Source organism: Quercus lobata, chromosome 5 (assembly GCF_001633185.2).
Source record: "Quercus lobata isolate SW786 chromosome 5, ValleyOak3.0 Primary Assembly, whole genome shotgun sequence".
Lineage (NCBI taxonomy): Eukaryota > Viridiplantae > Streptophyta > Magnoliopsida > Fagales > Fagaceae > Quercus > Quercus lobata.
In genome coordinates this window covers 68260171-68404349 of record NC_044908.1, presented here as the reverse complement: position 1 = coordinate 68404349, position 144179 = coordinate 68260171, and the positions used below count along the sequence as shown (strand labels likewise).

General features: G+C 34.6%; 11 protein-coding genes and 1 pseudogene across 15 annotated transcripts in view; 9 read left to right on the top strand and 3 right to left on the bottom strand.

The window, feature by feature from the left end:
- The first annotated feature begins 2250 nt into the window (after positions 1 to 2250).
- LOC115989694 (putative calcium-transporting ATPase 13, plasma membrane-type) lies at positions 2251 to 9646 on the top strand. 4 transcript variants are annotated; one of them, XM_031113508.1, is made up of 3 exons: positions 2251 to 2338; positions 3838 to 4086; positions 4696 to 9646. In XM_031113508.1, exons 2-3 carry the CDS (start codon positions 3862 to 3864, stop codon positions 7093 to 7095), a joined length of 2625 nt encoding a protein of 874 aa, XP_030969368.1. In that variant the 5' UTR covers positions 2251 to 2338; positions 3838 to 3861; the 3' UTR covers positions 7096 to 9646. The 4 variants fall into 4 exon arrangements, with proteins under 4 accessions (XP_030969368.1, XP_030969369.1, XP_030969367.1 ...); XM_031113509.1 differs by lacking the exon at positions 2251 to 2338 and adding an exon at positions 2877 to 3757; XM_031113507.1 differs by lacking the exon at positions 2251 to 2338 and having other exon boundaries at positions 2877 to 4086.
- An 8431-nt stretch (positions 9647 to 18077) lies between these two features.
- Positions 18078 to 21144, top strand: LOC115990999 (annotated as a pseudogene).
- Positions 21145 to 27574: 6430 nt separating this feature from the next.
- LOC115990998 lies at positions 27575 to 28477 on the bottom strand. The gene has a single exon (XM_031114757.1). The coding sequence runs from the start codon at positions 28475 to 28477 to the stop codon at positions 27575 to 27577; it is 903 nt and encodes a 300-aa protein (XP_030970617.1).
- Positions 28478 to 33646: 5169 nt separating this feature from the next.
- On the top strand, positions 33647 to 34078 carry LOC115990997. The gene has a single exon (XM_031114756.1). The coding sequence runs from the start codon at positions 33647 to 33649 to the stop codon at positions 34076 to 34078; it is 432 nt and encodes a 143-aa protein (XP_030970616.1).
- An 8972-nt stretch (positions 34079 to 43050) lies between these two features.
- LOC115988462 (glucan endo-1,3-beta-glucosidase 4-like) lies at positions 43051 to 44486 on the top strand. Its single transcript, XM_031112035.1, has 3 exons — positions 43051 to 43180; positions 43547 to 43798; positions 44351 to 44486. The coding sequence occupies exons 1-3, from the start codon at positions 43063 to 43065 to the stop codon at positions 44383 to 44385; spliced, it is 405 nt and encodes a 134-aa protein (XP_030967895.1). The 5' UTR covers positions 43051 to 43062; the 3' UTR covers positions 44386 to 44486.
- Positions 44487 to 60618: 16132 nt separating this feature from the next.
- On the top strand, positions 60619 to 65474 carry LOC115992941 (CASP-like protein 2B1). Its single transcript, XM_031117189.1, has 3 exons — positions 60619 to 61153; positions 61258 to 61390; positions 65039 to 65474. Exons 1-3 carry the CDS (start codon positions 60930 to 60932, stop codon positions 65291 to 65293), a joined length of 612 nt encoding a protein of 203 aa, XP_030973049.1. The 5' UTR covers positions 60619 to 60929; the 3' UTR covers positions 65294 to 65474.
- Positions 65475 to 74293: 8819 nt separating this feature from the next.
- Positions 74294 to 80962, top strand: LOC115992079 (protein NAR1). Of its 2 annotated transcripts, none has more exons than XM_031116126.1 (11): positions 74294 to 74687; positions 74839 to 74909; positions 77240 to 77393; positions 77657 to 77843; positions 78125 to 78251; positions 78498 to 78672; positions 78765 to 78814; positions 78894 to 79065; positions 79593 to 79719; positions 79848 to 79939; positions 80572 to 80962. In XM_031116126.1, the coding sequence occupies exons 1-11, from the start codon at positions 74562 to 74564 to the stop codon at positions 80722 to 80724; spliced, it is 1434 nt and encodes a 477-aa protein (XP_030971986.1). In that variant the 5' UTR covers positions 74294 to 74561; the 3' UTR covers positions 80725 to 80962. The 2 variants fall into 2 exon arrangements, with proteins under 2 accessions (XP_030971986.1, XP_030971987.1); XM_031116127.1 differs by lacking the exon at positions 74294 to 74687 and adding an exon at positions 75063 to 75081.
- Positions 80963 to 93610: 12648 nt separating this feature from the next.
- Positions 93611 to 95830, top strand: LOC115989143 (stress-associated endoplasmic reticulum protein 2-like). Its single transcript, XM_031112806.1, has 3 exons — positions 93611 to 93712; positions 94790 to 94946; positions 95654 to 95830. The coding sequence occupies exons 1-3, from the start codon at positions 93710 to 93712 to the stop codon at positions 95698 to 95700; spliced, it is 207 nt and encodes a 68-aa protein (XP_030968666.1). The 5' UTR covers positions 93611 to 93709; the 3' UTR covers positions 95701 to 95830.
- Positions 95831 to 98149: 2319 nt separating this feature from the next.
- LOC115988779 lies at positions 98150 to 102826 on the bottom strand. Its single transcript, XM_031112395.1, has 5 exons — positions 102147 to 102826; positions 100736 to 100954; positions 99022 to 99120; positions 98636 to 98740; positions 98150 to 98541 (listed from the first exon to the last, which is right to left on the bottom strand). Exons 1-5 carry the CDS (start codon positions 102702 to 102704, stop codon positions 98329 to 98331), a joined length of 1194 nt encoding a protein of 397 aa, XP_030968255.1. The 5' UTR covers positions 102705 to 102826; the 3' UTR covers positions 98150 to 98328.
- Positions 102827 to 111803: 8977 nt separating this feature from the next.
- On the top strand, positions 111804 to 115455 carry LOC115989181 (bifunctional endo-1,4-beta-xylanase XylA-like). Its single transcript, XM_031112844.1, has 3 exons — positions 111804 to 112187; positions 113517 to 114768; positions 115097 to 115455. The coding sequence occupies exons 1-3, from the start codon at positions 112088 to 112090 to the stop codon at positions 115104 to 115106; spliced, it is 1362 nt and encodes a 453-aa protein (XP_030968704.1). The 5' UTR covers positions 111804 to 112087; the 3' UTR covers positions 115107 to 115455.
- A 782-nt stretch (positions 115456 to 116237) lies between these two features.
- On the bottom strand, positions 116238 to 117664 carry LOC115992037 (serine acetyltransferase 1, chloroplastic-like). Its single transcript, XM_031116076.1, has one exon. The coding sequence runs from the start codon at positions 117438 to 117440 to the stop codon at positions 116493 to 116495; it is 948 nt and encodes a 315-aa protein (XP_030971936.1). The 5' UTR covers positions 117441 to 117664; the 3' UTR covers positions 116238 to 116492.
- Positions 117665 to 138414: 20750 nt separating this feature from the next.
- LOC115992537 (transcriptional adapter ADA2) overlaps positions 138415 to 144179 on the top strand; it is a 7895-nt gene continuing 2130 nt past the window's right edge. The window contains exons 1-10 of the mRNA XM_031116741.1: positions 138415 to 138778; positions 139908 to 139963; positions 141471 to 141649; positions 141877 to 141942; positions 142075 to 142200; positions 142295 to 142370; positions 142817 to 142880; positions 142968 to 143026; positions 143127 to 143240; positions 144170 to 144179. The exon at positions 144170 to 144179 is cut by the window's right edge and continues 213 nt beyond it. Of these exons, the coding sequence (XP_030972601.1) occupies positions 138726 to 138778; positions 139908 to 139963; positions 141471 to 141649; positions 141877 to 141942; positions 142075 to 142200; positions 142295 to 142370; positions 142817 to 142880; positions 142968 to 143026; positions 143127 to 143240; positions 144170 to 144179 (803 nt within the window). The 5' untranslated portion in view covers positions 138415 to 138725. The remainder of the gene's footprint in view (positions 138779 to 139907; positions 139964 to 141470; positions 141650 to 141876; positions 141943 to 142074; positions 142201 to 142294; positions 142371 to 142816; positions 142881 to 142967; positions 143027 to 143126; positions 143241 to 144169) is intronic.

Here is a 144179-nt window from a genome sequence, read left to right as displayed (position 1 = left end):
ATACCAGTTTTACCCCTTTATTCCGGTGGGATTTTGGATCTGCTGAGGATTAAACTGTCCTCGGCTGTATTCCAAAACAGTCTTGTGCTCTATGTTATCGGGCTTGGGCCATAGCTCTCCTCGGCTTGGGCCATAGCTCTCCTCGGCTTGGGCCTTCGGACTCTCCACGAGCAAATGGGCCTGGCCCATAGATTATTGGGCCCCACAAGATGCATGTTTAAATTCCTTCTTAAGTTTAATACTGCTACTTATGATCATTTTTATTCTAAATTTTAATAAGATAGAACATGTGGTGATTTTTGTTAAATAGAAATATGATTGGTTTTTTATTTTTTATTTTTTATAGTTCATTAATATTGGATTTTTAATATTTTGCACTTATTAACTCACTGAGCACAAATATTTATAAAAACTTAAGTAGACACATAGCACAAAATTAGCCCACAATTAAAATCTAATTTGGAATCTAATAAAATTTTCTCTCCACTTTTATAATTTTTTTTTTTTTTTGAAAATTAATATTCATTCATAAAAGAAAGAAACGTTACAGCCAAAAAAACAAGGCAAGAGGAAAGAACAGTGGAAGAGCAGGACACACGCACCAAAAGAGACCAACGCGGTTATAATTTTTAAATTTTTGGTAGAGACCAACGCGGTTTTGATTAGTTCATACATACATAATTTTCACTTGGCTGGGGGTCGGCAAATGGAACCATTGCCGTGAATAATGGAGCAGGAAAGAAATCCTTCTTCTACACGAAAATGTTTCACCTAATTGAGATAACACTAGTTTGAAAATATACATAATTAATTGAATTATTTGAAAAAATCAATTTTATTAGATTATGAATATATTGTAAATTAATATCCTTAGTGCAATCATGATTTTTAAGCCAAACTTTTATTATATCTGTTTGAAATCTGCTTATTTTATTGAAACTGAAAACTTTTTACTGAAAGTACTTTAAATAATGATAAAAGTTAGTGAAATAATACAATGTGACTTATAAATAATACTAAAAAGTACAGTGAGACCCACAAATAGTAGCAAAAATAAGCTACATAAGTTACTAAAAATTGCAAAACTCAAAAGAACTTTTATTCATTTTAATCCTATAATTTTGAATTTGATTCAATATGGTCATATTGTCCACTTGAACTGCTTCATCAGACGTCCCAAAAACGATATTGTTTTGCTATTTTTTCAAGTCTCAAATTAAAAAAAAAAAAAAAAAAATCAGGAATTTAAATTGACAAACCTAGATTCATAAAATATACCAAAAGAGTCACAAAATGTAACACGACCTAGCATAAAAGTTGTATAGAGATGTTCTCTCAAATAAATTTAAAAAAAAATAAAAAAAATAAAAAAAAGCCAAGTATGCAACGAAGAGAGAGGACACGCGGTGTACGTATTGATTTGACTAAAAAGAGGTCGAGAAAAAAGGATTGTGGATTAAAAAATATGCTGGTGATTACTGATCGGAAGGTTATTGGAAACTGTGCATCTAATGTTTTGGTATAAATATCAAATATAAGGTTGCGCCTTCTCTTGTAATTTTATGAAGGAAAAAAGAAAAGAAAAGAAAAAGAATTAGATTAAATTTTGATTTAAGGGTGCATTTGGAAAAAGTTGATTTTCCTTTTGATTTTTGTTTTAGTTTGTTTATTTATTTATTTTTCAAATAATATAAATTTTAGATTTTTAAGAAATGAGTTACTTTTAACTTTTTTTTTTTTTTTTTTGAGAAAGTGTTACTTTTAACTATTCATTGCATATTTAACATAAAATTTATTAAAAATTATATATATATATATTTTAATAAACACTATATAAATAAGTTACAAGAAATTGTAGAACTTAAAGGAACTTTTATTCATTTTAATCCTATAATTTTGAATTTGATTCAATACGATCATATTGTTCACTTGAACTGCTTCGTTAAGTGTCCCAAAAATGTTGTTTTGTTATTTTTGTAAGTCTCAAATTAAAAAAGAATAAAAATAAATAAATAAAAAATCTAGGAAATTAAATTGACAAACCTAAATTCATAAAATATACCAAAAGAGTCACAAAATGTAACACGACCTAGCATAGAAGTTGTATAAAGATGCTCTCTCAAATAAAATAAAACTAATTGGAAGGTTCCTGGAAATATCATAATCTTTGTTTATAAATATGGCAAATATATTCTCTCACCACCATGTCTATCTCTTTCGCATCATTTGCTCTGCTCACTTGCTTTCTTTCCAACAAACACACCATCTCTCTCTCTCTCTCTCTCTCTCTCTCTCTCTCTCTCTCCTTCGGGTTCTCAGATACGTAGAAAAGCTTCAGGTCCTCTGTCCAAACATCCTTTGATTCTTCTTTTCTTGGATATGTGTTTTTGCTAATAACTAACAACATTATATGTTGGTTTTTTTTTTTTTTTTTTTTTTTTTGAGAAAATACCATTTTGATATCCATATTTTTGGATTACAGTCAATTTGGTCCTTATATTTTGATATCGGTCAATTTAGTTCTTATTATTGTAAATTTACAATTAATTTAGTTTCTACCGTTAACTCACTAGTAGCAGAAAATACTTATGAGACAAACAATTGATACATGTGGCATATTTAATATTAAAAAATTAGATCAGAGGCTGATGTGTCTAAGTTTAAGCAGCCATGCCAGTGCTTAGGTGGCAAAAAAAAGTCACACCAACTTTAAAAAATAATTTTTTTTCTTTACTAATTTTTTCCGTTTTGTATTTTTTTTCTTCTAAAAGTTTCTCACAATTTTCTTAACCTGGCAGAATTTCATTTTTACTTTATTGATATTGTTTTTTTTTTTTTTTTCTTTCTTGCAATTTCTTGGTAACCAAACAATAATTTAGTCCAACAATCTTAAATCAACATAGGCCATGTTGTTTCTAAAAGACTAAATCCTCACCTAGAAAACCCAGATGCAGATCCACCAAACCCAGTTTCAAACTAATTCTAGAAATTTCAAACAAAAGCCCCAAATTCAAAGATTCAAACTAATCCCAAAATTCTGGGCTACAAACCCAAATCCACCAATACCCCAACAGTCCAATACCATCCTAAACGCAGATCCACAACAGAGCTTGATTCGTGGCCAACAACCCCAAAGAAAACCAAATCCAATCGGTCCCGACCCACCTGACTCGAATCTCCTCGTCTCAAGCTCGACCAACATGGACCCAGCCTCGGATCGCCGCCTTGTGCAATGACTAATCTTATCTTTTTTTGAGAAAAATGACTAATCTTATCTGAATGAGATAAAATATTTAGTTTATACATTAAATAATTTTATCAGGAGGACTGCTCACTCCTAGGATTTAAGGTCTGTTCCTATCTCCTCTGTCCTCTGCTGGGCCTCACATGAAGTAGATGAAAATTTAAGGTTCCTAGGAGCTGAGCGTGTTGATGCCTGTTTGGTTGTTGGTATTTAATAAAGCTTCATCCTTTTTCTTTTTCTTTTTAAAAAGACACATAAAAAGCAATAGAAATTACAAGTAGTCAACTCAATAGTCAAAAAGAAGCAAATTACAACAAAACCAAGTGGAACGAGCTTCTTACGAAGCTTCTAACTTCTCACTGTGACAAGCTTCGCACTGAACTGAATGAACGCTAAAGCGAAGCGTGTTATGACAAGAAACTTCAAGCATTTGTTTTTGGAACAATTAAACCTCAATCTTAATTCTCATAAACAGCTTTCATTTTATATATGATAGATTTTCTACTTGCATTAGTACGAGTATGTCTATCTATCTATTATGCAAAGTTCTTCTCCTTTTATTCCTAATTAATTAATTGCTCTTGTTAGTGCAGAAAGTTGTGTTTTGAGAAGCCGAAATGTTAACAGGCTCCGGCCTTGACCTTGAGTCTCAGCAAACTGTGTTGCTAACGCCCAGAAATCCGCCAAGAGAGCGTTGGCGCGCAGTTTTTTTGAGGTTGCATGAGCGAAATCTCATACACACAGCTGATGACAGAGGTTCTCTTGCTTTCCTCAGATCTCTTTCATCGCGCACTTCCTACTACAGTACCTTTACCAGCTTCGATGATGATACAAGAGAAGCAGTAAGCTCTTCTTCTATTTTCTCTCCCATGGATATCTATAAGTTGTATAATGAATAGGGAAGAGATATATGGCAGACAGTTTAATTAGGTTCTAAACATGTTTCATAGTTCATACGTGTAGTTAAAAACATATAAATATTGGGTAATTGACTAATTGTTAGTGACACAAACACACAAAATTCTGTTTTTGAATAGAAATTGTGACTTCAAGATACCATTTTAGTTCAAAATTTGAATTGTGCGTATGCGTTGTGTAACAAGATGTGTGTGAGAGAGATTACCCTAAACATATATCAGATCTGATCATGTGATGTCAACTTGTTGTGCACGGTTATACATCAACTAGTGTGAATGTGCAACGGCTAACTACCCTTCTGTTATTGCTTTTATGAGTGTATAAATACAGTGCACCCACCATGTACATGATCATTCTGTGCAATACTATCATTTTAATTTCCTCTTCCTCTCTTCATGATCTCATTTTTGCCTTAAGTTTAACAAATAGCACTCTTGTTGGTCCAAATGGGATTATGACTCTGATTTAGAACTAAAACTGAATTCAAGTTTAATAGAATAGCCAAAATACTAATTTATTTCTATTTGATATAGCAGGATATTGTGGAAATTTTAACTGAATCACCTCAAAGTGTAAATTTAAATGGTGAGAATGACAACTGTATCAGAGATGAAAAAGTACAACTCCAGCAAGCACACATTGCTGAGTTAGTAAAAAAAAAAAAATTGGATTCCATACACGAGTTTGGAGGCATCCAAGTAATTGCAGAGGCTTTGGGTACTAATTTAGAGACGGGAATCATCCCTGCTGATGTGCGCTCTCGATGCATAGCTTGCACACCGTCCACAACACAAACTAGTGCACTAGGCTTCCTTCAATTTCTCCCAAAATCATGCAATAATTGCACCATTTTGCTTCTCTTCATGTGCGCAGTGCTGTCACTTGGCTTTGGTGTCAAGGCGGAAGGCCTGAGAACTGGTTGGTATGAAGGGGTCATCATAATTCTTGCCATCATCATACTTGTGGTCATTGATTCTCTACGTAATCAGCGTCAACTTAAACATTCCCAAAGGATGTCAGAGAAGCATAAACCATTTGAATTGCAGAGAATGATGGTTGATGTTATTAGAGGGGGATGTTCACACAAAGTAAACATTGGCGATGTTTTGATTGGTGACCTAGTACGCCTAGAGAGGGGCTATATCGTCCCTGCTGATGGTTTGTTCATTGATGGTGAATCCTTGAAACTGGATGATGATTTAGAGTCCACCATTAATGAGGAGAACCCTTTTTTGTTCTATGGTGCAAAGGTGATTGATGGAAAGGGTCGCATGCTAGTTGCATCAGTGGGCATGAACACTAGATTGGGTGATTTGATGAAGCAGGTTACCCATGTCCCCGAAAAGACCCCATTACCATCGCAAATTGACAAGGTGAACAAAGGCACACAAATTTTTGGTCTTTCAATATCTATCCTCATCCTTGTAGTGTTATTCCTCCGTTTTATGCTTCTAAAGGAAGAAATTAAGTCTAGCCACCAAGACCTCAAGGGGAAACCAAAGGCAATCAAAGAGATAATGGATTCGATTGAGAAAGTTGTGATGAAACCAAATGGGAAGATTAGTACCTTAACGACTTCACTTGCTACATTGCTGGTTGGAGTAATGGAAGGAATACCTTTTGTAATCACGCTTGCCATCTCTTATTGGAATAAGAAGATGATGTCTGAAGACTCTGAACAGGCATTTGCTCGAGAACCTTTTGCTTGCCTCACCATGAGTTCAGTCACAAGTATTTGCATTGATACAACAGGTTGGTGTATGCCAACACAAAACCCAGTGCCGGTTGGATGGGAAATAAGAGCTTTTCAAAATGCCGGATTTAACATCACTCTGGTTTCAGAAGATAATGTGTCAGTGTTGGAAACCATAGCTCTCAATTGTGGACTACTTCCCTGCTCAAATGCAATGGTGCTTGAAGGTGAAGAATTTCGGAAATTCAGCAATGAAGAGAGGATGAATAAAGTTGATCAAATCATCTTGATAGGAAGCTCAATCCCATCTGACCAGCTCACTTTAGTGCAATGTTTGAAGAATAAAGGCCATATAGTAGCAATGGTGGGAGTTAAAACAAATGCGATTCCAGCACTAAAAGAAGCTGATGTGGGGATTACTATGAGGATTTGTAGCACTTATATGGCCAGAGCAAGTTCTGGCATCATTATCGGTGATGGAAATCTCAGTTTCTTGTTCACCATTTTTAGGTTTGGAAGATGTACTTTCGAGAATATTCAGAAGTATATCCAACTGGAGCTCACCATGAATATAGCAGGGCTGTTGATAACCTCTATCACAGCAATGTTTTGCAGATATTCTCCAATTACATCTATCCAATTGCTATGGGCAAACTTTGTTGTGTCACTTCTTGGTGGCATTGGAATATTGACCGAGCCACCAACAGAGGAACTGATGGAAAAGCTGCCATTGAAACAAACTAAACCACTTATCACCAAGGCCATGTGGAGAAACATTGTGTCTCAAGCTCTCTATCAAGTTACCATCTCAGTGGCATTCCAATTCAAAGGGCAAACTATCCCGGGCATTAGCAATAAGGTTAGTAAAACCATTATCTTTAATAGTTTTGTCCTCTGCCAAGTATTTAACCAAGTAAATGCAAGGGAATTGGAGAAGAAGAATGTGTTTAAGAGCATTCATCGGAACCCATTGTTTTGGGTTTCTGTGGGTGTCATTCTCATACTGCAGGTGGCTTTTATTGAGATTGCACATATTATCGTAGGCAATGCAAGATTGAATTGGGTGCAGTGGTTTAGTTGTCTTCTTGCTGGGATGGTTTCATGGGCTAGTGATTGGGTTACAAAGAGCACGGCTGAGTTATGGAATTACTTGACTAGACTACTTGGCTCACATCTAAGAACTATTAATATCCCTCGTAATTCCACTTCTAGCCTTGAGCTGCCACTCACCCATCCTTAGCTTATACTAATTTCCATTTTTAGTATAAGCAAAATGAACAACAAAGAATGAGAGCAGAAATTTGTTTCTTAACTTGGTGAAGTGTTTTGTTACATAATTGTCTGTCTGATTAGAGGAAACCATTTCATGTTTTTTAGCATTATCTTCCCTAATTGTACAGATAGTATACTTTTGTCTTTTATAAAATCTTTTGGCAGTTTTACTATGTTTTTTGTTTATTTATTTTGTTAAAGTAGAACATATAGCAATTCCTTTTGGCAGTTTTACCATGAGTTTTTTTTTTTTAAAGCAGTAGAAGATGCAGCAATTCCAATAGTTTGTCTATATGTCATGGCTCACAACACACCTCTCCCCTCCCCCTCCTCCTCCCCCACCCCATATATGTTTCCTATGTTTTGGTTGTTCGACTTGTATAAATTTCTATATGGCTAGTTTTGTTTTTCTATCCTCAAACCAAGAATAATACGCACAAATCTATAATTTAACTTCCCTTTTAAGCACCATAAAAATTGTAAAAATTCATTAAATAATGATTAAAACAGTGAAATAAACCAAGTTATGATTTCACACTGACACTAGTCAATTAAATGACTAGAACTAAAGACCCACTAAAGAAATTAGAGACAATTTTTTTTTTTTTTTGGAGAAGAAATTTTTAGAGACACAAATAAAACCTGCATTTTTGCAACATTATATGTCAAGGGATTTCAATAGACAGCTTACAGTTAAAAGGGTGTCAAGTGTCAACCAAACTAAGTGCATATTTATTCTAATTTAATTATAGACAGAACAAAATAAATTTTTGAGATGCCAATAATAAGAAATAAAGAAGAACTTAGAGTCAAGCAATACCAGCAAAAGGCCAATGTGTGGAAAACTTTGTGCCAATTACAAAGCATTGAACTAAAATATCAAACTTGGAGAATCAATTAAATATCTTGAATATAACAGCAAATGCAAAGCTAAAGCTATCAAAATTCAAAATTTACATCCCCAACACACACACGCACACGCAAAGTGGAAGTCCCTATTTTAGAAAACAACAAATTTAGGAACATAAAATTCACAACATCTGAGAAAGCACGTTGTGAGTAATGAAAATAAAATTGGTGTCTTGTGTGCCCATATAAAAGTCATATTAGTCTAATCACAACTTATTATGTCAACAATTACAAGAAAGATGTTCCTAACATTACTAGTCTAGTATAAAGATAATTGTTGTCGTCATCTTTCCTAACAGATTTGTTAATTGTTAGGAAAAGCTAGCGGCTGTTAAGACCATGTTTCAAGTTATAAAGTCGATAATGTTCATAATTTCTCAAAAGCGTTTACATACCGGGACCTATTGAACCGACAACTTTCGATGTTATATAGTCGCCTTGAAGAATACTCTGCCTCAACACAATGTCACGAAATATAATTGTAAAGGTATAATTTACATTTGTAAGGTTAATAGATGTAGTCTAATAACTCTTAACATTCAACCTAATTTGAAAGGCCCCTACAGTTATGTAACCTAATTTGAAAGGCCCTAGCATTAAAGTTTGTACTTTTTTATTTTTATAAAAATTATAGTTTGTACTTGATTGCCCATAATAGTGATTTATTTTTAAGAGTTTCAATATATTCTTAAGATCTATGAGCAAAAGCATTGACATTATATATCTGAAAGTACATCAATATAACATAAACAAAGAACATACGATCTTGCCAAGATTGACAAAGGATAATGTTTAAATATTTACTATAATGAAAACAAAATCTATATAATATGCTTTTATCTTGTTGACCTTTAAGAATATCATGCATACTGGTCTAAGTTAATCATATTTTAGCGGATATGATCATATACATATATAATTGAATCATTAACCATGGTATGAGGCCAATAATATCAATTCAAGAGGATTTTAGTCCGATTGCACTCATTGCCTTATCCCATTTTGACAACTGGTCACATCTATACTTTCGAAGTTTTTTTTTTGGGTAAGTACTTCCATTATAGTGTTATTTGTTGACAATGATTAGGGCTCTAATCTGGCCAAACCAAGCCAAACATTGAGTTATCAAACCTGACTTGACAAGATTAACGAGATATTCAAACTCTGCCTGAGCTTGATGCAAGATTGCTCATATATGTTGAATAAAAACCTTCTAGTGTAGCTTGCTAAAATTTAATCATAAAGCTTGAACCATACTCGGCTTGGCTTGCTCTATCAATCAATTCAAAAACTTAAGCTCAAATCAAGTCAATACCCAAAAAAAAAATCAAGCTTTGTCCATCTAAGTAACACCATTTCTTGATTCAACGACAAAGGAAGCATACAAATTAAAACAGTTCCAGACCATCACCAACCACCTGGACACTAACTTACAAACTAAAACCCAATTCAAAAGTGCAAATAACCAAATAACAATAACGATAAATCTTTATTAAAGTACAAGCACAAGCCTACATCTCATACCTCCATTAAATCCCCACCATTCCCATATTTCCAACAATTTGGTTCCCAAAAAAAAAAGAACGATAACAAAAAATAATTACATGCATGAGGGAAAAAGCACCTGTGGCTTACGGAAATGACAGTGAGCGAGATCGGTGAGCATACTCCACTGATGTGACCTACCGGCCTGAGTGATAAGGTCAAAGAGCTTGGCTGGGCAAGAGAAACAGTGTGCGTGTGTACTTTGAATTGCTTGATAAGGTCTCTTAAAAGCCAAGGATGAATATGGACCATAATTTGATCACTCAATGAAGCAATAGGGGCCTCACGTTTAGATATTTTGGTGGTTTTCCATGAGGTCCATATCAATTATCAAAGCAATGCCAACCTCTAGTTAGCTTACATCAAGCTAGTTCTTGGATTGTTTAAAATTTTCAACTCTATATTCATCATCTGCAAGGAAAATAAAATAATTTGATTGAGCTCTACTTATATTATTCTTTAAAAAACTCAAATTAAAGCTTGAACTCAACACATTCTTTTAAGTGAATGAATATATGGCTCTTTTATGGTATCTCTTATATTTTTGGGGCATCGTAGACACCCATGCGTGGGGCAAGAGAGAGGGGAGAGGGGAGTGGGGGAATTGTGTCCCTTGACTTTTCAAAAAATCACAAGTATTATTAGTATATGTAATCAATATAATAAGATCCCTTCCAATTGAATCTTACAATTTTTTCTTATATATTTTTAATTGGATGTCAGATGTACAACACGTTCCATAAATAAATGTCACATGTTATATATCCAAGTAAATATGAAATGGAGTTAAAGGATTAATAGACAATAATGTTAGATTAGTTCCCTCCTATAAAGCTATGGGGGTTAAAATAACTACTCACAGACCCGCGTATTGCGCGTGATTATTTTTTATGATGATCTCATTATTATTATTATTATTTTGTAATTTGAACTAATTTAATGAAAAGTAATTCATTTCATAATCATATTTATCACAAAATAATTTTTTATTATTGTAGAATTATTTTATTTAAAATTTGAAACCTTAATTCTACCATAGTTGGTTGACTAATTTTTACATCTCTAAGTCAATTAAACGCATTTTGCATGCTACATGTAAACCTTCTTTTCCATAAGGGTTGAAATAATGTGCGTAATAGTTTTTTTTCTATGGAAGTTAAAAAGAACAAAATTCACCTTGTCTTGATGTTTTCTAAAAATTAAATTTGGAGATTCTCTTTCAATAATTGTGAAAATTCCAAGCAGTAATTCAAAAGGTAATACATGTTACATGTTCATGCTTTGATTGTGTAATTGTATGATTGATTTGGGTTGTAATTTATAAGTTGAATATGGTGGTGTATATCCAAAAGGGCCTAACTATGTTGTTTAGGATATTGAATATAGTGTTGTGTGTGATTTATAGAGTAGCACAGTTGTAGTAATTAAAAATTGGTTTTTCATTGTCTTTTAAATTAATAAAAACCTTACATCTACTTTTTTTTTTTCAAAAAACCTTTACATATTTTTTTAACGTGAATATTTACATATACCTTAATAAGTAAACCCTATACATTTCATTTTCTTAGATGCATAAAAAAAAAAAAAGACATCTATTCCATAATAATAGTGGCTAATTAGTTTTTTCATGTTCTCATTTATAACGTTTCTTACTATTATCATATTTTACTAGCTATTGATTTTCATAATAGAGGCATTAAATGAGAGTTAAATTCTTCGAACCTTTCATTAGATTTTAAAAGTCATGGTGTGTGAAGAATATAAGCATTTAAGGACTTTTTTTATATATTTTATTATTTATAAATAATGTTAAATGAAATGTAAAAAAAAAATATTTTGAAAATTTTCATCTTTATTTCTTATATATTTCTATTATTACTGAAGAACGTTTTCCTTTTAGTTTTGATAATAAATATGATTTTCTAGATTAGAGTTTGATTAGTTTCAAGTTTAAATTTTGTATGATTTTATTTAATTGTTGATTATATGATTTAATTAAGTGAATTTAACGATTTATTTATTTGCATTGTAAAGTTTATAATAACATACATAGGGTCATCTTTAATTAATTTTTTACTCCTTTAGCCGTCAGTCTCTTTGTTTTCCAATTAACGGTTACTAATTAATTTATTTAATTAATTGACGTTTGATTTCTTTTACTAATCTCTTTCTCTCCCTCTTTGTTAACATCCTATTGTTTTCCCAAATTTGATGATAATTCTAATGTACTAAATATGCATATTGTAATGTTTATTTTTATTTTTATTTTACTCCATTTTGCTGCCATGAAGTTAGTACATCCATAACTATTAGTTTATTATTTTATGATATGTTTGGTTTGATATTATTATTATTATTATTATTATTATAATTTAGTGTTTCTAAAATAGCATGTGTTTTGTATTCTCTTTTTCTATTAATGCATTGTAACTTTTATGGGAATACTTTATAAGAAAATTGTTTATTCTTTTTTTTTTTTTTAAATTGAGTGTTTCTAAATTGATATTTGTTTTGTATTTCATTTTTCCATTGATGCATTGTAACATTTCATGGGAAGACTTTATAAGAACAATTTTTATTTATTGAATAAAATATTATACGTTTAATTTTTAAAAAAATGAGACAAAATATAAATAATTATGATATGGAGGATGTTGCTAAATTTAAATGTTGAATAAAATAAGATGAGAATAAAATAATAAAAATGAAATGTATAGCAATAAACACCATATTATTTTAGTTATGCTAAATAAAATAATATTATATTTTATATACTATCTTTATAATGCAATAATATAACATTTAACAACCAATGAGAATAAAAAAGATAACAACATAAAATATAAAACTAAATCGTATCAAGCTGGATTACCTGTCAATTCCAATTTTAGCAAACTAACTGACTTCTAGTAGTCTAAAACTGATTTCTGCGATGCATTTGGTGGAGCTTTCAATACTGCATCAGTATGTTTTGATGGTCAACCTGTTACACTAAAATTTAAAAAATATATATATATATATATATATATACCAAAAATTGAAGGAAAATATATATATATATATATATAGAGAGAGAGAGAGAGAGAGGGGGGGCTTTTGTGTGTGGAAAAATAGAAATTATGCATGGAATAAGAGGGAGAATGACAATTTTATAGCATGAGGATAAGAATAAGAAGAGTCAAAAATAAAGGAAGATAAAAAGATAGAATAATATTAATATTGAGAGTAGTGGGGATATGAAAAGTTGAAATGGAATGAGAAAGGTTGAAGAAAGTTAAGGTAGAGAGTAGTGGGGATATGAAAAGTTAAAATGGAATTGAAAATTTAATAATAAATAAGAATAATTAAAAATAAGATAAATTAAATATGATATTTTGATTGTAATATAATAGAGTTTTTAATTCACTTTAAATGTTAAAAAATTGTATAAAAAAATTGGAAAAAAATTGATAATGACATGGCTGCTGACGTGGCTCAATGGAAGCGTAGCAACATTAAATGCTACGCTTCAGCTTTTAGTAATATATTTACTAAATTGTATCAAGCTGGATTATCTGTCAATTCCAATTTTAACAAACTAACTGACTTCTAGTAGTCCAAAACTGATTTCTGCGATGCATTTGGTGGAGCTTTCAATACTGCATCAGTATGTTTTGATGGTCAACCTATTACAAAAATTTAAAAAAAAAAAAATATATATATATATATATATACCAAAAATTGAAGGAATATATATATATATATATATATATAGAGAGAGAGAGAGAGAGGGCTTATGTGTGTGGAAAAATAGAAATTATGCATGGAATAAGAGGGAGAATGACAATTTTATAGCATGAGGATAGGAATAAGAAGGGTCAAAAATAAAGGAAGATAAAAAGATAGAATAATATTAATTTTCAGAGTAGTGGGGATATGAAAAGTTGAAATGGAATGAGAAAGGTTGAAGAAAGTTAAGGTAAGGAGTAGTGGGGATATGAAAAGTTAAAATGGAATTGAAAATTTAATAATAAATAAGAATAATTAAAAATAAGATAAATTAAATATGATATTTTGATTGTAATATAATAGAGTTTTTAATTCACTTTAAATGTTAAAAAATTGTATAAAAAATTAGAAAAAAATTGATAATGACATGGCTGCTGACGTAGCTCAATGAAAGCGTAGCAACATTAAATGCTACGCTTTAGCTTTTAGTAATATATTGATTGATAAGCACAGAGAAATAAAAACAAGATTTTTTTTTCCTTGAAACTTATCTCATAATCATTACTGCCATTCACAATAATTGAAATTCAATTTTCCAGTTCATTCAACATTTTATAAATTAAAGTCAAATTCATCTTTCTCATAGCATTACTTAAAATAATATTTATGTTTTGGAAAATGCTAAAGTTACAAACTTTTTTTTTTAAAGGGAAAACATGTCAATTATTAAAATAAACCCAAGAAGTCGGTTTGTAATACAAAAAGAAACTGTGATGGAACATCCTCCATCCAAACTTGGAAATCTGGAATGCTAATTGTATATCTAGCCAGACTATGCGCTAAACCATTGCCTTCCCTCTTTGTATTAGAGTAACGCATCTCATCAAATTGTCGAGACAAAATCTTTGCATCCTCCAACAATAGTCCGCATGGTACCAATAGACTTTCATCCTCCCCTAAACCTATGATCACTGCCATGGAATCACCTTCTAGCACAGCACGTTTCACCCCCACATCTGATGCGAAGGATAAAGCCCACACCGCAACCATGGCTTCGATGTCGAAACTGCCTAGTACTTGATGCATCGTGTAACACTCCATAATTTTGATATCAATTTAATTATTATGCGTAAATTATAAAGGAGGCCTACAATTAAATGGATTAAATTGATTTGGGCCTAAGATATTAAAAATAAGATAAATACTATGGGACATGAAACTCAAATGAGATGGCATAAGTAAATATATGGGCCTTGATAACCCTAGTCTTTTACCTTTTAAGTTACACGTGTATGTACATTAGAAGTTCCTTTTTGTTTTCAGCCGTAACATACGAGTGAGTTGTTTCTTTTCTTCTCTACGGCTGTGCACAAGTATTTCAGGTATGGTTTGTCTTACTGTAATTTTAGAAGTTGAAAGATTTAGAGAGTTAGAATTATTCTATGGCTAGAAAATCGTCCCACGTTTTCAGGAAGGAGTTGTTCTTGAAATCACTTTAGTGGCTAATAGGACAATAGGCATGACTTCATGAAATCTAACCTATCAATATATTAAAGGAAAAAGGAAATTCGAAGCATATGTTCTAATCTCAACAACCCCCCACTTATCCTTGTTTTGTGGGAAAGGATGTCCTATGGTTATTATTATATTAGACTAGGGTGATAGGTATAGCTACATGACAAGAAAGGATGTGAATTTTAGATTGATGAGATTTCCCTTATTCGGCCATTTTGAAGTTCTTGAATCTATTCCATACATGTGACCCTGCCATTAGATTCGGCCTATATTGAAATTTATTGAAATATATTAATTTCTTACTTATAAAATAAAAAAGAATGACCAGATGTGAATAATGGATTGATCAATCAAGATTATATTATGTGTATTCTAAGAATTGTAGTAGTCTATATGATGGCTAGACACGTAATAAAATCCTAGAGTTCCATAGAGTTGTAGTACAAACATGCCAATTAATAGATAATGAGAATATGTGAAATAGAACAAGCTGATCAAAGACTAAAAGTGAATTGGATAGTTAAGTGAATAAATGAAATTTTTTTGGATATATCAGTATTGTTTAGGATAAAATTGTTTAAGCATGAACACATATTTTTAAGTAGGAAATTGTGCATTGATGGACCTATCTTTGGTATTGCTAAGCTGTTATTCTACTGATTTGTTGTGATTCAAGGGAGGTTGATTTCTTTTATTTTTGCAACTAAGAGGTAAGTGGTGTTTACTAATTTTGGTGGTTTTCCCAAAACAGTGTTGATTATTAAACTATTTTATATCAAATAAATATGTTGATATTCTATATAGAAATTGATATTTTATAAATGCTTGATGTGCACATTGACTATTCATTTTATGGAAAACTTGTGGGACAACCTAAATTTATTTAAACTTGAATGTGTGAATATATCTTTATATTTTTGAGAATTATGAATGGATTGTTTTGTGAGCATATTGAATATGTTTTGAAAACCTATGGCAAGTCGTGATTAAAAGCTCAATATTGTATTTAGTTCTTAGCAAGGGACAATCATACTCAGCTAGTTCTTAGCAAGGGACGGTTCTAGAAAAGGGAACAGTGCACAATTGATAGCTCCTTAGCAAGGGAGTATACTATTGAGGATCCAAAAAGGACGCTCCTTAGCAAGGAAGTGCAATTTTAGGTTCCAAAGGAACAATCCTTAAGAAAGGGGATAAAAAGAAGGTTCCAGTTCTAAAAAGGAGATAGCATAACCCTGTCAACAGGGCGTAAACGTTAACCACGAAATTGGCCTAGGAAATTGTTTATATGATGGTATTGATATATATATTATGATGGCTCACAATATAAAGATATTTTCTTTTTATATATGAAATATTTGATAATAAAATATTGATGAGTTACAAATTATGAAATTGTTGTAAGAATTATTTATTTGAAAGGCTTGTTCCCACACCCCAATGTTAGTGCATTCCACTTATTGAGTTATCTCATCCCCCCCTCCCCCCCATTTTATTTCCCCTTATAGATACATTGAGGGATTATTGGAGTAGAGATTCCTGGAAGACAATAGTTACGAATTATTTTGTGGAACTGAGGATTTTATTATGAGTTTTATGGCATTAAACATTGTACTGGAGAATTATTTTGAGAATGTTTTGTTTTTGGTGGATTAGAGCTTTAACATTTGATTGATGAGATTTTAGGTTGCTAGTTTCTTTTATTTAATATTTTTATGGATTATTCAGATTAAATAGACTTTTATTGTTTATAATTTTGGGGCGTTACAATTGTGGTATCAGAGCTTAGAACATGATTCTATAGACACTTGAAAACTAGGTTATGATCTTGATTTTTTTTGTTAGAGCATTTGGTATCTAGGTTATGTTTGATGAGATATTTTAAACAATCTTGTCAATGTTACTTCTTATGTTTAGTAGTAATAATTGTTGCACCATCTATATTTCTTGATTTCCTTGTTAACTAGGTATCATGCCACCCAAAAAGAAAAGAGTAGCTAATTCCAATAGCGAGGAACCTATCGTTAATTTGCGAAGGTCAACCAAAGCAAGGGTTGATACTGAGGTTGAAGTCACTCAAAACGTGAGAGGTAATGAACGTCCTAGGGTGACACACATTGCTCCTTTGGATGAAGCTGCTGTCCGACTGTTGGACAGGTTAACCCTTGTTGCTAGTAGAGGTGTAGGTAGAGTAAAGGCAAGGGCTGGTTGCTCTTTTGAGACTTTTATGAAGCAAAATTCCCCTTCCTTTGATGGGAAGCCAAATCCTATAGAAGCTGAGAACTAGTTCTTGCAAATGGAGAAATTGTTAGAAGCTTTAGATTGCATTAACTCTTAAAAGGTGTGGTTTGCAACTTTCAAGTTGATTGGAGAAGCTGAGTGTTGGTGGAGATCCACTAAAGCCATTTTGGAGGAAATGGACACTGAGAGAAACCCCATCACTTGGGAGAAATTTAAAGGGGTTTTCTATGATAATTACTTCCTTGAGGTGGTTCAGGAATGAAAAGAGAGGGAATTTGCTAATTTGGTGCAAGGAAGTATGACTATTGAGCAATATGCAGTTAAATTCATCGAGTTATCTTACTTTGGACCCCACTTAATCCTTACTGAGGCAAAGAAAGCAAATAGATTTCAAAAGGGGTTGAATGAGAGACTTCGACACCATCTGATTGCATCAGGGGTTGACAATTATGCAGAGTAATATAAGAGAGCTATGAGACTGGAGGAAGATTTCAAGAACAATGTTAAGAATGAGAATCCACCTAGAAACACTGGACAGACAAGCTTTTAACAAGGCAATGCTCAAGGTTATTGGAACAAGAAATGATCTTTTGGGAGTTCTGGGAGTAATTCATCATCAAATAAGCCAGAAAATAAGAATCCACCCCAGAATGCTCAAGGTAGAAGTTCGAATGCTTGCCCTACATGTGGAAGGTTTCATGGAGATAAGCTGTATTTCTTTGAAGGAAAGGCTTGTTATAATTGTGGGAAGATAGAATACTTAGCTAGAAGCTGTACATCTCCTCAACAAAACTCAAAGGCACAACCCAGAAAGAATGATCAAGGAGGAAAGCACAAGGGAGAGTGTTTGCACTCACACCACAAGACGTTCAAGCTTCAGATACTGTGGTTACAGGTATCCTCCCATTATTCTCATACTTTGCTAAAACTCTATTTGATTTTGGATCTACACACTCTTTTATCTCCTCTTGATATGCTAAGTTATGTGATAAGAAACCTAGACTTATTGATTATGACTTGTCTGTGGCCACACCTATGGGTGATTCTTTGGTGTATAATTCTATGCTTAAGTCTCGTGTTATCCAAATTGAGGATAAGAAAATGTTAGCAGACTTGATTTTGATGGACACGTATGACTATGATGTAATTTTGGGAATGGACTGGTTGGCGGCTTATCATGCTAGTGTAGATTGTTTTAGAAAAGAAGTGGTGTTTTGGCCTCTAGGAGAACTTGAATTTCGGTTTAAGGGCTCTAGGATGTATGCTTTACCTAGGGTGATATCAGCCCTTCGAGCTAAGCATCTATTACGGAAAGGATGCCAAGGGTACCTAGCTTATGTGGTGGACACTAGGAAAGAGGTATTGAAGTTGGATGATATCCTTGTTGTGAGGGAGTTTCCTAATGTTTTCTTGAAGACCTATCAGGGATACCTATAGATAGGGAGATTGAATTCTCCATTGATTTGCTCCCTGGAACTTCTCCTATATTGAAAGCACCATATCAGATGGCACCAACTGAACTTAAGGAACTCAAGGAATAGTTACAAGAACTCCTTGACAAAGGGTTCATCAGACCAAGTGCATCTCCTTGGGGTGCACCAATTTTATTTGTGAAAAAGAAGGATGGAACTATGAGGTTGTGTATTGACTACCGTGAGTTAAACTAGGTTACTGTGAAAAACAAATACCCTCTCCTTCGTATTGATGACCTATTTGATCAATTGCAAGGGGCACAAATCTTCTCTAAGATTGACCTTCGTTCTAGGTATCATCAATTGAAAATCAAGGGTGAAGACATACCTAAGACAGCTTTCAAGACTAGGTATGGGCACTATGAATTCTTGGTAATGCCTTTTGGATTGACTAATGCTCCTGCTGCATTTATGGACCTAATGAATAGGGTGTTTCATGAGTACTTAGACCGCTTTGTTATTGTCTTTATTGATGACATTCTAATCTTCTCCAAAAGCATGGAAGAACATGAAGAGCACTTGAGAATTGTTTTTCAAATTTTGAGGGAGAAGAAGTTATATGCAAAGTTTAAGAAGTATGAATTTTAACTTGATCAAGTGGTGTTCCTAGGGCATGTGATATATGGGGCAGGGATTTCTATAGACCCTAATAAGGTTGAAGTTGTGGTTGATTGGGCAAGACCAATAAATGTGAGTGAGATTAGAAGCTTTTTGGGCCTTGTTAGCTATTATAGAAGGTTTGTGGAGGGATTTTCCCATATTGCAACCCCAATGACTCAACTAACTCGTAAGAATACCAAGTTTGTGTGAACAGAAGAATGTGTAAAGAGTTTTCAAGAACTTAAGTAAAAGTTGGTCACTACACCAGTACTAACCATCCCTAGCAACTTGGGAGGCTTTGTTATTTATAGTGATGCTTCAAGAAAAGGGCTTGGTTGTGTGTTGATGCAGCATGGTAAAGTTATAGCTTATGCTTCCTGCCAATTAAAGAGTTATGAAAAAAATTATCCCACTCATGATTTGGAGTTGGCTGCAGTGGTGTTTGCAGTGAAGATTTTGGAGACATTATTTGTATGGTGAAAGGTGTGAGATTTATATAGATCATAAGAGTTTGAAGTACTTCTTTACTCAGAAAGAATTAAATATGAGACAACGAAGGTGACTTGAGTTGATTAAAGATTATGATTGCTCAATCAATTACCATCTAGGCAAGACTAATGTAGTGGCTGATGCACTTAGTCTGAAGTCTTCTAGTTTCTCAGCTGCCTTGTTAACTACTCAAAAGGAGATTATTAATGACTTGGAAAGGATGGGAATTGAAATTGTCATGGGTGATTCCTAAGTCTTTATGGCCAATTTGACAATACAACCCACTTTGATTGAGAAGATTAAGAGTTCATAGGTTGATGATGCACAAATTGTAAAGATCATAGGAAAAGTACAATAAGGGAAGACACTAGAATTTAATGTGTCTAATGATGGTGTTTTGAGGTTTGTAAATAGACTTTGTATGCCAAATGATTTTGCATTAAAGAAAGAGATTATGGAAGAAGCCCATCGTACTCCATACTTAGTGCACCCTTGTAGCACTAAAATGTATCATGACATTTAAGAAACTTATTGGTGGAATAACATGAAGAAGCTCAATTTGTGGAGCAATGCTTGACTTGTCAACAAATTAAGGCAGTACACTAGAAACCTTCAGGATTACTGCAACCACTTCCCATTCTTGAGTGGAAATGGGAGCGTATATGTATGGATTTTGTGACTAGTTTGTCAAGATCTCCTAAGAGACATGAGGCCATTAAGATAATTGTGGATAGGATGATGAAAACAGCACATTTTATTCCGATTAAGATGAATTACTCACTTGATCAGCTAGCATAGATATATATTGATGCGATTGTAAGTCTTCATGGAGTTCCAACATCAATTATGTCTGATCGAGACCCAAGATTCACCTCAAAGTTTTGGGAAAGCTTACATAAAGCTTTGGGTACTAATCTTAGCTTTAGTACAACCTTCCACCCATAAACAGATGGACTATCAGAAAGGACTATTTGTACTTTGGAGAATATGTTAAGATCTTGTGTATTGGATTTCAAAAGAAGTTGGGAAAAATACTCGTCTTTAGTGGAATTTGCCTATAATAATAGCTACCACTCTAGTATTGAGATGGCTGCCTATGAGGCTTTATATGGAAGAAAATGCAGGTCCCCATTGTGTTGGGAAAGGTTGGTGAGAGAAAATTGTTAGGACCAGAAATCATTTAGATGACATCTAAGAAGATTAATCTAATTCGTAAGAGATTGCAAACAGCACAAAGTCGACAGAAGAGTTATTATGATAACTTGAGAAGGAAGGTTGAATTTGAAGTCGGAGATATGGTATTCTTGAAAGTCGTCCCAATGAAGGGTATGATGAGATTTGAGAAGAAGGGGAAGTTGAGTCCCAGATTTGTTAGTCCATTTGAGATTCTAAAATGCATTGGTAAAGTTGCCTACAAGTTGGTCTTACCGCCTACACTTACACTAGTGCATAATGTGTTTCATGCTTCCATGTTGAGGAAGTACATTCCGGATCCTTCACATGTTTTGAACTATGAGCCACTCAAGATTAAAGAAACTTGACTTATGAGGAAGTTCCAATCCAAATTCTTGACCGCAAGGATAAGTGCTACGCACCAAGACCATATCATTGGTTAAGGTCCTTTGGAAGAATCAAACAGTGGAGGAGGCATCTTGGGAGCAAGAAGATGAGATGAAATCAAAGAATACAAAGTTGTTCGTTAACAAAGGTATGTACAATTTCGAGGACGAAATTTTTTTTTTGAGGGGGGAAGAATGTAACACCCCATAATTTTGATACCAATTCAATTATTATGCTTAAATTATAAATGAGGCCTACAATTAAATGGATTAAATTGATTTGGGTCTAAGATATTAAAAATAAGATAAATACTATGGGATATGAAACCCAAGGGAGGTGGCATAAGTAAATATATGGGCCTTGATAACCCTAGTCTTTTACATTTTAAGTTACACGTGTATGTACATTAGAAGTTCCTTTTTGTTTTCAGCCGCAACATACGAGCGAGTTGTTTCTTTTCTTCTCTATAGTTGTGCACAAGTATTTCAAGTATGGACTGTCTTGTTGTAATTTTAGAAGTTGAAAGATTTAGAGAGTTAGAATTATTCTAGGGCTAGAAAATCATCCCACGTTTTCAGGAAAGAGTTGTTCTTGAAATCACTTTAGTGGCTAATAGAACGATAGGCATCACTTCATAAATTCTAACCTATCAATATATTAAAGAAAAAAGGAAATTCTAAGCATATGTTCTAATCTCAACAATCCCCCACTGATCAGATGTGAATAATGGATTGATCAATCAAGATTATATTATGTGTATTCTAAGAATTGTAGTAATCTATATGATGGCTAGACACGTAATAAAATCCTAGAGTTCCATAGAGTTGTACTACAAACATGCCAATTAATAGATAATTAGAATATGTGAAATAGAACAAGCTGATCAAAGACTAAAAATGAATTGGATAGTTAAGTGAATAAATGAAAATTTTTGGATATATCAGTATTGTCTAGGATAAAATTGTTTAAGTGTAAAAACAGGTTTTTAAGTAGGAAATTGTGTATTGATGGACCTATCTTTAGTGTTGCTAGTTTGTAATTCTACTGATTTGTTGTGATTCAAGGGAGGTTGATTTTTTTTATTTTTGCAACTAAGAGGTAAGTGGTGTTTACTAATTTTGGTGGTTTTCTCAAAACAGTGTTGATTATTAAACTATTTTATATCAAAAAAAATATGTTGATATTCTATATATAAATTGATATTTTATAAATGTTTGATGTACACATTGACTATTCATTTTATGAAAAACTTGTGGGACAACCTAAATTTATTTAAACTTATATGTGTGAATATATCTTTATATTTTTGAGAATTATGAATGGATTATTTTGTGAGCATATTGAATATGTTTTGAAAATCTATGGCAAGTCGTGATTAAAAGCTCAATATTATATTTAGTCCTTAGTAAGGGACAATCATACTGCAACTAATCCTTAGCAAGGGACAATCCTAAAAAAGGGGACAGTGCACAATTGATAGCTCCTTAGCAAGGGAGTATACTATTGAGGATCCAAAAAGGAAGCTCCTTAAAAAGAGAGTGCACTTTTAGGTTTCAAATGAGTCATCCTTAAAAAAGGGGATGAAAAAGAGGTTCCAGTCCCAAAAAGGGGACAGCATAACCCTATCAACAGGGCGTAAACGTTGGCCACGAGAAAGGCCTAGGAAATTATTTATATGATGGTATTGATATATGTATTATGATGGCTCACAATATAAAAATATTTTCTTTTTATATATGAAATATTTGATGATAAAATATTGATGAGTTACAAGTTATGAAATTGTTGTAAGAATTATTTATTTGAAAGGTTTGTTCCCACACTCCAATGTTAGTGAATTCCACTTATTGAGTTATCTCACCCCCCTTTATTTCCCCTTACAGATACATTAGAGGGATTATTGGAGTAAAGATTTTTGGAAGACAATAGTTACGAATTATTTTGTGGAACTGAGGATTTTATTATGATTTTATGGCATTAAACATTGTACTGGAGAATTATTTTGGGGATGTTTTGTCTTTGGTAAATTAGAGCTCTGACATTTGATTGATGAGATTTTAGGTTGCTGGTTTCTTTTATTTAATATTTCTATTGATTATTCAAATTAAATAGACTTTTATTGTTTATGATTTTGGGGCATTACACACCGCCTTCAAACACAATGCAATTACTAGACCCTTGCTATCTCTGATGACCACACCTATGCCTGACTTTTTGTTCCTTTGGCAAACCACACCATCAAAGTTAATTTTAAAGAGACCTGATGGTGGTGGCTTCCATCGATGACTAGTAGGCTAAGTATGGTTCACTTGCGCACTGTGACTAACCTGTCTTGCTTGGAATTCCGCTAACCAAGTTTTGGATAGGTGAGCGATCTGATGGATGGCATCTGCTTGTTGGTTTAGACGAACTCAGTTTCACTAATTCCATATGGACCAAATCGTGACTGCGAATAACTCCAGCTGTTGGTTGTTCTTGATCAGCCATGATAGGAGTTCTTTGAAGTTGAAGAACTGAACTCCACTTCAGAAACTCCACAGCTGTGGTTCTACCCACACCAAATCAAGCTCAGGACATGTCCAGAACGCATGGAGAGAATTTTCTGAAGCAGCTCAGCATCTCACACATAATGCGCCCTTCACAATTTTGTGACGAAACAGTGACTGTTTTGTTGGCATGGCTTCATGACAAGCCCTCCACAACATTGTCTTCACCTTTTGTGGTACCCACATAGCCCAAATTTTCTTCCAAACCTATGTGTCTCCATTCGTGGTTACTAATGCAGTTTCATTTATTTCTTCCTCCATTTTTAAAAACTTATAACCCGACTTGCAACTGTATAGTCCGTTGTTTGAATAGGGCCAATACAAGATGTCATCTGATGCATTTCGACTTAGTGAGATTTTCTTTATCAACTCTGCTTCTTCCTCATTGAATAACCCGTCCACCAACTCTTTGTTCCACTATCTACTGTGTGGATCAATTAGAATATCCACGGTAGAGTCTTCATAATCAACTATTGGGCATTCAGATAGAAGGAAAGGGTGCTTTCTAGGCAACCAGTGATCCTGCCAAATTCTGATATATATTTTTCCCCCATTGCCAACCCTCCATCTAGCACCTCTTTGGATAACATCCCTCCCTATAAATATACTCCTCCATGCATAAGAGCCTAATCTTGAATCCTTGGCCTCCATGATCATTGTGTTTGGAAAAAGCCGTGCCTTGAAAACCTTTTAGAAGAGAGTATTGTGGTTATGCAAAAGGCGCCAAGCTTGCTTTGCTAATAGTGAGTCATTGAACATGGCAAGATCTCTAAAACCCATACCACCCACTACTTTTGATTTAGTCAAATCTTTCCACTTTATCCAATGGATTTTTCTTTGGTCACCTCTTTGTCCCTACCAAGACTTCTTTATCATAGCTTCAATCTCATTGCATAGACCCAAGAGAATTTTGAAACATTCCATTGTGTATGTTGGAATGGCTTGGATGACTGATTTAATTAACACTTCCCTACCTGCTTATGAGAGTAACTTCCCTTCCCATCCTTGTAATTTTCGCCACACCCTCTCCTTAATGTAATTGAAGCTTGCTTTTTTTCCTTTCCCAGCAAAGGAAGGTAGACCCAAGTATTTCTCATATTGCATAATTTCCGGAACTCCCCAAGCTTCTTTGATATTTTTCTTTATTTCGGCATCAGTGGCTTTGCTAAAGAAGAGTGCAGTTTTATTTTATTTTATTTTTTTTCCTGAGGCCTCCTTATAACCATTCAAGATATCCAACTCCTTCCCACACTCATCCATAGTTGCACTGCAAAAAAGAAGACAGTCATTTACAAAAAGCAAATGTGTTATTTTTGGGCCTCTCCTACAAAGGGAAAACCCTTGGATATCCCCATCCCTTTCCACCTTTTTTATCATCCCATTCAGCCCCTCCATGCAAAGTAAAAATAGGAATGGAGATAATGGGTCTCCTTGCCTTATACCCCTTGTTGGGTGGATTAAGCCACTGGGCTCTCCATTCACCAATACTGAATATGTAACTATTTTAACACACACCATAATAAGCTTAATCCACCCTTTATTAAAACCCATCTTCCTCATAATTCCTTCAAGGAAAAGTCATTCCACCCGATCATAAGCCTTACTCATATCAAGTTGTAAGGCCATATAGCCATGGGTACCAAACCTATATCTTTACAAGCAATGTAATGTTTCAAATGCCACCATAATGTTATTAGAAATTAGCCTATCTTTTGTAAATGCGGATTGGTGTTCTGTAATGATGGAGGGTAATATTTTCTTCAAACGGTTGGCTAAAACTTTAGAAAAAATTTTATACAACACATTGCATAGGCTTATAAGGCAGTATTAATGAACACGCTTGGGGGAATTAATCTTTGGGATAAGTGTGATAAAAGTATGGTTGAGGGAAGTAGGTAGAGTACCTAAGTTTAGCCACTTCAAAATGGAGGAAGTGACATCTTGCTTCATCGTGCCCCAAAAGTGTTAGTAAAAAAGGGGGGGCATTCCATCAGGTCCAAGAGCTTTTAAAGGAGCCATTTGTTGCAAAGCCACATTAACTTCACTCACTTCAAAGGCACGGCATAAAAAGGAATTCATCTCATCCATAACCATCGTTGGCACACACTCCAATACCCTTGAAACCCCAATATGTCCCGATGAAGAAAAGAGTGTTTTGTAGTATTCTACAAAAATTGGTGCTATCTATGGACTCTCCATATCCCCTCACCATCTCTAACTCCCACAATCAGATTTTTCCTATACCTCTCCGTGGCACAATTATGGAAATATTTTGTATTTCTGTCCCCTCAATACTTCAATATCCTTCTTTAGTTGTCTAACCCAAGCATTATCACCACTTAGGACAGCTTCACTTTCGGCCTTAAGGAGTAAATTCCTCAATTTCTCTAGCTACCTTCTTACATTCCCAAAGATATTTCTATTCCACCAACTCAAATCCCTACCACACTTCTCGACTCTATGTAAAATTCCTTCATCTGATTCAGTAACACCAAAGCTATGCCACACGGCTTCAACTATCTCACTACAACCAGGATTGGACAACCACATTTCCTCAAACCAAAACACCTTCTTTCTTTTGGAAGGATCCAAACCCGAAAAAATAATGCTGAGAGGGATGTGATCAGAAGAGTTACAATGTAAATGGTAAACCCTCATACCAGGAAATTTTAAAAACCAACTATTTGTGGCTAGGCCTCTATCTAATCTCTCCCAAATTGAGTTGCCATTTTCAAAATGCCTAGCCCAAGTGAATTTAGGACCTACATACCCCAAATCCATAAATCCACATTCATCAATTAATTCCCTGAAAAGTTGCATTTGATTATGAGGCCTCAATCCACCACCTACCTTCTCATCTTGTCTAGTGATCTCATTAAAGTCCCCACCGCACAACTACGGAGTATTAGTTTGAGAATTGAGGTACCTGAGTTGTTCCCATGATTCACATTTTCTTGCTATCTCTGGTTCACCATAAAAACTTGTAAATCGCCATTCATTGTCTGAATTCTTATCAATAATTGCATCAATATAATACTTTGAAGACTCTATTACTATCAGATTTGTCGAAGACTTCCAAAATAAAACCAATCCACCACCTCAACCTTCCCTTGGGACCACCCATTAATGATCATGCTCAATACTTCTTTGTACAATTTCTAGCCTCACATCATCTGCAAGTGTCTCGACAAAAACACCACAAAGGGATCTTTTGCCTGTGTGATTTCCACAAGCTCTCTACCTGTACGCAGGTTCCCAAGCCCACAACAATTTCATACTAAGCAACTCATTGCTTCTAGCAGGTCTGATGATCAACCTCTGCCAATATAAAAGAAACTCCATTATCTTTCTGAGAAGCTTGAACCCACTTGGAAGGCAATTCTGAAAAATCATCTGAAGCCAAAGGTTATCTTTTTCTTCCTATGGTGAATTGAGTGGGTAGGATTTTACTAAGTGTTGTTGGTTTATTTTTGCTAGTCCAAGATGGGAGAACACGCCCCTGCCTGATGTTTTATGAAACCTTATCAGTCACGTGAGATGTTGTTAAATCATTTAGCTGACCTAGACTTGAATCACTAGGATTGTCACGTGGCTTAGAAACCCCTAATGTATCTGGACCCTTTCTTGACCCTTCTGACTTGTGTGGCTCTTCATTCACCGCTTTTAATACCGAATCAATGTCCTTAGGATAGCTTGACATCCCATTAATCGTGGGAGTTAATGGCAGTGAAAAATCCAGACTTGCATGATTAATGGAATTCATTCCATTCTAACCGTTACTCAATGACTACGTGTCCCCTCCCTGCCTGTAACATTCAGCTTTGATTGGCTCGTGCTCCAATTCGGAAAGATTCTTAGTTTGGTTCTATTGTGTCGGTGGCTCCTCTTCCATTGGCTGAGAAGCATGTCTAGCCTTATTGTTCATCTTCCTCGTAGAAAAGTATCCCGACACCATAATTGTTTTCTTTTTTGAAACCACAAATGGAGGTGCACGTAGGCTGGATCCGAATTCCTTCTGATCATTCCTTAGAGTTCCTTCGCTTTCAATCCAAATGTCGCAGCCCCTATCGTCATGAGTAAGATGACCACACCAATAGCAAATGTTTGGCAGTCTTTCGTATTTGAACATGACCCACAATTGCTTATCATTGTTGAGGGAGAGAAGGCGACCTTGGCATAAAGGTAATGTAATGTCTATTGAGACCTTTACACGAATAAAGTTGCCCCCATCGTAAACCTGTGAATCAGATTGTTTAATAACTTTTCCCACTGCATTGCAAATTTTTTCCTCCGCCTCGATGGGCATATACCTCATTGGGAGACTACGAACTTGTACCCAAAATGTAGTCCTATCATACTTGATATCCTGGAGAGGTCTGTCATTATCATAGTGCTTGTCAAAACTCCACAGTTCGCTACCTAGGATTCTGTCTACGTCCTCCTTGTCATCAAAAGAAAAAAGAATCTTATGATCTCCAATATTTTGAATTTTGAAACCTGTCCTTGCCCGCCACAGAGGTGTAAAAGTTCTAACAATCGCTTCAATGTTGAGAGCTCTTTTAGTGAGGAAGTTTGCTGCAATGGAGAAAGATTTGACACTCTCCTCTGTCGTGAGGCAGCAACCTAGCCCTTCTCTTTCAGATAGGGAAAGACGTGTCCAAGATTGTGCAAGGTCCTCCATAGAGATTGTCTGAGAGTCCAATTCACTACCTTGAATTTTGTTTCCCAAACCCTTGAAAAAAAACCCCACAAGCCTAGAAATACACATGGTATTCCAAGGAACCTAACAGCACCTTCAGATGAAGGAAACAATCAATTCTACAGTGCAAGAGAGGTCAGAAGTACACACTAACTCTCGGGCAGTAGAGAAACTTGAAAACTCTTTGGACGATTTAACCATTATGGAGTAGTAGTCTATAATTTTACACATCCAAAAATGTGGAATATATAAAGTTTTCTTCGCTAAAGTTACAAACTTTGTTTCAAATATATTTTACAAACTACTGATATAGTGAGTAATTATTGATAAATAAAAAAGTTATATAAGTAGTAGGCCCAAATGAGAACTAGTAAGAATTTGCTACCTCACTAGTTGGTAAAAGTATTATAAAAAAAGTTTGTTATTGTAGCATTATTCTTATGTTTTATTTTCTCATGACACTAAATCCCTAAGAACATTAGTATCGACTAGTGTAAAAATTCTTGTCTATTTTAGCATAAGAGCCTTTCTTTTTTTCTTTTTTTTTTACATCTTCACTTTTCAAAACACTTCACATCATATTATCTATTTTATATTATATTTTATTAAAATATCAAAAAAATTTAATTTTTTTAACTGTTTTTCTTTCTTCACACACAACAACCACCATCTACTCTCTTCCTTCAGGGATACATAAAAATAAATAAATAAATACAAAATGAATAGAATCAATGTAAATTTACATGATTATTGTAGCAAACATGTAAATTTATTCAATTATACACTCACTAATATTTGTTTTTTTTAAGGCAAAACTTTGTAAATTTTAAATTTTTTTTTTTTTTAAATACACCCATTGATGTGAATACTTTAATACCTATCCCCTACACTAATATTTTTCACTTCAATATCTTCAGCTAGTTTTAAACTTGTATCTTTGCAATTATTAGAGATATATTAGACATATTATCCCATAGTATAGGCCCAAGCTCATCCTACTTACAACCTACTACAAACTGACTAAGAGGCAAATCAACTATATCCTAGGTGTGGTTTTTGTGAAGGGTATCTAGTTCATCAAACATAGAGGGGGTTTGGATACAGCGTTTACTGCGTTGCATTTTCAATGTTACGTTTTCCTTTTTTTTTCTTTTTTCTTTTTTTTGGCACGCGTTTAAGGAGATAGTGCGGCTACTGTTCATACACTGTTCATGAATAGTAGCCGCACTATTTGACTTTTCAACTCTTTTCAGCACATCAATGGGTCCCATGAACAATATACGGGACCCACAAATCTCACTTTTCAGCAACTTTTTCGTTAAAAATGGGTCTCACGGTACTATTCACACATTTAAAAATTATTTTGCTATAGTGTTTTCAGTTTTCAGTTTTCAGTTTCAGCAAAATAAGTTCTATCCAAACAGACCCATAGTTTTCTGCCAAAGGGGATTAGTATGGACCTCATGATAGGTGTGAGTCTCATAGAGAGTGGTAAGAGCAAAAGAGCAGAGATAATCAATGAGATAAGGAGGAGGAACGTTGAACTGAGTAGAGCGAAAAAGGTCAGGACTAATAGAAGGCTTAGGAGATGGTGGTGCCATAGGATCCAAAACAGGCAAGTCATGTGTCAGGGACAAAACTGGAGATGAGTCATCTGGAGAGGTAGCCAATGTTGAAAAATCTTCCACAAGTTCAAAATTTTAAATAATTAGAAAAATAAGGGAATAAAATTGAATTATACATAAAAACAATTAAGGCAATTAATATAAAACTTTTTAGATATATTGCTAATTTGCTATACTTTAAAAGCTTTATATTTATTTAAATGATTACTTTTTTTTAGTAATCAAATTATATGTTTATAATTTATGTACTCAAAATTAATCTATTGAATAATTTTACAATTAATTTTGCTTTCAATCTTGTCTCCTTAAATTGAATTCCTAACTTCGTCATTGTACCCACCATAAATATATTCTTTGATGTGCTAAAAATTTATTGTCATATAATACCTTGTTATTGTTTGTCCAAAATGTCATAAAATTAAGTGTCGTGAAATGGTGAAATCCTACTGCTCATCCAGCTTGGTCTGACTTGACTTTGATAGCTTGTCAAAAGCTATCCGATTTAATGTAAAAATTATTTGGGTTTAATTCCTAGAGATCATCTTTGAAAAATATTCAAAGTGAACACACCTTCACCTAATGCAAGTTTGGATAAAATCTTATAATCAAAGCATTTCTAGCTTTGTGTTAAAATGGACAAAATTGGCTTCTGCCCTTTTCGGGCAAAATAAATAGCATTCTATCCCCTTTCCCAAACTAATTAGGGAAATGCCCCTCTTTTGAAAATTGACTTTCTCAAAATCGAGTTAAGTCCTATAGTGACGTTTTTAAGGACCTATAGTAACGTTTTTAAAGACCTATAGTGGCGTTTTTTAACTCCATGAAATCAAGCTATAGGTAAAAAAATTGCATGTAACTCGACTTCATGGAAATCGAGTTACAAAACACCACTATAGGTCATTAAAACGTCACTATAGGCTCCTTAAAATGCCACTATAGGGCTCCAGAATTTTTTCTTTTTAACTTGATTTTGAAAAAATCGATTTTCAAAAAAATGGCATTTTCCTAATTAGTTTGGAAAAATGGACTAGAATGCTATTTATTTTGCCCAAAAATGGCAGAGGCCAATTTTATCCGTGTTAAAACTGCTTTCCCTCTTCCTTAAGTGTGTGTTTGTTTCTAAAAATTTAAATTAAAAAAAAGCACTTATAACTTTCTAGAACATCCACTTATGTACTTGACTGAATACTCTTTGTGGATTATCCATGTCTCTATGGAAAAATATTTTTTATTTTTCAATTTCAAATAAATTCATTTTATGATTCGAATTAGATATTACAAAACCTTAAGGTTTACGATGTGCGTGGTGTATTGCTGTTACCTTATGTTAAAGATTTACTTATAAACAAAATAAAATATCAATCTTGAAAATGGATTCTCTCCATTCATGGAATAAATAGGATCATGTTCCTAACTCCACACTTTCACATATGTCCATAAGAGAACTCCAAGCTTAATATCTATCTCGATTCTCAACCATATGCACTCAAGAACCATCTTGCCAATGGCCACGGCACCCATATACATATATACACACGCAGACAAGGCTCGCTAGCTAGTCGGCATCACCACTTATCAGTTATCACATGGGCAATTGCATCTCATCAAAGAACTGTCCAACCCTTATTTACTTTGTTGCCTTCTAGAATAGGCTGCAATTAATATTGAACTATACTTAGCAAGTACCACATGTTATACTTAAGTCATTGCTTATAACCGTATGAGTTTACCACAAAGTTTAGAGCAAACTTGGTTATACGGATTGCATTACTCTTTCTTTTATGGGTTGTAAACATTTTGACCCCATTCCGGGATAAAGCACACCAGACAAAACAGTACTAGCATAAATCATGATGGTTATTACTATTTGCCAAGTGGTTCTAAGATTACAAATTATATATTTCACAATTTTTTTTGTCCCACTCTAACATGACAGATTATGAATAATTGTTTATCACTTACATATGAGTCATGACTTTTTTTTTTCTACCACTCACACCTTGCAACATTAAAGTAGTAGTAAAGAAATTGTAAAACATTTGTGGTCCTAGATTTATTTATTTTTTTCCTGCCTAAAAGGTGAGAGCAAGAATCTAAGAAAACTTGTGGCAGTTATGGGCTCCGTGATATCTTCCTTCTATTTTTTTTTTTTTTTTTTTTGGAAGTGATGCATGCATATCCTTTAGTTTCCAATTCTTTATTTATTTATTTTTATGGGATCTTACTTTTAAATAGTTGTCTTTCATCCTACCGCCCCTTCTTCATTATAAGATCATAGGATGTCATACATTGAACATGCTTGTGCTAATGTTATGGTTGTAACACATAAATAAAATTGACTTCCCCGTTAAGAGGGGAAAAAAAATCCTTCTTATGGTTACATGATGGGCTAAGGATCCTCTCCATTTAAAATTAATCAATTTCATGACTTGGATAAATATTACTATAAACTAATGTGCACTGTTAGATTCATGAAATAAAATCTTAATTGTGAAATGAACTCTTATTATTTCCAATAAAATAGAGAGAGTCATGTTCCCTAAGTAATAATACCTAAATAGTAACACATGCATCTATATAAGTATAAGAATTCTCTCAATTTTGATCCTGTTTTGATCGAATGGACCGACCACACCGCTCCGTAAAGTATATATACGCCCAATGCAAATGGATATAAGGGAGATTTTTAACTACATGCCTGTCCATTGAGGACACAATATATGTCTTCTCAAACCGTCTTTCAAACTTTGAAGTTCCAAAGAAATTAAATGAGAGAGAGAGAGAGAGAGAGAGAGAGAGAAGAATTGGGGGGGGGGGGGGGGGGGGGGGGGGGGGGGTGGGCGGCTTGTGTTTCATAAAGAAGCATCTAATTTAGCAACAGTAGTATCTGCAGCTTTCATTTATGCATGCCATTATCAGCCAAAAACTCCAAGACAAAACCTATATTGTGTGAGAGAGAGAATGTTGGTATGTTTGTCTTTGTCATAACATTAATATTCAATCCAAGCATGATGACCTCCAAAGAAAATTCTCTCTTCTAACCCTTGTCTTTTTCCTCTTAGGCCACCCCCACCTATTCTGCTTCAACAAAGAGTAAATTTCAGAAGAGGGAGAATTTGAAAAGGAAACAATAAGTTAGAAAATTTTACATCCCAACAAAAGGCCACAAAAAAAGCCTCCATCACCTCCAAAGCAAATTAAGAGGGCTTTTTGGGACAAACTGACAGAGCATCCTCCAACCTATAATTCCTCCAAATACACCCTTCCATTTGCTATTTTCAACATTCTCTTGGATTTTTCTCCAAACCCTTTTCCTTTCTGCTTTAGCAATGTTGCTTTTGCCTCTCTCCTCACGTACTCTAAACAAACAAACCCCTTAGATTTGGCCACACAACCTCTTCCTTTTGGACTTTGCAGCTTTGTAGCCGATTCTCATTCCCTTTCCAAATCATTTAGAATTTCATCGAACAACTAAATTTGCTTAATTTTAAGAAAAATATAAACAATACCCAATATCCTATATATACTCCTAAAGCTATTTAAGGCTCCCTCAGAGGTAACTCCACCAGCGTAGTTGAGAAGCTAAAGACCAAAAAGAGTAGTGCTTTCTCAAATGAGCAGGGAAGACCAGCATGAATCCACTAGTACTACTGTCGTTCATTCCTCCATTGCCCTATTGCAAGAGAGGTTTAGACAGCTCCAAAGAGTGAAGGAAATGAGGGAGGAGAGAGCACTCAAGAAAATGCTCACCGAACCTAAACATAAACAGCTCGATTCCAATCCCACCATGCATTATGTTCAGCCTTCAAGCAGGTTGTTTTTCGACTCTGAGTTGAGCATTCCACCAAGATCACCACCCCATGTTGCACTCTCTATTTGGCCACAATCCCAAACCAATCATGCAGATTACACTAGCAGCTACAGCGAGACCCAACCCTTCGAGAACTCTTGCCCCACAGATCATAGACCCTCTGCTCTCACTTCTTTCAATAAATCCAATGACTCTGATTCTCACCCTGATGTTGATACTTCTCTCCATCTGTAAACGACCATATATATAGAGAGAGAGAGTGAGCGCTATTTCCGGTAATGTAATATTGGATGAGTCATCGCCATAATATTAGTGCTAGCTATGAGATTTGTGCTTTTCATGTTTATTCATGAAGCTATGTATCCAAGAGTTTCAGTCTATTACTGTTTGTATCATTATAAAGGCCAAAAGACCAAACCTGATCAAATGGCTTAAATATTGGTAGCTCTGTTGAAAAATCATGGTGATTATTATAAAATTTTAGCTTGTTACAATTTTTCACTACTTTTGCAGTATGATTTTTGTTTGCTGTGAACAGCCCAGATCAAAACGAAGAGAGGCACGTTTTTTAACGTGTCTCTGAGACTTGTGACCCTGCAGTTTATACGTAGTTCATAATAGATACTCTCTGTCACTGTCAACGACAAGAGGAAGAGGTCGTTCAACTTTTCCCGCGGGAGGGGTGGTGGGCTGGGCCACGGTCCAATCACTTTACCAGTGTCTAATGCCATAGGCTCACATTACTGAGCTGGCCAACAAACTTTCAAACTGGGTCTGAAAATCAAATCGTACATCTTTTTCATTTCAAACATTCTAAGTGTGCGGTTGGATAGCAAACGTGTTTAGCATTTGTGTCCAAATTTGGGTCCCGTGTATTATTTATGGGACTCATAAAATCTCTTTTTTCAATAAAATTTTCATTAAAAATTGATCTCACGACACTATTTACATATTTAAAAATTATTTTGCTACAGTATTTTCAGTTTTTAGCAATAAATGACATCTAAATAGACCCAAGACAACTTTTTCACGTGATAGACAGCAAAATTTGTTGAATAATACCATTTTTAAAAAAAAATTTAGTGAATAGTATGCGACTGAAGTTAATTAGTTAAATAGATTATTTTTAAAACTTGAGTTCCAAACAGTATGCACCAATATTGATTGGAACTCAAGTTCCAGCCCAAACTCGAGTTTAACAAACTCAAGTTCCAAAAACAATCTACTTAACTAATTAACTTCGTCCATACGTATGCTACTTTCCTAATTTTTTTCTAAAAACATGCTATTTGACAAATTTTGCCCCATGATAGACTGGTGAAGAAAAAAGTAACAAGTTCATATAAAAATAACAATCAGCTAATTAAAGTTTTTCATGTAAATAGTAAAGTAGCTGTGGTGTTTTATGTAATCCTAGAACTAGTCTTTTTCATTTTTCTAAAATCAAAATGTACATCCTTAATGAATAAACCTTGTGTCCTTGCTATATATGTATGAAATCGTAGATTTAGTTACTAGATTGTCAATCCAATATGATACATTGGATGTTTTAATAATTTAAAAAATAAAAAGTCAGCCGGAAAAAAAAAATTATCTTAATAATTAATTATTATACTTTGGGAAAAAAATCGTGTGAGTATAATGTACCATGTGATTAATTCTGATTCTCAAAAAAAAAAAAAAGTGATTAATTCTTTTTTATTTTTTTGAGGGAGTGACTAAATTTTATTGAAAGGAAAATGTTAAATGGCAAACCAAAAACGAAGCAAAATGTCACACACAGACCAACCACTCATGTCGAAGAAGAAGAACCTGAATGTCCCTTCGGAACTGTTCTTTGACATCATGTCCCGAATACCTGCAAAGAGTGTGGTACGTTTCAAAAGCTTATCAAAACAATGGTGTTCAACAATATTGGACGATCCATATATTCTTCATCAACCTCCACTGCAAACGGTCCGAACACAGACCAATCTCGGCATCATCCTTGGAAACCACATAGGAGAGAGCTCCATTGAGTGGACATGGATTCAGTGAATCAGTTTCCTTCCACAAATCTGTCAAACTAAGGAACCAAAAACTTCTGGGGAAGTATTACTCAAGCACAAGACCTTGCCGTTCTCTTCCATTGAATTTCCGTGGCTATGATTATGGGAAATGCGAGGGCCCTCACATTTGGGCATGACTTGGATAGTGATAATTACAAGGTTGCACGTGATTGATGATGAACTGAGGATTGTGCTGTGCAAGTATAGAGGCAATGAAGGTTTTTCTTTTTTTTTTGGATAATCAAAAGGGGGGAGAGGCGGCCATGTGTGACTCACCCTCTTGGGTGTGACCATAGGGACACCCACACTAAGAAATGTTGAATTGAGTCATAACTACTATGACTGGGGTGTCACAGACCTCATCCTAGCACCCAAGAGAGCTAACAGTAAGGCGCAACATATGAGTGCTCTCACCTCCCACCCCCAGTACTCGCTAGATTTCGAACGAGGGATCATTGCGCATGTGCACGGGATCCTTACTGTTAGGCCACCCCTCCTAGGGCAATGAAGGTTTGGTTTTGTTTCTAAGTGAGGCAATAGTTTATACTTAATAGTATGAGAAGCAATAAGTGGAGAAGGTTAAATGGTTCACATTATTTCATTCAAGGTTTCTCAAAGATGGGAGTTCAAGCATGGGAAACTTATTCAATACTCCCAAAGCAATGCTCTCCCCTTTCACTTGAGGGGTGGGCCTCATGTGTGGAACCCACTCCTCATGTGAGAGGAGGGAGCATTGCTCTGGAAATACTCAATAACTAGTATGAAGGGCTTTTCATTGGATGGCATTTGAGTATGACTAGGACCAGCTCTAGTCTAAAATCAACAAAAGCAATTGCCTAAAGCCCCAAATTTGAATCAATAAGAATATTTTCTTCTCTATAAGAGTATTAATTAAGGCCAAAAAAAATAAATCAATGCATCAAAAATATTTTTCTATCAAAGAAAAAACATAAATAAAAACTTTTCGTGAGCACGTAGAATCGATTATCTCTCTTATTTTGTTAGGTTCTAAATATCGTGGGCACGTAGAATTGATTATCTCTCATACTACACAAACAGAAAAATCTCTCTCTCTCTCTCTCTCTCTCTCTCTCTCTCTCTCTCTCTCTCTCTCTCTCTCTCTCTCTCTCTCTCTCTCTCTCTCTCTCTCTCTCTCTCTCTCAAAAACTCAACAAAGCAAAACTAAAGACTAAAATCAAAAGGCCCAAACAAATCAAACTCAAACCTTAGATTTTTATACTCATTGCTAGAAACTTTGTCATTCTCTCCATTTAAACTCTTTGTAGCAGCTTGAGATTTGTTGGGCTTCAAATCTTTCTCCCTTCTAGTTTGGCTTTAAGCTCTCACTCTATTTCTTTTTTCTCTTTAAGCTATTAGTTTTTTTTTTTTTTTTAATATATATCATGGTAGTGGAAAGAGACATAGAAGTGACAGAACTTAACATTGTTACCCACTCACCCTTTATTATTATTATTATTATTATTATTATTATTATTATTATTATCTTTCTAAACATATCACATAGCTACTGAGAGAGTGAACCACGTGACGTGCAAATCTTTTGCTTTATAACTTATCAACCATAACACAAATTGATAATTTGATATATATCATATCAACCAATTTATATTGGTGATATTAATTTCCTAAATCACGTAATAAATTAATTTTTATTCATGGAGGTTTAGATTATAAAGTGGTCACAACATTAGTTAAGTTGTAACATTGGTATCGGGGCGGAGGGAGGGGGGTTCCAAATATTTCTCTAATAATAGTATAATATTACTATATTATACAAAAATGCCTTATTTGCCCCCCTACACCACAAAAGGACAAATAAATTTTATTTTTTTCAATTCTCACGGCAACTTCTCTTAGAGCATCATTGGTGATGTCAAAAATTTCACAATTTAGCACCACAGAAAAATGTTTTATCTATTTTACCGCCTCATTTTACAAAACACTCAACAGCAGTGATTTTATTTTAACATTCAACACAATAAAATAATATATCTACTACAATAAATGACAACTACCACCACCAACACAATAAAATAATATAACTTCTAATAATTTTTTTTTTTTTTTACCATCTTTGCTATGGTGCACAGACATCTTTGGTTATGCACTGTAGCTCAACAGCCAAATTTTTTGGCTTTTCCTCCACCACTGCAGCAGGCTTTTTAGAATTGATGGCGCTAAAAATAGCAAAATGGCTTTTTAGCACCACCAATGCTAATTCTCTCACATAAATAGACCTACACTCCAACAACTTTTATATTAAAATAAGAGTAGAAATAAAAAAGGATGTTTTATATCCATTGTTTTACATGTTAGTGACCTCAGCATTGATCTTACAAGTTGCAGCAGCTACTGTTGAAAGAATGTTTTCAGCAATGAACATAATTAAAAATTGATTACACAATCGAATGGGAAATCAATGGATAAATAATTGCTTAGTCACATATATTGATAAAGATATATATTTAAGATTATTGAGTGCGAAGAAATCATGCAGCGGTTTTAAAATATGAAAAATCGTCGAGAGCAATTGAATAAATTAAAATAGGTGTGAAAAAATAAATTAAAGTTTACATTTTATGTTAGATTGTGTATGAGAATTTCATTAGCATATAGTTGGTTATTTACTTTGTTATTAATATTGATTAATATTTTTCAGATAAATTTTTTACTTTCAATACTGTCTTTTATCTTGCCCCCTCCCCCCCCCCCCTCCCCTCAACCTAAATTTCTGGCTTTGCCATTGATCGGTATTGATAAATCAAGTTCTATTATTCTATACTTTAAATTTTATTTTTAGTTAAATTATAATTTTCAATTATGAATCGTGTTTTATTTATTTATATACTTGTTGTTCATTATAAGTGTCTACTAAAAAATATCTATTTAGATATTAAAAAAATTTATTAAAAAAAAAAAGAGTTAAAAAGTTGAAAAATAAATTGAATCTAAAAAAGGATGTAGGGATAAATTTGTTACTAATATTTAAATATAAAAAAAGGCCTCATTTTTTGTTAAAAGGCTTCATTTAAATTTTTCACTTTTAAACCCCCCAAAAGTTGTTGGGCTGGCCCTAAGTATGACACAAGGATCAATAAAATTGTGGCTTTCAATCTGTATGTGATGGAGGAGTTCGGGGTGAAGTACTCTGAGATTGTTGTGTTGTGTTGGAAATGACGTGTATGGGCACTTGAGGCCCATTAATTTGTTCAAATGGTGGTGGTCAAATTATGTTCCTGCAGGAGGCCAGGATGGGAAAACTTTTTTGGTATGATATGCAGGAGTGGCTCCAGTTGGAGCCCAGAGCAAGGTTGTAAAAATCGGAATCCTACATAGGTCGTGGAAGGTAGGTAGGATCGTAAATTGTAAGATCGGATTGTGGATCGTAAGATCCTACTTATTTTCAAATTTAAGCAAAAAACCTATTGATAGTGACTTTGTATGTTATATAATCACTTAAAATATGAATTCATCCATTAAAAAAAAATTGCATCATAAAATGTAATTTGCACGCACTACATCGTTCTCATGTCATTCTAACAAAACAAAATATATTTAACTTTTGACATAATGTATCTAAAAAGTTCAGTTCATATTTAATTAGCAACTAAGTACCAAAATATTATCTACACATATGGAAAATGTTTTCCAAATTCTAAGTTCCAAATCCAAAATAAGTTAGGCTAATTAGCATATAAAAACTAGCTAACTAAAAATATACAATATGTAATCCAAAAGAGAATTTTCAATCTAAGGTAAACTAGCTAATTACAAATATGAAATCCAAAAGAGAATTCTCATTCTAAGATTCTTCTAATCTAATCACTGTTATTGTCATATCCCATTTCATCATTTAAATATTTTAGGTTTTGTTTTTGAAAACATCAAACTTAAGTACTATAGGTTTTTTTTGAGATTTTATGTAGACATAGGGGTAAATTTGGGACTTCAATTCATTATTGGGCTTATGAGGCTTGTGGGTTTAGGTGGATTATCTTACCCAAATGAATCCCACGTAAAAAAAAAAAAATAAATAAAAATAAATAAATAAATAAATAAAAATCAAGCCAAATGGTAAGATCGGTAGGATCCCATACGATCCTACACGCTCCTACATACGATCTTACCATTTTTGCAATCCAGTTACGATTTTAAACTTTTTGGTGAGATGGGATCGTAAAATCGTGCGATTTTACGATCCGGATCGCGATTTTGACAACCATGGCCCAAGGGGTTCATCCCCCTATACTGAAACCAATATATATATATATATATATATTCTCTTTTTTGGTTTTGACCTCTAGAATAAAATTTTGAACACCTTAGTCCTATATTTTTTTTAAGCCCAGTTGAAAATAAGTTTAAGTGCCCGTTTGGATTCGAATTATAGCTGCATTTGCATTTTCTGAATTTTTTTTTTTTTTCCAACCGCACTATTTGACCAAGTCAACCATGAACAGTGCATCCGTGCACTGTTCACAAACCCACAAATTTCACTTTTCATCAATTTTTTCATTAAAAATTGGTCCCACGACACTATTCACACATTTAAAAATTATTTTGCTACAGTGTTTTCAGTTTCAGCAAAAATAAGCTCAATCCAAACGGACCCTGAATATAATTCTTTTAACAATATTTTGGTCTTTTTAAACACACACACACACCAAAAAAAAAAAAAAAACCAATTTGATATAAAATTTGGAAAAAAATTAATAAGCCTAACAACAAAAGTAGAAATTTGTTAATCTTAAACCTTAGAAAAAATTCACTTAGATCTTAAAAAAATTGAAATAAATCAATAAAATGGGAGATCAATTGATGAATGATTGTTTGGTTGTGTATATTGAAAGAGATATAGTTTGTAGGATTAATAATGAATATATCATGCAACAAATTCAAAATATGAAACATCGTAGAAAGCGATTGTAAAACTTTATATATTTCAGTTTTTTTTTTTTTTTTTTTTTGTGATGTTGATATATTCAAGTTCTCTTTTATTTAGAATTTTGTATAATTTATGTTTCTTATTGACCCCCCCTTAAAAATAATCCTAGAGTCGCCACTAATGATATGGAGGAGAATGAAATGGACAAGGTATTCATGGTTTGCAGCAACTCTTGGGGGGCATAAATTTGTCTTTGAAACCTTCTTCAACTCAATTCTAATTGAGATTATTAGGATGAATGAATAACTTCTTAGGAAGTTATTGGGTGTACTGTAGTGTACTGTGTAATATACAATACTCTTACGATAAATGGTATATTAATTATATCCAATTCATACATTCTTTTCATTAAATTACTTTATCTCAAATTTGTAATGTGTTTTGGATTGTCTTGTTTTAAGTTGTTCCTTTAGCTATGGCTTCTTTGGTTATACATGTGCAAGATGCACTAACATGGGACAACATTCAGCATTGTTGTGGAATTTTAAAAATGAACACTTTACTTCTTTAGTTTTTTTCTATTGAGTTTCCTTGGTATATGGGTTGTATAATATACTTTAATGTCTTGTGTATGAAGACTTGAAAAGACACTTACCAGAAACGTATAAAACAAGTGATAAAATTGCACATAAAAGTATTCCATACGTATCAGCCAACGCTTAATTCAGTGGGAGGGTAGATCAAGCTAAAGGAATTCTTTGTCCATTAGACGATATAACATCTGTTAGATGTGGAATACAACTTTCACTCATAAAGTAGCAAGTTGCTTTCAATTCAATGATAAGTTAATAACATGTCTGGCCCTTTTTGTTAAAATAAAAGAAAAATATAAGATTTAGAGAGGGAATAAGAGAGCAAAAGAAAAGCTTTATATGATTCAGTTTGACGGTCTACATATACAACAAAAAGTCTTTAATAACTACATATTTATAATTATGAATTTTTGTTTTACCGTGAATCTTAAGTAGGATATATATAAGAAGTAAAATTAACTTAGGAGATTCTCTTGATTGGACTAAAATCAAAAACAATTAATTAATGTTCCTTAAATTTAGTCAAACAAGGATCTCAACATGTGCTAATTGCGATATGCATCATATACTAACATCCTCCCTCAAGCTTAAGGTAGATGTCAAATGATGCCTTAAGTTTGGAATGTAAGTACATGAAGATGCCTTGAAGATGACCATGAATGACCAAATTGGATATAAAATGGGTCAGGCATAATGTGGAATGAATCATGCAAAATGTTGATGACAACGGATAATGAATGAATGCCGGAAGAGGACTTTAGGGCATAAGAATAGTTGCAAAAGTGACCAAAGAGCGGCTACTCTGGCCCAAGGATGGCTACACTAATGGCCTAAGGAATATTGGTAGAGGACAGTGATGATGAATCATGTGAGAGAGTTGGCAAATTTCATATAGATTGATCCCAGAAAGATTGATTGATGCAGCTATTTGCGTGATATGATATGAGTACCTCAAAAAGGAAAATAGACCCCAAAATTATAGTCCAAAACAAGAGTGGCAAAGTGTCATGTCCAAAGAAAAACAATGGCCAGAAGTGACTAGAAAACGATGGCTAGCTGTAGTTGAGCGATGATTGGTGGTGGGTTGCTCAAAAACTATTAAAGGCCATAGAAAAACATATCTAATAGCGTATTAAAATAATAGTAACAAAAAATAAAAGATTTGGCAAGAGAAAGAGAGAGTGGAAGTAAGGATTTATGTGTTTCGGCCTGACGACTAATGTTCACAACAGAAAACCCTTAACAGCTACAAGCCTACATCTTTATCATTATAAATTGTTGTTTAACTGTGAACCCTTAATATAATATAATATTTATAGGAACTAAATCTGTCTTTGGAGAATCCCGTAACGGGACTAAAATTAAGGACAATTAATGTTCCTTTTAGTCAATCAAGGATACCAACGTATCCGAAATGGGACATGGGTACACTTTTTTTCAAACACTAAATTAAAGGTGTCCGTTTTTAGCATTTTTGTAAATGATTTTCAGAATCAAAATTTAGAAATGAGGGTATGTTAGGCATTTCAAAGAAAAAAAAGGTCTAAATTTTTTACGTATGATTGAAGGAATGCATATAGAATGGTATCTCAACTTTCGTTAAAGCTGAGAGTTTCTTTGATAGTATCAAAGTTACTTGATATATAGGATTTACTGTTGGTTGTAATGTGAATGTCCAATTCTGGCTATAGATTAAGCTCCTGCAGCAGCTTCTGGAGAACAATGTCATCTGCTTTTTTAAGAACTCTTCTAGCTCTGCTCCTTTTGACACTTACCCTGCAAAAATCTGGTAGAATCATCACTATCCCTTTTTTATTATAATTATTAACATGGTGGATAACGAATATGTAGCACCGTTTGATATGCAAAACAAATTTTATAAGGGTACAAATGCATGGTACATGGATTGATATGAAAAAAATTAAACAAAAACATATTGCTCTGTCTTCATTTCAAAGCACTCTATTTTGTGCCTTGTGATATGTATACCCTTAAACCTTTCACTTTATGTTAAGAAGCCAATGATTCATGTTTTTGTGTTACTTGTTAGCAGGTTGAACTTTAACAAAGTTCATAGCCCTTCATATATTATATGTGGTTCCTAATCATCAAATGCTGTGTCTAATTATAAACTTTTTTTGGTGATTAATGTTAGATGGGCAATTTGAGGAATGGTGCATAGCTGATGAGCAGACCCCAGATGATGAGCTGCTTAAGGCCCTTAACTGGGCTTGTGGAAAAGGAGGAGCAGATTGCAGCACAATACAAGTAAACAAGCCCTGCTACTTACCAAATACAATAAGGGATCATGCCTCTTATGCCTTCAACAACTACTATCAGAAATTCAAGCACATTGGAGCTACTTGCTATTTTAACGCTGCTGCAATGATCACAGATCTTGATCCAAGTAAGATATCTAAGAAATCCCAATCCCACACAACTCTCTTTTCAACTCAGATTAATAACAGGATTGCAATTTAATTTGTTTCTGTATACTTTATAGCTTCTTAATTGGACCTACTACTTAATGGAGGAAAGAAAAAGGAATCACACTATAATTCACTATACTTCAAGTCTATTGAATGATGTGAGATGTTTAGAAATTTTACTCAGGATTTCTGAAATTAGATCTGAGTCAATATAATCTTACTGTTCAATCAAATAAATACAATAACATTGACCTATAGAAGTTGAGAATACAAGTCCATGTGCCTAAATTAAGGTATAATCCATGTGGAAATTACTTGATTTTTGAAGGGTTTGTCATCTATTTTAGAATGGGTTTTGAGCAAGAGATCTTTAGGTTGTACTAGAAACTAGAAAGCATCCAAGGGTGGATGGGAATCACTAGATTGTACTATAGGCAATGAGGTGACAATTGAATACATTATCTTAATTGGTTTTACTAGCATGTGTAGTGGAAAATGTCATGATTTTTCTTCTTTGTCTTTGGTGGCAGGTCACAAATCATGCAAGTTTGAGTATCTTCCTTGAATGAAAATATCGAGAATGTCCATTAATTATAGTACTTACACTGCTTTGTAATGGCAAATGCCATGATTGATGAAAGTTTGAGTGTCTTGACTGAAAATATAAGGGAATTGCATTAGATTCTCTCTCTCTCTCTCTCTCTCTCTCACAATTTTTGAAGGTAATGCTTATTTACAAAAGTTTTTTACTTTGGGAATGTCGGTAGAAGGGCTCTTAATTATTTATTTAATGTGCTTTGGCATGATTTATATTTTAAATGGATTCTATTTAGTATTAACACTAACTTTTTTGTTTATTTACGCAACATAGGTAAGATTACATTTAAAAGGTCATATCCAGTGTACGATAATCTTTTTTTATAATTGTTTTTTCACACTCATTGATATACACTTCATACACACAACGTCAATAATTTTATACACAATGTCCAAAAATTTTAATAATATTTATATTTAATATGTAAAATAGGTGAAGCGCACATAACATAAAATAATTATTATACCTAAAAGAATTTGTGCCTTTTATTTTAGTGAAAGATAGAACAAAACTCTCATTTTGATGAGGATTGGGAGAGATAATAAGTCATAGATAATTAATCGATACTACATCAAGTAAAATTGTAAATTCATTTTTTTTAAGTAAAATTGTAAATTACACTTGTACCCAAAACCTTCAAAAAAATTATAAAAAACTAATCTTGTAAAAAGCTAAACCAAGTTACCAAACACATTTAAAGCCCGTTTGGTATATAAACTTAAATACATGTATTTAGTTTTTAAACAACATTACACGTATTTTCACACTTTTTCACTCATACGTATTTTCAAAAAAACTGAAAACTATTGTTTAAACACACGAACGGGCCCTTAAATTTTCAAATACTCAGCCCAACATGCTTAACTTGTTGTATCTACTAGGCCGTTGAGTTGGGCTCAAGTTAACTCAATGACACTTTTAAAAAAAAAAAAAAAAAACACAAAGTTAGCTCAATGACCTTAGACAATCATACCCGTTGATTGGTTTGGTTGTGACTCGCAGGCTCATAAATCGTAACTACCTCTACCATTTACACTCATTGATCACTAGCTAATTAAACGGAAGATCAAAACAAAAAATCGAAAAATTGTAAAGCATAAACTTACTGATTTAGCTTTAAACTTTTAAATTTAGGTGGTGGTGTTGTTTACCCTCACAAAAAGCCTATATAAACTTTCAACAATGCTACATATTGTCACAAATTTCAGAATTTTTTTTTTTATCGCAATTAAATGGATTATAAAATTACAAAAGATAATCTGTTTTTGAATTGAATCAATACTTCAAATTAAATGAATCTAAGCAAAGGATGTTAATGTGACAGATTTCATATGAGATCATTATTGGCATCATTGTTGTTAATTATGAAAGAAATGGTGAAATTTGTATACCATCAAACAAATTGGAAAAGTTTCACAAACCCAAGACTCCAATTACTGTTGAAAAATCCCAATATAATTGTAGTAAGAAAATTGTCATATCAATAGGCACTATACTACCCATGGTAAAAGATAACTGTGATTTTTTTTTTTGCTAGGTAAGTGTTTATGCAGGAGATAGAACCCCTGAGCTGTTAGGTCACTAGGAGCATGTTATATATATATATATATATATGCAATAAGAGATGGGTAGTGTATATTACCACCGTAACTCTCTTTTTTAGATAATTAATATAAACAGAAGATAGTGGGGTTTATATATTGCTTCACTTAATGGACAGTTCAAATGGTATCAAAACTTTAACACTGCACATGGTGGTATTTATTGTCATCATGTAAGTCAAAGAATTCAAAACCAAATACGTACTTCATTTTTTTAATCTTAAAAATAGATGGATAAGTATAGTTTCTTTCATTAAAAGATAACCGTGTATATCAAAATTGCATGCTATCGCAAATTGTCCGTTAGTATGGCCGAATGGACAGTGACCCCTCCTGTGTCTCCACTCTCCATCCCTTCGAAACTCTGTGAATCTTCAATGTTTTTTTGGTAAACGTGAATTTCCCATTATGGTTATCAAATCTTTGCTATCTCTATCAGTCCCCAACACGCGTTCCAAGTCTCTCTAGTGAAATTCAAAGGAAAACGAAAGGTACAAGTGCAGAAACATTTATATGAGAGATTTATAAATTATGCAGCTATCATGTACACATCATAATTGGATAATGTTTGAAATGAATTAACTGATCTATTCGATGATAAGTTTGTTGCCTTCTGTTGAGCAAAAGCTTATCCGAATGCTTTGTAGAACATTTGCCAATTAGCTGTGAGTTGAAACTTGAAAGTAACACCATATTTTTACATGGGTAAAGCTTGGCTCGGGACTTCCTAGCTTCCCTCGACGCCACCCAAAAGCTCAAATTACTGCTAATTTTTTATATTACGTTGGGGTGCAGAATTCTTTCAACCCCATTGATCTAAGGAAATTATCAAGCACTAATAGCTAACCCAAAAATGTCATTTGGGTTTTTTGTGATAAAGTGTCCGTTTGGCATTGAAAACTCACTTAGTGTGTAAAACACTTGTGAATGTTTAGACCCTCAAATACAAATTATCCAATACAAGCTTATATTCAAATAATGCATGTGCGGAATATAAAATATAAACAATACCTAAATATGCAAACTACTCTAAGCTATATTTTAATCACAACTCTGCAGTAATATAAAGTAAAGAGTAAGGGATAGAGAAAAGTAAATACAAGATAACACTGGCACGTGTTATCGAAGAGGAAACCGAAGAATTCAGCAAAAAACCTCTCCGCCGAGCTGTAAATTATCCACTAGAAAATCAATTAGGATACATAAATAGCAATAAACCCTCCAAGCCTAATCTATCCAATGCACCTAAACCCTCCAAGCTTTTTGCTCCAACAAAGTTACGCCTAACCGTGTCTTCTCTAGCTTACTGGATCCCGCAATTAGCCCATTGCATCAACCAATACGAATTGGTTCTCTCTTGAACTGCTTCTCAAACACCAAGAACCTTCTCACTGATATGAATTTGGTGAGGTAAGGATTTGGATTAAGATCCTCTCAAGGGTATGACAATGGAGAGGGTGAGAGTAGAGAAATTTAGAGAATCAAATGTATAAGATTGTGGATGAATCAATTTTGTTTTTCTCTAGGATTTCTCTCTCAAAATTCTCTCTAGAAGCTCTCTACATTTCGTGAGTATAAGGATATTTATAGTAAGGTATGAGATGAAATGTGAAAAGTCAATTTTCAGCAAAATAAAGTATACTGGCGAGTCACTTCACGACTGGGATGAGTCGCAAGTTCTAGTCGCCAATTAACAGAAAGGCCAGACTGTACTTTTTGTCCTGTGGTGATCCAATTGTCCTGACCCTTCAACTTCCTGCATGCTCTACACGTGTGCTAGATTCTGGCAAGTCACCCTTACAAGTCAATCGCGAGACCCAATCGCAAGTTGCCTCTTGATGCACACACTTGATCAATTCTTAACACTCTCTCACACATAACCCTTACATTATTCCCACCTAAATATAAGGTTTCTAAATGCTGAATTACAAGTAAATTTGGTACAGAATAAAGCCAACACATAGTTGAATAAATTCAACTTTACAGGCATGATTAATTTTGTCAACTTATTTTTACTATTCAGCTTATTTTTGCTACTATTTATGAGCCCTACTACACTTTTTGGTACTATTCATGGATCTCACTATACTATTACAGCTAACTTTTACCTTTATCTACCGTACTTTCAGCAAAAAGTTTTCGATTTCAGTAAAATAAGCAGATTCCAAACAGACCCAAAATATCGTCTATTTTTAAAGTTTAAATTGTTAGGAAACAATGACTTCAATTATTAAATTATTACCAATCGCAGGCCCACGATGTGATGCATGGGAATAGATAATCATTTTGTAATTGTAATATAATGTATAATTTGTTCTCTAAAATTTATTGAAGATAATTTTATTCTTCCTAAATATTAAACAATTTTTAAAATTATTTGTCATCTTTCTATCTCCACCAATATATCATTCTATTATTTTGGGTGTTTTTGATTGATGATTGATATTATTCATTTATAAGGTGGTCCATATTCTTCGAAATTATGTTATAGAGCTTTTTTTTTTTTTTTGGTACAACTAAACATTTTAAGTTTCAAATAAATTATTCAAATTCCTGATTATCTTAAAGGAGATTATTATGATAATTAAAACTAATAAAAAACTTATATTGAATATATATTGTGGGAGTAAATGATCCGAGCACATTTTTAGGCCATGGGCCTTGTTCGAGGATGATTAAAAAATCCACATATATATTAACCAAAGTCTGACACGTGGACCAAGTCCGAGAAGGGAAAACGTTAAGATCATTTTGAAACAAACAACAATTGTGAATGAGGAGTCCGAGGAGAAAATGCAAACTGGTCCGCTGACCGAGGATCCGAAGGAGCAAAGACACCTCGGGAATACTTTAAGTAACTACCTACACCGGAAAGTAAAGGTTCAGGGAAGACAATAGAGTTGCGCAAGCAATGGAATGGGGAAATATCTAGAAAGGTGACTGCCACCTCCACATTTAATGCGCTGCACCAACTGAACTGGCCGTATTTACGAGGAAAAGACACATGAACAATGATTTCACAACTCACAGCCCTCTCTACCACCTCCAGAAGGGTCGTAATGGGACAAGCATCCAAATGGTTCTCCTGAAACATACAGATGGGAGGCTGAGATGCAATGGAATGGACTATATAAGGAAGGGAACCCCACAGAAATAAAGGAGGAACACCTTACAAGAAAAAAGGCATAGAAAGAGAGAGCATAGCACCATTCTGTAAACACATCACTCCTATTTATTAATGAGAAACCCATCCTCAGACTTGCCCGAGGAGGAGCTTATATTGAATTGTCGTTCTTTTCAATCACACTAACTGCTTTGGTTCTGTTGGTCCTAAGTTTGTAATTTCCTTAGCATTGCACTTGATTCAGAAGCCCACTCTCTTAAAAAAATTCATTGTGTTGGGCTTGACTTGAAGGACTATGGGCCACTATTCTAGGTGGGCTAGGGCTTTTCTTTTTGAGTCCTTAAATATATAATTTATTCTCTAAATTTTATTATAGATAATTAGTTCTTTGTAAAAAAATTAAACAATTTCAAAAAGTAATTTCCATCACTCTATTTTTACAAATATAAAATTTTATATTTTTATGTTTTTTATTGATATTATTATTCTTTTTTGAAATGTCCATATTCTTTTAACTATTGTTATTATGTATCATATTTTCCTAATTTCTTTTGGTATAACTAAAATTTTTAATTTTTAAATTTACTACTCTAATTCTCGTTCTCTTAAGAAGATTATTATGATAACCAAAACTTATCCTATAATTTCAATTGATATTACTCATATAATTGATAGTGCTTTCAACCAAAACCTGTCTTTTTTCCATTCTTAAGTAAGTACACTGAATTGGACTAAATGGACCAAAGTAAATTGAGATGGATTGAATTAGACCAAATGGATCGAAGTGGACAAAATGGACCAAAGTGGACCGAATTGGACATATGTGGACCAAATTGACCGAATAGAGAAAAGTGGACTGAATTGGACTAAAATGGACTGAAGTGAATTAAGAACATTGGCATTGGGTATTGTAAACCCCCCAAATTGTAAATTTATAGCACCCAAACCTTAAAAGTGTGCATTATCCGGAACTCTAATTGTAAAAAAAATTACAATTGTGCTACAATACCATCTTATACATAAGATGGTACTGTAGTAAGATGGTATATTTTAAAATAATATTTTATTAAGTTATGGGTTTTATTTGGGTTGGGTTATATTATTTTATTGTGTAGATATATTATTTTAATATGTTGTATGGAAATTAAAAGTTGGGATGTTGGGTATATTGTAAAATGATATGGTATAATAGATAAAGAAACTTTTGAGATAGTAAAATGTTATATTTTCTAAATACTGGATGCTAATGCTTTAAGTAGATCAAATAGACTAAATTGGACTGAATTGGACCAAATGGACCGTAATAGACCAGATAGATTGAAGTGAACCGAACAGGACCAATTTGATATATTTCCTAATTTTTTTTCTTTACAACTAAATTTTTTAAGTTTCAAATATATTATTCAAATTTAATTATCACTTCCAAAATAACTAAGTATTAAGTCAAACAAAAATCTAACCAAAAGTACAAGAGGGAGAGAGACTACTTGTGATAGGGAACTCAAAAATACAACACAAATACATATAACCCAAAATAGAGTCTAAAAAAATATAATGATTCATTGACCTAAAATAGAGTTGCAAGGAAGAATATAAAATTGAGAGAGAGAATAATCACTTTTTCAAGAGAGAATATGAGATAGGATAAAAAAAATTATAGAAAATAAGATGAGAAGAAAAAGAGTAAAAATAAAAGATATTGTAATAAACACCAAATTATCTAAGTTATGCTATGTAATAGAATAACATTATATTTCTTATATATTATCTTTATAATTCAATAAGATATCACCTATGAAATCAAAAACAAAAAACAAAAAAGATAACAACTTAAAAATAAAAAACTAAATCACATCAACCTAAAGTAAAGTTATATAGAACACAAAAATTCATCAACCTAAAGTAGAGATGCAAGAAAAATAATAAAATCCACTAAAAAAATGAAAAAAAAAAAATTTGAGAGAGAGGGAGAGAGAAATAAACTTTTTTGTGTGGGGAAATGCATAGAATGAGAGAGTGAATTGCAAATTTATAGTATGAGGATAGGAATAAAAAGAGGCGCCAAAAATAAAATGAAAATAAAGGGATAGAGGAAGAGTGATATTAAGGTAGATATATAGTAGTGGGGATATGAAAAAGTAAAAGGGAGAGAAAATGTTGGAGAATGTGTAAAAATAAGTTGGGAAATTAATGATGGGGATGATGATGAGTTGAGAGAGAGAAAAGATGATTGATTATAGATAATGTGTGAAGTGGAAACCAAAATTTTGTGACATGGTGATGATGTGGCTCGACTAAAGTGTAAGAACAATAAATGCTATACTTCAACTTTATATATATATATATATATATATATATATATATATATAATTTTTTTTTTTTTGAATACTTCCACCAATTGTGGATCCATACTCCCCCTTAATAAGCGAAAACTTTAACTTTTTTAGCTTAAGACCAATTGCTCCAAGATTTATGATAATTTACCCATTGTCTTTGCTAGGAAAATGAAATAATTGTTGTAATCCCTTTAGTTAGGTAGTTGGTTGAGATTAAGATGAGTTAGTTAGGATTTGAGCACATATAGTTCATTTAACACATGGCTTAATTCATAGAGCACATGTTGAATTAACTAGCCAATTATCTTGAGCCATGTGAGCCAATGACAATAGAGCTAATCTCCTATAAAAACATGATTGTAATTCAACATTAGATATCAATTGAAGAATAAACCAATTTCTCAATACATAAGTGCATCCAATTATCTTGAACCATGTGAGCCAATGACAATAGAGCTAATCTCCTATAAAAACATGATTGTAATTCAACATTAGATATCAATTGAAGAATAAACCAATTTCTCAATACATAAGTGCATCTCTCTCTCTCTCTCTCTCTCTCTCTCTCTCTCTCTCTCTCTCTCTCTCTCTCTCTCTCTCTCTCTCTCTCTCTCTCTCTCTCTCTGGAGGGTGACTACAATTCCCATCAATCCCCCAATTCATACCCATCCTCATTAGGAACCTCTAGTGTAACACCCCAAACCCAAACTAAGGATTTAGATACACGACCTGTCTTATAAATAATCAACATTTGTTATAATGGAACAGAGTGTAATTAAATATCCACAAATAAGAATCAAACCATCAAATATTTCTTATAAAATCCATCAAACTAAAACTTTAACAATAAAATCTCCAAATACAATCCCAAATAGTTTCACGAATACTAAACTCACTATCCTAAGAAAACATAATAAAATAGTCCATCGACTAACATAGCTCTAAAAGAAGTCTTCAATCTATGGCTCCAATGATCTACCACCAAAATATATTCCACTACTCTAATCTGAAAGGGTGGAAAAAGGGGAAGGGGGGAGGGGGGTGAGTTAGAAGCCCAATAAGAGATTACATAACATGAGGATGTCTTTCAAAACAAAACAATAATATCATTGACAAAATATAATCTTTACAAAACATTTACAAATAGTTTTAACAGTAATATAATATATTCTATAAAACTGTCAGAAATAAAACATTTACTATAACACTATAATCAGTAAATAAAATAGTAACCACTTTAGTTAGCCAAAATACACTAAATAGGTAGAAACAATATATTATAGTAATAAACAATTTTTCCACTTATAAAGATCAATAACAATAAAACAGTAGTTCGATATGGAAAACATTAGTCAAACAAAGACATAAACTGCTAAACACTCGATGAGTGATTCCCATGGGGAACAATGACACTAATCTAAAAGAGGCAACACTGGCTCCAAAGATCAAACAATAACACTGGCTCTCAAGAGCAAACGATAATACTGCACCACACCACAATAACACTACATCGGCTGAAGACCAACATTTAACCCTGTGTTGGCAAATGTTGCAAACTGTCTAATTGACCGTTTGAAAACATTCTTTCTTTATTACAATATTTTCAATACAAACCATATATCATATAATAAATACTTTCTCAAAAATATAGTTTTGAGTCATTCTTAACTTATACAGCTTCAAAGTAATATATAAGAAATAATAAAATTCAAGTATGTATATAAAGCATTGATAATGGTATAAATTTTTGAAACTTTACTTTTACAATTATGTATATATAAATATATTTTTACCAAAAAAAAATATATAAATATACACGTCTTGAGAGATGTCATGTTCTGAAGTCCACTTACCTCTAGTTGCTAATACTCGTAGTCTAGATCCAAAATCAAATGAGCTCTTCCTCTACACCTAAGAGTAAATGAGTAACACAATTATATAATTAATCCACCTTGACGTATATCATAAGGATGTAAGGGACACTTCCTAATAATTTACTAGCCTTTAAACATATCTACAATCCTCCATAATATATTACTTCTCCTTTTTACTATTATATCTTTGAGGCTAATAGAGGTATTACCACCCATAAGGATATCATCTAATGAGAATGTGCATGCTAGCGGTTCACCAAGATTTTCATCAAGTCCTAATAGGTTAATATCAATACAACTATTGTCTAGTTAAGTGTCAGATCCATAATTTCTTTAAGATTTCATATAACACTTCAACACCTCCATGAAATACTCTATAAGATACAAATATATATATATATATATATATATATAGCATCCATAGAAATCTCTACCTATAGGACATAGCAACCTATAGCATGTATTGACTATTAGAAATTTAATCTAATATATATAATATCCAAGGATTTTCCTACCCGTAAGCCATAGAAAGAATACAATAGGTTTACCAAGTAATTCCTACTCGTAGGACCTAGTGACCTGAAGCATGTATTGATAAAAGTTTAGAAACTTGACCATAATATAGATTACAAGATTCAAAAGACCAACCCTACTACCATGCGTAAACTCTAGCAACTAATCACTCAAAAGCTTATCGCCTAATTCAAGAGTTCATATGGGATATTAAAGCAAATCTATTAAACTACTCTTGCAACGTAGGTTATATCCATGAATGTTTGAGAGAGAGATATACCTGACCACACAACCACACGGATGCAGAATTTGTTTCTTGTAATTTTGCAGTCTCTCTCTCTCTCTACGTTTCACAAATTAAACACTATTTTACCTTTTAGCTTTACACATTAAAACTGTTTTCACTTGGGCTGAAATTTAAAACCCACTAAAACTTATCTCTTTAGCATTTAAGAAGCCTATAAAACTTAAATAAGCTTCCAAGACTTTAATTCCCACTAAAACTCATATTAAGGTTGTTTAGATAGGCTAAAACTCTAAAGAATTCCAATAACACTTAAACTCCTAATCCAAATACGTTTTAATCTCTTATCCTTTTCCTTAACTGATAAGGAGACTAAAAGTTTAGAATGAATAATCCACAAAATAACTCTCACATTACATCTTTTTTTTTTTTTCTTTGTAGTGATTATAATATAAAATAATATCACCTTCAAAATAAATTAAATAATTCATCAATTTCACTCTAGAAGCAATTAAATTCAATTTAAGTGAGGTGGGTGTTACATCTAGGTTCCTAACAATTGGTATCAGAGCTGTCGATCTTGAGACAAGCAATTGTGACCAAAGAAGACTTTTGAAAGAAATACAACAAATGTTGAATAAAGCCTCAGAGGATGTCAATGATATTTCAAAGATGGTCAAGGCTTTGGCTGAATCTTAAAAGGCCATGAAAGAAGGGCTCTCAAGATTGCAAGAGGATCTTGAGAATATGATGGAAGAGGAGTTACAATCTCTTGATTCAATGGAACTCGAATAACAAATTAAGTTTCAAGAATCTACTGCTGTTGTTGCAAGCCGGGATATTGATTTTTGTGTCAAAGTGGATGATGATATACATGAAGACACTACCCTTGAAGTTCAATCCAAAGAACCAACAAAGAAGGTGATAATGTTCTTCTAAGAACCAATTCTTGATGCACCAATGGAGGCTTCCATTCAAGAGTCTATGATTCAAGAATTGGCAATCCAAGTGTCAGTGATCCAAGAATCCAAGATGCAAGCGCCAACAATTTTAATGGTTCTAGAATCAAATAAGGTCTTAAGGATACAAGAACATTCTAAGGTTCAAAGAACCAATGAGACCTTGAAGATTAAAGAACCATGGAAGGCTCAAGAATTCGAGCAAAGTTTGAAAATCTACGAAGAAGAAACCTTCATGTGCACAGGACCACTTGTCAAAGAGAAATGCATGAATATGGTGATCAAAATGTCACTAAGGTATTGGTCCATTGAAAGATCTCCTTTAATAAAGGTGTCATTTCACAACTACACCTTGTGGGTAAGGTGTTTTCAATGGGAGGAAATGTTAGGAATATGAAATAATTGTTGTAATCCCTTTAGTTAGATAGTTAGGTAGTTGGTTGAGATTAGGAGGAGTTTGTTAGGATTTGAGCACATGTAGCTCATTTAACACATGGCTTAATTTATAAAGTACATGTTGAATTAACTAGCCAATTATCTTGAGCCATATGGGCCAATGACATTAGAGATAGTCTCCTATAAATACATGATTGTAATTCAACATTAGATATCAATTGAAGAATAAACCAATTTCTTAGTGCATGTCTCTCTCTCTCTCTCTCTCTCTCTCTCTCTCTCTCTCTCTCTCTCTCTCTCTCTCTCTCTCTCTCTCTCTCTCTCTCTATGTGGAGGGTGACTACAATTCCCATCAATCCCCCTACAAATCATACTCATCCCCATTAGGAACCTCTAGGTTCCTAACAGTCTCAAAAGTTTTAAATTATTAGAAATAATAAATTTAAACATTTAACCATTATTTTAAAACTTACCACATAATTTCTACGTCAATTTTTTTTTTTTGGCAAAATGCAAAACAACCCCCCATGGTTTGGATTTGTTGCAAACTAACCCCTTATGCAATCAACTTTGTATTATTGATTCTTTAGGTTTAAAAATTGCCCAAATTGATCCACCAGCTCAAATTAACAAAAACAAATTGGTAATATATTGTGCATGTATTATTTTTAAAATATTTTTTTTATAGTAAAGTGGTCACTTGCAAACCACATAATCATTTTCTATCAATTATAACTAGTTGAATTAAAGAAGAGGGGTCAATTTGAACAATTCATAGTATTAGGTTCTTTAAGCATAGGATGAACAATTATAAATGAAATACTTGTAGTAAAGTATATAAGAAAGGTAAATTCCATGTACCTTAAGTTTTCCAATTGAATTCAAATACATGATTGTATTGGCCAATGAACTATATGGTTGAACTTAATTGTCCTTACAAGTATAATAGTTTTTATTATATTAATCAAAAATTGGAAAATCTAAAAAACTGTATCTAAGTTTTGTCTATATATAAATACTAGAAGTACAACAAAAATTAAATATATAAACAAAACTCAATATCTTTAAGTGTTGTATTTTGTTCTCTAATTAAATTCAATCATGTAATTGCATCGATAAATAAACCACTTAATTCCATGTACCTTACATTGGACAATTCACTCATATTACTTAATTTAATTATAAAAATATCTAAAATACAATACCTACTACATGAACTTAACTCTGCCTAACTACATGCTTCCTCCTGTTAGTCCTAATGAGGCGTTGAAGTGGAGCATCATTTTCGCCTTCACCAACTACTAAAGTAGTGTTATGCAATAATTTCGTGAGTATTGCCACTTTGCCAGTGGTTCATTCTCTAGATGTGATGTAGAACAAATAGCACATATTTTCCTTGAGCAGACAGACTGTCAAAAGTAAGTGGACAAGAAATCTAGGAAGTAGAAAAGTGCTAGTAGAAATCACCGGTGATGGAATTATGTGAAAATTGGCGACATGAAAAATAACGAACTGGGAGTAAAACTCGTCACCTTCTACCACAACCGAAGCCACTTTTCGGAGATTAATTTCTTTGTTTGGACCATGAAATATTCTTTTTTTTGTTGTTTTTAGTAATTTTGTTTCAATTAAAACTTTTAATTTAAAAGCTTAAATAAAGTTCCGTCTATTTTGGGACGTCTCCTAGAAACAATAGGATTTGATTTTGTAATTACCTTAATTTTATCAATTTTTTGGTAAAATTTACTATTTTGTCACCTAATTTCATGCCCTATGGTTTCTTTTGTTATTTAAACGGATTATAGCCTCCAAGTAATTTAATTTAGTTTTGGTAACGTTTTGTGATTTTTTTTTTTTTTTCTAGTGAATTCCAGGTCTTATCACTTTATGAACTCAAGATTATTTTCTTAAAATAGACGTCTTCTTCTTCTTATGGCTACTACCCACATCAAGATGGCAGTAGGTTTGATACTTAGGTGTCCTTTAGTTGATGATCTCGAACATCTTTTGCTACCAACCTAGCACTTGAAAGTACAGATGGTAAGGAGGGATAGGATTAGATTATAGGTGCCCCATTTTTGTCTTGCCCTTTTTTGGACAAGGAAAAATCACACGAGGCGGAAGCGATAAGTCAAAGGCAAGACGAGTTAGAGGTATTTTGTTATCCTTAATGAGATGACTATACCTTTAATAAGAGAGAGTAAAAGTGCTAAGAGAAAGAGAAAACAAGTGTTTTAGAGAAATATGTATAAAAAAAAAATGAATTATTATTATTATTATTATTATTATAAGCAAAATCTATCTCTTTTCTGTCACGGGAAAAACTTAGACAGCAGAATAAGGCAAAGATGAGAATTTTTGCCGTCATTTCCTTTTAAAACAAGTTTATCGGATTAAGAAAACGCGTGGCTTTGTGGGGGTCACTTGCACAAAGGGGGAATAATGGTCACATTTCATCATGCTAACATGTGATAAGATCACATAACCTACTACCACCACAGAGAGCAAATCAACATCAAAGACAAAGTGACCCACTTTAATCATTCCTCTTATCTATCATATCCCCCTATTGTGCTTGCTTTTGTTTAAGCTTTCAAACTACCATCCTCTCCTTTTTTATTGCATATGTTCATACTAGGTAAGATTAATGCTACTTACAGTTACACCCAAAAAATATATAGACAACTTTTTTTCAACTTTTATGTTTTATCTGACCATTAACAAAGCATTTTTTTTTTTTTTTTACACACTATTATACATAATTTTTTTACTTCTCACCAAATGTAAAATTTTTTGTAAATTTTTTTTTTTTTTAAATTATCTGTAGACTTACTCTGTTGGTGTTGTGTAAAAGCTCTCTAGTTTGTCATTTTCTGAAATGGCCTGTTGCAGTTTGCAGAAGTAATGGGGCATCATAAATTCCACTACTGACCACACCATCGTTCAATGAGAAAATTTAAGGCCTTCTTTTCCTTATCTGACTCCTTGAGACTTGAGACATGAACTCTGCCTCTTCCGAGAAAGAGAGAAAGACAACCTTGCCAAAAAAAATATATTATTATTATTATTATTATTATTATTATTATTATTATAGATGCAAATAAAAAAAATTTAATATTTGTTAATGTGGTAGAGTCATAGTTTTAAAAATCGGACCGGACCGGCCGGTCCGGCCGGTTTAACCGAAAATCGGTTTTTAATTCAATCCGGTTATGTTAAAAAACCGGAAATAATATAAAAATCGCAAAATAGTAAAAATCGGCCGATTTAATCGAAAAATCGGAAACCGACGCGGTTGAACCGGTTACTGACCGGTTATTTCTTTTTTGTCCTTTCCCAGCCTAAAACAACAAAACTACGTCATTTTTAGCGGTTTTTCATTAAAACTTCAGATGCTTTGTTAAAAAAATAAAATAAAGAGAGAGAGAGAGATTTTGTTTCAGAGTTGAGAGGAGAGATTTTTGCTTTTGAAAATGCTCTCAAGCCTGAAGTGGTGAAGCCTAAGAGCTAAGACACCAACAGTGACCCCAAAATCATCAGATCTCCTATCTTTGTGGTGAGGAAGGAGTCCAAAAACCAAGCAAATTTACAATGATTTATCAGTCCGTTTCAGTCTTTGTTTGCTGCTCTTGCACAATTGCACTTGCACATACCCAACTGATGAGAAAGACACAGAGAGGGAAAGAATATTGAAGAGGGAAATGAAAGTTTAGCAAAAAGTAGAATAGGAAAGACCGAAAGAATAAGTTCAGATATTTGGTTTGAAAGTTTGAATAAACGTGTGGTCCAGTGTGGCTAAACTATAAAGTAGATTTTCAAGATGAGTGGTGGGGTGATATACACGTGTAAGTGTAGGATAGGTGGGAAAAAAAAATCAAGTGGGCAATGTTATTGTTACTCTGGGTTGACTTACTTTGTGTTATTTGACAAATTAAGGAATAACTAAAAATGGTTTGTAATTCTTATACTTGACCTTTTTATGGTTTTTTTTTTTTTTTGTTGAATTTTGTTAAGTAGTGTCCAAAAGTTGGTAAGTTAATATTTAATGTTTGACTATTATTTAATTTTTTATTTAAAATTACTAATTATAAAATTATTTATTTATTTATATAATTAATATTTATTTATTTATTATTTATGACATCATCAGTTAGACCACCGGTCGGACCCCGGTCGAACCATAAAACCGATAAACACCTCCTATTTCGGTTCTTTCACCGTACCGGTTTTTAAAACTATGGGTAGAGTGTTAACGGGCACTAATGTCGGTTAAAAAATAGTTTTATCTGTATATATTAAGAGGATTCAGAAAGTTAGTTATTATTTTTTTTCCTGTCAAAAATATTCCTAAATTAATTAATCAATAACTTAAAAATGGAATTAAAATAGTAAATTGGCAAAAGAAAGTTAGTTATTATTTTTTTTACTGTCAAAAATACTCTTACCTAAAATTAAAAAATGGGGTTAAAATAGTAAATTGACAAAAATAATAAATTCCTACTTCTACGTTGAAACGTCTTCCTGCTTCTAATAGACTCTTACTTTTACGTTAATTTAAATTCTCAATTCTACTCTCTAACTCTCTACAAAATAGGATCACTCTTTTGTTAGTTTTAAAACTCCTCCAATCTACAAAACTCACCTCACGTATCTTTTTTTTTTTTTTTTTTTGTGATTAGAAAAAATAGAAATCTCAAATTATAATGAATGCTAGTATCAAATTATTTTGATTTATGGCTAAATTTTTTAACCTATTTTATACTATGTAAAGTTAACAGAGGTAACTTTTTGAGTTCTATTTGTTATCTTATTAATATTTTCAATCCCCTCATTAATTCATACCATTTTTTTTATTACCTAAATTCCAAATAAATCATTCTTAAAAAACATCTTGTAATACCAATTAATATTTCTCTAAAAAAAATAATGTCAATACTAAGCTCAAATAAAACCGAGTACAAACTTGCCACAGGCATGTATAAATAATGTTATAAAATTTTGTGTTTACGTGGCATTGCTAATAAACAAAAATGAACCTTGTCCGTCTATCATTTTCTATATGGGCCTAGCATATCTATAAAACTCCCAGGAAATAAATATTATTGGTCCTTTGAATACAGAACTAGACCTATAAAACTTAAAAGCCCCATTGAATGCTCTACTTATAAAGCGATGAGGTACCCATTCTCCATACAGGGGTCATGCATTTCTGCTGCCTCTAGCTTTGACCAATTGGCACACCTCACAGGCTTGCACTAATCTCAATCACCAAATATTGAGCAATTGAAAAAATAAATAAATAAAAGTTGTGTTTGCCCTGTTTGTGTATAAAGTAGTGGAAATTATTGCTGGTCGTTGTGAGTAAGTGCCTGGGTGGCCTTGTGTGAGTTTGAGGGTTGTCTCTAACTTCTCTTCTGTGTTTTTCTAGACTTTTGAAAGTGTGCGTTTGTGTTGGGAATTAAGGATGAGCTATTTGGGTGTTGGTATAAGTCCTGGGAATGTCCCAGTGTCTCATAGCATGAATGTGAAGGTAGTTGATAGGAGAGTGAGGGTGGCAGAGCTGGTGTTGAGGTGTGTGATCTGTGGTCTTGGAGTTCTTGCAGCTGTTCTTGTGGGGACTGATTCCCAGGTCAGAGAAATCTTCTCAATCCGAAAGAAAGCTAAATATACAGATATGAAAGCTCTTGTGTAAGATCTCAAACCATCTCTCTCTCTCTCTCTCTCTCTCTCTCTCTCTCTCTTTTTGAGGTTATTTCTGATCAAATTTCGCTTTGTGTTACCATTTTCTGCAGCTTTTTGGTGATAGCAAATGGGATAGCTGCTGCCTACTCGTTGATGCAAGTGTTGCGTTGTGTTGTGAGCATGATTAGAGGGCATGTGCTTTTCAGCAAGCCCTTAGCTTGGGCAATCTTCTCTGGTGATCAGGTACATTGCCTTCTAGACTTTTTTATGATGATCCAAAACAAAACAAAGATCTACCCTTTATGCTAATTTATTTATGGCCTTAATTCTTTTCTTTTTTTCTTTTTGCACATGGCATGCATGAAAATCCATGTGAATCAAGAAAAATATTACAAATCTGAACTTCAGATTCTGAATGAGTATGTTACCTTGAAGACATTGAAAGTAAAGTTCATAGTTTTATTAGGATTATACACAGTAACATGGTAAAAGGTTAGTACAATTGGTTAAATACTTAAATATCATGTCTCATGATGATAGGATCCAATATTTCATCTCCTCCCCTTTTGGTCAAGTTACCCAGATTTTGGTTTTTCTTTTTGATAGTGCTAATAATCTTTTCCCTTTTTTTAACATTAAACTCAGCTAGACATTAACAACATTACACTTAACTATTCACCCCAAAAGGTGTTATTGACCTGTTTGGATTATTTGCAAAATGAATATTAAAACAAAATTGAATGTATACCAGCTATACTGAGCTCCATTGTTTTTATTATGTTTAATAGACTAGAAAATGAATCTCAGATGCTGAAATGAGCCTTTTTTATTTATGAATGATAAGTTTATTATTCACACGGCAATATACACCAGAACAATAACAAACACCAAAACAAGCCCCGACTCCACAAGCTGCCACACTACTGAACAACACCAACATAACAGATACCACAAACATAGCACTACAACCAACTGCCACAACTGAAACAAACCAGCTAACAAAACATCATTAGCACTGCAAAGTACAAATAGAAACAATTAAAACTCACAAACACAATGGAATTCTTCAAAGGCAGCAAAGGGATCTGTTAAGAATAGAGCTTCAAATGCACCAATAAATCCGACACCTGACATTAAACAACACAGCATGAACCAACTCTTCTTCAGGTCTAACACTCTCATTATAAATTTCAGCATTTGGATTGCATCAACGATGGTAATAATCACAGACCAGGCTATCATACACAAAGTATGCTGAAAAGTTTCAACTCCCAACTTCTTCACCACTCAGTCTACCCCCTACTTGCCTATTGATCAAACATCTTAAAGCAGTTAGTCACACCCCTTTAGAAAAGGACAAGCAAAATAAAGATTATTTCTAGTCTCAATTCTTTCCTGTAGTATAGATCACCTTTATAACCCCCAACCAGTAAGCCTATCTTTTTAGATAGCCAACCAAGCAACAAACGCATGTTTAGGAATGTTCTCAGGGAAACAGACTAGTTGCAACTAGCACACAATAGGCTATTAAGTTTTAACACAAAGAACACCAACTATTCTTACAATTAAAGCACCCAACTTGCTTTCAATATCAGCCACACTATTAGATTTGGCAAGAGGCCAGTTCTAATGATTATTAGTAATACTTATCAGGAGGTTTGTTAGTGATATTGTACATGATTCTGTTGCCATAATTCAAGAGCAAAAAGGTCATCGATATGTCAATCATCATGCCACTCAATGTTGAGTATACATGAGTGAGTGAAGTCCCATATTGAATAAGAATGACAAAGAATGGTTAATATAACATAATTGGGCCCAAACTCGTAGGCTTAAGCCTTTTGGGTTAAGTGGTATTCCTATATGTTATATTAACTACTCAATTGGAGTATTCCCAAGGTGTTATCTCCCCTACACTCAAATATATGCCCACCATTCCCAATTTTATGCCTCAATGAAAGCCTAACTTTATTTCTCAGTTTTAGGAATTTCCCTCCACTCCCAATTACAAAGCCCTTGTGGCAGACTCTTGCAGAACCTTTTCTAATATTTTCAGGGGTAAAAAACAAAAGGATCTTCCTCTTCTCCCAAAAGCATTCATTTGGTATAGGAATCATCAGCGAAGATCTTAATCTGATTGTTTTCTTTTCCTTCTTATTTCTTAAGCCAAACCGAAGGTTAATGTACAAAGCAACAGATTCATCAACTTGAAAGGTCTAGGCCCTTGAGAACTTTGTCACAATTAGTTGCATACTTGCATGGGTGTCCAGCTCTTCAATTACCTGACTATTATCTTGAGTGCGTGTTTCTTGTGGGTAGCCTCAAGACGCTTACCCAGAATTTTAAGCCCAAAACCCTTATGAATCTCATGAGACATAAGAAACCACTAAACCAACCCACTGGAGGTGCATGAGTGTCATACAATTACAAATAGCAATAAGCACACTGCGCAACAGTATCCTCTCCCTTTCAAATTCTATCCATTTTTGTTTATTTTTATAGTTGAAATTTTATTTCATATAGACTACCATATTATTTAAAATTTTAAATAACGTAGCTGTGCATCTTTAGATTCATAATATATATATATATATATATATATATATATATGAACCAAAGATCATTTTCTGCATTCTCAGTAGGGCCATTTCTCTGCACGTCTGATGTCTCATTTTTGTCACTATCACAACCGACACAATATTTAGCCCAAAAAAAAACAACCATCGGCACAACAAGGCAATATGCATGTGTTCATTTGGCCTTTGATCACATCCTGTTGCTTCATGTCTACCAATAAATTTTTGGTCCTCTTCATGACGTGACTATCTCATGATGTCCAAATCGGTAGTATGTAGTCAGTGATGAACACTCCTGGGCCACATATGCTGATATATATATATATATATATCATTGTTAAGCAATCCAAACTAATAAGTATATGCCTCTTGTATTTTTGTTTCTATTTCATATGGTTATGAAACATTTCACGTTTGAATTAAATGCAGCCTTGCACTATTATTTATGACCTCAATTAATGTACTTCCTAAATAAAATTTGTGAGACAGACTGATAAGACTTGACTAGGTGGTAAGATCGAAGCTGTGGACCTTCTTTCTCTTGTCCAATTTTGTTTTTTCTTTCCTTCTCCCTTTCCTCTCTATGGGCCTCTCCCTTCACAGCACATATTCCACATTGGTTATTTCCCATTCTCTTTTATGTGTTAAAATGTAAATATTTTTAAAACGTGGACATTTTTGTATCAATTGTGGATATGTGTGTGAAATGGTAAATGTAAACTAGTGTGACAAAAATGTGGATTTGGACACGTTTTTCACAAGCTAATTAGAGTTGCTATGGAGGAAAGGGCAAAATATGTGACTGCATGTGCTAGCTATAACTAATGAGGAAGGGGTGCTTGTTAGATTAATTTGGAGGTGATCATAAATGATAATCTTCAATTTTGGCAGTAGATAATTTGCATAGTGTTGTCTCGTGAAGATATATATAATATCCATGGCTGTCATACCATGTCTAAAGTCCATAAAGTCCACTGGTCATTCGGTACTCCTCCGTGATAAATGCCACTAATTAGTGCTATCAATTTGATGCAACATGTAGCAACTATTCATTTGTCATGTTTCATTTATATTATTAAGAGAGATGCTACGTCCACAACATTTTTACAATATTTTTACAACAAATCACAGGTGATTAGTTGTTATTGGTTTAAATTTGAACCTAACACTAAGATTACTTTTTTGTCCCAATAATAACTACTAGTAACAACATGCCATTTAGGATTTGTTGTAAAAATATTGTAGACATATCATTTCTCTATTATTAATTATCTTGTAACATTAAAAAGAAAAACTAATTAACTTGTTTATGCAGGTAATGGCATATTTGACCGTGGCCGCGGTGGCTGCTAATGCACAATCAGCAGTGATTTCGAAGTTGGGGCAGCCAGAACTGCAATGGATGAAGATATGCAATATGTATGGGAAGTATTGTAACCAAATTGGTGAGGGAATAGCGAGTGCACTCTTAGTTAGCCTTAGCATGGTTGCCATTTCTTGTATGTCTGCTTTTAGCCTCTTCCGCTTGTATGGTGGGAACAAGGGCAAGGGCAGCCCAAGGTGGTGGTAGGCTAACTCTCGGTTGTAACTAATAGACTTATCTTAGTTATATGTATCTATAGTCCAATACCCTCTTAGCTCTTGCCCACATGGTTATGTAATTTGGATGCCTTCTATGTATGATGATGATGAAAAGTGGGCTTGTGACACTCTGCATATATAACAATAAATTGAGGCTTGGTTTCTACATATACAGCTGTGTTAAGTCTGTTTTAGTATGCTACAAAAATTAAAAAAAGAAATAAATTCTATAGATGGCATCTATACCTATGGGGATCCGTATTATAATAATTATTTTTTATCATCAGGTCAAAATACCAATTAAGTTAACTGAAATTTACACAAAAATAAATATTATACTAAAGTGGACAATGACCAATTAGCTGAATTTAACATTAGCATTCATGGGAAATAACAAACCAAGGAAAAGAAAAGAAAAAGGCTTATCTACTCATTACTCTCCTTAAAATGAACTAGACGTACAAAATAGACTTTATTTTCAGGTTGTTGCAAACAATTCACTACCATTGTCCATAATTAAATTTGAATAAAGTCTTATTCCCCTTCAAATTGAATATTGCCTAAAAATTCAAAAAATAAAGTGGCCATCTAACCTACTTTTAGCTGGTGGTCTCTCCAAAAATAAATAAAAAATAAAAAATTCATTTTACATAACATATTCAAAAGTAAGGTATTAGCTGTGTCAGCTTGTGCCGACGCCCTGGCCAAGAAGGCAGTCTTTAGCCAACAGGATCTTTGTTTATTAGACACTCTGCCTGTGGAGATGCCTCAACTGTTGATGCAAGAACTCTCTGATCTATTTTGTAACCGTGTTTGTAACACTGCAGCCCCTGTGGCTGGTTCCTAGCTCTTAATATATTCCATGTTTATCAAAAAAAAAAAAAAATTGTGTCAGCTTTTTTTTTTTTTTTTTTTTTTTTTTTTATTCCATGTTTATCAAAAAAAAAAAAAAATTGTGTCAGCTTGTTTATTAAATAACATGATTTTTTTTTTTTTAATTCATAGCTCTTAATAGGTTGTTCTTGCGTTCTAGAATTTGATTCAAAAACCTCCCTCGTGAGTAAATATCGTTTTTGCAATCATCGTTTACACACTGTTCTTTTTTGTCACCATGTGGAATCTGGGGACTTTATATATATATATATATATATATATATATATATATATATATATATATTTTTTTTTTTTTTTTTTGATGAGGAAAATTTCATTTAAAAAACAAACAAGATACAACAAGGCATAAACAGCAAGCCAAGTTACATACAGTCCAAGTGCATCAGTGTCCTAACTATAGGAGGAGAAACACCCCTCCACAAGTGACAGACATTATTACAACGAGCAAACTTGGCAAGCTCATGTGCCACCCTATTAAAGTCCCTTTTCAGGTGCCGAATCTGCCAGCCAGCAAAACCATCAAGGAGGTTCACTATACCATTAACAATGTGACCGAGCCCCCCACTATAATCCTTAGCTAAAATGCACTGCACAGTAGCAAGAGAGTCCGATTCAATGATTATCTGTTGAAGGTCCAATTCTCTAGCAAGAAGGATTCCTGCCTCAATTGCCAGAGCCTCAGTCTCCTCCACGGTAAAGCAGCCAGGAAGAACACGGCGGAGAGCACCAGCTGCCTAGCCTCTACAGTCCCTGACAATGACTCCAATACTAGACAGCGCGCCAACTCCACCCATCGCTCTGTCAGTGTTGATTTTGAACACTCCATCAGGTGGCTTTCTCTAGCTCACCTCACCAACCTTAGGGCCCAAGGAGCAAAATTTTCCAGCTTCCTTGAAGTCAGAGATCAAACTAACTGCATAATTCCAAACTTGATCAGCCCCCTGACAGACCGACTCAAACACCCTCAGATTTCTGTTATGCCAAATAGCCCACGCCACCACAAATAAAATCTCTAAATCCTTAAGATTACCGGCTGCTAACACCTTCAAAGCAGTATCCGAGAAATCTAAAGACTCAGTGCCTAAATCAATTTGGCAATCTTTCCACAATCTCCAAACCTCCTTCACGGCATTACAGCTACACAGAGCATGCAGGATAGTTTCATCCTCCAAGCCACACACCGAACATAGCCCATCCGTGCTAACCCCTCTCTTCCTTAAATTAGACATAGTTGGCAATGCATTAACACAAGCTTTCCAAGAAAAGATTCTTATTTTTGGGGGGATTTTAAGAAGCCATATCCGTTTCCAAAGGGGAGTTCTAGGGTCCCGTAAGAGCACTCGCCACTACCAGAAGAATTTATGATAAAAAGAGCCACATAGTACGCACTTTTTATAGAAAAAATCCCCTTTTTGTTTCCCACCCAAATTATTTTGTCCTCAGGAAGATTATGGCTTAATGGAATATTGAGGATAGTTTCAACCTCAAAAGGAAGAAATAAGGATTTCAAAGTGTCAACCTTCCATCTTTTTGTGTCCTCATCAATTAATGCCGAAACCATAGGAAAATCATCAAAAGGCTGAGGATGAGAAATTACCTTACAAGTTGTTGGAGTGGGGAGCCACTTGTCCTCCCAAATGTGGATTAGCCTTCCGTTACCAACTCTCCAACGAGAGCCATTCCGAACCACTTCAAGACCTTTAAAAATGCTTCTCCATGTGTATGAAGGGCTGCAACCCAGTTTTGAGTTCAAGATATCTCCACTCAGATAGTATCTAGCTTTAAGAACTTTTGCACAAAGGGATTCCGGGTTAGACAAAAGTCTCCATCCCTGCTTTGCGAGCATTGCTAGATTGAAGGCCTGGAAGTTACGGAATCCCATGCCTCCATTTGATTTTGCTTTACATATCTTCTCCCAACTCACCCAAGCAATTTTCCTCTCTTCTTTTCTTTGCCCCCAACAAAAGTTTCTAATCATCCCTTAAATCTCTTCACACAACCCTTTCGGGATTAGAAAACAACTCATGGTGTAAATAGGAACCGCTTGCGTCACGGCCTTTATCAAAATCTCCTTTCCTCCTATGGACAACAACTTCTCTTTCCATCCCGCCAACTTCCTCCCCACCTTTTCCTTTACTTCTGCAAAAACTTCGGTCTTGGACCTTCCAATGATGGATGGAAGCCCCAAATATTTCCCATGCCTCGTGTCTTGCATCGGACCAAGGATGTCCAACACTTTATTCCTTCTTTCCTGAGGGGTATTATGGCTGAAAATAACAGATGATTTCTCCGCATTAATTTTCTGACTAGATGCGGCTTCGTAAAGCTCAAGGATCTCAATTATTTTGCGGCATTCTTGCTCAGAAGCTTTACAGAACAAGAGACTATCGTCCACAAAGAAAAGATGAGAAACCATAGGACAACCTCTGCAAATGGATAATCCGCTCAACATTTGATTCCTTACTGCCTCGTTGATTAGAGAAGAAAAACCATCTGCACATAATAAAAATAGATAAGGAGATAAGGAATCTCCTTGGCGGAGACCCCTTGTAGGGAAAATACTACCATGGACCACTCCATTAATAACCATAGAATAAGAAACAGTAGTTAAGCATTTCATAATTAATTGGATCCATTTTTCATGGAATCCCATTTTTTCCATAACATCTTCAATAAACTTCCACTCAACACGATCATAGGCCTTACTCATATCAAGCTTAATCGCCATAAAATTTTCCTTCCCCTCCTTTTTATGTTCTAGGTAGTGCATTAATTCATAGGCAACTAAAACAGTATCAGTGATAAGCCTTTCAGACAGAAAGGCACTTTGGTTTTCCGATATAATCCGAGGAAGGATGTTTTTTAGGCGATTAGCAATAACTTTAGACACCAGTTTATAGACTACATTGCATAAACTTATCGACCTAAAATCAGACATTTTCGATGGACAATTAATTTTTGGGATTAAAGTGATGTTGGTTCGGTTTATGTCAGCAATTAAAATATCAGAATTAAGCACATTCAGCACCATGCAAGTAATGTCATTCCCCACCACATCCCAATATTTTTGAAAGAAAATTGCGGACATACCATCCGGGCCCGGAGCCTTTGTAGGGTACATTTGCTTCAACGCGGATACGACTTCTTCTCTTGTAAATGCCGCAATTAGCCCCCGGTTCATCTCGTCAGTTACTTTGGTGGGAATTGTGTTAGAGACCTCCATAATCCGGCAAGGGTTGGAAGTAGTGAACAGAGTCTCAAAGTAAGCAATAGCCGTTGCCGCAATGCTCTCATTTGTATCACACCAATTCCCATTTTCGTCCCAAATGCCACTAATATAGTTTTTCTTTCTCCTTTGCGAGGCCTTTGAATGGAAGAACTTCGTATTTCGGTCCCCTTGGCCATACCAGAAAATTCGTGATCTTTGGTGCCAAAGAGTTTCCTCACAATCAAGAAGTTCATTAATCTCCTTTCTTAAACTATTTATCTCCTTCCCCATAACTCCGTCTCTATCTTGCAAGGTTAACTCATTAAGAGCTTTCCTTTTTCTCTGAATTTGCTTCGGCACATAACCAAAAACCGCCTTATTCCACTTTTCCAACTCAGCAGCACAACTTTGAAGACTTGAAGAAATGCTATCCGGAGTGCCCCTGTGCAAGCACCCCTCCCACGTGTTCTTAATAATATCCTTACACTCCTCTTTTTTTGTCCACATTTCCTCGAAATGGAACCTGCACTTCCTGGAGGGCTATATAGCAATTGAGTCGGCAATCAACAACGCACAATGGTCGGACGTCGAATCAACCAAGTGGAGGACTCTAGTACCACTAAAGTAGCTAATCCAATCATTAGTAGCCAAAGCTCTATCTAACCTCAGATAAATGCGATTATTCCCTTCTTGCATGTTGCACCATGTAAAGTCCGGTCCGCAATACCCCAAGTCTTTAAAACCGCAAGTGTTAACCACCTCACAGAACCCATCCATTTGCCTTTAAGGCCGAGGAGCCCCCCCCCCCCCCCATCTTCTCTTCCTTAGACAAAATCTCATTAAAATCCCCATAACACAGCCAAGGAAGCTGGAATTTCCTATTCAGAGCAGCAAGTTCATTCCAAGATTCCTGTCTTCTGTGAGTTTCCGATTTTCTGTAGAAACCGGTCATACGCCACTTAAATCCTGAGTCCTGTTCTAAGATAATCGCAACAATGTGATTTCTAGAATAACCCATAATTTCTAAGGCTACTTCTATTTTCCACAACATCGCTAAACCACCTCCCCTGCCCTTACTAGGCACAATCAACCCATTAACAAAATTTATTTTCTCCATAATTTTTTCCATAGCTTTCTTTTTAATTTTTGTTTCCGACAGAAAAATAATTTTGGGATTCCATCGTTGGACTAATTCGCCCAACACACGAACTGTTCGGAGGTTCCCAAGCCCCCGGTAGTTCCACCCCAATGTAATCATTGCTCCCGGCAGTGCTGCCTAGCAGCCACCACCGTTTCCTCAAAGAAATTTTCACAGAAAGCAACATTGTTCTTACCTTCCTCATTGCAACTTCTCTTCTGGGGTCGCCCTTCCCTTTCTGCAAGCGTGTCTGTATCCTCACGCCTCTTGGTGCCTACTACTATCTCCAGAGACTATAAACCAGCTCTCTGGGTCTTTCCTATTTCCCTGGCCACCTTCTTTAAATTCCCTTTCCTGTTCCACTCTTTCCTTTGTTTGGGCCGGCCTACCCTTCTTCTTCAGTATTATTTGTCTTAGTTATTTTGGGCTTAAGTGAGCTGACTTCTCTTGGCTCTAACATGTCTATCTTGGGCTTAAGTTGACAAGAAGCCCCTTTTTCCTTCAAGTTGGGCTCCCCGACCAGGCCCACCCATGAATCTTTTTCTTCATCTTTAGTTTCGGACAGGTCCCCAACCAGAAGACTTTTGGTTTGTCTTTGAGTGCTACATGTCTCCTCTCCCTTGCTTTCTTCCTGTTTCTCAGCATTCAAATTGTCACATCTACTCTGAAGACTTTCTGCACTTCTCTCTGACCGAGCAACTTGTCCCTTTTTTTCCGGCTTTTCAAATCTTTCCAATCCTTCGAGATTGACCCTTCCGCCCCATCTGCTTCTCTTCTCACCTTCAACTTGGACAGAAGCCTCCATCTCCCCCGCCGTGGCTTGGACTGTCTTCCCCAGATCATCTCCATTTTGCTATCTTATGCACTTGATAGGTGGTATCTCCCTTTGTACTTTTCTAGTACACGAACCTAGTAGTATTTTGTTATCTTATGCACCAAAATCTCAACCAAAAAAAAAAAAAAAAAAAGAGTGAAGAAGAAAAGAAGAAGGCAATCGGGTGAAACCTATAACCTCGTCATCAAACTCTACCTTATAAAGAATATTCCCATACATAAAATATTTAAAATTAACGATTAATTGTACTTAATCACCTTTTCATCATATTATTTGCAGTATGTATTCTAAATTTTAAAATTATCAATCAACACCCTCAAATCAAGAATAATTTGTGATATTCATGCTCACCATCCAAATTAGTAATCCACTTTGCAAATGATATAATCGGTTTTATGGCGCACATTGTAAATAGTCTCATAATTTAGGATGCACATTTTTTTTAAAAAAAAAACAAAAGTATCCAGATATCTTGTATTTAACTATTCCCTCGAGCATATACAGTCCCCTAACTCCACACGCATGAAGTTATTACAAGAAAGAATCCCTTGGAGTGACTCCAAGATGCTAACAACAAAACCTAGAATCTCATAGATATCATAAGATTTTAGAAACTACCAACTCCTTAAAGATTGGAGGTATATTTCTAATGCTCTCATAGTTTGGGAACAATTTATTTAGCTTATTTAGCTTTTTATTAGCTAAAGGTGTACTAAAGTATATTTATATTTTTGAAAATATAAGGAAAAAAAAGTTTTTAAGAAACTACACATAAAAGCCAAAAGCAAAAAAGCTAACTTAATGGTCTGTTCGAGATCCGTTTATTTTGCTGAAATTGAAAAAAAAAATTTTGAAAATACTTTAGATAAAGGTAAAAGTTAACTAAAATAATACAGTGTGATCAATGAATAGTACCAAAAAGTATAATAGAACCCATGAATAATAGCAAAAATAAGTTGAATAGTAAAATAAGTTGGCAAAAATAATTTTTGCCAAACGGACACTAAATTAAACATTGAGGCCTTGGCCATTACAAATTAGCATTGAATTAGACTATTGATTCCAAAATCTTAAATTCTAAATTGCATATTGCAAATACCCCTATACTTTATGGTGGATGATTGTGCTTAACCTTAAATTAATGCTGATGTCCCCCAAATAAAAAAATAAAAAAATGCCGATGTCCCAAAGTCTCATTTTCAATCAAATTTTGGAGAGTTGGGACCCAAGAACTCACCCAATAGATTAGCAAGTAGCAACAATCAACCAAATTTTGAAATTACTATCGTGATTATACAAATTTGGAAAGTGACTAACTATTTATCCCCACCTTTGATTTTTTAATTTTATTTTTAATTCCTTCCTCCATCAATCACGTATGCAACCACCGCCGACAACAAAATCAATCCCAAGTTATCTCACCAATAGGAAAATCAATCCCCAAATATATCAATCATCAATGAGTGTCACTTCCTCGTAGTCAAAGTCACGATTCAATAAATACCATGACCGTATTGACACAAAGAAACTAAACCAGAGGGAAATAATTAAACAAGAGAGAGAAAGAAAGGGATTAAGGAGGGAAAAAGAAGAAGAAGAAGAGTGCATTGGGATTTTTTTTTTTGAAGAATAAATGAAATATAGTAATATAATAGATAGATTGTTGGAGATTTTTTATTTATTTCATTTAAAAAAAAGTTGACTAGCTAACATAGAAAAATGAATTCTTAATTAAAAATTGGGGGAAATTTTGGCTCATTGATAACAAACAACTTCCAATTTTTATTTTATTTTTTATTTTTTTTAAAAACCCCTTCAAACTCGGTACCATTTTCCATCCAAAAACAACATTGAATTCTAAATAATAAGACCTATTTATAGATAGATTGCTCCAAAGCTATTACATCACAAAATATAGAAGGAGTAGAGCCAAGAACAAAACAACCTAAATATCCTTTGTTAAAAGACAAGACGAAACATTATCAACTTGTTTAGCCTCTCTAGAAGCCCACTTGAACGGAACAAACTAGCAATGACCTACTAACTTGGTGGTGTCTAAATATAAAACATGAATCCTCTAATAATAGTAGCAATAGATGACCTAGTAACAGCATTTATACAGATATTTGCATCACTTTCAACAATAGCTGGACTAACATACACTATTCTATCAAAATCATACATAATATATTAAAGTGGAAAAACTAAATCTAGAATTTAAATTAGATTCTAATTAAACTCCAATTTTGTGCCAAATGTTCTTCTAATTACTCAATTTTTTTGAATTAAAAGATAGAAAATTACCCTATTATTTATGTGAAGTGTTTTAAGATCAAAGTGTCTTTCCAATTACACACTAATTGTGTGTCAATTATATTTACACGCAAATTCATATATGTAAATTTTAAAAATAAAAAGCTCATTTTGAGACAAAGTGATGCACCATGTCAGTTAAGGTATTTTATCATCCTTAATCAGATATCTCTAACGTTAATGAGATAAAGATGAATAATTTTCAATTATTAGTAACTTAATCGGTAAAATCTCTAATAATTGGATATGAGATTTTTAGTGTCTTTGTACTAGTCTTCAACTAAGTCCACTTGTAAAACCTAACCCCCTCTCAAAAGTAAAACCTAACCCTCTCATCATCTTGTCTAGGTTCATCATCTTATCTAAGTTGAAAAAAAAAAAACCGGCAAAAAAATAGTCTTTTCAGGCCTGGCGGGTTGGACAATTTTTTGCATCTCCTGGTTCTTACACGTTACACAATCTTATCACCAAAGTAACGTGAGTGGTAGTGGACCGTGGCGAACACGTGCCTTACTGAGTGACAAATTCCATACTCTACGCGGCGGACCACGAGACCAAACAAACAAACCTTTTTTGACTTTTTTTTTCAATAAAAATATCACACCTCATTGGTTCGGCAAAAAATATCTCAGCTTCATCACAGGTTCTAGTGTCACATACGATAATCACTTTCCCTTTCACGTTTCTCGTAAATTCACCGCCTCTGAACCAACCCTTCTTTCCTTTCCCTCTATTCAGTTTTCGTCTTTCTCTCACTGTAACGAAATCCCCGTAGCTTCCGGAACCCTAAAGACAAAGAGGAAAAAGAATAAGGAGGATTGAAGTCGCGGATTGAGTTCGCGAATTTAGAGAAGAAGAAGGAGAAGGAGATGTCGGAGAAATTCTCGGCGACGCTGCGGATTGGAGATCTGAGCGATTTCATTGCGCCGTCGCAGGCTTGCATAGTCTCTCTCAAGGGCCTCAAAGCCAATCCAACCAAGCCAGATAAACCTGAGGTTTTTTTTTTTTTTAATTGATTCAGAATTAGGGTTTTGATAAGCAAAAAGTATTCGTATTGAAGGGTTTTGAATTGAATTCATAATTTTTATTTATTTATTTATTATTAGTTCATTGGTCTGATTGTATTTTTGAAATTGTTGGTTTAAGGTTTCGATTTCTAACAAGCAATTGCAAAGTGAACCGGTTAAAATTTCACTCAAGGACTGCTTAGCATGCAGGTATTTTCACTTTTATCATATACCATTTTCTGTCTGTTTAATTGTTCTTCTTTGTTCTGAAATTTTTATTGAAGTTCTTATTAAGCTTAGTATGAAAAACTATTAACTAATATTAGTTATTTGCTGTAACGTTTATTGGGTCCGTTTGATTAGGTGTTTTGAGAGCTTAAAGGTGCGTTTTTAAAACCCCTCGGCTGGTAGCAATGTTTAAGTATTGTTGTTCAGTTTTCAATATTGTGGAAATACGTGTTTGAATTTTATAGAAATACATATGATATTATTGTTTAAACACTGAAAACTTTTTTTTTTTTTTTGATAAGTAAGAAGAGAATATTATTAATAAAAGAAAAGCAAGAGAAACACAAAGAGTTCCCGGTAGTGAACAAAGGAACAAAAAGACAGAGGCAGCCCCTAATCTATTCTAATAGATGAAAGAAAATCCAAAAGGGTAGAACAATCAGAGAAACCCCAACATCGAGACCAATCCAAGAGGGTCCGCTAGCACAATTCTAATAACTGAAAACTATTGTTTAAAAGCAAGTACCAAACAGCCCCCAAAACTCAACTGCAACTCCTCATAGTTTTTTTTTTTTTTCTTTTTTCTTTTTTCTTCTTCTCACGAACGCACATTTTAAACCTAAACCACCTTATACAAACACACCAATTATAAATGAGTGAACTGCTTGTAGCTTTATTGATATAGGTGTATTATATTCAGAGAAATGCTATGCCCACAACACTTTCACAATAAATGGTATAAAAATAATTTTAGTGATGGGTTCAAATTAGAATGAATAAGTGAATAACAACTTACCACTTAGGATTTGGTGTGAAAATGTTTTAGACGTAATACTTCTCTTGTATTCAAATATATATGATGTTAATTAGAAATTTAGACATAGACCCTGATGGCATATGGCTTGCAATAATTTAGTTGCTTATACTTTTTTTTTTTGGGTTATGTTTTTAATTGAATTAATTCAATCATAGTTTCTTAGGCTAGTGAACTTTTGTGGTTTCACTTGTTTTTGGGTACTCGTGACTCACACCCAAGTGGATTTCATGGACCTGTTATTTTTACTGTTGCGTTTTGGGAATTTGGTGGCCTTGCTGTTTCTTGGCTGTTCTTTTTTGTAAAAGCTAAAATGGGGTTTTAAAACTCTGTTCTTTAAAAAAAGTGTGGTTTTAGAACTGCTGAAGCAAACCATATCAATTGAAACTTTCTGTTGCAATTACACTTGTATTCTGTAAAGTGAAGGCAGGTGTACTTTTTAACGTCATCTGTGTTGTATATGACTATCGCCATGATAAGTGGATTAATTTTCTTGGGCCTTTTTTTATAAGTAATGATTTTTTTTTTGAGAAAGTAGATTACTTCATGTTCACAATGGTGTACTCAAAGTAATCTAAAAGAGTTACAAGGAATTATGCACAAGAGAGGAACAATTGGAGTTTCAAGGACACAGAGAGAGCTATGCCTGAGATCAAATTATTTTTCTTTTAAACTTTGTTGGAATGGATATCAACTTTGCATTGTTAGCCTTTATTTTCTGTTTCTTTGATTTGATGGAGTAATGTAATTTACGTGTTTGATTGTTCAGCCCCCAGCTGTAAATTCCGTATATACTTGGATGAATCTTTTTTTGATATCAATAAAATTTCATTACTTATAATTAGAGAAAAAAAAGGGTTAGAGATTCTTTAAAATCTTGGATGGCATTGCCATGTGTAAGACCCCAAGCATGTGTCTAATCAAACAGAGTTTGATTCAATAGGGATTCCAACTGAGCCATTGATCTTTCAGTATCTTCTAAAGTACGGCTGTATTTTTTCCTTCCACAATATATACATCAAACAAAGTGGATCAAGGTTCCAAATACTCAATGATTGATTCCCAAACCAATTCGTGCACCTAAACAATAGATCAGCTATCCTCTTTTATATCACCCACTGAATCCCAAAAAGCTCTAAAAACCTCTCCACAAAACATGCAACACCACAATGGATCATGTGGCCAACCATCTTATATATGCTCAGAAATTAATGCAAATGGATTAGGTGAAATTGTAGAGTTTATGAGTATGTATAGGTTCTAATATAGTGCCAATCCTTCAAGCTGTTAGGAGGCTACTTGCCAAAATTGTTGTTAGAGTAATTGCTTAAGAGGCATTAGAGATTCAAGATAGGATGTTTTAGATGCCAATATTTTGCCCTTGTATTGGTGACCTTCAATTGGAACATATTGTCTCTCTGGTTGCTTTGGACAATTTTTTTTTGATTTTCTTCCCGTATAAAGCTCTTAAAATTTATGATTTCAATTGACCATGCAGTGGATGTGTAACATCAGCTGAGACAGTTATGCTGGAGAAGCAAAGTTTGGATGAGTTTCTTGCTAATGTTAATAATGGGAAGACTGTCATTGTTTCACTCTCACCTCAGTCTAGAGCTTCCCTTGCAGTTCATTTTGGCATCTCTCCACTACAGGTGAAACTGACACTGTTTTTTTCTGATTTACTGCTTTCATTTACTTATATTCTTGATTCTTCCGTCCTATGGTTGAAGATTAGTTTAATTATAACTGCCATTTTTCTTTGTTGTGTTGAAGATTAGTCTAACTATGGTCTATGCCTCAAGTTTTCATTAGTTTGCAGTTATAGGAAAAGCCTTGAATCTCTCATAGTACTTTTCGATAATTGGTATGGTTTACACACATTCACTTCTAACAGTGAGTTCTTTTCCAATTTCAGGTTTTCAAGAAACTTACAACATTTTTTAAATCCTTGGGAGTAAAGGCAGTCTTCGATACTAGTTGCAGTAGAGACTTAACCCTTGTTGAAACTTGTAACGAGTTCATCAGTAGGTACAAACAAAGCCAATCAACTGATGATGAAAGATGTAATTTGTCACTGCCCATGATTTCATCAGCATGTCCAGGTATACATGTCAGCCTACAATGATTCTCTGATGCTATTGGACCCTTCCTTCCTGCCCCCTGCCCCAACCCTCTCTCTTCTCTCCTAAATGAGAACCCACAACCCAAAAAGGAAACTCCTGTCAAGAATTTCTTGTACAGTTTGGTGGATATGTGGTTGCATTGATTTTGGAGTCAGCATGGAGTCTATGTTTTTGAATTTCCTATTGATTAGGGATAGTGCTGTAGAGCATGTCTGAGTGTTGTAACATTGTATTTTGTTAAAAATTTCCTTTACTTGCAGGGTGGATATGTTATGCTGAAAAACAACTTGGGTCCTATATTCTGCCTTATATATCTTCAGTGAAGAGCCCCCAGCAGACAATTGGATCGATCGTTAAGCATCATGTATGTCGAGAAATGGCTCTTAGGTAATCCATCCAGCCTAATATCAAATCATCTCATTTTTATATCTGTGATGTGAAGTATATCTTCTCTTGGAGTCATAGGTTTATAAGAAAATTCTTAGAGCCTAAGTTGTATTATTATCTGAGGCTATTATAACTAGGATTAATTTATGCTGGTCAAGAAAATTCAGCATTTAGAATTTGGGCTTATAAATCTGCAGTTGGATAGTTCTTGATTATAATTTGATGGTTTTACAATGAAATTATTAGGCCAGACGAGGTTTACCATGTAACTGTAATGCCCTGTTATGATAAAAAGCTAGAAGCTGCCAGGGAGGACTTCGTGTTTCAAGCAGAACCCCAAAGTGAAACTCATGAAAATGGTCTTAGCATTCCAGAGGTAGACTCTGTGTTAACCACAGGGGAAGTTTTAGAATTGATACAGGTGAGATTTAATGTGCACCTCCATTATTATAGTGCATTCTCTAACAACAGCTATCTATATATATATTAATATTTTGTGGCCAATTTTTGTAGTTAAAATCAGTGGATTTTATATCCATGGAAGAGTCCCCACCAGATAGAATGTAAGAATCACACTGTCCTTTTAAGTTTGCCTTTGTGTCATAGAGTCATTTACATTAGTTTCTTGTGATCTTCCTGCAGGCTGGCTAATGTTAATGAAGAAGGGCATCTTTTTGGGGTCCATGGAAGTTCTGGAGGTTATGCTGAAGCAATTTTTCGATATGCTGCTAGATCACTCTTTGGAAGAGAAATTGAAGGTCCTCTTGACTTCAGAACGATTAGAAATTCAGATTTCCAAGAAGTGTCTCTTGAAGTAAGTTCAGGCCTATCGAATTTTCTTCATATAGCTTGTAGTCATATGGAGAATGTTCTTGTAAGAAGCTTTGCTTAACAGAAACCATACATTTTTTATGGGATATTGGCATGAGAATTTGATGTTCCCTCTAGCTAGACCTTTCCACTGAAATGAGCCTCATTGGACTTTGATTTATGAACAGTCCCGACGTTCCTCTCTTCAGAATGTCATATGCGTTTTTCTTAGGGACCAATCTGATAATTAGCTCCATTTTGTTTTTTTTAATTCTCATGCTTGACTATTTATAAAAATTGGGGGTAAGGCTACCTACCGTGACCTCTCTCAAACCTCACAAAAGTGAGAGCTTTGAGACCTGGGTACCACTTTTTTTATGCTTGACACTTTCTAATTGTTTCACATCTTTATGTGCCCTTTTGGATTTCTCACACTACAAAAATTTGAAATCTTTTCATAGGACATATTATTAAGTATCTGCATTTTGTTGCTCATTGTTGTGTAAGATATCATGTCTTCTTTTAATGTAGGTGGAGGGGAAAACTGTTCTGAAATTTGCATTGTGTTATGGTTTCCGGAACCTGCAAAATGTTGTCAGGAAAATTAAAATTGGAAAATGTGATTACCATTTCCTGGAGATCATGGCATGTCCTGCAGGTATTTTTCATTTTTCCTTATTTTATTTCATTTAAAAAAAAATTTACTTGTGAATGGATCATGTGCGTAATATATTTGGCCTGATTTTTTTTTAATAAGAAATTTGAAATTTGGATATGATCAAACAGGTTGCTTGAACGGTGGAGGTCAAATCAAGCCAAAGCCTGGGCAGTCTGCAAAGGAGTTGATTCAGTTATTAGAAGCTGCTTATATGGAAAATGTGAGTGTGTATTTGGAATTCTGGAAGTTTTTCAGATGACTTTCTGTGCTGTTAGATTCTACTTCTTGCAAAATTGGACTTTCATGTTGAAGCATGTCTTGGTTTGTTATATGATGAATTAATCTACTATTGGTGGGGGTCTAGTCCCTACGCATCCAGTAATCATACATTATTGAATCATCAACTTTGCTTACCCATGATAACTTAGGTTTCAATGTTATTTAATTGTCTCCCTGGAATGAACCTTATTGATGCTTATTTCTCAGGAAAAAAAAAAAAAACCTTATTGATGCTTGATCTGCACAATTGGAATTTTAACTCTATCCAAGGACATATCTTAAAGTACGGATATCCTTCACAATGGATTAACTGCCCCTAAAAAATCTCTAACTTAAATCCGTTTTAAGTACATAGACATACGAGCAATCAATGATGCTTCAAATGGTATGGTGATTAAAATGAACTTATTGAAAATGCTACATAGAGCTTTAGGGGATGATTTCATTTGGCTAGCATGTATTATTCACGCACACATTCATTTATTTATTTACTTTGCCTTGAGATTTTCTTTGGCTTGCGCATGGTCATGCTTCTATGGTTCTAATTGTTTATGCTTTTATTACCATTTACAGGTTCTGGTAGCTGACCCTTTCAAGAATCCCCTTGTAAAAAGCTTATATGATGAGTGGCTAGAGCAACCAGGCTCGGAGAAAGCTAAGAGATTCATGCACACAACATACCACCCTGTGGTAAAAAGCATTACTTCTCAGTTGCACAATTGGTAAAAAGTTTTGCTGTCCTAACCTCTGATTTCCTGAATTACGTTGAAAGTCGCCAAATTTGTCTCTCCACTGGCTCAACCCATCAGATTTGTGTGGCCATCACTTCTTGTTCTGGGGATTGCATCCATGGAGGAGTCCAGTTTTGATAGAGTACACGAATTTTTTTTGTTCTTTTTCAAATTTTTACTCATGTATATACTTCGTACTTGACTGTTAGCTAGAGAAAGATTACTTATGTGGCTATGTAATTCAGCATCTCTTATCTTTTATTTTTTCTATTGTATTTTCCTCTTTTTTTTTTACCTCCTTTTAAACGTTAAAGGCTCCAAATAAAATTGTCTTCATTCATGTATTATCCTCTTGTATCTGAATAAGACAATTGAACAGGCCAGGGAATGATAATGGCCTGCTTCTGAAACAAAATTGCTGTCCTTATATGGTTCATATAAATATATATTAAATTGGTTGCAATTGAGATGATAGATTTTTTTTTTTTTTTTTTTTTTTTTGGTAATGATGGCTGGCATGGTTTTAGCTGTTTATTTTTTTATGGCAAATGTTAACAAGTACCACAAGTTAAAATAATGTAGGTTTCATTTATTAAAAAAAAAATTGGATAAAGAGGAGAAATTGTATAAAACTGACATAAAGCTGTAAACCACAATGAAGTGATGTGCACATATCTCAGACTGGCAATTGTGAAAGCCATTGATAAAAATGCGATATACAAAAAGCAGACTTTTAATAGTGCAACAAGCTTGAACACATCTGGGTTCACTCTAATATTTTTTCAACAGAAACCCTTTGCAGGATTGTGCTGCAAATGCCTGCTATAAATTCATAAGAGATGCGAAGCATCACTTAAGCGCACATCTAAACACACCGTTTCACTTATAAGTTTCTGTTATTAGTCTTTAATTACACACGTGTATCAGGTGGTTAGTTTGTTAAGTCTATTATAACAAACTCCACCTTTCATGCTAAGCTCTTTCTCTCCTCTATTCTTATATAAACAGAATTCTCTTAATAATGTAATTAATGCAATACAAGTTTCTTTCACTCTTAGGGTTTTCTTGTATTTTAGCTTTTCTTTCATGGTATCAAAGCTTCGCTTCCATGGCGTCTGCTCCTTCAACTTCAGCTTCAACTTCATCATCTAATTCAACCACTCCACCTACAATGACAAACACTATCACTCATATCAATCCTTCACTTCTTTTACTCTCAAATATGTCGTCAATGATGACTGTGAAACTTGACTACTCCAACTACATTGTTTGGAAGCATCAAATTGAGGTTATCTTGGAAACTTACTCCATGATTGATGCTATCAATGATACTATGATGGCACCAGATCAATTCTTAAAGGTTTTTTCTAGTAATTTCACTACAAAAGTCAATCCAGATTTTCTCATTTGGAGAAATTGAGAGCAAGCTTTGTTTACCTTTCTCAATTCCACACTCTCCCCTTTTGTTCTTGCTCTTACTGTTGGGCAGAAATCTGGTCAAGGTGTTTAGAAAGTTCTGGAAAAACGTTTTGCCTCAATTTCTAGGTCAAGTGAGATGAGCTTGAGGAATGAATTGAATGTTGTGAAGAAAGGCACAGATCCAATTGATGTATACTTTCAAAAGATTAAGCAAATCCGTGACAAATTGGCTGCAGTATTAGTTGTTCTTGATGATGAAGAACTTCTTCATGTTGCACTTGATGGTTTACCATCAGAATATGACTCATTCAGTTCAGCTATTAGGACTTGCAGTGATGTTCTTATAGTTGAAGAACTTAATACTCTTCTCAATTCTGAGGAGAGAGCTATTAGGAAGAGATCTGGTGTGTTTGATACAACAACTATGGCTATGGCTGCCAATTATCAACCTCCAAGATTTGGTAGAGGTAGAGGCAGGAACAATACTTAGAAAGGTCGTGGTAATGGAGGAAGAAGTAACAGCTCTAGTGGTGGTGGTTATAATCCTAATGGTAACTTCAACAATAGCACTTTTTCCTTCTCCATACATTCAATCTCAGCCTAATCCACCACGATCTCCAAGGTCTCAAGGTCTATCTCAGAGACCACAGTGTCAAATTTGTGGAAAGAGTGGTCATACTACTCTTGACTATTATCACAGAATGGATTTTTCCTTTCAAGGAAAGCATGCTCCATCCAAGCTTGCTGCTATGTTGGCAAATTCATCTCAAGTTCATATGGCTAATGGGTGGCTCACTGATACAGGGTGTTCAGATCATGTTACACCAAATCTGGCCAACCTCTCACTACAACAACAACCTACAACTAGTTCTAAAACTGTGACTATTGATAATGGTCAAGAACTTCCTATGACTCATATTGGTAATGGTGAGTTATGTACTTCTACTCATAACTTTAAGCTTGATGGTATACTTAGAGTTCCTTATCTTGCTTCCAACTTACTATTTGTTCATAAACTTTGTTTGCAAAACAATGCATTTTGCTACTTTAATGCTTATAGATTCTTTATTCAGGATTTACCTACAGGGAAGATCCTTCACGAAGGATTGAGTAAGGACGGTGTCTACCCTATTCCTGCTCTATCTTCCTTGCACTCGTCCAATTCCACTGCCTTTTCTCACAAGTTCATCAATCTTCACAAGCTTCTGCTAGTCCTGCTCAAATCTCTCTTTGGCATAACAGACTTGGACATCCAAGTGCCAAACTCCTTCATTTTGCTATTCAGCCTATTAATCTTGCTTTTACATTCAATAAAATTAATGAATGTTGTTCTTCTTATACATATTGTATAAGTGCTAAAATGCATAGACTCCCTTTGAAGAAACATGAAATTCAATCTAAATCTATGCTTCAACTTGTGCATTCTGATATGTCCAGCACCTATTTCTTCCTTGCTTGGTTATAATTACTATGTTGTGTTCATTGATGATTTCACTAGGTTTACCTGGTTCTTTCTTCTCAAACAAAAGCATGAGTTGTTCACTGTGATTAAGCATTTTAAGAACCTAGTTGAGACTCTTAATTTCAAGATTTTTGTTCTGACCATGGCATTCTTCATCAAACCTCCTGTCCACATACTCCCCAACAGAATAGAATTTTTGAGAGAAAGCATAGGCATATTGTTGAGACTGGTCTAGCTTTACTATGTCAGTCTCATTTGCCATTGAATTTTTGGTCTTATGCTTTTTCCACTGCTTCCTTTCTTATAAATAGACTTCCTACTTCTGTTCTTGATTTTTTCTCACCTTGGGCAAAGGTCAATGCTGCTTCACCTTCTTTGTCAACCCTTAAGACCTTTGGGTGTGCCTGCTATCCCTATATCCGACCCTATAATAAAAACAAACTTCAACCTAGGTCTGTGGAGTGTGTATTTCTAGGCTATCTACCTTTGTCCAAAGGTTACTTATGTTTGGATCCCTTTACCAATAAAGTCTATACCACTTGCTATGCCTTATTCAATAAAATTCTTTTTCCCTTTGCTGTCAATCCTACTCTTACACATGCTCATATTCCCTTTTCTGCTGATGTGACTCATGCACAATGCTTTTCTTCTGATGTCATTGCCACACCAGCTGTTTCTTGTCCAGATTCTTCTTCCTCTTCTTGTTCCGTCCCATTTGTTGACTTTTTCCTTTTGAGCTTTTTTAGTCCTCCACTTCTATTTCTTGTGTCCCTGATCCTCCCTTATCTCATTTTCCCACTTCATCTGCTGTATCTGCTACCTCTACTCTTCCTAGCACTTCTCCCTTTCCTCCTAGTTCCTCATCTGCTCCCTCTCTTTCTGTTCCTGTCAATCATCATCCTATACTTACAAGATCAAAACTGGGTATCCATAAGCCTAAGGTTTTTAAAGTTGTGAATGATTACACTTATTAAGAACCTCCCTCCTTTGATGTGGCTTCTAAACACCCTCAGTGGGTTGCTACCATAGATTCAGAATTCCATACCTTGCTTAGGCAGCAGACCTGGTCCTTTGTTCCTCCTGGTGGATAAGAACATTGTTACTTGCAAATGGGTGTTCAAACTTAAAAGGAATAGTGATGGGACCATAGCTAGATATAAGGCCAGATTGGTTACTAAAGGTTATCTTCAGCAGTATGGCTTGGACTATGAGGACACTTTTAGTCCTGTAGTTAAACCCACTACTGTTAGGATCCTTCTTGCTCTTGCTGTGACTTATGGTTGGGAGTTGAAGCAATTGGATGTAAGAAATGCTTTCTTGCATGGTATCTTAAAGGAAGAAGTCTATATGGCTCAACCACAGGGTTATGTGGATCAAGCTTGTCCTAATCATGTTTGTTTGTTGCATAAGGCCTTGTATGGTTTAAAGCAGGCTCTTAGGGCTTGGTTTGAGAGGTTTGGTACCCAATTACTTCATGTTGGTTTTGTTGCCTCTAGTGCTGATGGGAATTTGTCTATGCTCATGATGGTCATCTTGTCTTCTTATTGCTGTATGTGGATGACATCATAGTGATTGGTAATCATCCTAGCTTCATTGCTTCTCTTATTGCTACACTGGGTCAAGATTTGGATCTTAAAGATCTAGGCAAGTTGCATTACTTTTTAGGGCTTCAGTTTGACTATACTTCTGCTAGGATTTTTGTCCATCAGTCTAAGTATGCTACTGATCTTCTGCACAAGTTTTCTATGTCTGAACGCAAGCCTTGCAAAACCCCTTGTGTCCCTAATGCTCATCTTGTTGCCAATGATAGTCCTCTACTACATGATCCTACAGCTTATAGAAGTATGGTGGGGCACTTGCCTCTTGTGCAACTGAACTATGTTGGATACGTATGTTGCTCAGGGATTTTGGTGTTTTTCTTCATACCTCTCCTACTTTATGGTGTGATAATGTATGTGCTTTGGTCATTGCTAGTAATCCTGTTTTTCATGCTTGGACCAAGCATATTGAAGTGGATTACCACTTTGTTCGTGAGAAGGTTCTCTGTCGTGATCTTCAGGTTAAATTTTTTTTCTTCTCATGATCAACTGGTTGATTTTCTCACCAAGGGTTTACCTTCTCCTCGGTTTCACTGGCTAGTTTCCAAGCTCATGTGGTGCTTCCCCATGACCTTGAGGGGGGATGAAGAACAGTCATACTTGAGTCTCAGCAACAAGCCTAGTGATGAGCCCAATACCAGTAGTGAGAACCTCAGCAACGAACCCAGTACCAGTAGTGAGTCCAAAAACAAAGATAAGCCCAAGCCCAATTCTGATCAAGCACACTGTATCATTTAAGAGCACATCAAAGCACACCATTTCACTTATAAGTTTCTGTTAATAGTCTGTTATTAGTCTTTAATTACACACGTGTATCAAGTGGTTAGTTTGTTAAGTCTGTTATAACAAACTCCACCTTTCACGCTAAGCTCTTCTCTCTCCTCTGTTCTTATATAAACAGAATTCTCTTAATAATGTAATTAATGCAATACAAGTTTCTTTCACTCTTAGGGTTTTCTTCTATTTTAGATTTCCTTTCAGTGAGGGATCTAGTTTTAGCTTTGAACCGTTTGGTGGAATCTCCTTGACTTTTACTAATGTTTAGGGATACACATTGGTAACATTGGATTCATAGGAGGGTTATCTGTATGTTGGTGTAAATGGAAGAAATGAGAGATTTTTATGTGGTTTTTAAGTCAGGAAAATGGTTTTCTTGTTTATTTTTAGGAGCTCTTTTGTGGTATACTTTGTGATAAAGGAAAAGGCTGAAAATGGGGTTTTGGAGCTTCGAGTAGGTGAAGGAAAAATGGGGACTTTTGCTTGGGATTTTGCGATGTTGGATGTTGGGGTTTTTAAGATAGAAGCTAAGGACCAACCATGGGACACAAGAAGAATTCTTTGGGGTTGTGCCCTCCCAAGGGGAAAGGGGACAAATCCTTCTTTAGTCCTTTAGAAAAAGATGAATATATAGGGTCCCCTTGGGTTTTAGGGGAATGTGAATAAGAATGGAAGTGGATAAGAATGTGACGTGTCACCCTTTGAGACAAACCTTGATTCACTTAGGCAGTGGATGAAACCTAGACTACAGTGCACTAGACCTTAAATCAACAATTATGAATAAAATTTGACATAATCATTAATTAAAGGAAATTAACTTGATCTTTAAATAAACCATGTATATGACCTCATAAAAATAAAGGGATCGAATATGAAAAAGTAATTGGACCCAGATAAAAACCGGATACGTAATTTATAAAAATTAGTTAAACTCCCTAATCAATCTGATGCTCAAACTTTAATGGCATGCTCAATAGAGGAATCTCAAATGGTATATTTAATACCAATTTTTCATGGAAATTAAACTAGAATTTAGCAAGCATTCCATAGAAAATTATGTACTTTTTCACAATTAAAATGCAAATTTGGTATTTTCCTTGAATTAAAGGGAATTCCATGATCCTAACACATAGCTCCAAAAATAATATCATCTCATGGTTATATTTCCAATAAAACTCAACTTTTAAATGTAATCAACTGCATAAAAATTGAAGAAATCAACCAAAAAGGGGGGGGGGGGGGGGGAGGGGCGAGGGGCTTGACTATTAGAATCATGAAATCATTCATTTTTAGGTCAAAAATTCTATCGAAATTTAGAGCCAAAAAAAATACAATATCAAAAAGAGAGAAAATAAGTGGCAGGTTTGAAATATTTTTAGGGACAAAATTGTCTTTCAGCTTGTATTGGTAGACTAAGTTGAGCTGTTTTTTTTTTTTTTTTTTTTTGGATTGGTGTCAACCACTTATTGGATATGGAACACCAACGCAGATGCTAATATGTTCTCCTAAACCAAGCCTCACAGACTTGCTTTTTCGATATTGTTTAATTTATATGACAAAAAAACCTACAAATCAAAGTTTTGATATCGTTGTAGACTCTATTTTAATTTGTCCATTGTAATGGAATATTTTGGTATAGAACCATTTCAACTTATTTAAATGTCATGTCTTTTGTGATACTTCAATAGTTGTAAGAGAAATATTTGAATACGAGATGTTCCTACTTTTTGTTATAACTTAGAACAACTAGAGCGTGACAATTAAAACATCTCACTTTTTTTTTTCTTTCTTTTTTTTCTTTTTTTGATGAAAAGGACAAAAGACTTTGTTTAGAAATAAAAGCAGTAAATACATCATGGAGAAAATCTTATTCTAGAAAATAAATTCTTCAATCCAAATAGAAAAGTCATTAATACCTAAAGCATGTTTAGCTAAAAGGTGAGCAGGCTTATTGTCTTGCTTACAAAATGAGAGAATATAACATTATCGAACTCATGGGAAGCAGCTAGCACCCCATAAATCAAAGAAGCCACCAACGAAGAAGCTGGGAATTCTCACACAAGACCTGGACTATGATTAGAGAGTCACCTTCTAACACAAAGTCTTGGAAGCCCATTTCCTCTGTAAACAAAATACCAATCTCAAAAGTATTGGCTTCAACTTCAACAGCCCCCATTGGAACCTGGAGCTTCTTACTCAGACCAACAATAAAATTTCCCGTATGATCTCAGATAATAACAACTACCCTAGCTTCTTTTTTATTTGAGAAAATCGCCCCATCCGCATTAGTCTTGTATGAAAGGGCTAACGGTACTAACCACTTTGACTCCAAAGGCTGAGAAAACTTCAACTGAACAACCAAAGCTACCCAATATTTCTCCAAATAATGCGTGCACCATTGGAACAATTGCTTCCCATTCTTTCTTGAACCACCATGTCTAACCTCATTCTTATTTATCCATAGAGCCCATACAATTGAGACCACCATTGCTGAATCCTCTCCTATCCACTTAGCCTCTATTTACACATACAATAGAAAATCCATAAAACTCCAAAAGTACAATGAAGACAAGGAGTGAAAAAGACTGGATAAAGCCTAAGTTTCACGAGCCTTAGGATACTCCCAGAATAGATGAAGCAAAGATTCTGAATTGACTCCACACTTCTCACAAGATGAAGCAAAGATTCTGAATTGACTCCACACTTCTCACAAGTACAATGCAAAAAAACATATTTATGAAATAGATTAGCTTTTGTTGGTAGAATATAATGTGCAGCTCTCCAAGCAAAGCGTCTAATTTTATGAGGAACTTGGATTTTCCATAGTTTCCCTCTAGAAAAGACGCACGCTACCTCCATCTGAAGTAGAGCCACCAACATCATTCCTATCCAAGTCCAACGCAACCTTATAAGTACACCTAACTGAAAATAACCCATTTGTAGTCTCTGCCCATATTTGCCTATCCTTAGCCTATTGCTCAATCGAATTCCACTCATATCTTCTGGGCTCAAAAGGAAGGAAAACAAGTTTAAGCACATCCAAATTCCAGCTTTGATTATCCAAATCAATAAGATCACTAACCATAGAGACCTATGGAAGTAGACTTCTAGGGGAGACAACCTTGTGTTGTGGTACAAATTTTCGAGCCTTGATTTTATTAGCCCACTCACAAAATACCCACATGAACCCACACATTATTTAAAACCCACATAAATATTTTCCATATATATTACCCAAATTTTCTCCAAGTTATTGGATCTTCACAAATACTCCGTATAAAAGCCCATAAATTGCCATGGGCTCTCTCACAAATATTACCCATTATATCCCACATATCATCCAACTTAAATTCTTCACAAATAATACTCATCATATTACTACCAAAATTGGGCCACAAAATTACATTATCCCCACACAAAGCCCGACATCATTTAGCTTGTGGGCAAAACCCAAAGAAAGCCCAAACTCCCTAAAGTCCCACTACAATGTGGCTAATTCAATATCCCACTACGATGTGGCAAATTCAAAGCCCGCTACAATGCGGCACTATTTACAAAACCCGTTGCTACACTGCAATACTTTACAAAATCTCAAAAACATTTTACAAAACCCAAATACTAATTTGGCACTATTTTTACAAAGCCCAAATACTAATTTGACACTATTTTTACAAAGTCCAAATACTAATTTGATAGTATCTTACAAAGCCCAAATACTAATCTGGTATCCATTTTACAAAGCCCAAAATCATTTTAGCAATATCTTACAAAGCCCAAAATAACATTTTGGCAAAAACAATTACTTTATACTCAAAGCCCAAATGTTAATTTGGCACTTATTTTGCAAAGCCCAAATAATCTTTTGGCAACTATTTCATAAAACCTATTTTACAAAGCCCAAATACTAATTTGGCACTATCTTACAAAACCCAAATACTAATTTGGCATTATTTTTACAAAACTCAAGTACTAATTTGGCACTATTTTATAAAAGCCCAAATATTATTTTGGCAACTCTTTCATAAAGCCCAAATACTAATTTGGCAATTATCTTTACACTATTTTTATAAAAGCCCAAATTCTAATTTGGCATCCATTTTACAAAGCCCAAAACTATTTTAGCAATATCTTACAAAGCCCAAAATAACATTTTGGCAAAAACAATTACTTTATACTCAAAGCCCAAATGTTAATTTGGCACTTATTTTGCAAAGCCCAAATAATCTTTTGGCAACTATTTCATAAAACCTATTTTACAAAGCCCAAATACTAATTTGGCACTATCTTACAAAACCCAAATACTAATTTGGCATTATTTTTACAAAACTCAAGTACTAATTTGGCACTATTTTATAAAAGCCCAAATATTATTTTGGCAACTCTTTCATAAAGCCCAAATACTAATTTGGCAATTATCTTTACACTATTTTTATAAAAGCCCAAATTCTAATTTGGCATCCATTTTACAAAGCCCAAAACTATTTTAGCAATATCTTACAAAGCCCAAAATAACATTTTGGCAAAAACAATTACTTTATACTCAAAGCCCAAATGTTAATTTGGCACTTATTTTGCAAAGCCCAAATAATCTTTTGGCAACTATTTCATAAAACCTATTTTACAAAGCCCAAATACTAATTTGGCACTATCTTACAAAACCCAAATACTAATTTGGCATTATTTTTACAAAACTCAAGTACTAATTTGGCACTATTTTATAAAAGCCCAAATATTATTTTGGCAACTCTTTCATAAAGCCCAAATACTAATTTGGCAATTATCTTTACACTATTTTTATAAAAGCCCAAATTCTAATTTGGCATCCATTTTACAAAGCCCAAAACTATTTTAGCAATTATCTTACAAAGCCCAAAATAACATTTTGGCAAAAACAATTACTTTATACTCAAAACCCAAATGTTAATTTGACACTTATTTTGCAAAGCCCAAATAATCTTTTGGCAACTATTTCATGAAGCCCAAATGCTACTTTGGCACATATTCACTAAATTCAAATATTATTTTAACATTTGTTAAATCCCTAACTCATGGGAAATACAAATTACTCATCTCTCAAAAGAATATCTCTTTCACAAAATTTTATGGGAACTATGTCTATTATTTCCATAATCAACTAACTATAAAGCTCATGACTATCACCCATGACAAAACTACTCATCTTATAGGGTTAACCAAGCCCAAGCAAGCTTATCAACAAAGCCCAGCTGGGTCAGGCCAACCCACACACAAATCTTAGCAATTGAAAAACACATGAACTGGTCAGCCAAATTTCAGCAACAATTGAACAGCTGGAGCTCCTTCCCATCAAGTCCCAACTTGTCTAATCAGATCAGAAAACAGATACATGTCCACCAGGGGATGAATCATTTCTCCACAAGCTAAAATCTCATCATTTCTCAAGTGACATAAAGCTGAAAGTGATGTAACAGAAAGCTAGGAAAGCTAGGAAAGTTTCAGCCAGCTGTTACTTCTTTCTCCTTCAGCTCATTCAGTCAAGAACCCAAAGCTGCCATGACCAGACCGGTGAAGCTCCCAAAACAACACAAAATCAGCTCATTTTCATACTAAAAATATATATTCTCTGGTTCATGAACCAAGCACATGAACCCCAAATGGAAAAACTTAGGGAAATGTGGTTTGAAGGGTACCAAGGGGATCCCAGCAGTATTCCCAGCAAGGGCTCCAAGGTTGACAATTGGCTTGGGGTGGTCCAATCTGCTCTAGGGAACTCTAATTCTAGTTGCAGCATAACCAAAATCATTAGCCTAAAGCATACTCTAATCCCATCAGTCAAGGCTAATCAGCATTCAATGCTAAAACCAGAAACCCAGCTGTTATTACCCAAAACAGCAAGAACCTTCTAAAGTTGAGTTTACTACTCTTAGCTAAAAATCTTAAGAACGATTCTCTAAGAATTTTCTGGAGATTGAGGAAGATTTAGCAAAGATTATTTGCTAATCACCCCCTGAAAACCCTAATATAAATGGAACTCTCCATTAATGCTTCAACCAACCAACAATACACTAAGACATACACCAAAAAAGGTTCTTCTCTGCTTAAGCTTTCTCTCAGCCCTGAAAAAATCTCTGAGCTCTTTAGTTTCAAGCCTAGAAACTAAGTTCCCCAGCTCTTAGCTCACAAATACTGTCACGTAGCTCTACTCTTGAACACTTACTTGCCCCAGCAAAACATTCCAGCAGTACTACTATACACTCTTGCTCATTACTCATACTACTCATAAATGATTCTCTCTACTCACTACATACACTATATTCACAAGCATACTATGGCACCATAATGATCTTGCTGCGCCAACTGTGATCTCTCTCTCTCTCCCTTCATCTCACACTAAGTCTTCTCCATTATTTGTCATTATGGAACCCATGATATTTAGCTATTCATTTACTATCAATGGTTATGATGTAACTGTTACTATAGAGTTTTTCCCTCATATTGTTGTACTAGAAGACTCCTCTCCGGAGTTAACGGATAATGAGTCTAAAAATATAAATATTTCTCTTAGTCTGTAAAGTAACTAACAGCTGGAGAACTATTTTGTTTTGTTTCACTTTACCGCTGGGTTATTTTCCTGCATAAACACTTTACCGTTGGGCTGTTTTTTGCAGAAATACTTTACCGTTGGACTATTTCTTACAGTATGTTTTCCAACCATGCTGACGTGTTCGCTTTAGGAATTGTTCATGGGCCACTCTTGTCAATTCCAATCTAAGCCCAAGGCATAAAATATAGTGGACTTCTTGGATCTTCATCGATAGCCTTTAGGTCGTGCATCAAGCCCATCGTCGAGTTTCGGTTTAGACCCTCCGACCCAACATAAATCTTATTTGTCGGGAAGGAAACTTTTTCGCCCTCGACACCTTGTACAAGGAAGAATTCAGTACCTACTTATCATCCCAGATTTGAATACTTTGCCCATTCCCCCCACGCCATTTGATACCTTTCTTGACAACCTCTTGAGTTGTCATAATGCTTCTCCAAACATATGATGGCCTATTCCCCAACAAAGCCTGAGCAAAATCACAGTTTTTAAAGTATCTTGCCATGAAGAAATTGTACACAAGTGAATTTTGAGCCATCTAAAGCTGCTAGCCTTGTTTCACCAAAAGAGACAGATTGAAAGGTTTCAAAGATATATGTCTTACAAAAGTCTTATAATGAGATTATAATTTAAGACAATGAAATTAGAGGATAGATGCAATCTAAAGTGGCTTCATATGGTGTAAGACATATATTATTTAACAAAAGTTTATAATTTAATTGTCACTCCTAATTTCATTAAATCTAATTTCATTCCATCTAACTCCTCCTAACTGTTTCTTACTACCTATTCTATTTTCTCATACTTAAACTCTCAAATAAGGGAATAGAGTTTTCATTCCCTCTATTAAAACTCTCAAACAAATAAAGAAAAAATATTCTATTTTTTTTTTTTCATTTTATTCTATTTCCTCCTCTCAAATAAGGGCTAAATAAAAACATAGATCTTATCCCATAATAAATAAATAAATAAAACTGATGCGTATTCAGCCCAAAAAAAAAAAAATGATACGTTCTGTTCCGACACGTATTACTAGAACCAGGAATATATAAAGTCCTAGGTATCCCCAAAAAATGAAAAGTAAATAAAAATAAAGCCACTTTTTCAGGTTTCTCAGTTTTCCTTCATCACCCAAAGACGCAAAATGGTAAGAACTCTGTAAAATTCCTAGATTTCCTCCTCCTCATTTTTCTCTGCCATTTTAATCTCTCTAGATTCTAATCAAATTCTCTTTGGTTCCATTCAGTCTGTAAAGGGTTTTTTTTTTTTTTTTTGCCAATTTCTCAAAATTTATGTTCTATTTTTTTTTTTCCCTTCTTGCCTTTCTGGTTTGTGATTTTAGTATATTACTGCTGACCTTAATTTTAAAGAAAAATCACAGTTGCATGTTAATTCTGTTTTTTCTTTTCTAATTTTTTTTTTAATTTCTAGGATGAATAAGCTTAAAAGGAAATAGCTTTGCATACAAATTTTATTTTTGGGATGAACACGCTTATATAAGCATGTGGATTTTGCTACTTCTGCTCAATTGTCTCTTATTATTATTATTTTTTAACCCCATTTGAGCTCTAGTGCTCAAATCTTATGGCAAAAGGTTCAGCTATGGGTATAAAATTTGGGTTTGTAAAGCTTTTACATTTTCTGGGTAAAGTAGAAATCACTATCAAATGCTTTGTAATTTGATTAAAATAAAGTGTGTTTATGTGATTTTTCTATGTTGGTTTGGTCCTGGATGGATGGATGGATAGGATTCGTGAAAGAAACAAGTTAGCCCCTTTCTATGTGAATGCTTGGACTTAAATATATGATTGAATCCTAGTACTTTCTATGCTGTTGTAGAGTGTGGTTTGGTATTTGGTGCTGAAATTCCTCTTTTTAATTTAATTTGAAGATTAAGAAATTTATTTTATGTTTTTAGGAACTACAGTTGGTGCTTTCAATGATTTTTCGTATATGGGTTGAATGCCAAATAGAATACTGTGACTATCCCTGATTAGTCTGCATAGGATTCGGTGCTGACCTCAAATTTTTTGGTAGTAAGGTTTGGCTGTTAGGTTGAATGCAAAATGATTGTTTCTTTGTGTGATGTTTTTTGTTTTTCTTTTTTGGAGGTAATTTGCATTTTGGTATAAGCAGAATGATTACAGGAGTTTAGATGTTTGTTAATTTCAGTGGTTCATAGTTCTTATGGAAACGTGTATTGGTTGTTTTATGGATTTGACAGACTACCTCAAAGCGCCTTTCTGAGAGGAAAGTGGCAAAGTTTCAGAAGAACATCACAAAGAGGGGATTAGTGCCTGAAACCACTTCAAAGAAGGGAAATGACTACCCAGTTGGGCCTATCGTTCTTGGTTTCTTTGTCTTTGTTGTCATTGGATCATGTATGGCCTTTCTAACTTCTTATTGTTGACGTACTATTAATGCTCTTTAATAGCCTTTTGGGAAGATTGGGGGTGAAGGGGCTCTTATTCAATTTTCCACATGTTTTATATTTACTATATCTTGGCAGAGTCTTTTACTCTTTTTTAAGTCTACTGTGACATAAAGTTGTTGCATGAACTTGCTAAAAAGATGAAAATATGTGTCCAATAAACATGCTATTATGTAACATTGTGGACTTCATCTAGTGGTTACTTCTTTTCTCTTGTAATTCTGAATCTAGTGGTTACTGCTTTTCTCTTGTAATTCTGACAGGGATGTGGGCTATAGAACTAATTTATGATGTGTGGGTTTGAGTAACATTAATGTAGCTCTTGGAGCATGCTAAAAATATGTGCACTGTAATGTTTATCATTCACATTGATAGTATCTGCTTGTTGCAACTTTACAGGTCAAGAACATGATATTTGGTAGCATATAGGGGTGCCAGTTTTTAATTTTGCTTATTCTAAATTCCTTGATGCATGCCGGTGGGATAAGACTATAGAATTGATTGGGGGGACGTTTATTTTTGGACCTATAGTTACTGAATTGGTGAATAGTATCATTGTTAATATACATAGACATTAGATTTTCTTAGGTGATTAAGTTGCCCTTTTTTTTAACACGCAATTGATCACTTGATTTCCCCTGATCTTTTTGTTGGCAGCCCTCTTTCAGATAATAAGGACAGCTACAAGCGGTGGGATGGCCTGAGCAAGGGCAGAAGGAAGTTTGGTGTAATATGGACGTCTTCAAAGACATCAATGTACCATGTAGTGAAGTTAGAACATCTTTGCTTCCCACTTTGCAATAATAAAGCAGTATTGTTGTCCAGTTCATTTTATATTGTTTCCATTCCAGGAATTTTTTTTTTTTTTTTTTCTTTTTTAAATTTGATGAAGGATGATAAACAGAACAATAAGCAGCAACCAGCTGCCCTTAACAGCCAACGCTAAACAAGCAACAGCAGCTAGACCACTGTAGATCTATCAACAAAACGGAAAGTAAGAGAAACAGGAAGCCTTTTTAGAATCGAATTTCTTAACATTCCTAGACCAAAATAAACAATACCTAACATCAGACATAGTAGCTAGAACCTGCTCCATTTCTGCCTTTCTAGTATTATGATGAAGTCAAATGTGAAACTACATGGTAGCATCAAGAGCCAGTTTGCATATGGTCTTCTGAAAACTCTTCCCTTTCAGTTTCTTCAGAGCCTAATCAACTTCCTCACTCCATGACCCAACCTGCCTGACCCTAGTCAGAATCTGCTTCCAAATCATTTTAGAGATGGGACAATCAAAATAAAGATGATCTCTGGATTCGATTCTTCCATTGCAAAAGAGCATGGAAGTATCCTTTGTACCCCCAAGAAACCAGACTATCTTGGGTTGTAAGCTTATGCTGAAAAGCTAACCAAGCAATGAAGGCATCCTTTTAGTAGGGATGCTTTTAGAAAACCAAACCAGCTGTCACCAAGGAACTCTATAGGCTTCACATCTCTAACTGCACACTGCGTACCCCTGCAATTATTTGATTTATTTGCAGCAAACACCCAATCTTCTCTATCCTCACCATCAATTTGCACTTCACAAAGTTTACTTTGATTTTGTTCAAAGCTTTCTGACTTGTCAGTAGGCCACATCCAAAGACCATTAACTATAAACTTAGACAAACTGTCAAAGCAGCAACTTGTGTGATGCATCACCCTATTACCATATTTTTGCGGCAAGGGACCACTATGGTTAAGAATCATGCTGTGCAACAAAATTTTCCCTATTTCCTACGACATGTTTTGATAGTGAGGACTAGCCCACAACCCTTGGTTAAAGGATTTTTCTCCAATTCCATGAGCAATTAGTTAAAATAGCCACCTACCATAGAGTCGCATAGATCTACATTTAAGAAGATATATAGGAGTTTAAGCTGCCCAAATAGAGCTGTATGCAAAAAAAATTCCAAATAAACCTGAAAAAGGATCTTTCCTCCACTCAGCTATCTTAAACAAACCCAAACCTCCTTTCTCGGGTCCAATTCGAATTATGCCTTCATATATTTACAAAGAAAATAAGAAAAAGAAAAATTATGCAACTCAGGGGGGCAAGGCCTCCTTGGGCCCTTGTGTGGGTGTGTCCCTGATTAAAGCACAAATCATTTTTAAAACTAAACAGAAATCTGCAAAAAAAATTAGAATACCAATCATCTTTTCTAAACCATAATGAGAATTTTATACACTAGTTACGACCTTTTTTATATGTGTGCAAAAAAGGTCTAAAAATATATTGAGTTGATCAAAACCAAGTAAACATAACATAGGATAACTTAATGGAATAAATTTTGAGTCATTTGGCTTCAAAAGCATTATAAATATTTACAGATAAAACTTATGTGGTTTTATCCAAATTTGCTATTGTTTTTTGTAGTTACCAACTATTCATCATAAGCACCACATGAGAGTGTGGCTTGATGATAGGAGTCCTTGTTCTGCACCCAGAAAGGAGCAATTCGAGCGATAGCCTCAGCAAGGCCCATGTGGTACACGTGGTATTATCCATTGTCATCACGTGACGTGAGGTCGATGAGCTCACACCAGAAACCCCCTTTTTCATTCAGCCAAAAAAAACAAAAAACAAAAACAAACAAACCTAATATAACTTTAGGTGATTCAACAACACAAAAATTAATTACAAACCTCAAATTTGTTCAAACAAAAAAAAATGTTCATGGCTTTTTTTTTTTTTTTTTTACATGCTACACAGTGGGCCTTGAAGGCCCATACTCTCGGACAAATATGACAAGACAAACCACCAAAACCCTTTTAAGGACAAAACGAGGGCCACGTTAAGCCCAAGTAAATGAGGGGATCAAAGTCATCTGAGTTGTGGGCTATAGATATGTAGAATATATCTATGCTATGTTAATAAGCAACCATGCTCCCCATTTCTGTTCGGTTATTTGTTAACAAAAATTCTCACAGCCATAACATCTTTCTGCTTAAGAATTTAGACTTGTAAAAAATGTTTCAAAATCACAATGTCTCACAAAATAACAAACTTATACTTCACTCATCTTTTATTGACAGGCTTTTTAAATACACCATTTACAACTGGGAATAGAACTGGAACCTCTTATGTTTAAGAACATAGTCTGCTATTTGAAAAGAAGGGGAGGGGGGCGCAATGTACTGCTCAAATAGATTAACATCATTTAGGCTTAATTTTCTAACAATATATGAAATGATGTATTTAATACCGACCAAAATTACAGTCAATACACTGATACAGGTAGGAAAAGAACTAGAGATGAGATCAATGCTTAACAAAAAAGGGGGATTGACATTATCTAGAAAAGTTTATGGTGCATTTGCTTTCCATATGTGCATTTGGTTTCATCTGATCTACGAGCTGCTCTGGCCATTGTGCTCCCTGTATTGGCATTTTGGCAACAATCAGAACTTTTGGACATCTTCCTCACTCGTGAGTTAAATCCGATCTCCATATTGTTTTCAAATAGGAATTCATCATCTGGAGAATCATAGCCCGTTGCCTCAAATTCCTGCAAAATAATGACAATAAATTTGAGTCTCATAAAGGTGCTCTTAGATTATATTGACAGTATAAAGAAATGGAATCTAGTATTGCGAGCTTACTTTGGATTTTGACTTGGCGCAATAGGGCGTTAAGCAGGGATTTACATCCTTGAGGAACATGTCATCTGGACTACCAGGAGTTGTTGGATCACCAGAGCTAAAGTCCTAAATAAATTTTGGACAGTGTTATTGAAATTATTAAAATTCAAAGGTCACAATGCTAAGACATGGACTAGATAAGATAGTTCAATCCAAGTAACAGTTAGTTTCTCAAGTTTTGGAGGAAATAGAAAAGACAATCATGCCTTTTTTTTGTTTTTGCTATGAGTAGGCCTACTGTAAATCAAACACTAGAACTTATATCATGAACAACTATCCAGCATTAACAATAACAAAATTAAACATAGCCATAGCTTGAAATTTGCATTCTATTATAGTATTCATACCAAAGAATTAGAGGCCTGTTCAAGATCATATATTGGTGTCCTTGGAGAACTGCCATGATGTTGGAAACATGCTCTTGCTGAATGTTTATCTGCTTTCACCTGCTCAAGAATTGTTGTTAGTCTCTATAAATATATAAAAAAAGCAAAAATTAAAAATGCTAATTTTTCTAATAAAAGCAAATGTTTAGAGCAACATACAGCAATATTATCTTCATTTTAAATTTGCAAAATATCTCATAACAAAAGCCTATACTCATGTTGGGTCCAAATCCAATATTCAAACCTTAAAGTTAGAGAATAATTTCCTCAATCATAATATTAATGGTTAATCTTGTTCAGGGCCACCATTTGAAATAATCATCTGACTCTTGGTTGTACTTCTTGGTTGTAATTGATATGAGAATCATGTTCAATATACTCCTGCACACATACTAGCAAACTGAAGAAGCATCTATTCTAGAATTTATTGCATGCACAACTTTCTAAGAAGTTTTATATCAATGAAATTGGCACAAATTTTAGTTGTCAAGACAATAAATGAACCATTGGAGCTGCAAATGGGAACAAGCCACATTATTTATCAGTCGAATTCCCTTTGACATTGGAATGAAAACAACAAGTAGACCTTCTGGTTCTAGAAGGTTGTTAGGAGCCAAAATAGGGCAGGTTCAGCAATCAAGAGTTGAACTGCCAATCGGGAGATAGAATCGTCCCATCGGCAGTTCAGTTCCTACTTGGAGTGCAGATTGACCCAGATGTTCCATTTGTTTCCAAATTTCAAGGGTCATACACATATGGAAGTTTCTATTGGACAACCATGAGCTCAATTGAACATATTATTCAAGCTTGGATTGATTCTTGAAGTTAGTTCAAGAGTTGGTTATAAGGAGATAGAATTAGTTAGGGCTAGTGCATATGTAATACATTAATCAGATGTGTATACTATTTATAGCACGTACTCAATTAGTGAGCCAATGAGAATAGGGCATGAGTTGTATAAATAGAGAGCAATGTAACCTTCAATGATGAATGGAGGAATAATCAAATTGTTGCTTAGTTTCTCACTCTCTCTCTTGGGGGTTTTCTTTGAGGTAGAGTCTCTCTTGAAGAAGTCTCATCATTGGAAGTGGTGACTCTCTTGAAATAACCACAAGTCCACCATCATTTTCATGCAATCCATCACTAATAACTAATATCAAAACCCTAGAAGTGTTCCCATCCAAAACCTAGATACTTTCCACTTCAAGAACCCACTAAACACATCAATTACCCTAATTCCATAGCTGCACCCAAAAACCCAAGGCCCTTAAACATAAAATCCTAGCATCCAAATCTCAAGAATCCACTTGAGACAACTTATTAACCCTAACTCTAACCTAGTTCTTTACAAAGGCACAAGATTGGAGATTTCTTTATAGTGGAAGAATCCAGCAGTGACAGCGTAATTAGATCAGCACAAGCAATTGGCAACTTAATAGCTAGAATTAACAGTTTAATCTTGATTAAATATTGGTAGTTAAGCTTAATAGTCATTTTACAACATGGACATGTAATGATTTATTTCTTATGTCATGAAATCGTGTAAATCATATATGCAAAAACTCTAAATTTCTATTGTTTGCTCTGGTTTCTGCAGCCCAATAGTTTGTGAAACACCAAACCAACTAGTTTGGCAGTGAATGAGTATCCATGTAGGTGTTGTCATTTATCATACCTCAGCAAGATCTTCTGCAAGGTATTGTAGTTGACCTGTGAGAGAAGTGACCTGCCTTTGGAGAGTTGGGATGAGCTGTTTCGCTTGTTTCAACTCTGAATTTTGCTTCTCTAGAAGTCCTTGAAGTTGAGAGTTCAGAACATCTGGGAATAGTATCGCACTCTTCAATGCCTTAATTTCTTCCCGTTGCTTCAAACACAAATCCTTTAACTTCTCAACCTGCAAATCTCATACAAACAAACTGTCAAATTACAAATTCCCTCTTCCCTTCATGTCCACAAAATGCATACATTTCAAGACATTGTGGATTAGCCCCTTTGCACTTAATCAAATTTGATATGGCAATTAATAGTGAAATGTAAAGAATATGCATTGATTGAGGAACTGTTTCATGGGTCTGGAAATTATAGCATCTAAAATCAAAGTTCACTCCACTAAATTGTTGTTTTAGAACTACTATTAGTAAAAGGTTGCACCTAGCATACAAAACTACAACACTTTCACTTTTCGTAGGGTTTAGAAGAGGTAATGGTAAACAAATTCACCCTATATTATTTTGAAGAGACTGATTCTCATTCTCAAGCTTATGACCTATCACTTTTTATGGAAGGTAATTGCCATTGGCTCATCTTACCAAGTGTTCTATTATGGTTAAATGATTTTGGAACAATCAGTAATTTATCATGGTATTAGAGCAAGAGATCCCAGGTTTGATCCTTGTCTCCACTCTACCTCTCATTTAAAATGTTAAAATTACCACACATCAAGTTCCATTATTAAGAGAGTTTAGACCCAAACTTGATGAGGATTGTTAGAATTATGGTTAAGTGATTAAATTCACCGTTCTCTAAGTCTCCACTCTACCTCCCATTTAAAATTTTAAAACTTTCATGCATTGGGTTCTACTTATTAAGATAGAATTTAAGGCCACACATGAGGAGGAGAGTTAGAATTATAGTTAAGTGATTAAATTCATCATTTCCTAATAGTTTTGGGACAATCGGTAATTTATCACCAAGGCTTGACCTCTTCTACTACTACTTGGTTGAACAATAAACACTTGAAGCAAAAATTGAAAACTTGAAATAAATCAGAAAGCACTTTTTTTGTTAACCAAAAAAAAATTACCCACAGTCATACTTAAGTCCTTTTCTTTCCCTGTTTATTCTTAGTAACCGGTCATGAATTAGACAAAGGGGAATGCTACATACAAAAAAGTTCTTTAATTTTTAGCTATTGACATGTTGAATTTCATATGAGCCCATACTAGCAATTGTAAAAATTAGAGAAAATGTTCAAACCAAATTCCCCACTTGCTTTCTTTTCTTTTCCCTCCCTTTCTCCCAATCCAAACAGAGCATTTCCCAAAAAAGAAACCAAAAAAAAAAAAAAGACCCACTGAGTCACTGACCTCTGTGCTCTTCTCCTCAAGCATGAACTTAAGCTGAGAAATCTCCATCTCTTGCTCCTTATTCATACCCAGAAGCTCTCTCTCACTCCTCAACACCATCGCCAAAGTCCTCGTGTTCTCCTTCACCTCAGTCAAAGCCTTCACCTCCTTCTTTTTCTTACTCTCAAAGGCTGCCGTTTCATTCCCAGCCCCAAACAGCTTCTTATGCAAGCCTTTGAAGCTCGTGCCTTTCCTCACCGACTTCTTCAAGTCCTCTGCAATCACGTCCGACGGAATCACCATCTTCACCGCCTTCGACGAAGAAGACGATGGCTTCTTCTCCATGAACTTCTTCACCATTGTGGCTAAGTTGGGATTTGAAGGCTTGGATTTGGTGTGGGAGGACAGATCGGACGGCCTGGAGGACTTGACAACGAGTGCTTTTGAAGAAGAAGATGAAGAGCTCAGCTTGTTTAGTTGTTCGGTGGATGAAGATGGGTCGGAAAAGTGCGAGGAAGTTGAGGAGCGTGTGTCGTACGAGCTGTACCGCGAGTGGGGCTTCAGCTTCAGAGAGGCCATTATTCGGAGATTATATTCAAAACTCCGAACACACTTTCTAAATTTTGAGAGAGAGTGATTTTTTTTTGAGAGGGTGAAGAGGATGAAGAAGTTTGCTGTTTGATTATGAATGAATGTGAATATTTTAAGGTTGTTTTTTTAAGATTTGGAGAAACGGGGGGACACGTGGTAGGCTATGGGTTCGCTTGTTGTTGTACTTTGGAGCGCTGTCTGAATTCAATTCAAATTTTCGCGTGTACCGCGCGGCTTTTGTTTTTTTTGTCTTGGCTCGGTAGTTTCATCAAATTACCAAATATATATATATATATATATAGATTTTAAAAAAATAGACATAAATTTTTTTTTTCCTTATCTTCTTCTACTATAATTTCTAATCCTTTATCTAATACTTTTATTACTATTGATGGTGAACTAAAAATTAAACCAACTTTAATTCGTCCATGGAAATCATCTAGGTCAAGAAGATAAGGATAATCATCCCTAGTAGGACAGTTGTCCATGGGCACGAGGGTCGTCCGTAAGGAAAGCGCCTGGACGACCCCCGGCACTTGGGAAAGTTCCAGAAAGGTTTATCTACAAAAGCTAGTAAATCGAACCACGTGTTATTATTTTGAAGCATGAGCAAGATCCTGGTTTATCGTTGTAACTTCTTACTAAGTACTTAACTAACAATGACAGTTATAGAAGATAAGATTGAACATTCTAACTCCTATAGCGGTTGTAGAAGTTAACCCTGAACCTTTTGACTTCCTCAAATATAGGGGAAGTTACGAGACAAGTAACTGCTTTAAAAGCACACTATATAAGCATTCATTCACATCAAATGGAGATAAGTTTTCACGACTCCAAAAAAGTTGGAATTCTAGAATTTAAGAGAGAAACTAACTTAAGTATCGGAGGGTTCTTGGCCAGTCCATCCCAGTCACCTTTAATTATGTGTTTTTCTTTTCAGGTCTTCCAAGCAATTACTAGTCCATTGAAGCCCGGAGCATTCAGCCTACTGATTTTCTTTACATCATCAATTATAATTTATATGTTGATAAAAAAATCTTAACTTGATGACAATCCAAAATCATCATCTAATCCTTTAAAAAAAAAAAAAATTATATTACTACACATTAAAAAAAAACCAACAACAACATAGTATATGGTTTTGTTCTAAAGGTCTATTTTAAAATTCTATGCAACTGTTTTCAGTGTTTTAATAAAATTCTAAATTCTTTGTATTTCCTCTTCACACACCGTGACTCTTTTTTTTTTTTTTTTTTTTTTTGGATTTCCTCTTCACATGCTACTTATTTTTAAATTTTAGATTTTAGCTTCACACCTCACTAAATTAGACTAACATTAGACTTTTTGATTATATCAACTTCTTCAATGTGAAGTGTGTGTGTGTGTGTGTAGGGTTGGGTTTAAGTTACACTTGGTGTAACTCTAAGCAGTATTACACCACCTAATAACTTGTTATTGAATTCATATTTTGGAAATCGTACCGTTGGATTATATGTTCTATATGTTTTTAACATACATGCCAATTTTCATGCTAATCAGATGTCATTTACTATTTCATCCATAAACACATTTTTTATGTATTATTTTAAACTACAAACACTTGAATTTAAAAAATTGATCGATGACATGACTATTGATATTCGATTATTTTGAAATTTTGCAAGCATGGAGAATATACAAAGATAATGTAATCCAACGATGGATTTGTAAAAATTGGCATCCTATTAAAAAATAATGAGTGGTGTAATATTATTTAGAATTATACCAAGTGTAACTCCAACCCAACTCATATATATATATCAAATAATTCACAATGAATACCTACTATACGATTTTTTTTTCTCTATTCTTCTCTTCTTCTTTTTCCATCAAATTGAATAGGTTTTGTGTGTGTGTGTGTGTGTGTGTGTGTGTGTGTGTGTGTTTTTTTTTTTTTTTGTTTAACCTAAGTTCCTTAAGTTTTATGCAATTTATATGGTTATGGTTTGAGAATCAATCATTAAATATGCTTAGACATGATTTCTTTTATTATTTTGTTTTTTTATGACATGGGTTCCAATGGTGATATATTGCTTTCATTCCCTCAATTTTGATTTAAAGAACAATCTTATTTTTATCTTATTATTAAGCAAGTCTTGATATGAATTTGATGATAAATTTTTCATAACAATTTTTTTTCCCTGATTAAAATAGCTTTGGCTAGCTAGCTTTCAATTAGAGTTATACACTTTGACCTATAAAAGAACACAATTTGTCCATTTAGTCTTTCTTTCTTTCTTTCTTTTTTCTTTGGTTTTAATCAATCAAATATGGTTAGATGTGATTTTTATCAATCATTATATTTTCTATTATTTTGTACGTCACATATGTCATTGTTTCCAATGGTGATATACTCTTTCCATCCCCTTAATTTTGATTTCAAGGGCAATCTTCTTTTTAGTTTAGTATTAAGTGTTTCTTGATATTAATTTGATGAAAAATTGTTGAAAATAATTTTATTTTTTATATATTACTTTATCAAAATAGATAGATGAAATCAAAAATATAACCTCTTGGATGAAATCGACACCGAAAAAGATGATTGGAATATTAAAGTAAGGGTCACAAGAATGTGGGAAGTACTTAATATTAAAACAAATAATGAACTTATTAGTGTTGATTTGGTGCTACTTGATGAGAAGGTAAGTTTTGAAGTGAAATAATGAAATTACTTTTAGGCCTTCAAATACAATTGAATTTTATTTTGTTGATTAAGTTTATTCTCAATTTTTCAGGATAACCTTATTCATGAAAGTATTAGAAAATCATTTCTTGATCATTTTAGAGATATACAAGAAGGCAAAATTTATTGAATTAAATCTTTTAGAGTTGTCGAAAACAAGGATGCTTACAGGATTGTGAATCACAAGTACATCAAATGGAACCAATCTTTTAGAGTTGTCGAAAACAAGAATGCTTGCAGGATTGTGAAGTTGTTAGAAACATATGATCAACTTATTGCAAAATAGAAATTTGAATTGGTTCCATTTGATGAGTTGAAGTGTCTTGCTGACAAAAACACAACTCTAATAGGCAATTTTGGTTATACATTTATACTCAATATATATTACTATCTTCATAACTCATGATTTTTTATCAAGCACTTTATCGTTTGTTGATATAATAGGAGAAATCGTAAGAACTTCTCACATGGAAAAGATAGAGGTGCGTGAGAGAAAATTGAACAAAAGGCTAATCGAACTTCAAGATAACATGTTAGTTAGATATTGATGAATATATTACTTAGATTCATACATTTTGTCAAGAGGTAAAATTTTAATTGTCTAACAAAAATTTTTATGCAAGAGGGAAAAAATTAGAAGCACATCTTGGGATAAATTTGCAAAGGCAATTAATGAAAATATATGTTTTGATAATTCTGTGCATCCTATTATAATTATCACATCAACTATTGTTAAGACATATATGAGTAAGCAATTATTTCTTTTGATTTACATGATATGTATTTAAACATCATAATTTAAACTAATTATATATGAATCATGGTAGGGAAATTATCATTGTCTTCTACAAACTCTTCAAAGTTGCATGTGAATTTAGATATTCCACTAGTCATAGAATTAAGAAAAAGGTTAGTACAATTTTAAATTTCTTTATTTATGTTAGTTCAATTTATACTTTCTTAAATTATTATTTTATGAACTAAAAAATTCCACCTATAGACAATTTTAATATGTTGAATTTCAATATAGTCTTGAAGAAACCGAATCAACTATCACGTTCAGTCCTTGACTCTAATGAGATTTCTAAGATGAAAAGAACACTATCGGAAATTTTAACCTTTATAGAGACTTACAAAGAACAAGTTAGGGCCAAAAATTATATTTTGTTGATATTGGGATTTATGTTAGAATGGTAACATTTACCACATGCTTTTTTATAGGACAACATTTTATTGCACGACCTCTATTAAAAAGATCAATGCTGAGAATGGGTGATAGTATGTCTCCTGTGATGAGTGTCCTAAAAAATTGAAAAAACTTGAATTAAAACTATGGTGTGACACGTGTAGGAAAGCATGTGAATTTCCAAAAATTAGGTAAGTGATTTTATATATTTACTAATGGTTAATTTTGAATATATATATATATATATATATATATATATATATATATATATAAATGGTAATTGATGTAGGTGGAAAATAATATTTCAGATGCGGGCATGACATGTAAGTTGGCGATACAACAGTACATGCAAATTTTGTAGTGTTTGACAAGGAAGGAAAGAAGCTAATTAAAGTCTAATGGAACAAAGCTAATTGTGACACATTTAGGAACTTGGATAATTGAAACAAAAATTATTACAAGTCCAAAAATCAGAACAAAGGTTCTTATTCCTCGAATAGTTGTATCTCCTACGGAATCAAAGTGGTCATTCATCCTAAAAATAATACAATTTCCTTTAAAGATCTGTTATGCTATGACAATCAACAAAAGTCAAGAACAAACTCTAAAAAATGCTGGCCTCTACTTGCTAAGTCTAGTGTTCAAACACGGCCAATTGTACGTTGCTTTGTCACGAGTAACAAGCCCTGAAGGACTAAAGATTTTAATAAAGAATAATGACAAACAAGAACAAGGATACACTAAAAATATAGTGTACAAAGAGCTATTCAACAATCTCTCAAAAGTAAAAACAACTTTTAACATTTTTTTTCTCATTAATATTATTGCTAACAAAATTGCAAATTAGTTACAAAACTCAGAATTTATATTGGAGATCCACTAGATGCAAAATTCTCCTTAGAGCACAATTGGTGTGTTACAAATTAGTACCTTTGTATTTAGGTGTTATCATTTTATTTTTGATAGTTATTATACCAATACAATTTATTCCTTTTTTTATTATAATAATTATTTATTTGGTTATTATTTATCAGATAAAATATATATTCTATAAGTTTATGATAAAACCATAAAACGCACAAGGTTTTAACTAGTTATTAGTATTATTGGAGAAATTATTGATAGATCATTTGCTTTGAATCTTGCAAAAATTTGTTTCTTTTAGCAAAAAAATTATAATTTTCTTTTCAAAACAACATTTTAAAACATTCATATCGAATTAGATATTTTACTCTACATTTCATTAATTTTTTGTATTTCTCTCTCTCTCTCTCTCTCTCTCTCTCTCTCTCTCTCTCTCTCTCCTTATTTATATGAGTAAATAAGTATTAAAAATAGATTTGCATTTGAATAGTAAATGTGTATATTTACATGGTTTCTATAACAACAATCTAAATTTACCCCTTATGCTATTATACGTTTACTAATATGAGTGCTCTAACTATTTAGAGGGCACGAAGTTTTTGTGTTGTGAATTGTTGAGTATAATGGCGTTTAATGAGTTTATGCATATCGTATAAGTAAACGAGGCAAGTTTGGGGAGTAGTAAATATTTGATCTTGACTCAACAATAAAAGTAAAATGCTTCTTATGGGTGTCAAAAACACAAACTAAGGAAAAAGATTCTCTAATTCTTGATCAACACAACTATTTTCTAACAAAATGGATGAAATTCCGCAATGGGAAGATTAGACAGATAATTGAAGGTCAAGAAAACAGAAAAAGATGCTTTGATTGATGAAAATCAATTTCCCGAGGTACAAACAGAGGTTCTAAGTGAAAATACAAGTTCTTTCTCTCACTTTTTTATCTTTCTTATTCTTCCTCAATTTTTCTAGATCCCTTTTCATGTTGACTCTTTCCTCCTTTATCCTCTCCTTTCTAGCTGTTCCTCACTTAGTTGGATTTATGGAGATATTTGTCCCATCAGATTCTTCCTTTACCATTTCTTGATCATAAAGGCAGACTTTTGGGACATTCTTACTGTTGAGGTCAATCATTCAGCATTTAATGGGGTTGAATTAGGTAGAAAGAGCTCATTAATGTGGAGGTGACTGTTTCATTGGGCTCTGCATCTTCTCCTTCGCATTCCTCAAGGAAGATAGTCAAAGCTGTATCCTCAGTATGTTAGCTAATCGCTTCTTAGTTGGGCCGCCTTATCTGGGGACAAACAAGTCTCTCAGATTACCTTGGTAACAAGTTCATGTGGTCTCTCTTCTTTTGGGCTTTGGCTTTCTTGTGTGCATATGGGTTGGTCCTTTGTCACAAAAGTGAATATTCAAAATCTCCTTCTCGGTCCAAAGTCCACGGGGTGACCGTGCCCCACCCCCCACACTTCTTTTATATAAAAAAAAAAATAATAAAAAAAAAAGCATAAACTCATCTTGAGCTTGAATCATCCCTACAACAAAATAATGTTCGAATTTAAGATCGTTAGAAAGTTTAAAAACTTGAAGCCAACTTGGCTCGACCTGATTATTAAGTCAAATCAAGCTCAAGCTTGAACTTGGACTAAATATCAAACTCTTAGACTTGAGATTTCTTAAAGATATCAAGTCCAATTCTAATCATGGCTCAAGGACAATCCTTAATGTGCAGATAAAGAATACTAGTTATAAAGTTATAATATACAAGTCTACTAACCATGGTTAATGTATGGTTAGTTTAGGGTTTAGTCTCCTATAAATACCCTCATATTAGGTTCATTGTAAATTTATAACTTAGTATAGTGAAGATGTAATCGTCAAAAATTTTCCTTTGTGAATATAGGTCGTTAGGTTGAACCACGTAATCCATGAATTTTCTCTTCTCTCTTTATACTCTTTCTTTATTCTTCTATATGTTCTAAGTTCTAAAAAGATCCAACATAAACACATTATAAAATGCTTAAATCCTGAAAAAATCAGGTAACAAAAATACCAGAGATTTGGATTATATGATTTGCTATATAGTACTTGCTATTAGTTAGGTTCCTTTCTTAAGATTCAATAATGTATTATAAGTCTGTTTAAAAAACTCTATATATTACTTTCGTGTTTGTGTGTTCTAATAAGTATTATTGTTTTCTCAAAAAAAAAAAAAATTATAGGGATGTTTATCCCATATCGATTGTGTGTTAGAGTTTTAGTCCTTATAACCCTATGCTACTACTACAAAGGTTAGATAATTTTGTAGTAGTACTCAGTCATGTAATGTATTATAAGTCTGTTTAAAAAAATCTATATATTACTTTAACTCTATAGATTACTTTCGTGTTTGTATGTTCTAATAAATATTATTTCTTCTCGGGAAAAAAAAACTATTTCCTTAAAAAAAAAATGAAAAAAAGAAAAAAATGGCAAGGACTAAAAAAAATAAGTATATCCAATGACTAAATCTTAAGAGGTTATTTTTTTTAGAATATTTTTTTGGAAGAAACTAAAAGGTTTCTCCAACGCACAAAGTGCCCGTTTGGTTCGGCTTTTTGAGCCCAAAAAGCGCGTTTTGAAAAACGCTCAACCAATTTTTGCATTTGGTAAACTCAAAACGCAACTTTTTTATAAAAGTTGCGTTTTGAGCATTGAGAAAAAATTGAGGAGAAACGCGGAAGGATTATGGACCCTCAGGGGTCCATAAATGAAAATGCGCATAGCGCGTTTTGTATATTACCGTTGCAAATCCGAAGATTACCGAAATACCCATCAGTCTCTCACACCCTCATCTCTCATCTGTGTCTTTTTCCTTCGTCTTCTTCCTCTTCATCTTCCTCTGCTTCTTCACCAGTCTACCCCCACAATCAACAAAACCCATTTCACCTTTGATATTCCGAACACAAAATCAACAAAACCAAACCAAAAATAACTCAAAATCAACACAAAACAACTTAAAATAAACTCAAATCCGGAAAACCCATCCCAAACCCAACTCAAAATCAACCCAAAATCCATAGAAAAAAAAAACCCAAAATCCCAAAATCCTTATCTTCAGCTTCAATCATCTTCATCTTCATCTTCATCTTCATCATCATCATCATCATCATCTTCTTCTCTGAAGTGTGAAAAAAAAAGAATAAAGGATGAGTTCTGGCGTTGGTGACGATGGTTCCGATGTGTTCCGATTTGAAGTGCTAAGAGAAAAAAAAAAGAAAAAAAAAAAGAAGAAGCAGATGGTGTTCTGGACCGAAGTGCTAAGAGGCAAAAAAAAAAAAAAAAAAAAAAAGAAGAAGAAGAAGAAGCAGATGGTGTTCTGGACCGAAGTGCTAAGAGGCCAAAAAAAAAAAAAAAAAAAAAGAAAAGAAGAAGAAGAAGAAGCAGATGGTGTTCTGGACCGAAGTGCTAAGAGGCCAAAAAAAAAAAAAAAAAAGAAGAAGAAGAAGCAGATGGTGCTCTGGACCGAAGTGCTAAGAGGCAAAAAAAAAAAAAAAAAAGGAAAGAGAGCTGGAATGTTCTGGACTGAGAAGATGGGAGAGGAAAGAAGGAAAAAGGAAAAGAAAAGAGAGTGTGGTTGGTTACGTGGGTGGATGAGAAAAAAAGAGGAGAAAAAAAGAGGAGAAAAAAAAAAAAGGAAGTAGAGCCACGTGTGTGGAGAGAAAAAAAAGGGAGAAAAAAGAAATTATATCATAATATTTTCACAATATTTTTACAATAAATTTTAAGGTAGACTATTATTAGCTAATATTGGTGAGAAAAAAAAAATTTTTTTAGAAAGAGAAAAAAATAATTTTAATAGTATGTTAAAATTAAAATTACTATCAATTTTTATCACAATATTTTTACAATACTTTCACAATAAATCTTAAGTGGTAGATTATTATTAGCTAATATTGGTAAGAAAAAAATAATTTTTTTAGAATGAGAAAAATTGATTTAAGTATGATGAAGTAATTGATTTAAGTATGAAACAAACTCACATAAAAAAAAAAAAATTGAAATAAATTCCCTTATATATACATTGTCCTTTTTGGTCATTTACCCCTCAAAAAGCCACTTTTATCAGTTTTTACCAAACACTCAGTTTTTTCATTATGCACTTTTTAACAGCTTTTACCAAACACTCAACTTTTTGAAACTCCACTTTTTACATTATGCACTTTTACAAAACTCCACTTTTTCATTATGCACTTTTTCTAAAAGCTGAACCAAACTCACCCAAACTCTCCCTCTCCCTCTCCCTCTCCCGGGTTTAAAGGACTGGGTTGCGTTTATATCGTTTCAGTGTGTTATCACTCGCCACTCACCAGCCATAAGATTACAATATATATAAAAAAAACCACACACTTCACCATAGTTATCTCCTTTACTTCCATTCTTTTATTTTACTAATTCCATATTATGTCAAATAACATCTTGAATATCTTTCTTTTACTTTCAACTTCTCTGTGTTTCTCTTTCTCTTGCTTTCTTGAGTGAAAATAAGAGAATCAGAGAAGCTTGAGCAGAGTTTTTATGTCCCCCAATCTTTTGGGTTTCGGTGTATGTGGATGCAATGGGTAATTGGAGAAATCATCCATTACGTAGATTTTACCATAAAAAACTGCCTCCAAGGCCTCCCCAGAGAGAATACGACTTTGAAAGTTTTTCCCCAGGTTCTGTTTTTCTTTTTTAATAAATTTTTATTAAAAAAATTAGAATATTTTTGGTTCTTCGTTGAATTGAGTGTTTTTATAATTTTGTAGAATTATTGGCATTGTTGTTTTTCTTGATGGGTATTATATGAAATCTCTGTTACTGTACTATGTTTTCTAAAACTGATTTCTTGGAATTTTTTTATTTCTTATTTTTTATTGCTGTCTGTTTGATAACTGAGAAAATTCTTGGAAAGTAAAGAAATTGAATTAGTAAATTTTATATCTTTGGGGTGGCCTGGGATGGTAGGTTTACTGTAACATGGGATTTGAGTGATTCAAGCAGTAAACAAAGGAGAGAGAGAGAGAGAGAGAGAGCCATAAAGTCTAATCTTATCTCAAATTTACATATTTACATGCTTTAATTCACACTCAGTGGGTTTTGAACCCATGACCTCACCATCCATTTGAGTTAATGCTCATTGGCAACCTGATATTGTTTTCTTTGATAAGCAAAGATCAATTTATTGATAGGATCATTGGAGAAGATTACTCTAATACACTGGAAGCATACTATAGAAACTCCTAAAAAATTGCAATATGGATTTTAAAAGATCAACAAATTCTACAAAAGAGGGGGACTCTGTGCTGGCTAATATTTTAATCCAATCATACATCAATCTCAGGAATAAAGACTTGAGTGAAATCATTGAAAGTTTTACCATTAAAATGTTTTATTTTTAATATATGAAGGAAATTTATGATCTTGAAAACATTTGTGACCTAGGAAATGAATCCAGGTCTGCTTGCGTTAGTTTGGAAGCTAACTCATTTACATTTATGCATTGTATTTCAAAACGAATAAGGTTTTACGTGTTGGAATAGTTTAGAGATTATTGTTTTATTGGTTTAAAAAGTCCTTACCCTACACTATAACCCATATCAGCAAAGAGTTTCAAACTTGAGTTTTATAATCAAAGCCTCTTACATCCTGCCTTGTATCTCAGTCTAGTACATTATTGATGTTAGAAATTTTGATGGGAATTCTTGAAATACTTATACATAGAAAGGAATTCTCTGAAAGTTTCTACCATATGTTATGTGATTCTCATAATATTCTGCTTGTTTTGAATGTGGTACACTGGCTTCAATGCTATATGTCTTTTCCTGAGAGTAAATTTCTTTTACTGGTGAGGAAATTTGTAATTCATGGGTGTCTTTTTCTCCTTTTGTCATGTATGTTCTCTGTTTCATTTTGTTTAGATGGAGAGTTCTTATCAGCACAAATCATGGATCTGAGTGGGCTCATTAAATTGATTTTTTTTTTTTTCCCTTTTCTATCTCTTATAGGAGGGAAAGATGGTGTGCCTTTATGGGAAAAGAAATTTTGCACTTCAGTTGGAAGAATACCATGGGGGAAGATAGTAGATAATAAGAAGTATATACACTTTCAAGATAATGTCCTCAGTTGGGATGATTCCGCTGGTAAAGTGGCATTTCAAAATGCAAAGAAACGTTTTTGGGCAGAGATCAATGGCCTCCTCTGTGATATCTCTCTGCCTGATCCAGATATGTATATTGATGAAATAGATTGGAATACTAACATTGATCCTGAACTGATTAAGGAATTGGATGAAGAGTTGCATAATATGCAACAACAAAATAATAACAATCCTCGTGAATTTTCCAATGTGGTGGATCTTGGAGCTCTGAAAAAAGAAGTAAGGGAGTGGAACCCATGGGAATCTTGGGGAAATGGCGGGGATAAGGCATGGGATGATTTTGGGAATAAAGGTAGGAGATGGAACCAGCAGGAGCCAAAGAATTTGAATAATGGTCACAATACTTGGGAAAGCCAAATTGAACGGAATAATGGTGCCTTAAAAGATAGAGGGTGGGGAGATTGTGAGGAAAATAGATGGGGTAGGAATGAGTGGGATAATGGTGACAACCCTTGGCCAGTGAAGAATAAGTGGGGTGATTTTGAGAATAAAGATTGGGGCTGGAACCAGAGGGAGCCAAAGAATTTGAATAATGATGGCAATACTTTGGAAAGCAGATTTAGACAGAATAAAGGAGCTTTTAAAGATAGAGGATGGAGAGATTGTGGGGGAAATGGATGGGGTAGGAATCAGGGGGATAATGGTGACAATCCTTTACCAGTGAAAAATAAAGGATGGGGTGAATTTGAGAATAACGATTGGGGCTGGAACCAAAAGGGGCCAAAAAATTTAAATAGTGGCGACAATCCTTGGGAAAGCAGATTTAGACAGAATAATGGAACTTTAGAAGATAGAGGATGGAGAGATTGTGCAGGAAATGGATTTAGTAGGAAACAGTGGGGCAAAAATAATAATGAGTTAAAGCATCGGGAATTTACAAGAACTGATAGGGGAACATGGAATGAGGGTAGCTGGACAAGGGGAGGTGGTGAAGCTAGGAGAACCTGGAATGAGGGTAGCAGGAAGAGGAGAAGTGTTGGACGTAAGGGAACCTGGAATGAGGGTGGCCATAAAAGGGGAGGATCTCATCTTTATACAATGGATACCAAATGCTCTAGGCCAAGACAATGGTTATCAAACAGGTCGTTTTTGGAGGAAAGGTGAGAATGGGCCTTCTTGTTTTTGCTAGTAGATTTTTCATTTCGAATTTTTTGGTAATGCTTATAATTTTTAATTTTTGGCTTTATTTTTATTAATATTCATTCATTCGGATATCAAGAGAAGGGAAATAAATTTCTATGAACTCTTGAAACTTAGGTTACAATTTTACAAAATTGAAGCGTGATAAAATTACTCTTTAAAGGAATAATTCATGTGTTATTTCATTTTGCTAGTAAAGTTTCATTTGAATATTAGAAAACTGTGTCCATGGAATTGGGACAAGCTATGATATGATTGATATCCTGTGTTGTTTGGTTCCTTATATAGCAAGGGCTAGTGATGTTCTTCTGGAATGCTATCTATTGAACACCCGAAGGGATAAAATATAACACAATCCCAGAGTTGTACAATAGTGAGGGGATTTTGTATCTGTATTTTTCATCGGAAGAGAAATTTATGCAGTTATTTTGGACCTCTTTCTGTAAGGTCTTTTACACGATCAGTGTAACTTGTGTTTCTTTTACTTCCCTGTATGAGAGTTTTATTGAATTGTCACATTTATTCATGGTGAGAGCTTTTTATATCATTATATATATGTGTATAGAAATTGAGGCTTTTTGGCTGTTGCACCATGTTTTTCAAATTGTATTAGGTGATTGGAAGCTACCCCATCTATTTTTTTCAGTTCAGGCAGTGGTGAGAGTTGTGTTGGTTCTGTATGAGACTTGAGAAGTATGATTCAATATTCATTATCATTAATGCACTTAATGAATGTTATCAGTAGTTTTTATGACCAGCCTTCATTGACAAGATCACATAATTGTAGTGCATAACTTGTTGTTTTCCCAGCCATCTAGTTGTTTGAATTTTTAAACTCAACCCATCCTGCGACATAGGAACTGATCGAGCAGGGCAAATGTACTGTGCGTTATATATAGTATATACCTTGACAACTAAACCAAAGAGAAAAGGAAAGTGATCAGGGCAGAGTAATATTGGAGCTCTATCACAAAGATGCTCTTGAAAATCACTCCCAAAGACGAATCTTGAGAAAATAATATATAGTATATACCATTAAATTAGAAGGATAATCTTTGATATGGGATCGGGTTGTCATAATCATTGCATTAATAATATATACAAAGAAGAATATGAAAGAGAAATTTCCTAGGAAACTATTGATAAATTGTCACTTAGATTAAAAGGATAATTGATGAGAAGTTAGAAATTTTGATCATTGAATTAATAATTAACTAGGGAATTGAATGAGAACAGTCCTGTAGGTATTGGAGTGGTCAATGGCACAAGGAACCACATTAATAACTTTGATAGTGGATACCTGAGTCATACCCTGAATACTTTGAAATCTATCATTATATCTTTGAGTCGAATCAGTCAAATGAAGGACTATAAGAAGTGGCTAATGCAAGTCATTATTCTATACAAAACTTATATTTTATTTTCATGTTTTCTCGTCTACTTTTTGGTAAGTTGACATTGTCACAATGATTTAAGATGAAAGAGGCTTCATCTACATTATCAACTCAATCCCTAAATACAAACCACCACATGTTAAAACAGAGTGCACGAAGATATTTTACATTACAAAGAAAGTTAAAGAGGCTCTCAACAATAATCTATCAAAAACTCAGATCCTCCCAAAATATGAGGAATCTTAACATCTTATTGTTGGAGATCAACTGATGATCCTCCAACAATTGTCTCATATGACAAGTTTCTCGTTCCCTTCAACCAATCTTGCTGGGTTTCCAACAGCTGTAGTCTTAGGAGGCACCTCCTTTAGAACCACTGACCCTGCACCAATTTTAGCCCCTTCTCCAATTCTTATACTACCCAAAACCTTAGTTCCTGCACCTATTAAAACCCCATCACCTATCTTAGGATGCCTATCCCCAGAAACTTTTCCTGTACCACCTAGTGTCACATTATGTAGAATTGTAACGTTGTCACCTATGACTGCCGTCTCTCCAATCACAATTCCGGTGGCATGATCAAGTAATATTCCCCGTCCGATTTTCGCTCCAGGATGGATGTCTACTGCAAAAACCTCGGATATTCTACTCTGAATTAGAAGTGCCGTGACAGCCCTACCTTGTGACCACAATTTATGTGCCACCCTATGAGCTTGGCATGCAAGGAAACCTTTGAAATTCAACAAGCAATGAACATAACTGATGCAAGCTGGGTCTCGTTCTCTTACAGCTTTGAGATCATCTCTGATGGCTCTCCTGACCTCATGATCTTCATGAAAAACGCTTAAGAAAACTTCCACGAGTGCATCACTAGCAATATGTGCATTGCTTAACTTCATGGCTAGGTGACTCGCTAATGCACTCTCTAGTGAAACATGCGACAATATTGATGAGTAGTAGTACTTGAACAAGATAGGTTCTTGTTCTGAATCATGTAAAGCTTCCTCTTGAATTTTCAACCACAACCCATCTTCATCCTCATCATGCAGAGTGGTTTTTGATGAATTTGAGACTTTCTTCCCACCCCAGTTGCTGGTTTTACCAGAAACCAGATTTGACAAATTGAGTCTGCAAAGTTGGGTCCTGCAACGAGTACTAGTTTGGCACTTGCTGGAGTCCAAAGTAAATGGATCAGTACTAGAAGTTTCACTTCTTGAATTAGCAATACAAGCAGCCATTGTTTTGGGGAGCTAGCTCTTGGTGGCTTTCTTGAATATGTAGGCTAGAATTTTGATGAAACGAGCAGAAAAAGGAGGATTGGTTATGAAGAGAGCAATGAGAGTGCTCGTGGTGGAATTGGGAGACAAGAGTTGGGCTATATATTAGTTGAGGAGGCCAACTATAATATGCCCAGTACCAGAAATTTCTTGGCAGTAACACATGGTTTATTGAATGTAAAAGGTTAATGATTCAGCAACAAAAAAACAAAGAAAAGAAAAGAACGTTAAAGGTTCATGAACAAATTACAAGCGCCACAATAGCTGACGTTTGTGATGACGAACTCTTTTCATAATTGTAGTCTCCCATTTATTTTGGTCAAATGTTCAATAATCATGATGACGAGACATACTTGGAGAACAAAAAAGGATATAAAAGAATATGCTAACTTATTTTATTTTAATGGGAAATGATAACAACTACTGTGTCATGCTTGTTAAGGTGTAAAAAAAAAAAAAAAAAAAAAGTTAGAAAAAAGTAAAAAAGAAAAACACCTGAAAATACTTATAAAGTTGAAAAAAGAAGATAAACTCGTAAAAAAGACAAAAAAAATAAATTGTCAAAAAAGTAGTTATTAATAGGCATCTTGTGGTGTGTGTTAACACAACCTTATTTTAATTAAACTAGTTGAGTATATTACCTTTTTAACCCTTCTTATTTTGTGATCATTGTCAACTTAGACATGAGTTTATCAAAATATTGGATATATTGTCAAATTTTTTTTTTTTTGGGTTCACCTATCAAAATATATCAAATCTGAGTTTAATCAATAAATTTGTGTTTAGGTTAGTCTAGTTCAAAAGCTACTCAAATATGCTTATGAGTTAATGGTCTTTTGCTTAGATCCTTTATACTTATAATGAATTTTTTACTAAAATTTATTTAAGTAAAAAGTAGAAATCCTAAACTTTAAAATAAACACAATTTTGACCTCTTTTGGTTTTGAAAAGAGTAACATCTAGTCATTTGAAAGTGGCACGACTCTGTTGATGGAGATTAAGGCACTGCTTCGAAGGATCTCGTTTAAGTACCAATTGGGCCGGTTACAAGAGCACGAGCAAAGAAGTTCAAGGATGTACTCAACGGACTCATCCAAGAGTTATGGGCTCAAGCAAACTCGTGGAGGCCCATTGAGCATGATCCACGTGGGCAACAAAAAATCGTCACCTTGATTCAAGTTCTAGAAGGATCCAGTCAAGGCTAAGAATTGGCATGAAATATTTTGGGTCTATGTAAAAAACGTTATTCTAGGTTTAGATGATTTATTTCCTTGTTTTTAGGTGCATTTAATGCTTTTTAGGTCAAACTTTATTCCTAATATGGTTAGGTATCAATTAGGAGTTATTTTAGAATATATTTTCTTGTCTGTCAAGTTTTAAGGGGCCTTAAATAGTCATCTAAGTCTGTAAACGTTTTTCAGACATTATTGATAAAACTTGTGAAGTTTATTCTCTTTGGTTCTTTGAAGAACTACTCGAACTTATCGGGAATTCCCGTGGCGTTCATCTCGACTTATCAAACGGAGTTTCCACCACCGTTTGTGGCATCTTCCTTATACCAAGGTTCTTGTTTGTCATAAACAACGGGTCGAGGTCTCTCATTTGAATCTGTCCATAGAATGATCTTGGGTTCCCTTTCGTTGTTGGGTCTCGTTATTCTTGACGGGGTTCACATCATCTGTTGTCTCTAAGAGTTCGCTCGACCCTCACTAAACCAAAATTGTGATAGTTTTTTCCTTAATTATTTTCTGATCAATCCCAAACCTAAACCTACCTATAAGATAATTCCCTATTCGAAAATGCAAAAAAAAAAAAAAAATATATATATATATATATATATTTATATATATATTGCATAACTAAAAAGTCATTTTATTTATCTTACACAACTACTTTAACAACACACCATACATCTCAATCTTTATTTTACACTTCATCACATTAAAATAATATGTTTTCTACCCACAACAACAATAGCAAATGTAAAGGAGGAGGGAGAATGTCAAAGGAGAGAGAGAGAGAGAGAGAGAGAGAGAAGAAGTTATAACATTTGCAAGATGCTACACTGTTTTGCAAATATACATAACATTGTAGCATGTTGTAATCATAAATGCAAAATGCAATTTAGGATGAAAGTTGTTTTTTATGCATTTTTGTGAATATTATCATCTATTTTGCATTGTTTTGGGTTTTGCATGACCTAATAGGAATGCTCTTAGAGCATTAGCATCAGTATCAATGCACTTTTAGTCAAATTTATCCTTAAAACTCCACTTTATTACTTGAGTTAATCTACTATTCATATACCACCACATTGGCCACAATGTTCTATATCCATCTCATTTAGATATTATTTTTCATCTTTCCAAAAATCAAACCAAACAACTAGCCCTTTTAAAAAAAAAAAAAAAAAAAAAAACCCAAATAACCATTGTAGCAACCGCCATAACAACTACCAAACGCAAAAATTTATCAAGTATTAGCCCATAAATCTCTAATTTTCCACCACACGATCCAACTCAAATCACAACTTTGATCAATGAGAGAGATGAATAAAAAAAAGAAGTTATAACATTTGCAAGATGCTACGGTGTTATGCAAATATACATAACATTGTAGCATGTTGTAATTCAGAAATGCAAAATGCAATTTAGGATGAAAGTTGTTTTTTATACACTTTTGTGAATTTCATAAAAAAAAAAAAAAAAAAAAAATCACAACTTTGATCAACTAAATTACAACCTAGATCAAAGTAACTCGAGTTTTACCACCTCCACAAGCTGAATCAAAGCTCTACCACTGGACCATTGGCACCCTAAATAACTTAACAACTGCCAATCTACGTGGATCAATTCTTGAGAGAGAGAGAGAATGAATAGTTTTTTTTTAAACAATAATGATGAACAATACCTTAATAGAGGTACTATTCATATGTTACTACTATGCAATGGATTGTGGAGCATTTGAGCTTGATGTGGGGTGGTTTTTGGTTGATTTGCTAAATATAGCATATGGTGAGCCAAATGAGTGAGATGTGAACATGGACTACTATATTACTTCAAAAAAGAAAAGAAAACATTAACTCACCATAAATTATGAAGTTATCAATCCCAATAAAGGTATAGGCGCAACATTTTTATAGCAATTTCACAATAAAACCTAAGTGGCAAGCTATGAATGGTAAGTAAAAAAATGATGTCACTAGTGAGTTCGTATGAAAACCCATAACAGCTTGTCACCTAGGCTTTATTGTCAAAATGTTATGCCCATAGCACTACATTTTCAAATCCTATCAAAAACAATGAATACATAGTACTAAAAGACGGGTTTTGGACTAGATAAAAAGTGGTAGGAATACAAAAAAAGAGACTAAGGTTTGAAATTGATTTCTTTTTAGTTTTTCTTTGTTGAGAGAGAGAGAGAGAGAGAGAGAGAGAGAGAGATTTTTTAGTTTGAGATTACAAGTACATTTTAAAACTCGAATACAAATTATATGTACCACTTTTTGTATTCCATCAATTACAATTAGCCATGTGTTTGACTTTTTTTTTTTTCTTATTAAACTTTGATTATTTTATAAGGAAAGTCAATCAAATACATGACAACTTGTGATTGGTGGTACATAAAGTAGAATACAGAAAGTGGTATAGAGGATTTGCATTCCTAAAACTTCAACGTAAAACAATGGAAGCATCTGTCTATAGCCCATCTAACGAAGAATATATTAAATTTTTTTTTAAAAAAAATTTCTTGGACAATATTTGAGGCCTTGACTCCTACACATTAAAAGATACCCATTAAAGCCGAGTATATGTATGAGCTCTTTTTATATTATTTTATTCTCATCTACTTTGTTAAAAAAAATTTATTTTATGGTGGAGTCAGCACATAATCAAAATAGAGTTCTTATCAGAAGTAGTAGTTTTGTCTTCCTTTTTTCCGATGAATAAACTATTTACACAAGAGGAAAGGTGGTGTGCTTCTTGGCCACGTAGAGTATTTCCTTTTCCAATACTTTTATTGTTTTTGACTTTGTGGTTTTTATTTAATTTGAATTATTTGAAAAATATTGAGCCAGCCAATTAAATAGGGTTGAAAAAATATTAAAATAAAAAGGACCGCGTGAAGCGTGATAGACATTATTGTAATTTGCCTTTTTTTTTTTTCTTTTAAGATTAAAATTTTATTGTTTAAATAATTATATAATTGATGATTTTTTTTCATCGTTTAAAGTTAAGACCAGTTAAAATTTAAAACTTATTGTTTTATGGTTTCATGTACTTTTTTCTTTTTCTTATACTTCTATTTTGAATAGTCATATATTTTTTGAATTGTTTCAATAACTTATTCTTTAATTATATATATTTTTTGGCATTTTGGAAGTTTTAACATCTAAATTTGTGTTAGTTTTTGCAATATTTAAACATGTTTAGTTGATTTCAATGACTATACCATGTATTATTCTTTTGAAGGTAATCACTTTTTCTTTTATATTTCTCTATTGTGTAATCATATACATTTGGTTTTGTTTAAAAAATTTATAGGAAGTAAATCTTATGATTTTTTTAATATTTTTTAGTCTTTCAAAAGTTTTAACATTTGAATTATTCTTTTGATGGTAACACATATTTCTCTTATATTTCTCTGTTGTATAGTCACACGTGCGCGCGTACACACATACATACATATAGGAGTTTTGTTTTCCTTTTTTCCATGAATAAACTATGTACACAAGAGGAAAGGTGGTATGCTTCTTGGCCACGTAGAGTATTTCCTATTTGCAATACTTTTATTGTTTTTGACTTTTTGGTTTTTATTTAATTTGAATTATTTGAAAAATATTGAGCCAGCCAATTAAATAAGGGTTGAAAAAATTAAAATAAAAAGGACCCCGTGAAGCATGATAGGTATTATTGTAATTTTTTTTTTCTTTTAAGATTACAATATTATTGTTTAAATAATTATAGAATTGATGATTGTTTTTTCATCATTTAAAGTTTAGATCTATTAAAATTTAAAACTTATTGTTTTATGGGTTCATGTACTTTTTTCTTTTTCTTATATTTCTCTTTTGAATAGTCATATATTTTTTGAATTATTTCAATAACTTATTCTTTAATTATATATATTTTTTGGTATTTTGGAAGTTTTAACATCTGAATTTGTGTTAGTTTTTGCAAATTTAAACATGTTTAGCTAATTTCAATGACTATATCATTGTAAGGACACGATTCTCTGGCGGCCCAATAAGGATGTTAGGCTCGCGCACGGAAGATCCCTCACAATATAATTTGTAGAGAGTGGGCTTAAAAAGCTAGCCGCTGGTCGCGGGGCGATGTCCGATCCTGGTTTTAGAGAAATTCAGGTAGAAAAAGGTGTTAGGCCTGAACATTTAAGCCCTAAGACGTCGCACCATATGGGATGGGACTCCTCGGAGTTGATCCGAGGACCATTGAGGCCTAACCCCGGTTATCCAAAGACGGACTTTCTTCAGTGAAGTCCGGTGTTGTTGAGATGTTCTCTCCCGTGTGATCCTCCTTTTTCGGAGGTGGGATGGGATCCCCTTTAGATTTACTTGCTTTCTTCTTTCATACTCGTCTGTGTTAATTGTCCTTCGTCCACGTGTAGGGTCAATCTTTACAAGACTGATATTTGTCCCATCAGTCTAATCCCAGAATTGTTGGGTATGGTTGATAAGGCTGCAGAGTACGGCTCTGTCATGTGTTGGGTCTTATCTGGAAGGGTAGTAAGGATAACTTCCCCAAGATATTTTGGATCTCCTTACAAATTCGTCCCTATACCAGTTTTACCCCTTTATTTCGGTGGGATTCAGGATCTGCCGAGGACCAAACTGTCCTCGGCTGCCTTCCAAAATTGTTTTGTGCTCTGTACTGTAGAGCTTGGGCCACAGCTCTCCTCGGACTGGGCCTTCAGATTTTCCAGGAGCAATCGGGCTTGGTCCTTAAATTATTGGGCCCCACAATAGCCCCTCAAAACCCTTCTATCCGACTTCCGGGTTGGAAGGGAGGGTTTTGGCAAACCCGGGCCCTTAATACGGTTTGTTTAGTTCAACCCCGCATTTATGTGAGCGGTTTTCCACCTGTCCAGGAGGTTAGCCGGTTTTCTAGGGATTCCGTTTAATTTGCTCGTGATCTACTCCTGCCGCTTGGCTATCCCAGACGCGCCCTTAATGAATCCCCTTTACGAGGCTCATTTATGTCCGGCGGCTCATTTGATAAGGTGGGGAAGTGGAACGGACGCCTCTTTTTTCTTCAGATTCCTTTGGGAAACTTGAATGCATTTAATACCCTCCGTTCTGCCCTTCCTATAAGAAGGCAAGCAGGAGGCCATCACTTTCGTGCAGACTCCTCTCCTTCCCTCTGAGATCTGAAACCCGTAGCCTCCTTTAGCGCCTGCTTAGCCCGTTTGTTATACGCCATATCAGTACACGCCTACCATAACGAACGGTGAAGGAACCATGCCCTTCCTCAAAACACCATGTTCCGATAAAGCTTGAAATGGCTCGATCGGGGCAAAGGTGGCGTAGACTTAAGATCTGTCCCTCCTCTCTTTCAGCCAAAATCCGAAGCAGGGGCTCGTCATGTCAAACTCTTGGCGTGACTGAGTCGAGAACACCCAATATCAGCACCACTCGGCTCCTCACGAGCGTACCTAACATGGCACCAGTGTGTTAGGAGTCAGGGTTGAGGCAGGGGCGAAGTGCTTCTGCTTCTCCCTTTCCTTGCTCACTGGTGCCCTCCTCCGTCTTCCTCTTATAGTCTTCCCAGCACCAGTTCCGCCTTGGTGCTGTCCTTCTCCCTCTTTTGCTCATCTCTTTGTCTTTTCATTTCTCCCACTCTTCTTCTCCTCCTTCTCTTACTCATGTCCTCCATCTTCTTCATTGATTTCTTCCTTATTATTTCCTTCTTCTTCGTTCTCTTTTTTTTTTTGAAGTGAGTTCTTCTTTTAGTATGAGCAACACTGAGGCAGAGATTGGAGAGACTTTGAAGACAAGTTCAAAAAGGCGCTTGATCGTTTGCTTATCTGTACTGTGGATGTTAGTATTGCTTCGGCAGCCCCTCTTTTGTATAGGCTTGTTGAAGCCTCTTTTTGTACATTGTAATAATTTTTTTATATTAATAAAAGTTGTTTCTATTTCACTTTACATGTTCTGTCTCTTTGTTTTTATAAATTTGCAAGTGCTGCTCGGCTCAATAATACCGCATCTAAATCAATGACGACTAAGACCAAAATACTTAATAATAAAAAGATGTTGCCATAATCTTAATAGGAGTGCTTGGCACAATAGGGCAGACCAATAAAAAGTAGTACTTACCACCTTGGCTTGGGTCCGAGGACCATACAAGACCTCGGTTATGTCCAGAACTTGTAATAATAATAATTTTTGTACTTGGTTTCCCCATAGGTTTGAGTCAGAGGACCATACAAGGCCTTGGTTCTGTCCAAAACTTGTAATAATAATAATTTTTGTATTTGGTTTCCCCATAGGCTTGAGTCCGAGGACCATACAAGGCCTTGGTTCTGTCCAAAACTTGTAATAATAATAACTTTTCGTACTTGGTTTCCCCATAGGCTTGAGTCCGAGGACCATACAAGGCCTTGGTTCTGTCCAAAACTTGTAATAATAATAACTTTTCGTACTTGGTTTCCCCATAGGCTTGAGTCCGAGGACCATACAAGGCCTTGGTTCTGTCCAAAACTTGTAATAATAATAACTTTTCGTACTTGGTTTCCCCATAGGCTTGAGTCCGAGGACCATACAAGGCCTTGGTTCTGTCCAAAACTTTATGCCCTTCCCTTTTTCTCTTTGCACCTGTCTTTCCTCAGGTGTCTCATAAGTTGCCGAGCAGGAAGTTGTCCTCGGTAACGGTTATTCCTTGGTGTGGGCCATAGTCCGCGGGCTTCCATGCAGAACGGGCCTAGGCCGCGAATTTATTAGGCCCACAGATTTAGAGGCATTTCCGTAGTCTTTGGTCACGCGGTACTTTTTGGCGTCCCAGTATTCGAGGTGCGTCTTCACGAGGCTCCTTTAATCTCAGGGTTGCAGACGGCATTGGAAATCGAGCTGGAGACATTTTGTCTGTAGCGTTCCTTGGGACGCTGCGTGAATTAAATGCCATCACCTCATCTTTTAAATAAATAGGAGAGAAGGTTGCTTTACTTTCACATGAATTCTTCAGTCTCCCCTCTTAGTACATCATATTTGAGGCGAGGATTGAGGCAAAGGAGCTCTCTCCGCCATGAAAGCGTCGTGTCTTCCTGCGATTCCAGATAGTGAGGTGCGGGCCAGGGAGGCGTAGACTCAAGAGAATATTTCAGTTTGAGAGAGGGGAAAGGATGTTTCTCCCTCTTTTAGTCAAAATCCGAAGCAGGTTCTGGTCATGCCAGATTTTTGGTATGCCCGAAGAAGGAATTTCCGCCATCAGCGCCGTCTGCCTTGTAGCAGGCAAATTTCTGCGGGGGCTTCCCAACTTCCGGCTCCCTGCATCTTTTCCGTAGATGGTGTTAGCCTGAGGTCAGGTTCTTTGGCTGCCTGAGTTATGGGCATGTAGAAGCGTCGAGGAATAGTTTCCTTAGACGACATCTTGGAACAGTAGCCAACCTCTCCTCTGAGATATCTCCTCGGCACCATCTTCACTCTTTTGTACTTTTCTTTTGCTTACGCAGTTAACTCTAATGTAAGCTGGTTTCAGCTTTTATTGTACACTGTACTGTTCTTTTGTCTTAATAAAAGATGTGTTTATTTCTTTATACATACTTTTTTTTTTGCAACTACCACTTGGGGTCTGAATATTAAGTCTAAGCCTGCCTTTAACAATATTCTGGACGGAAGAACACTTTAATACAAACCCTTATTAGTTTAAACTCGCAAATATTATCAAGTATAACAATGGCAATCCTCAATAGATTGAATTCATGGAACTAACCGAGATAGCTGCTGAGCGCTGCGTGATGCACGCTAGACGAATATCCGAGAGGGCAGCCGAGCAGCGATGGATTTGGATCGTGCCCTTGGGGTAACATACTGTGCCGTATCGTATTAGCCCCTTTGGCACTGGGGATCTGAGGGTAGACCGGGGAACCCGTGCAATTAAAGATTGACCCAACTGTTAACGAGAAGTTCTCTTCGGATGGATTTTGAGGTTTATATGCCATAGTAGTTTCTTTCTCTTTTTTTTTTAGTTGGTTTCCCCATAGGCTTGAGTCCGTGGACCATGCGAGGCCTTGGTTCTGTCCAAAACTTGTGGTCTTTTTTATGTACTTGGTTTCCCTATAGGCTTGAGTCCGTGGACCATGCAAGGCTTGGTTCTGTCCAAAACTTATGATCTTTTAATGTACTTGGTTTCCCCATAGGCTTGAGTCCGAGGACCATGCAGGCCTTGGTTCTGTCCAAAACTTTGATCTTTTAATGTACTTGGTTTCCCCATAGGCTTGAGTCTGAGGACCATGCAAGGCCTTGGTTCTGTCCAAAACTTATGATCTTTTAATGTACTTGGTTTCCCCATAGGCTTGAGTCCGAGGACCATGCAAGGCCTTGGTTCTGTCCAAAACTTATGATCTTTTATGTACTTGGTTTCCCCATAGGCTTGAGTCCGAGGACCATGCAAGGCCTTGGTTCTGTCCAAAACTTATGATCTTTTATGTACTTGGTTTCCCCATAGGCTTGAGTCCGTGGACCATGCAAGGCCTTGGTTCTGTCCAAAACTTATGATCCTTTTATGTACTTGGTTTCCCCATAGGCTTGAGTCCGAGGACCATGCAAGGCCTTGGTTCTGTCCAAAACTTATGATTTCTTTTATGTACTTGGTTTCCCCATAGGCTTGAGTCCGAGGACCATGCAAGGCCTTGGTTCTGTCCAAAACTTATGATCTTTTTATGTACTTGGTTTCCCCATAGGCTTGAGTCCGAGGACCATGCAAGGCCTTGGTTCTGTCCAAAACTTATGATCTTTTATGTACTTGGTTTCCCCATAGGCTTGAGTCCGTGGACCATGCAAGGCCTTGGTTCTGTCCAAAACTTATGTCCAAAACTTATGATCTTTTTATGTACTTGGTTTCCCCATAGGCTTGAGTCCGAGGACCATGCAAGGCCTTGATTCTGTCCAAAACTTACGATCTTTTTATTTGTTTTATTTTTCAACCACCAGCCCCTACACCAAGGCGGGGACAGTTGGCCTGGGGCTGGAAGCCCCTAGAGACGCCCACGCCCTTAGCACTGCGAGGCGTAGCCCCTAGCAGAAGTTTACGTCGGAGCAACAACTATATGTCGCCGGAGACGGAGGAGATCCCAGAAATTTCTACTTGCCAATGAGTTGATTCCACCGCCACCTGCGCCAACGCGCAAGCTTTCCCACAGACGGCGCCAATTGTAAGGACACGATTCTCTGGCGGCCCAATAAGGATGTTGGGCTCGCGCACGGAAGATCCCTCACAATATAATTTGTAGAGAGTGGGCTTAAAAAGCTAGCCGCTGGTCGCGGGGCGATGTCCGATCCTGGTTTTAGAGGAATTCAGGTAGAAAAAGGTGTTGGGCCTGAACATTTAAGCCCTAAGACGTCGCACCATATGGGATGGGACTCCTCGGAGTTGATCCGAGGACCATTGAGGCCTAACCCCGGTTATCCAAAGACGGACTTTCTTCAGTGAAGTCCGGTGTTGTTGAGATGTTCTCTCCCATGTGATCCTCCTTTTTCGGAGGTGGGATGGGATCCCCTTTAGATTTACTTGCTTTCTTCTTTTATACTCGTCTGTGTTAATTGTCCTTCGTCCACGTGTAGGGTCAATCTTTACAAGACTGATATTTGTCCCATCAGTCTAATCCCAGAATTGTTGGGTATGGTTGATAAGGCTACAGAGTACGGCTCTGTCATGTGTTGGGTCTTATCTGGAAGGGTAGTAAGGATAACTTCCCCAAGATATTTTGGATCTCCTTACAAATTCGTCCCTATACCAGTTTTACCCCTTTATTTCGGTGGGATTCAGGATCTGCCGAGGACCAAACTGTCCTCGGCTGCCTTCCAAAATTGTTTTGTGCTCTGTACTGTAGAGCTTGGGCCACAGCTCTCCTCGGACTGGGCCTTCGGATTTTCCAGGAGCAATCGGGCTTGGTCCTTAAATTATTGGGCCCCACAATCATGTATTATTCTTTTGAAAGTAATCACTTTTTCTTTTATATTTCTCTATTGTGTAATCATATATATTTGGTTTTGTTTCAAAAATTTATAGGAAGTAAATCTTATGATTCTTTAATATTTTTTAGTCTTTCAAAAATTTTAACATTTGAATTATTCTTTTTGACTGTAACAAATCTTTCTCTTGTATTTCTCTGTTGTGTAGTCACACGTACGCACGCGCGCGCACACACACACACACACACATATATATATATATAGGAGTTTTGTCTTTCTCTTTTCCAATGAATAAACTATGTACACAAGAGGAAAGATAGTGTGCTTCTTGGCCACGTAGAGTATTTTCTTTGCCAATACTTTTATTGTTTTTGACTTTTCGGTTTTTATTTAATTTGAATTATTTGAAAAATATTGAGTTGGCCAATTAAATAGGGTTGAAAAAAAATTTAAAATTTTGTGAAGCGTGATAGGTATTATTGTAATTTGCTTTTTTTTTTTTTTCCTTTTAAGATTACAATTTTATTGTTTAAATAATTATAGAATTGATGATTGTTTTTTCATCATTTAAAGTTTAGACCCGTTAAAATTTAAAACTTATTGTTTTATGGGTTCATGTACTTTTTTTCTTTTTCTTATATTTCTCTTTTGAATAGTCATATATTTTTTGATTTGCTTCAATAACTTATTCTTTAATTATATATATTTTTTGGCATTTCGGAAGTTTTAACATCTGAATTTGTGTTAGTTTTTGCAATACTTAAACATGTTTAGCTGATTTCAATGACTATACCATGCATTATTCTTTTGAAGGTAATCACTTTTTCTTTTATATTTCTTTATTGTGTAATCATATACATTTGATTTTGTTTAAAAAATTTATAGGAAGTAAATCTTATGATTTTTTAATATTTTTTAGTCTTTCAAAAGTTTTAACATTTGAATTATTTTTTTGATGGTAATACATCTTTCTCTTATATTTCTTTGTTGTGTAGTCACACACACACACACACACACACACATATATAGATTATCTTTAATTTGAAGGTTTTGAATCTTTTGATTCCTTTCAATAGTTATAATAGCCATAAATTATTCTTTTGAATGTAACTTATCTTTCTCTTATATTTCTCTATTGTTTAGTAATATATATTTTTCTTTGTTTCAATAATTTCTAAGCAGTTTATCATTTGATTCTTTAATTTTTTTGGTCTTTCATCAGAAGTTTTAATATCTGAAATTTTGTATAAGCCATTGCACATTCAAGCAATGGCTTCTTCATCAAATTTTAACACAAATTGAAGTCATACAAGAGCAAATCATGCAATGATGTAGTTTCTTAATCAATTTAAAATTATATAAAATTATTTTAGTCTACCTCACAAATAGGTAGATTCCCGTGACTAGTTACGGTAATAACAATGACATTGAGAAATACCATCGGTTCTATCATAATCCCCCCCCCCACCTAAAAAAGAAGAAAAAGAAGCCTAAAAAGAGAAAATCTAATGGTATATAGATCATTTATAATTACAAAAAGCAAAATTATGATGAAAAATCAATACCTGTGCATATAAAATTCCGGTAGGGGTGACCCTCTATTTGATTTTATAAGGAAGTGCTTTTGCTTCTTGTGTCCAAACTCCAAAAGCGTTTTTTAGTCTCCAAACCCGGCAAAAATGGCCCATACCATCAATTTTGGAAATAATTTGCTCAGAAACACTGTTTCCGAACTATATAGCAATCTACCACTTTTTCGGGCCTATAGCGGCGTTTTCCTGAAATTTTTTTATAAGTCCCATAACAAGTTCAAGGGGCCCTATAGTGGCGTTTTTAAGCCCTATAGTGACGTTTTTGGGCCTATAGCGGCGTTTTCCTGCAAAATTTTTTTGTAAGTCCCATAACAGTTTCAAGGGGCCCTATAGTGGCGTTTTTAAGCCCTATAGTGACGTTTTTGGGCCCTATAGCGGCGTTTTCCTGCAAATTTTTTTTAATAAGTCCCCATAACAGGTTCAAGGGGCCCTATAGTGGCGTTTTTTAAGCCCTATAGTGACGTTTTCGGGCCCTATAGCGGCATTTTCGGAAAAAGTGGTATTTCCCTAATTATTTCCGAAACAGTGCTCTGTTGCTAAATATTTCAAAAATTAATGCTAATGGGCCATTTTTGCCCTCCAAACCCAATACCAAACAGGGCTAAAGGTTTAGCTCAAGAGTTTTATTTATTTATTTATAATAAAATACCAAAACCATCCCTATAATTTGGGTTAATACCAGTTGTAGGGACACGATTCGTGGCGGACCGTAACAGTGTCGGGTTCGCACGTAAAACGGCCCTAACAATATCATTTGTAGAGCGTGGGTTTGAAAGGCTAGGCCTTGATCGATAGGCGGTGGGTTTTTCAGGGGGTTCATACAAGGTTAAATGATCATCACCCCTAGAGTACTTCTCATGGAGGTGGGCTGGGAGGCTCTCGTTTCTTAGCCATTTTTTCCCAGCCCCTTCCCAAGATTACTTAGTTTTCCTTTTATACTCGCCTGTATCCATTTATCCTTCATCCACGTGTAGGGTCAATCTTTCCAAGGCTGATACTTGTCCCATCAGTCTATTCCCCAAAGTCATTGGGGGTGGTTGTAAAAGCCAAAGAATGCGGCCCTGTCGGGTTCAGAACATTAAATGATAATAACAGCAGCTTTCCCCGGATATTTTAGATCTTTTTTTCGAGTTTCAGTTTTATACCATTTTTACCCTTCTTTACGAGGGGGAACTTTGGGTCTGCCGAGGACTGAACTACCCTCGGCGGTACCCAAAGTCTATTTTGTTGAACTTGGGCCATAATCCTCCTCGGCTTGGCCCATAAATCATTTACGCCCTACACCAGTTACTATCAAAATTTTTACAATAATTTTTTTTTAAATCAATTTAATCTCTAAGCACAAACTTCACTTAACATAATTTGAAAATTCTCTTGCTCCTTTTGCTTTCTTGTCCATATTTGGTTGCTATTTATCTAACAGGTTACCCAAATACTCACTTATAAGTATAATTGCCATAGTACAATCATTTCGGGGGACCTATGTGGTCAAGGCAAGTTGTCGGAAGGAAATAGATGCCTAAAAGAGTATCGAACTTTCAAATGCCATTAAAGTGTTGTTTGTACTTAGGGACAAAACTGGAAATTTCTGAAAATTGGGTAAAACCCGGTATAATCTGAAACCTTAGGATGAATTTTGTATTTCACCCTTCGTTTTTTTTAATAAGTTGGGCCCTAACTTTAGCTTGAGACTTGATACCCTTTCCATGGACTAATCAATTTACGTTAATAATTGACTAAACTACACTTTTGTCTCTTCATATTTGATTCTATTTTTCATATTATCCTAGCCGTTCATTTATGTTGGTAATATGATCATTAAGTGCCAAATGAGCGATTAGTAATCTAATTGTTAGTTTGACCCTTAATGCTCATATTACTAATAGAGAAGGATGGTAAAGCTAAATATGAAAACATAATCAAACATTAGTATGTCCAAGCCAACTAATGACCCAACCAAACTTGATCAACTTGCTGCTTGAACTGACTTTCCGGTGGTCGGCAACAAGTCTTCACCCTTGGAATCTAACACTGGCGGGTTAGTTGATGGGTTTGCTCCTCCAAAACTCAAGCCACTTGACCCAACCATTAAAACCAATTATTTTGACAGGTTTTAAGTTTTTTCTAGTGATAGATTAGTGGAAATCCACCATATCTGACGAGATTTCCTCAGCATCTGGCAAGATCTCACTAGATTTGATGAGATCTTTACCAGATTTAAGCAAAATTTTCAATTTCTTCATTGTTGGTTTTGACCAAACTGATCGACACCTGATGTGTGATCTAACTAGTCCGATTTGACTATCTTACTAGTCGATGACAGGTTTAAAATTTCTCTATCAAATTTGGTTGGGTTAATTGCAAGTTGGATGGATTTAGAAGGGTAGTTAATTACTGCAATTTTCAGGATTTGGGTTATTGTGGGGCTGATTATACTTGGAGTAATATGCAGGGGGGAAATAACAATATAAGTCTAAGACTAGATAGAGCCTTGGCTACTCTGAGTTGGGTGGAAAAGTTTGGAAGTTTAAAAGTGCACCACATTGCTGACTCCACATCGGATCACCACGCACTACTAGTCACAAACTCAATACCCAAACGTTACTCCAGTGAAAAACGCTTCCACTTTGAAGCAATGTGGGCAAAGAACAACGACTGTAAAGCCATTATAGAGTCATCATGGGGCATGGGAATTGATTTAAGCACTCCGGAGGGAATTATGGAGAATATCAAACGATGCGCTGCTGACCTTAAGACTTGGAGTTCAGAAGTGTATGGGCAAATTCCGAAAAAAATTCAGGCAAAAAGGACTGCTTTGAACAATCTAACTAGGGGTAACAAGGATGGTGTCCTAAGTAATGAAATCAACAGCCTAAAGAGAGAAATTAATACCCTTCTTGATGATGAGGAACTATATTGGGGTCAACGAGCTAAAGCACACTGGCTCAAGGAAGGGGACAAGAATACAAAATTCTTCCATGCTCAGGCTTCGGAGAGGCGTAAGCAGAACACTATTGCTGGAATTTGGGATGAAGTTGGTAACTGGTGTGATGAAAAGGAAAGTATAGCCCATGCAGCCATTAATTATTTTGAGAACATTTACACAACAACCCATCTAGCACAAGTTGAGGAAATAACCGCAGCCATTCCATCAAGGGTAACAGATGACATGAATGAAAGCTTAGACCGGGTTTTCACCAGAGAAGAGGTTGTTGCTGCTCTTAAACAGATTCACCCCACCAAAGCTCCAGGCCCCGACGGTATGTCTGCTTTATTTTATCAAAAATACTGGAATGTAGTGGGTAATGGTATCACTAACATGATCCTTAATGTTCTCAATAATAATTTATCTGTGGCTGATCTCAACAAAACTAATATATCCCTCATCCCAAAAACAAACAGCCCAAAGAAAATGACTGATTTTCGCCCCATCAGCTTGTGTAATGTAGTGTATAAACTCATTTAAAAAATTTTGGCCAATAGATTAAAACCCCTTCTGCCTCACATCATCACTGAGAATCAGAGTGCCTTCACTTCTGATCGCCTCATCACTGATAACGTGATTGTGGCTTTTGAATTAATGCATTTTCTAAACCACAAATCTGCAGGAAAGGACGGCTTCATGGCAGCCAAACTTGACATGAGTAAGGCCTTTGATAGGGTTGAATGGTGTTTCGTTCAAAGAGTGATGGATAGAATGGGTTTCAGTACTAGGTGGATAAATTTGGTTATGGAATGTATCTCCTCAGTTTCATATTCAGTCCTTATTAATGGTGCTGCATATGGAAATATCAAACCAACTCGCGGGATCCGACAAGGTGATCCCCTCTCCCCTAGTATCTTTCTCCTTTGTGCTGAAGGTCTCTCTGCCCTCATCCATGAAGCAGCCCAAAATCAGCGCCTAACTGGTATCTCAATTGCTCGTGGCTGCCCTAGAGTGACCCATCTCTTCTTTGCGGATGACAGCATCCTCTTCTGCAAAGCAAACCCTACTGAATGCCAAGTGTTAAAGCTGATCCTCCGTAGATATGAAGAAGCCTCGGGCCAAAAAATTAACACCGACAAATCCTCAGTGTTTTTTAGCCCAAACACAAGTCAAGGTATTAAGAATGAGATTTTTAACATTCTGGGGCCAATGCAAGACTCCAAGCATACCAAATACCTAGGGCTTCCTTCCTTCATTGGAAGGTCTAAAACACAGGTTTTCTCCATATTAAAAGAGAGGATTGGTCAGAAGTTAGCTGGTTGGAAAGGAAAACTCCTTTCAATGGGAGGGAAAGAAATTCTCATCAAAGCAGTGGCCCAGGCGATCCCGACATACACTATGAGCTGCTTCCAACTCCCACAAAGCTTATGCGATGATTTGGAGAGTTTGATGAGAAATTTCTGGTGGGATCAAAAGCAAAACGAAGCAAAAATGAGTTGGGTCAGTTGGAAAAGGATGTGTTTTTCGAAAGCTGATGGAGGCATGGGGTTCCGGAATTTGAGAGCTTTTAATCAAGCCATGCTTGCAAAGCAGGCGTGGAGAATTCTATCCAACCCATCTTCCTTAGTTACCTGGGTCCTTAAATCAAAATACTTTCCCACAGGTGATGTACTTAATGCCAAGCTTGGGAGTTTGCCTTCATACTCATGGAGAAGTATTCACAGCAGCCTTGAAGTCATAAGGAGGGGTTCTAGGTGGAGAGTTGGCAATGGGAAGCTGATTCACATTTGGGAGGATAGGTGGCTGCCTACCCCATCCACTTACAAGGTTATTTCTCCTCGAAACAATAATCCTGAATTTCCCATGGTTTCTGCCCTCATTGACCCTCTCACAAAGTGGTGGAATGTCTCCTTGGTCAGAGCAACGTTTCTCCCCTTTGAGGCGGACTCTATTCTAAGGATTCCTTTGTCTCATAGCATGCCTGAAGATAAGCTAATCTGGTTGGGTAATAACCGAGGAGAATTTACGGTGAAAAGTGCTTATCACATTGCTTTCAATCTGTTTGAAACAAAGAAGGATGGGGAATGTTCTTCAGGAGACCCATATAAATCACTTTGGAAGAAACTTTGGCATCTTAATCTTCCTGCCAAGGTCAAGATCTTTGCCTGGAGAGCTTGTATCAAAGGTCTCCCCACCATGGAAGCTATTTGCAACAGAGGAATCAGCAGTAATAGGGGCTGCCCAATCTGTAAAAAGGTTCCTGAATGTATTAACCACGCCCTTCTCAGTTGTGACTTCCCCACCCTCGTCTGGAATCAATGGCCGGAAAACCCCTTAAGCACACAAGAGGTTCGGTGGTCTTTTATTGACTCAGCCATGTTCATCATCTCCCACCATTCTCAGCAAGATCTGGAACTGTTCTTTGGAATTGCCTGGGCAATATGGTATAACAGAAATAAGGTAGTCCATGAGGATGGCTGCCTTTCTCACCAACAAGTATGGCAATTGGCTAAGAGTGTGGTGGAGGACTTCAATAATGTAGTTGATTGGGACTTCTCTCAACCAAGGGCTCTACCTATCAAATGGACCCCCCCACCTCTAGGAATCTTCAAAGTTAATGTTGATGGGGCAACCTCGGACCATGGGGGGAATTCAAGCGTTGGAGTAATAGTCAGGGACTGCACTGGCCAGACAGTTGCAGCTAGTAGCACGCTTCTAAAAGCATGCTATTCTGCAGAACTGGTGGAGATTATGGCCCTGCTTCAAGGCATTTTGCTTGCCCAAGACTTACACCTCCCTCGGGTTATTTTGGAGTCAGATGCGCTGGTAGCAATCCAGGCCATAAATAACAAGTATACAGGCAGCAGCTCGGGTCACCTTATCCTGGAAATTCTGCATATTCGCAGCTCCTTTGAGTCCTGCTCCTTTCAGCACATAAGCCGAGACTTCAATCAAGTGGCTCATGAACTGGCCCACTATGCGCGCAGGACTGGAAATTCCCAACTTTGGAGGGGTGTAACTCCCCCTTTTATTTCTTTGTTAATTCAATTGGATGCTGCTTAATATGTAATCTGTCTGGTTCTGCTTCTGCAGTTCTTTGTATGGTTGTACCTTCTTTGTGGTTTTATGAAAACCAAGTCCATTTTCAAAAAAAAAAAATTGCAAGTTGGGTACAAGCCCAACCCAGATCAATCCGTGGACACCCGTAATCAAACATAAAGAAATAAAATGAAAATTTCAAACATAAAAGACCAAATGAAAATAATTCCAAGCTTTAGGGGTAAAAACTATACACTTTATTTTTAATAAATTCGATAATTACAACAAGAGTGTTGAGGTGCTAGTTGAATTATAGAAACTTTCAATTAGATAGCCCCGTAGCCATTATCAAATTTCTATGCACGTATTGCTTTTGATGCCTTCGGCCATATGATGAATTGGGCCCAAACTGTTGATATCATGGCCATGTTTTGGGTTATGTTGGGTTGAAAACCAAATAAGTCCGAAGGTTTAAATATCTTGGGCTACATGCCTACAAGTTGGTCCAATCTGAGCGAGGCGTGATCATTCTAAAATGGCCATGATTATGTGTTATGTTTGATTTACACTAAACTCTCGGGTTCAATAGTTTTTTTCCTTGCATCAATGAAGGACCGAAAAAAAATATAAAGAAGGAAAAGAAATTCTTTTGTCCTAAGATTGTTTAAAAAGTTTTCTTTTAAAAATAAGATGAAATCCAACAAACATTTTCTCAAGCTCTTCTCCCATATTATGTGAACCACTCTCTCATACTCTGATCCCCAAATGCATGGGTCCCAAGTCTCCAAGTCTCTCTAGTATCCACCTATAGGGCTCTGAAATACTACATACAAGCTTATTACAAAAATTAATGTCAATCATGGGAGGCCCATCTTTAATTCATATTGTATCTCCATTACAGTTAGCCATCACGTCGAATAGTGTTGATGTCCTCAGTATTGCTCGAGAAATGGTGCATCGGCTTCACACTGAAAAAACTAGAACTAGATTATCAACTCAAAAATTAAAAAAAAATAAAAAAAAAACCTAGTTCTATGATCTTAGAATTGACTTAAAAAAAGCTTATGATAGACTTGAATGAAGATTCATTCAAGAAATACTGCTGATATTTTTTAACTTTCCTAACCACCTTAAAATTAAAGTTAATTATGAGTTCCATAACTTCGCCTAAGATCTCAATTCACTTTAATGGTGGGCAATTACTTTAATTTGCACCTTCTTGAGGTATCAAACAGGGTGATTCACTCTCTCCATACATTTTCATCTTGTAAGAATAATATTGACGAAATAAATTTTATAATGTATAATTAATAGTAATATCATTTTCCTCACTTTTTCTTCAAATTATTAGCATAAGTTTTAGTTGCACATTCCATTCTTCAAGCTTATTATAGTGATATGGTTATGTTAATAATAATATTATTTTTGGGTGAGTATAGCAAGTAAAGGTTGGTTCTAATTAATTCATTTAGTAAAATCTATTGTTATTGAATAAAATATTTAGAGTTCAATGTCCGTCTACATAAAAAGTCAATTAGTATCTTAATTTGATAATAGAGAACAATTATCGTGAAGTGAACACTCTAAGCTTAAATATTATCATATCTATAAAAAAAAATTTGTTATTACATAAGGAATTCAACATTTATTTACTCTTATGTCGGTGATCAAAACTCTATCATGTAATCCCATTTATAAATTATAATGATACTTTAGCTCAAGTGCCCAATTCACTTCCAACCTTAATTACCCAAAACAAAGAGGCTATCATTTCCCATTCATTACAATTAAATAAAAAACCTATCAATTATGATAGAGTTACACAACCAATTTGACAACATTTTTCATATCTCAGCAAAAATTTTATTGATTCTTATTTGAACCCACAATAAATATCTACCTTTAACAATCTTTTAACATCAGCAAAGGTCCATCTTTTTGTCAAATTGTTTGTGTTGGCTTTCTCTTTTTGATAATTCAGCCCATGCCCAAACAAACTCAATCTTTTTTCTTATAATTCTAAAATGTTATTGGCTTGCACTTACCCCTTTTTACCAAACAAACACACAGTCACAGACTCAGACACATTTTTGTTCTTACATTAAATATTAAAAAAAAAAAAAAGTCAAACAGCAAAACTCAATTTATCGTTGACCTGTAACTTTACCTTACTACATAACTAATAACAGTTTTACTGCCTTTTTTAGGTAGTAACTAACAAAACAGGAAGACAGAGCCGCAAGTGTTTGAGAAAATCCAAATCTACACCAACCTCGTTTAATGTTCAAAAACCATCCAAAAATGATGTGATTTTGAGATTAACCCATTAATGCTTATTTGGGAAATTATCAAAAACCAATTCACAATCCCTGTGAAAAGTTAGGGTGTTTTTTTTTTTTTTTTACTTTTTACTTGCCCCCTCTAAAAATACTAGTCTTCTTCTCAGTCTTCTTATTGTGCCTTTTAATTAAGAAAATTAGTTTATATATGGTATATATTGCGAAGGGGTTCGTGAACTCTCTCAGCTTCTTCAGGATTCAATGGGTCGGTCTCGTGGGAATTTCCACTCTCCTGATGAGGACCCAACCCAAAGGTTTGAAAATTTGAATGATTTTCTTTGTTTTTTTGAAGTTTAATTCACATTTGTGCTTGAATGGTATGTGGGTTTTCTTTCTTTTCTGTGGAAATTTGATTTTTTTGTGGGATATACATTCTGTGTTCTTAGTTCTTACTGTTTCATATCCTGATAGTTGCAGACTATAATAAAATTGTGAAATGCTATATGTGAGCAGCAATGTGTAGTATTGTGAAAGTGAAAATAATGGACTAAATGCAAAATGGGGTTGTACTACTACTTATCCTGAAGGAGGAAAAAAAAAAGATCCGTTTGCTTGTTTTTATTTTTGGGTAGCTGTGCATCTTAGTAGCTACTTGTGTACTGTACTTCAGTTTCTGTAGCAATTTGGTTAAGATGATAAGCTAGGGGACTAGTTAGTTATTTCAATGCCTAGTTAGTTATAAAAGAGCCAATCAAATGCTATGAGCCTATAGCATTGCAGTTAGCCAATGGCATGCATTCTTGTGTAACTATAAATTGACATGGTAGTGCATGTTGTAGTCAGTTTTGATTATCAAAAAGAAAGCATGAGAGGCATTTTCCAAGATTTTGTCTCTTGAAGAGTTGAAACACCCCTAGCTTACTCTAAGAAACTTAGCATTGCCCACCATTCCAAGTCTGAAACTCATTCTCTCTATTTGGTACTGCATTTTGGTGCTATCCTCTACTGAACATTATGGCTGAAGATTCTATGCACAGGTGTTTTTATTAGTGATCTTTATAGTGAAGAAGTTAGAGCTTGTGTCAGTGTTATATTGTACTTAATTTGAAAATCTTTCCATGTGTTTCTAGAACAACAAAATGAACTATAGGAAGGAACACATTGTGTTTATTAATACTTCTCAAGCATTTTGACATAATTACTTATCAATGTTTTTGAGTTTTCTGCAAACAAAGTAGTCTTATTAACTTTCTGGTTTTATTCTTCTTTTGGGCTTGAAGTGCCCTCTTGTCTGTAGTATTTATTCGAATCTTGAATTGGTAACTAGGATTTTGCCGAAGTTTTGTAGGTTTATATGAGATGCATCATATTAGTTGTGTAATTGATTTATAGTTGGCACATTACTGTAAGTTTTATTTCTAAATACCAAAAATTTCTATGCAGATCAAGGAGAAAAAAGAATGCTAACAGTGGTGAAAATTCAGAATCTGCAGCTGCAGGTACTTTTACACGACATAATTTTATATTTGTTATTTGGTCATTTGATCAAGGTTCTGCCTGGGCACAGGTATTATCCATTTTTTTTTTATAAAAAATTTAGTTAAGTCCTGGCTGATGTTGGTACTTGGTTGATGCATGATGGAAGCCTTAATGGGCTGTGATACCAATTTTTGATGTAGGATCCTTAAGAATTCAGCACTAAATTAGATATCTTGGTGAGATCTTGAAGAGTTCTTGAATAAGGATTGATGTTTAGGGGTTTAGGTAAAGAAAATATTGAATCTTGAATATGTTGATAGCTGTTTGGTTTTAAAACAATGAATAGAACATGGAATAACACTAGGCAATCACACTTAAGTAGGAGAAGGCAATCACACTCTAAAAGCTCAAATTTAAAATAAGCTGTTGGAATTTTAGTAAAATCAATCACACTACTAATTTTATGGACTACAATAAAGCCTTTATGTAGGCTATTGTTAAATCCTTTTACTAGGACTCACTAGGATTACTAATAACAAACAAGGGCAAAGCTTGGGTCTTGTGCCTTCAGTGCACTAGAATCGTTGTGATGATTACTTGTGTAAAAAATGGACGTGTCAAAAGTGGACACTCTCCAACAAACAAAAAGTACTTTAGAACTTTTAAACCAAATAGGAAAATGAATCTAAACATAAAATAAGACTCATGGGCCTAGGGCAGCCCATTCCAGGAAATCTAGAAATTATTAAACTGCCCCTATTTTAGTAGAAAATTATTAAAACTAAACCACCAACTTTTTTTTTATTATCTTCTTTTAGGGTAAAATTTAGGTATAGTTCCTTAGGTGTAGTACATTTAGGTTCCCGAATTAAATTAAAATGCATAGTTACATTAAATTTAATTGTTCTTGGAAAAGAAAACATTGTTCGTGCTTCATTGGTAATGCAACCGCATGTTTGAATCTAACTGGGGAACCTAATGTCTAGCACCTAAGGAACTATACCTAAGTTTTATCTTTGTTAATTATTGCAACAAACATATTGCAGATAACATCTGCATCAAGTGTTTAGTATGCAAAGAAATTACAGCAACTTTCTATTTTTATCTTTGAGTCAGGTCACTTGACTTGTTCCTTAACCTATCCCTCTACTTGTTCCCTGTAATGTCTTTGTTGCAATAATTCTTAAATCTTTGTGTATTTAACTTTGTTTTTACTTGAACTCTTCTTTACTGTCTGTAACTCTGGGAGACCATGGGTGTCTTGGCTCAAATGGCAAAGATACAGGGTTGCCTCAGAAAAATGATTTAGGCATTGTAAAGTCCTCTGATGGATGGTTAGAAATGTGTATATTGTAGAAGCTTCTATAGGAAAATGATGGTGCTTTTTTTCTCCTAACCAAGCCATCATTGTTAGTGCTACTGTTTTGTCTATGTGCTTTTACTTTCTTTCTTTTTTCCCTGACCCTTCCTTTTTCACTCTCTTCATGTGTGTGTGTGTTTTTCTTTCTTCTTTTATCTTTGAGTCAGGTCAAGGAACAAGTGAAGGGAAAAGGGCTTTATACCACTGTAATTATTGCAACAAAGACATTACAGGGAAGATCCGTATCAAGTGTTTCAATTGCCCTGATTTTGACCTATGTATAGAGTGTTTTTCTGTTGGAGCTGAGGTGCAACCGCATAAGAGCAATCACCCTTACAGGGTTATGGTTAGTAATACTGTTAATAAATTATTTCTCCTGTGGATACCATGCAGACTTGTAGAGTTTTTCATTGTGTTAATTTATCTATAGAAGCTGCTTTTCATGTCTTTATAATGTGGATGTAACTTTGTGCCTGTTTCAGCATGATATGCTGCTGCTGATAATAGAGAGTGTGGACATAAGAATGTAAACCCATAAATTGTGCTTATACTCGTGTGTTTTCACTTCAACAGGACAATTTATCCTTCCCTCTTATTTGCCCTGATTGGAATGCAGATGATGAAATACTGCTTCTAGAGGTACTTTCAATCTCGTTTTTAATCCCTACAATGGAGTTGACTGATCCTAAATTTTTTTTTTCAGCACTATATTTGGTACCTGTCCTGGAGGAGTCTATTTTGACTTTTGTATTATTAAAATTCTTATTTCAGGGTATTGAAATGTATGGCATGGGTAACTGGGCAGAAGTTGCTGAGCATGTGGGGACTAAGAGTAAAGAACAATGTATAGATCACTATACCAACAAATATAAGAACTCCCCATACTTCCCTCTTCCGGTATGACATCTTAAACAATATCAATGACTCAATTATCTTCTGAATTGCAACTTTTTAGAGAGCAAATAAGTTGTGGAACGTATTCTTTTTGTAGGACATGTCTCATGTTGTTGGAAAAAATAGAAAGGAGCTTCTTGCTATGGCTAAAGGACACAGTGAGGACAAGAAAGGTGTGCAATAATGTTATGATAACTCTTTAATCCTTTTTTTTTTATTTTATTTTTTAAAAATTTATCTTGCTTACATGGTGATATATCATAATTTATGCAGTAGTCATATCACAAGAAATATTATTTTCATATTCTGGATGCTAATAGGGTAGCTGATGCTCTGGCCTATAAAGTTTATAGCCCTAGGCCACACTTTGTTATAAAAATGTGCCTTGTGATAAAAGAAAATTGTAATTAAAGACATGAGAGGTTTATCTGGACCTATGTTCTTTTGGGGGTAAGGGTGGGGTGTTCCGGTTTCCTATTATATATCTTCTGCTAAAGTAAACATCTACTGAATTGGGAGGCAATACATGGTTGTCAATGAATGATTTCCATTTATTTCTTATGATTAGTGGGGCTATGCTATTCATTTGTTGATGTGCAATTTCTGGTGACTGTCACAGGATTTCCTATGATGGGGGAGCTTAATTTGAAGGAAGAATCTCCTTTTTCTCCTTCAAGAGTCAAGTATGGCTATCATTCACGACCATGGTTGTATTATACAATTTAGCTGAGATAACTTCTTATGTGTTTTTTTATTATCAATTTAATCAGAGTTGAAGAATCACATAAAGGTGGTTCCTCTAGCCGCTTATTGTCAAGCTTAAATGCTGGTGAGGCAAATATTTCTGACTAGCTATGTATGATTTATTAAATAATTAATTCAATTACATCATGATATTTAATTCTTTGCATTGTTTTCTTATACTTCAGAAGTGGAATCTGGGGTCCGTTCTAGTAGCTCAAGTTCGGCTGCAACAGCTGCTAACAAGAAGGCATCTAACATGGCCCAAGTTAAGGATGGCCCTGGTGTTATTAAAGTGGAAGGTGAGACAAATATATTATCTACAGATTGCAAATGGTTGTTGGTAGTTATTATTATTATTTTTATTTTTTTGCTCTTGTTTTCCTTTTTGTTAATATATATTTTCTATTAATCTGAGAGTGAACCTCCTTAAAATTGGGGATAATTTTGCCAACTAACCACCTCTCTCTCCCTTACACACACACACACGCACTCCAGTGCAATTACATAATTCCCTTGTAGTTTGGGGGTGGTTTCAAATTAAACTCTTAAATTTTAAAATGTTTCAATTGAAAACATAGATTATTTAAAATTTTCCAATTCGCCCCCTCTAATAGTCAATGTTAACTAAAAGGAACAAAAAATCAAGTAAGTTGCCACATGCTTATCTGGGCACCAAAGGACCTGTAATATGAACATCATATGGAATATTGTTGCCCCCTAAAAAACCTCACAAAATGGTCACGTGTTCATTAGACTGTATTTATTTTTGTGGATTTTTTAAAGTTATTTTGTATGCTATTTTGATGGCAAAATGATATATGTGATTCACATGGATTAATTTCTGGTACCTTGATAGATTATAATTACCATTAATACAAATTTTCGTTACTTTTTGTTAAATAACAACTCACCGAGAAGGCTAAATGAAACAATTGAAAAAATTCATGTTCTAATAAACTTTTTAAAATCTAGAGTTTAATTTGAAATCACCCCCAAACTATAGGAGGAATTATGTATTTCATCCTATTTTATTTTGATGTTGATCTAGCTGAAAGACTTTCTTGAATGAGTGCAATTAATTATACTTTGCATTTTGTTGTTTGTTGGTGTCTGTTACCTTCTATTTTCACTTACTAGAAGGTTGAAAACTTGGTGGTGCATTCATAATCAATATGGTTATGATAAAATAGCTGGTTATTAAATTATGTTCTTTTTATATTGTGTGCAGATCGTCAAGC

Excerpts from the sequence above, each read along its gene's own strand:
- LOC115989694 (XM_031113508.1), top strand. The coding sequence starts at position 3,862 with ATGTTAACAGGCTCCGGCCTTGACCTTGAGTCTCAGCAAACTGTGTTG. Across the intron at positions 4,087-4,695 it reads ATGATGATACAAGAGAAGCA|CAGGATATTGTGGAAATTTT; the intron begins GTAAGCTCTTCT and ends TATTTGATATAG.
- LOC115990998 (XM_031114757.1), bottom strand. The coding sequence starts at position 28,477 with ATGTGTATTTCTAGGCTTGTGGGGTTTTTTTTCAAGGGTTTGGGAAAC.
- LOC115990997 (XM_031114756.1), top strand. The coding sequence starts at position 33,647 with ATGAGCAGGGAAGACCAGCATGAATCCACTAGTACTACTGTCGTTCAT.
- LOC115988462 (XM_031112035.1), top strand. The coding sequence starts at position 43,063 with ATGTCCAATTCTGGCTATAGATTAAGCTCCTGCAGCAGCTTCTGGAGA. Across the intron at positions 43,181-43,546 it reads ACTTACCCTGCAAAAATCTG|ATGGGCAATTTGAGGAATGG; the intron begins GTAGAATCATCA and ends GATTAATGTTAG. Across the intron at positions 43,799-44,350 it reads GATCACAGATCTTGATCCAA|GTCACAAATCATGCAAGTTT; the intron begins GTAAGATATCTA and ends CTTTGGTGGCAG.
- LOC115992941 (XM_031117189.1), top strand. The coding sequence starts at position 60,930 with ATGAGCTATTTGGGTGTTGGTATAAGTCCTGGGAATGTCCCAGTGTCT. Across the intron at positions 61,154-61,257 it reads ACAGATATGAAAGCTCTTGT|CTTTTTGGTGATAGCAAATG; the intron begins GTAAGATCTCAA and ends CATTTTCTGCAG. Across the intron at positions 61,391-65,038 it reads CAATCTTCTCTGGTGATCAG|GTAATGGCATATTTGACCGT; the intron begins GTACATTGCCTT and ends TTGTTTATGCAG.
- LOC115992079 (XM_031116126.1), top strand. The coding sequence starts at position 74,562 with ATGTCGGAGAAATTCTCGGCGACGCTGCGGATTGGAGATCTGAGCGAT. Across the intron at positions 78,815-78,893 it reads GAGTCCCCACCAGATAGAAT|GCTGGCTAATGTTAATGAAG; the intron begins GTAAGAATCACA and ends ATCTTCCTGCAG. Across the intron at positions 79,940-80,571 it reads AAGCTGCTTATATGGAAAAT|GTTCTGGTAGCTGACCCTTT; the intron begins GTGAGTGTGTAT and ends TACCATTTACAG.
- LOC115989143 (XM_031112806.1), top strand. Across the intron at positions 94,947-95,653 it reads CTTTGTTGTCATTGGATCAT|CCCTCTTTCAGATAATAAGG; the intron begins GTATGGCCTTTC and ends TTTTGTTGGCAG.
- LOC115988779 (XM_031112395.1), bottom strand. The coding sequence starts at position 102,704 with ATGGCCTCTCTGAAGCTGAAGCCCCACTCGCGGTACAGCTCGTACGAC. Across the intron at positions 98,741-99,021 it reads AACAGGCCTCTAATTCTTTG|GACTTTAGCTCTGGTGATCC; the intron begins GTATGAATACTA and ends AAATTTATTTAG. Across the intron at positions 98,542-98,635 it reads GCGCCAAGTCAAAATCCAAA|GAATTTGAGGCAACGGGCTA; the intron begins GTAAGCTCGCAA and ends ATTATTTTGCAG.
- LOC115989181 (XM_031112844.1), top strand. The coding sequence starts at position 112,088 with ATGGGTAATTGGAGAAATCATCCATTACGTAGATTTTACCATAAAAAA. Across the intron at positions 112,188-113,516 it reads CTTTGAAAGTTTTTCCCCAG|GAGGGAAAGATGGTGTGCCT; the intron begins GTTCTGTTTTTC and ends TATCTCTTATAG.
- LOC115992037 (XM_031116076.1), bottom strand. The coding sequence starts at position 117,440 with ATGGCTGCTTGTATTGCTAATTCAAGAAGTGAAACTTCTAGTACTGAT.